The 144,179-nt window shown below is 40.3% G+C and overlaps 1 protein-coding gene across 1 annotated transcript; it reads right to left on the bottom strand.

Annotated features, from left to right (window-relative positions):
- Positions 1-45,717: 45,717 nt before the first annotated feature.
- On the bottom strand, positions 45,718-143,026 carry EIF3H (eukaryotic translation initiation factor 3 subunit H). The gene is made up of 8 exons (XM_019973826.2): positions 142,862-143,026; positions 112,933-113,089; positions 62,871-63,038; positions 61,222-61,321; positions 59,837-59,986; positions 51,161-51,281; positions 47,666-47,798; positions 45,718-45,959 (listed from the first exon to the last, which is right to left on the bottom strand). The coding sequence occupies exons 1-8, from the start codon at positions 142,991-142,993 to the stop codon at positions 45,862-45,864; spliced, it is 1,059 nt and encodes a 352-aa protein (XP_019829385.2). The 5' UTR covers positions 142,994-143,026; the 3' UTR covers positions 45,718-45,861.
- Between the last annotated feature and the right edge of the window lie 1,153 nt (positions 143,027-144,179).

Raw genomic sequence — 144,179 nt, 5'->3', positions numbered from 1 at the left:
TTTTTTAAATTTCAATAGTATTTATGAAGCTTTTCATTGAAAAAAATATAAAGCCCAAAGTTACAGTGACGTGTAATGCTACTATCTGGGTATCCCTTGTCAGCATTTGAATAAGAAAATAAGAAGCAATGCTCAAAAAAGAGGGGATGTATGTATGTGTATAACTGAGTCACTTTGCTGTACAGCAGAAACTAATACAACATGGTAAAGCAACTATACTCCAATAAAATATTTTTAATAAATAAACAAAATAAACATAACCCACTGAAGCTCTGCCAAGGTAGTAAGAAAATAGAAATGAAAGTTTTACCAAAGTATTTCTTATAATTTTATTTTTGTCAATTCCATTAGTTTTCTTACAGAGCAACTTTGCTTCTGCATGATTAAATATTAAATACAGAAAAGTATAAAAGTAAATTAGGAGTTTACCTTCAACCACACTTCAGATTCATCCAATTTTTCACCACAAAAGAAAGTATAAGAATTCTTTGGAGAGCTTTACAGACAGATTTTCAATGCATATATCAGCTCTTCTACATCTTAAATTGCACATTAAAGATTATACTAATCACAAAGCAACACATCTTTCTTTCTCACCCAGGTTATGGTATGAATTGTGCTCCCTCCAAATTCCTATGTTGAAGCCCCAACTCCGAATACCTCAGAATGTGACTGTATTTGGAGATGAGGCCTTTAAAGAAGTAATTAAAACAACACTGCAAAGTAATTTCCCACCAATTAAAAAATAATAAAAAAAGAAGTAATTAAGGTAAAATGAGGACCTTAGAATGGACCCTAATCCAATCTGACTGGTGTCCAAAGAGAAAACGAAGACCCACAAAGAGACACCAGGGTTCACGTGCACAGAGGAACAGCTGTGTGACGAGGCAGCAGGAGGGTGACTGTCTGCAAGCCAAGGAGAGAGGCCTCAGAGGAAACCAACCCTGCCAGCACCCTGACCTTGGACTTGCAGTTCCCACAACTATGAGGAAACACATTTCTGTTGTTTAAGTCACCTAGTCTGGGGTATTTTGTTATGGTGGGCCTAACAAACTAGGGTAACATATCAGTAAATGTTTGTGATATTTCTGTATCAGTGCTCACAGATTCACATTTCATAAAATCATCACAGCTTCTTTAAACTCTGCCCTATTGATTGGCACTGACATTGACTTTGGGTTTTTGACTAATTCAAATAATGTTGCAGTGAATATTCCTGCACTGGTATTTTGGCAGAATTTTATAAGGAAGTGAATTTCCAGAAGTGGAATTGTTGGCTCAACGTATAAAAGCACACATACTTAATTTCAACAGATATTATCCAATTGCCCTTCAAAAGTTTCCACTTCCACCAGAGGTGTGTAAAAATGACATTTTCCCCACATTCTCAATATCCCTAGCTTTTTCATTGTTATCAATCCAATAGCTAAAAATTGGTGTACTGTTCTGGTTTCTACCTGTGGACAAGTCTGAACATCTTAGAGGGCTGTCAAGAGTACAGGCTCAGGGGGTTGAATTCTGGAGCTGTCTTTTCCTAGCTGTGTGACACTGACCAAGTTGCCTAACTTCTCTATGTATCAAGCTTCTCTTCTGTCAAATGAAGCAGTGGTGGAAACTACCTTGTCACAGCCTTCCTATAAGAACTTCATGAGTAAAGAGACATCAAGGGCTTAGAACAATGTTTGGAATATAGTCATCTCCAAATTAATGTGAGCTATTATTATTTCTACTTAAAAAAATTATACGTGTTTTCTATTTGTATTACTCTTAATGTGCCCTGTGTTATGGACTGAACATTTACATCCCTCCAAAACTCATATGTTGAAGCACTAACCTCCAGTGTGGCTGAATTTGAGACGAGGCCTCTGAGAAGGTAATAAAGGTTAAATGAGGTCATAAGGGTGGGGCCCTGATCTGATAATTAGTGTCCTTATAAGAAGAGACACCAGAAAGAGCTCTCTTTCCATCATCATACATAGATGGGAAGAGATCATCTGAGCACACTGTTAGATGGTGGCCACCTACAAGCCAAGGGAAGAGGCCTCAGAATTAAACCTTACCTTGCCAGCACCTTGATCCTGGACTTGGCAGTCTCCTGAAATACAAGAAATAAATTTCCATTTTTTAAAATACCAAGCCTGATATTTTGTTACGGCAGCCCGAGCAGACTGATACTCCCTGTTTACATCTTTTACTCATATTTCTGTCCAATTAGTTTTTTGCTTATTGATTTGTACGAGTTTCTCTCATCTATACTACCTTAATTTGATTTGTAAGGACAGACGTGTTGACCAAAAGACCGTGATTGGGTGATATCTACTAGGGTCTTCCCACCAGGAAAAGATTGAAAACGTGAATCAGGCAGCATTTGAGGTAAAATTTGCATGCTAAACAGTGTAGATTTAAGGTGGCATGTGAAATGGTGTTCTTGACACCAGCACAAGTGTGGCATTCCATAATCTCCTCCAAAGACTAAGTACCAGGGCACCTTCACTTGACTTTGATTTTTTTAAAACACATCTCCCTCTCTTAAAGAAAAATACAGAGGGTATCAGTTACTTCTTACCATTGTTCATTTCCACATTAAAAATCTTGGGACTGAAATGCACTTTTTCAAATTTAAATCCAAAATTGTAACTTAATGCAGAGCAATTACAAGTAACAGATGCTGGAAGGTTAGCACTTTTTGCTTCCACAAGAAAGATACACATTGCATCCAAATTTTGGGATATGATATCCAAACTAACTTAAGAGCTGGCAGTGAGAGATCGCTAAATGTAAGCTCAAGCATATAAGCATTAGAGCTGGAAAGTATGGGGCAATTGGGAAACCAGACACATAAAAACTGCACTGTATTTGACAGACAGCCCCCTCCACTTGATTGGCACATCAGACCCCAAAGGTAAGGGGATAGAATGTCCCAGTAGAAGCATAAACCTCAGAATGGAAGTGCGGTGGATTCAAAACCCAGACCTACCATCTAACTAGCTATGTGATCTTGACCAGGGTAATTTAACCTCTAGGATTCAGTTTCCCCTGCTATAAAAGAAGAATGATGTTGCCTACTTTACTGAGTTGTAAAGATTCTATAAGTTAATGACTAGAAAACACTCAGTCCCTTGCCTGATAAATGCTAAAAGTCCTGCAAATGACTAAATGTCTCTACGACTCTCTCAGTACCTGAACCCTTTTATTTTCTGAGTTTTTGTGATCTGTCCAACCCAATTCCGTATTCACCAATTGACTGTTAAGTGATTATGGAGTTCTAAGTGCCCAATACCACCCATACAAGGAATAAAAGAGTAAGACCCTCGAGAAACTTCCAGCCTCATTAAGGAAGCCAAATGGGTACCTATGAAAAAATTCGTGAACCAAACAAGGCTGGAAAAATCAAGTATGTTAGACCATAAATGGCCCTGGAACTTGAGCCTGGAGGTGTTTGGGTGGAGCAGGAGGAAAAGTGGTTTCAAGCTGTCAAGGTGGGAATCGGTGCCCAGGTCGGCACTGCTAATGAGCCGTGGCCAGCCGCTCCACTGACTACAATACTCCATCCCCAACAACCACTCAGCAGGACTTATTCCTCACAAAGAGCATCCCAGGCACAGAGTGGCCGTGTGGACTCAGGCCAGTTAGGTTCCCCTGAGTTTTCTTTTCCCTGTGGCCTGGGAGAAGAAGGTGGATGTTTCCTTTCCTCTGAAATACTTCACAGGTGACTTTCATGAGGCATCCTATGAGCTGTCATCCCTTCTCCTTATTGCACAGGTTCCCTAGCCAGGGGCAGGGCTCACAGAGGCAGGGAGATGCCTCCTCTTCTTCAACTCCCCACAGCCAGGAGCCCTGGGCTCCCAGTGACCGACACAGCCACAGGTAAACACCTAAACAAATACATGAATGAATGCAGTTCACACATTCCCATGTGTCCTATATCAAAGTGTGGGACAGGCAGAAACAGGACAAAATGGGAAATAAGGAAATACAGCCCCCAAACGTGCTCGTGAGAGACGTGGACACCACTTCCCAGTAGTCTACCCCAGCGAGACTGGTCACAGCCATTCTTTGTTTCTTCCATGGCTTGGGTTCCTGGTAATAAAGCTGCAGAAGCAAAAGAACATTCCATTTGAAACAGGGTTTTGTTTTCAGAGGAAGTGGCAGGAGGTGGGGAGGGTATTTTACTTGTCATGGCAGCAAAATAGGCCCACCTAAAACTTGGTGGTTTAAGATGACAGCGTGTTCCCTCTCACGATCCTGTGGGTTGACCAGCTGCAGATGGACAGATCCACCATGGGGACCCTTGTGCGGGTGCAGCCTGAGGACAGCTGGGCTGTTTGAAGATGGTGTCTCCACGCGGGTGTCTGTCTCTCCCTCCTGTACCCCATGGCCTCTCTCCTAGGCCTGCTTTCACGTGGCCTCTCCTCCTCCAGGGCCTCCCCACGTGGCCTGGGCGTGTCTCACACCTTGGTGGTCACACAGGAGTCTCACTCTCTCCATGGCAGCCGTCCTCCAAGAGGCTGAAAGTGGAAGCTGCCAGGCCAGGAAAGAAGGGCCATCCTAGGAGTGTCCGTGTCACGCCCACCGTGTTCTACTGGTCAGAGCACTAGGGGGACTCCAGGGAGAGAGAAATGGACTCCATTTTCTGATAAGGGAGTGAAAAATCCACATTTAGACGTGCATGCAGGACAAAAACGCTGCCGCAGCCAGACTTAGAAACTACAATCTGCCACTGTTTGCTGTTGCCACTGTCACTGTGGATGCTGTAAGAATCCCTGCTTGGCCCAGAGAAGGCAGAGAACACCTCAAGCCCAGTCCTACTGCTGTCGTATTTGACAGCTGAAAGGCAGTAAGACAAAGATGCTCCTTGCAACAAAGATTCTTCTATGGGCCCCCAGGGCTCCTAACCAGTACCCTCCACCAGCCAATGAAGCCTCTCTGTGTAGACTAGACAAAGGCACCCCTTCCTCCAGGTGGGTGCACAGCGGGGGAGGGAGGCGCCTCCCCAGGGCACAGCTGCACAGGCCACAGCCCTCCTTCTAGCGCGAGGCTCCCAGTGAAGCAGAAAGGCCTGCAGTGAACAGGCGATAACGACTGAACAACACTGCCAACAAGCGGCCCACAGAGTAGGGAGGGGAGAGGGGCTGGGTAGCTGGATCAGAAAAGAGAATTCCCCTCCCATGCCCAGCCCCTCAGCTCCCATGTGGGCACCTGAGAGCCACACCCCACAGCATCCCTCAAGGTGACGAGAATAACAGTGCATTTATAACAGGACAGAATACAGTTACATTACAGCCAGGAACCGAAGCTCATGGCAGCCGGCTAATCTAGGAAAAGAAAAGTAAGAAGGACTGCGTTATTTATAACCTTAGTGAGGTGACAGGGCCAAAACAATAGTGTCTAAAGTATTACCAAGGAACATAATTTTTCAGATGCGTAGTTCCTTTTTCAGAAACATATAATTCACTAGGGTGATTTAAAAGCACTGCCCTTTGCAGCTGTAAATTACCATTTGTGGGTGTTTGACTTCTCTGTCGGCTTATTAAGTCAGACCTTCGTTTTCCCCTTTCCAAGCTACAGCTATCAGTGTATGACTAAACTTTGGCAGGGTGTTTGCTCTGTCTTCGAGATGGCTCAGAAAACTACACCAGCTGCAGGTAGAAATTTCTAGAACTTGCATTCCTTCAAAATTCCTTAACATATAAACAAGAAATTTAACCATTTATATATATAGAAAGAGAGACTGAGACTTCCCTGGTGGCTCAGACAGTAAAGAATCTGTCTGCAATGCAGGGAACCTGGGTTCAATCCCTGGGTCAGGAAGATCCCCTGGAGAAGGGAATGGCAACCCAAGTACTCTTGCCTGGAAAATCCCATGGACAGAGGAGCCTGGTAGAGGCTAATATGTGTATCTACATATCAATTCTCCCTCTGCTTCTATGATCAAAAACTTGAGGGACTGTTCACTCAAAGTGCTGCAGGAGCCTCTATTCAAGCTCCCCTAGAGTTGGTGGTGTCTCCTGCACCACCACCACCCCCTCCCCCCAGCTAAAAATAGGCAGTAAAATGTGCTTTCCATGGAATCTATGTAGTATCAGTTTGCATCAGGTAAAGCAAAACCAGAATCCCCAAAGCCTCGTGGGTTTGGAAACCCACCAAATCACTTTACTCTACCCACCCAGTACTGCTAGGTATGTAAAAATGTAAATATTTTATTTTATAGTTTATATGGGGTGTTTTATAGAGCAGAGAAATCAGAACATGCTTAACGTGACACCATAAACCCACCAGGCTCTCATATCACCTGGCTCTGTTCCTCTCTTTCCTGCCCTTATCAGGGATGAGGGCAGCTCCTGCACCCATGAAAGAGTCTGACGTTCCTCACAGAAGATCCTGAACAAAACTGGGTCATTAGAGAGAGAGTGTGGAAGGGAGAAGCAACTCCTGCCTCTCCTAAACTAGCAAACGTCACCTTAAGAAGCTCACATGGAACTGAATGCAGTGTCGCACATGTTAAGTTGAGCCAGGATTGTAAGAACAGCAGCTGAAATTCACCATGTGCCTGGCAAGCTCTCTCTCTGCTTCATTCTCACATGGTCTGTGAGGTGGGCACTAACGGCAATAAGGGCTTCCCTGGTGGCTCAGACAGTAAAGAATCAGCCTGCAATGCAGGAGACCTGGGTTCCATCCCTAGGTTGGGAAGATTCCCCTGGAGGAGGGCATGGCAACCCACTCTGATAATCTTGCCTGGAGAATCCCCATGGAAAAAGGAGCCTGTGGGCTACAGTCCATGTGGTCACAAAGGCTCAGACATGACTGAGTGACTAAGCACAACAGCAATAAAATCCATAGTAACAGCAAATACCCCTGTGGTGCTCACGCTGTGTCAGGCACCATGCTTCTTGTGTATCAGCTTGTGTCATCTTTACAACAGCTTGATGATGTCAGGAGACTTTATTCTGGTCATCATTTGATGAGGAAACAGGTGCAGGAACCTGCTCAAGCTTACAGAGATAGTAAGTGACAGTCTGACTCTGAAGTCAGTGCTCTTAACTATGATTCTACCCATTTCACAGAAGAGGAAATCGAGGTACAGAGAGGCAATGAGACCTATGCTCACAAACCTAGCAAGGGATCAGATGGGGCTCCACACCAAGTATGCCTGGCTCCAGAGCCCACGTCTTTCTTGTTGGGACTGACAAATGGACACAGACAGCAACCCAACTTCCTATTCGTTGAAGAGTGATTCCTTGGACTCTGCTTCCTGGCACAGTTGCTGCTGTTGGCCTCGGCTCTGCCAACCCCGACAGTGCCAAGCATAGTTTGAAGAAACAGCTTTAAGCATGGGTGAGAGGGAGCACTGCCTAAGTTATGTGATTCAAGCAGTAAAGCATCTGCCTGCAATGCAGGAGACGTGGGTTCAATCCCTTGGTCGGGAGGATCTCCTGGAGAAGGAGATGGCAACCCACTCCAGTATCCTTGCCTGGGAAATCCCAAGGACAAAGGAGCCTGGTGAGCCACGGTCCATGGGGTCGCAAAGAGTCGGACCCAACAGCACACTCATTCACATGCCTATGTAACATGAGTTCAAGGGCATCCAAAAATATGCTCCCTTCCTACACTTAACGTGTCATTCCCTTGACTTTTGGGTCTGTCTCTTGCACATGTAAAACATTATGCTACATCAATAATCTGTGTCTGAAATGCTTTTCCCAGACTTTTCCTCAGACAGGGAAGAAAAAAATAAAGGCTTTGAGGGGTTGAGGTAGGAAACGAGAGCAGACTTGGACCTACTAGGCATCCCAGACGGAGCCTACACGGTGTTCACCGCTGGGATTCAAATACATCTAAACAGACTTAATGAGCTCGTGGGGCCGGGCTGCCAGCAGAACATTTACATAAAGGAGTAAGAGGCCTTCTGGGAAAGCTTTCACCCCAGTTGCGAAGAGGGTTAGCAGACAGGCTTGGCCCGGTGACAAGGCCCTAGTCACAGGGAAGCAGATGCAGTTCTGGGCAGAGCACCGGGTTCTATCACTCAGCAGTCAGTATCTGAGCGTAAGGTGGCTGTGGGGGAGATGAGGAAGTACCCCACTTGAGTGGCAGTCTGACAATCTGAGGTGAGAGAGTGCTGACTCCCTACCCATTGGAATAGAGCATGACCTAAGGTGGGGAGGGGAGTGCTCTCCCAGGTGACAGTTGGATCCTTGAAGACCCCAGTTCATCAGTCCTGTGATTGGGCGAAAGAGACAGGCACACAGTATTCCCTGAGCTGGCAACCCTGTCCTGGGGAAGCCAGCACCCAGCCCAGGGACCTGGATGAAGATGAGTAACGAGAGCCCCAAAACTCATTCAAAGAAAAGCACTGCAGGAAACACTCTCTTACCCTGTTACAGCCCAGCTTTTCACTGAGGACCAGGCCTGATGTCAACCTTCCAATTACACATTCATTCACTCAACAAGTATTTCCAGAGGATACAGCTGTTTCTCCAGACACACCCTTTGCTCTCCACCCTTCAGCCGTATTAGCTTTCCTTCAGCTCCTTCTTTCACTCAGGCTCCACACCCCTCAACTGCCTCAACTTACGACACTTTACCCCACCTTGCCATGGTTGACTTCTCTTTGTCTTTGGTCTCAAAGTAGAAGTCACCTCCTTACAAAGGCCTTCCTGGCCCACCTATCACATGGATCCTCTGTTATTCCCTCTCACACCATATATCACTGATTGTAAGGAAGAACAGATGTGTGTGTTTCCCTGTCTGTTCCTTTTCTAGATCAAAAGCTGTACTCCATCCTCAGCACTGGTTCCGTGCCTGGCACACAGCAGGAACTCTATAAGTATTTCTCAGATAAGTGTTATTGCCTGAACCCCACTTAATAAATGATTCAAGTGCAGACCCAATGGCATCGGATTCCAGCTTATTGCGCCACCTCAAGGATCTCAAGTTCAGTTGTGAAAGAGACACATAAACACTAAGTAGAATCATGTGACTCATGTCATCATAAAGCTCTGCCCAAAGTGCTGTGAAAACATGGAAGACAGTCTGATGAATCTGGCTAGGGAATAATGAAAGCTTCTAGAGAGATGACACCTGGACAAATCTTAAAGGAAGAGGTAGCCTGGGGGTGCAGAGGCACAGTGGGAGCCTGTCCTTTGCAATGGAGGTGGAAATGGCTTGATGGTGTTCTCCCTCTCTTCCTTATCAGTAAGGGTTGCTTATTCTAGGCAGCTGCACAAAGATTCTTCCCTCATTCATACAGTAAGAGTGAATGGCACTTAGCAAAACACACATGGTCCCTGCCCTCTGAAGGCAAAGGGATAAAGAAACATGGTTGGCCCATAGGATCCATGGACAAAGTACTGAGGAGATTATCAGAGGTCATATCATGGAGGATCACACTGGGGAATATCCAGGAGATCCTGCTGACAGCCTGTCAAGCCCTAGACAGGTGAGTGATGCTGTTGCAGTTCACCCAGCCTACAGGCTGCCTGCCTGTGGTCCACAGGGAAAAAGTGGGGGATTAATGAGGCTTGATGTAAAGGTTAGCCACTATTCCAGAAGCAGAAACCTCAGTAAGGCTAAATGACTTATCCAGGGTCATCAGTTAGCAAGAGAGAAAAGGCTAGAGCATGGGCCTTCTACTTATGAGTCCAGAATTTATTGGGAAAAAGGAAAATGAAAACTATACAGAATTCAGCTAATCCATGATGTAAACTATAGACCACATATATCTTCCTATTAAAATGGTTAAATGTACACAAATATAAATATATAAGAAAAGAACAGGTGGGAGAGGGGAACTCCAGTATTTCTTACCACCAGCTCTCCACCTACAGGTAGCATGTCTGTGCGTGCTAAGTCACTTCAGTCTGTCCAACTCTTTGCGACTCTATGGACCGTACCCAACCAGGTTCCTCTGTCCATGGGATTTTCCAGGCAAGAATACTGGAGGGGGTTGCCACACCCTCCCCCAGGGAATCGTCCCAACCCAGGGATCAAACCTGAGTCTCTTATGTCCCCTGCCTTGGCAAGCGAGTTCTTTACCAAGGTAAAGGAGTCTACCTTGGTAGCAGGTTTAGTGCTACCTGGGAAGTCCCACCCACATGTAGGTACATTCTTAACAGAGGCAGAATCTGAGTGTCAATGTCCATTCTCTAACCTCTCACTGATGTCAGCACTTGACAGTTCTGGCTGTTCTCAAGGGATTTCACCTGTATTTCACTTGCTGGAGTCATCACTATGCAGGTCTCCTTCCAGGACACACTGTCAACTTCACTTCTAATCTGCATCCCCTTAGGCCTCAAGACGATCTGCTCCGTGATTTCTGATCTATGCAATTAGCTTGGGCGATGTTATATATTTATATCCATAGGCACCATCTTAATTTGGAAGTAGAACGTGGAGCTAAGATAAGGAAAGGAAGACCAAAAAACCCTTCTTTTTGATCTGTCACACTCTACTGTTGTGACCCATTCTCTCTATACTGGTGTAAGATCAGTGACTAAATTAGACAAAAATTTAGAATGAGGCAGCCTGCTCCTAATATTTCCAGCAGCAGTAACACTCTTGGCTTTCCTTTCTTCATGGGTTCGTTGCCAAGCATTTCTATCAGATGAGGTGAGGAGGCTTCCTCTTAGTCAAATGCTTTCCTCTCTCCCCCAGCTGCCAATCTTGTTTCTTTTTTCTCATAGTAAGTTCCAGGAAGCAGCCCTCTTGTGTGAAAACTCACAGTCATAAAAGGGCCATCCTTTATTTGATACAGCCAACAGTTAAGAAACGCATGGGCAGCACGGACTAGATTATCCAATTATGGTCAGATTTGAGAAGCAAAGCAGAGAGGTGACGGTTGGTCTTATTATAGGACAAATGGAGACTTAAGTGGTTGAATAAAATGATGCCTGCCAAGCATTATCACGTTGCCTGGCATGTTCTCAGCATGCCTGTCTGAACTCCATACGTTAGCACACCCAGCTCTCTTACAGCCTCAACTCTTGATCTCCTCTTGGTCTACACTACCTCTTCAGGGGTGATCTCCTGCAGGCCTGAGGCTCTAAATGTCCCAATGTCTTCACAACTCCCAAATTTACCATCTAGTCCTGACCTCCCCTATTAGCTACAGTCATATATGCAGTTGCCTGACGCTTCAAACTGTATCCCCTGCAGACAACCCCTAATTCAGCATTCCCCAATGAAAGCTCATGATTTCTGGCTCTGCTTCCACAACCTGCCCCTCCTCCATCTCAGTAAAAGGAACCATCATGTATCCAAAAACTTAAGAGTCATCCTCAGTCAACTCCCTTTCTTTCATCACCCCTGCCCTTTCCACACACACATCCAATTTGTCACCTGGATCCATAAGCACATTCTCCAAAAGATGTCATGAGTTGGGTAACTTATATTCACCTCTCCAGTTACCCTCCTAATCCAGGACACCATTTTCTTTTCCCTGGACAACTATAAACTTGCAGAATGGGTCTCTCTGCTCCCATTCTTGCCTTCCCATGATCCACTCTCCACAGAACATCCAGGGCAAAACTCTAAAATAAAACTCAGATCATCTCACTCCCCTGTGTGACAAATGCCCACAGCTTCCCCCTGAACTTCAAATAAAACCTAAACTCCTTGTTCTTCCCCTGGTGATGGAAGGCTCTATACTGACTGGCCACCTGTTTCTCTCTCTCAATCATCCTCCTGCTTTCTAACTACCTCCAGCCACATTCCCAGCCCATCCTTAACTGGTGAACTTCTGCTTTTCCTTCAAGACTCAGACACTGCTTCTTCCAGAAAGACTCTCCTGAGACCTGTAGCCTGAGTTGGATGCTCTTCCTCTGATGTCTGGTGACTTATTCTCTCTCTCTCTCACACACATACATATTCCGCTCACACTGCTCACATCACACTGGATTTTCTTCTCTGTTTAGGAATGATCAACCCACCACGTCATGAGCTACCTGAGGATGAAAATCATGTTTTGTTCATCTCTGTGGCCCCCCGGAAGTGCTGTGCTATCGATGTTTATTGAATGGAAATTCACTCCTCCTCCTGGCAATATGAGCACCAGCATGCTATAACAGAAAAGAGGGAGGTAGGTGGGTAGCACCTGTTTTGCAAACTTTACTTCTGTCTGGACCAGTCCCCATTGGAGACCCTTTCCTCCTGTATAGGACACCCAGGCTGAGCCCACAGGATTTCTGGGTCTGGAGAACCCTGGGTAGTCACTGAGCAGAGGACATGTGTGTGGCCACTACGAGGCTTGAGTCTCTATGAGTCCCGCCAGGTGTTCTGAAGATTACATGTGAGGGTCAGACTCCACAGTACACAACACGCTGTCGTTCCCATCTGCCCTGACTCAAAGGAACAAGCAGAGAAATATATGGAAATCCAACGATAAAGAATGAGCCACATGCCTCTAGTTGGAATTTGCATAAGGTTTCACTAACTGCAACTTTCTAGAAAATGTCAGTGAGCTTAGCCAGCCATCCTGTGGGAAAAGCACAGGTGATGTGACTGCTTTGATCCCATGGTTTACCTTTAGGGCTACATCTATCAGGTTCAAAGACTGGACAGATCTCTGTCAAAGGGCACCTCGATTGCTTCCACTCAAAACCCACTTTGAAGTCATCAGAAATGGAAGACTCAGAGTCGTCTCAGTTCCCAAACAGAAATATACCTATCTGCCTGTTGTTACTGTTGTTTAGTTGTTCAGCAGTGTCTGACTCTTTGTGCCCCCATGGACTATAGCCCTCTAGGCTCCTCTGTCAATGGGATTTCCCAGGCAAGAATAAATAGAGTGGGTTGCCATTTCCTTCTCCAGGGGATCTTCCCAACCCAGAGATGGAACCTGTGTCTCCTGCTTGGCAGGCAGATTCTTTACCACTGAGTCACCTAGCTGGATGCACACAAGTTTAAACAGTATTTAGAATAAAATGGGTTGATGGAGGATGAGTGCCAGGTGTGGCAGCCATGAGACCCTATCTTGTAGATCTCTAACTACAGGAAGCATCATTCACTAAGGGAAGCAGCTCTGAAATCCACTGCTGCTGACACCACAGTTGTGCTGAGGCCACAGTTCCCGTGAGCTGCTCAAGCACTGGGGATATCAAGGTGAACCTACTTCTGGGAAACACGGGAAACTCCTGTTCTGGCTAACTGTGGTTCAGAGACTTCCTAGCAGCCTTGTCCAGGGCTCCTTAGGCTAGACAGTGGGCTCGGACATTTCCACCCAAACTTCCTCCCTCTTTTCTTCACTTGGAGTCAGGTGAAACAAACAGGAGCATGCCTTACACTGCACCATATACGGAGCTAATTCAAGTTCCATATTATTTGATGTTGTTATGATTCAGACATATTTTTATAGTGCTTTCTCTCAGAGTCAAGATGTAAAGTCACAACACGAGTGGGGCAGATCTGTGATATCTGAACTGGGCAAGCTGTTCTCTGCACACCCCCTACCATTCCCACCCCTCCCACCAAGACTGAGATGCTCTTATGACTTAGATTCCCTGGTCCTCAAGTTCTTCACCTGCCAGATAAAGAGAGTAATGCCAGGATGGGCTACACGAGGATTAACAGTAATGTTTGAAGAGCATCCATTGCAGGTCTGGCCCATGGCTTTGTGCTCAATAAAGGCTTTTCTATTTCTATATTATTATTTCTGGTCTCCACTTCTAGGTAGAGGTTTCCAGAGAGGAAGAAGTTGTCTTCTTTGTATCTCCTCCTTTTTTGGTTTATTGCATTATAACATTGCAAAAAAAAAGTTTTTTTCTATTTAAAAAACCTAGTAGTACCCCATTTAACATTTTTAAGGCTACACACACAAACTATTTTTAACAAAACGCAAGCAGGCTTGGAAGGGAACTGTTGGGATAGCTACTTGCTTGTTCACTTATTCAATGTTTATTTGAGAACCAAGCATTGCAGACACAAAAATGAAAATGACACAGCTCTCCTTTCATGATGATTAATCTAAGAGAAGGCACAGACAGAACAAATCATGAGATGCAATAATCACTACAGAGAAATGTAAACAGTGCTATGAAGCACGGTGGCGGGGGCGGGGGGGGGCGGGCAGTGATGCGTGCTCAGGAGTCAGAGCTTCCCTAAAAAAGGTACAATTTGAACTGGTATTTTGAGGGAGAAATAGGAGTTTACTAGATGGAAGAGGAGGGATTAATAACTAATCTTAAGTATTCGACCTAGAAATCATAAATAATTGGGAGGGAAAGTTTAGTTAATACACTGAATCACCAGATAAGCAGAATGATATCTAGTTAAAATAGTACAGAAATGGGGCTCGTGGCTGTCGTTATTACCATCATCATCATCATTCTCTCTCTCTCTCACTTCATGGTTCGCAAGCCAAGTTGGTGGCACCCAAGGCAATCAGCCCCTCACTAGGAAACAACTTCGCTGGTGGCTCAGCTGGTAAAGAATCTGCCTGCAATGTGGGAGACCTGGGTTCGATCCCTGGATTGTGAAGATTCCTTGAAGAAGGGAATGGCCACCCACTTCAGTATTCTGGCCTGAAGAATCCCATGGACTACACAGTCCATGGGGTTGCAAAGAATCGGACACGACTGAGTGACTTTCACTTTTTACTTTTCAGGAAACAGCACAAGAGCTGAGTTATTATTTGCATGGTCTGAGCGCTTACTGGCAGAATAAGATGACAAGACTCTTGAAAAGACCTTTAAAGACGATGCCATGAAAATACTCACAGTTAAAACATCTTCCAGTGCAGGGGTTCATATAAAAGCCCCATCCTACCAACCATCTGGTAGCAAGAAAAGAAGAGTCCTCGGCAGTGAGAGCTGGCCATGTGATCACTGGGTTCAGAAATGCGCTCCCACTTCCATAATCCCCACAGTTCAGAACACTGCAAACCTCTGGAGGAGAACAGTGTGGAAACTATGATATACTCTTTGAGAAGAAAGGCAAACCAACCAGTTAACACACATTCAATAATTTCCCCTATCAAACTGCTCCAGCAACTTGTGAAAGTGGAGGAGGTTCTCTGGAACTAGAAGCCAAGACAGTGCCATCTTAGAGAATCTAGGGGTCTGCAATGTAGAAAAACCTTTCCCAGAAAGCCCCTATGCAGTGGATATGTCACACTGGGGCCAGCAATGACTCTTACCATAGTAGAGGGTTTATCAACTCGAGACTACAATCATTTAGGAAATCTAAAAGTCAGTTAACCCAACTAGCTTTTCTACAATGATGAAATAGAATGGAATGGAGCAGAATGAAACATGAGGGATGGAATGAAATAGAATAGCACATAATGGGATAGAGTTGCATCAGGTTGAGTAGAGTTGAGTAGAACAGAATAATAGACTCTATGAAAAGTACATAACATGTAAAGCTGATTTGCTTTGTAAAATGTCGCGAACCCAGGGGTACCTGTGTGTGCACATGCGTGCATGCACACACACAATCTGAGTATTAAAATGTATTTTTAACTTTGGGTTCCAGGCAAAAGAAATTCTATACCCACTCTCTTAGCATGCCTTCTCAAACTGCAGAGACTGAAAAACTAAAAATGGTATTTCCCACAATCTCTTGTAGCTAAGGGCTTCCTTGGTGGCTCAGCTGGTAAAGAATCCACCTGCAATGTGGGAGACCTGGGTTCTATCCCTGGGTTGGGAAGATCCCCTGGAGAAGGGAAAGGTTACCCACTCCAGTATTCTGGCCTGGAAAATTCCATGGACTATACAGTCCATGGGGTCGCACAGAGTCAGACATGACCGAGTGACTTTCACTCCACTTGCAGCTAAAATTTGAACATGATTTAGGTTGGCCAACCATATACAACTGTCTGACATTTGTTTAGTGTTGTTGTTCAGTCACCAAATTGTGTCCAATTCTTTGCAGCCCCATAAATTGCAGCATGCCAGGCTGCTCTGTCCTTCACTGACTTCCAGAGTTTGCTCAGACTCATGTCCACTTAATCAGATGCCATCTGATCATCTCATCTTCTGTCGCTCCCTTCTCTTCTTGCCCTCAGTCTTTCCCAACATTAGGGTTTTATTCCAATGAGTCAGCTCTTTGGACCAGGTAGCCAAAGTATTGGAGCTTCAGTTTCAGCATCAGTCCTTCCTGAATATTTAGGGTCGATTTCCTTTAGTAATGAAGGTCAAAGTCTCACTTCAGGTCCTTCTGATATTGCTGCTGATCAGCTTCATGGGGGCACTGGGTTGCCTGCAGTAGCAATGCCAGAAGGCCCAGTGTCCAGCTGCTGACCTCACAGAGGTAAGAAAGAGAGTTCTGGGGTTCTTGTTTTGCAGAGGTGGATCTGGAAGCTATAGCATCATTCTGAAGGCAGTGGTTGCCTCAATTATAACTCAGACAGTGGGTCCCTGCTCCCATCATTGCTGTGTCTGACTCCTCATCCTCTAGCATCATGACTGTGGCTGAGGTGGCAGCCTCCCCAACAGGATCATTCTGGAGTCACTCCTGAAGTCTCAGGCCACTCTTTCAGACATTGACAGATTTTATAAGCACCTAATTCCCTTTCTGATTAAATATAGCTAGGTTGGCTCATGTTAGCTGCCATTAAATCCTGTCTGATCATGGAAAACATTCATAGGCATTAAATAATTCACCCAAAGTCTCATCTCTGAGTTGAATTCATGGCAAGGCTGGTACTAGAACCAAGTTATTTCAACACTAAGCTCTCTGTGCTCAGTATTCACTCAACTACACATTGTAGGAATGGAAAGAAGGAATGAAATTAGCCTAAGGGAAGGGCTTAGGTTTGGGGTGAGGTTTGGTACCCAAATCTTACTCCCAAAGTCCTCCTCCCCTCTGGAGTTGTTGGCTAAGAAAGCATTCACACAGCAACAAATAACAAAACACTATTGTTTTAAAAATATTAAAAAAGAACAAGCCTCTGAGATTCCCATTAAGTGGCTTCTTAGGTAAATTGAGGCTTTCCGGTGGCTCAGACTGTACACAATCTGCCTGCAATGAGCGAGACCTGGGCTCGATCCCTGGGTTGGGAAGATCTGGAGAAGGGAATGGCAACCCACTCCAATATTATTGCTTGGAGAACTCCATGGACAGAGGAGCCTGGTGGGCTACAGTCCCTGGGGTTGCAAAGAGTCAGAACCAACTGAAGGACTAGGACTTAGGTAAACTGGAGAGGCACGTGAAATTTAGGCTTCTTCCCATTCCAGCAGAGATGGTAAGATCTGTGACCAGACTCCAAATGTCTGACCTAAGCACCCAAATCAATGAGGATGAACCTGTAACAGGGGTGCTTGGGTGTGGTTACCATCTCAGAACAGGACCCACGGGAGAGTTTACCACACACATGGGAATCAGGCAGAGAGAGAATGAACCATGAGCACCATCGATTCCTCAGGCTCTGACCATCCAGTTGCAGCTCTTTCTGCAGTGAGAAAAAGGAAGCTAGAAAATGGGCGGGATGAAGAATGGAAGGGCAGGCAGCTCTGCGCCACTATTGGGCAGAGGTGAGAAGATCCTGAGCTTCATCTCCTCTCCCTACAGAAAGGAGACCTGATGGGGAACTCCAGGTCCTGGGTTCCAGGGTACCCAGACAATGAGGGGAAACCTGAGGGTACCATGTTCTGGAAGAACTGGGAAAAAATGTTTGAGGAGAGAAAGGTTAACCAAAAAAATGCAGGGCATTGCAGAGATCACTTGCTCTGTTTCACCATCACACTCAAGAATCTTTCAGAATTTAGAGCTCTCATATCCCGTGGCTGTAACACCGCCTAAATGTGGAAACGAGCATCTTCTCTGGATTGGTGTTGCGGAATGCAAACCTCTTACACCTCTTGCTGGCCCAATTTAGCTCCATTCCCTTCTAAGTGACGTTTGCTAATGGGCTGGCATTCATCTTACTCTGGTGAGTTTATTTTATCACAGACGCACGGAGGAGGGAAAAAATTGCAACTTACCACAATAAAGTAAATATCACAAGATAAATGACATTGTTGGAATGGAAACCACTTAGGGACTCAGAATGGTCAGATGCAAACAGTTTTTAGACTATTAGCTGTTAAAGGTTATGCCTTACGTCACCCAAAAGGGTTTTTCCCTAGATTTATAGCGTGATCTCCAGGAAGATTTATTGCCTTCTTAATTTTTTTCCCCCATTTTAACTTTATGAACCATCAGCCTGAAATTCCTTCTAAGTCGTTTAGGAATGAGGAGTTGCTGGTTTTTAAGAAATGCTGGTGGTACACGTTCTGCAAAGTTAATATTCTTATCATGAACCTGATTATGATACCCTTGAGTAAGAACTGAATCATCTTCCACTTGCTACTCTAGATTTACTTTCTAATGTTTTCCATCCCGCTGTCCTTCCCAGGAAACTGACCAGCAAAGATACAGAATAAGTGTCCGTGCCTTTGGTTTCTAGTTGGGTACAGACACAGGAAGGGCTGGCCAGAGACAGCAGGGAGGCAGGCATTTATCCCCCCACCCACCCACCTCCCTCCTCTCTGCTCCCTGGCTGACTGCTTCCTTGTTGCAAAGTCACAGCTCCTGTCAGGCAGCTGTCTCCTCATAGTTCTCTCTCTCCAGTTTCCAGTAATCACTCCCTCCCCGTGACCAATTGTACCGTTTTTGACAAATGTTTTGTTTTCACTCTCAAAAGTGTAACCTTCTGCTGATGCTTTGGACTCAGCCACTTGCTTTGGTCGATGGAAGGTGTGCAGGTATGACATTCATCTCATCAGAGCAGAGGCATTCTATGTGCTCCTGCAGGTATGACATCCGTCTCATCAGAGCAGAGGCATTCTATGTGCTCCTGCATGGATTGGCTCTGCCCCTCTTACTCTGCCCTCCATCCTGAGAGCAGTCTCAGTGAAAGACTACTCTCAGCCTGGGTTCTCAAATAAGAAGACATATGGAGGTCACCCAAGCCTAGCTAAACTCTGTTGAGCCCAGCTGAACCCAGCTGAGGCCACCAGTGTCAAGCAGAAGCACCACCAGCCTACACTCATCAGGGAACATGCATAAGACATGGACACTAGCTGTCATAAGCTACCGAAATACTGAGGTTGTCTGTTATCACAGCAAAAAATCAACTCATACTCCACTCTCATTATTCCTTCAGGTCTAGGGGTTTGACCCAGGACCTACTGTTACTAGCTTCAGATATTTGCCATTCTCCTTGTGGTTGCCCTACACCCTACCCAAGACTTCGTAGCTTATTTATTTAAAAATGCCTCCATCTGCCTGATATGATTTACATGATGTTTCTTGCTGAGAAACTGGTACAAGTCACATTTAGAGCTGATAATATTTTTAAAAAATCACAAAGAGGCCTGGTATGGAGTAATATTTACCATACTCTAAGAATAAACAATAAGGAGAAAAAGAAAGGTGAGAGGGAAGAAGAGGAGGGGAAGAACACAAGAAGTAGGAGGAGGAAGGAGAGGAGGGAAAGGAGAAGGAGGAGGAAAAGAGGAGAAAGACAGTGGCAGGGGAGGAGGAAGGCAAAGGAGAAAAAATAGAGGAGAAAGGAGAGGTGGAGAGAGGGAGGGGAAGAGAAGGGGCAAGAGAAGAAAGCAATTACTGAGGTTTCACTGTGTGCCAGACACTGCACTGAGAACTTAAAGATAATCTCATTCTGTTTCTACAACAATCTTGCTGCTGCTGCTGCTAAGTCGCTTCAGTCGTGTCCGACTCTGTGCGACCCCATAGATGGCAGCCCACCAGGCTCCCCCGTCCCTGGGATTCTCCAGGCAAGAATACTGGAGAGGGTTGCCATTTCCTTCTCCAATGCATGAAAGTGAAAAGTGAAAGTGAAGTCGCTCAGTCGTGTCCGACTCTTAGCGACCCCATGGACTGCAGCCTACCAGGCTCCTCTGTCCATGGGATTCTCCAGGCAAGAGTACTGGAGTGGCTTGCCATTGCCTTCTCCAACAACGATTCTAGGTACTATCAATTATGCCCTTTTACAATTAAAAAATTAGATGAGAAGAGAGAAAGCAGCTTTTTCAAGGTCACCCTCAGAAAAGTCCAGATAAATTCATCCATGGCCTCAACAAAAAAAGCAGAACAAACATAGTAATGGGTGATGGGAAGGCCTCCTGATGAGAGCATCTTGAAGGAGGCTGGAGTGATGCGGGTTATCCAAAACTCTTGACCAAGGGAAAGACATCAACAAGTATTTTGCAAAATACCAAACATCTTGTCTTTATAAAATGTAAGTCTCAGAGTAGAGAGACTCATGTGGATTCTGAGAATTTTGTGAAAGAAGTTCCATGAAACTGCCAAATATGTACACAGGTGAATCCCTTGTGGTACTTGGGTCATCCACGGGATCACCCACTGCAAACCTAAAGAAAGTGAATCCCAGGGCTCTCCTCTGAGTGCGGGATTAACATACCAGCTCCAATTGTCTCTTAGGGCTTTATTTCTGCCTGGAGTGTGTCCTCACAGAGGTGACAGTTTGAAAGAGGCTTCCATTCTGCATGGAAGTCTGGTGGTTCAGACAGTAAAGAATCTTCCTGCAGTGCAGGAGACCTGGGTTCGATCCATGGTTGGCAAGATCCTCTGGAGAAGGGCATGGCAACCTACTCCAGTATTCTTGCCTGGAGAATCCCCATGGACAGAGGAGCCTAGCGGGCTACTACGGTCCATGGGGTTGCAAAGAATCGGACGCGACTGAGCACAGCACAGCACAGCTGCCTCTAGAAATGCAGGCGGATCATTCAATTCTAATTCATCATTCAATCTAATAAGTCTTTTGGAGGAAGCCAGGCACAACTAGCTCTGCAGCAGCACCAATAACCACCTACAAACCATCAACATGTTATCTACCTACAGATTCAACTGTTGGATCCTTTAATCTTTCATTCCTATCAGTTTTGTCTCCTTGCCTATAAAAGGGCTTTCAAGTACCTGTACATCTGCCAAACTCCTTCACCTTCAAAAATGCAAACTCCTCCCTTGTTTAGTCTTTGCTGAGTTGGGATGAACGGCTGGTTGAGAAACACAACATTTCTTAACTGCTTGATACATGCAGCCCTGTATCTAGTCTCCCTTAATCCTCAGCAACGCTGAGAACAAGATATTATTACTCCCACTTTACCAGTGAAGAAGCAGGATCAAGGGGTTAAGTAACCCCTTGGTAATATAGTTCTTGGTCTTAAGAAATCTGGCTCTCTTCCCATCTAATGTTTCTATCCTGGTATAGACCACCTGGAACCAGCTATGCGCCAGCCATGCCAAGGCTAGAAGTGCCTCAGGGAATGGTGAAGCCTTATGGATACCTGCTGGCTGTGTGCAAATATAATGATATTCAAAAGCATCCAGTGCCCTCCCTGAGGGAAGATTTACTTCCCTGCTCTGTTGGCAGCAGCCTTGGCAGGACCCCTTGATTTTGCCAGAGCAAAATGATGAGCAAAGGAGATGTGTTCCTGTTTCCAAGCAGAGACTTGAAGAACCAGCTGAGAGTTTGCCACATTCTATTTTTATTTCACTACAAGTAACACAGCTTTCAAGGTAGAGGCTGCTCCCGCGGTCTGAGTCACAGACTGAAGCCGCCCCCAATGGACACAAAGCATGAGTGCAAGATAAACCACTGGTTCACAGGCCACAGAGATGGTGTCACATGTCACTGCAGCATGACAAACGAGGCTATTTAGAGCTCTGAAACTCCAAGGGGCAGATCCACTGCCCAATGACTGTTAGCTTTTTAAATGTATGACAAATACTCAAGTGGCCATGGGCCTACAGTCAGAAGGGGTCGGGATTGAATTCTGACCTTGTCATTTACAACCTGGCCATGTATCTTGGTGATTTGCTTAACTTTTCTGAGTATTCATTTCCTTCCCAGGTGGCGCTAGTGGTAAAGAACCCGACTGCCAATGCAGGAGATGTAAGAGACATGGGTTTGATTCCTGGGTCAGGAAAATTCCCTGGAGGATATGGCAACCCACTCCAGTATTCTTACCTGGAGAATCCCCTGGACAGAGGAGCCTAGCAGGCTATATAGACCATGGAGTCACAAAGAGTTGGACATGACTGAAGCGACTTAGCATGCAAAACTGAGACTAATGAGGACTTCCCTGGAGGTCCAGTGGTTAAGACTCTGCGCTTCTTGTCAATTCATCCCACCTTCTCCTTCCCCTACTTTTTCCACAAATCTATTCTCTACATCTGCATCTCCATTCCTTCTCTACAAATAGGTTCATCGGTATCATTTTTCTAGATTCCATATATATGCATTAATATACAAGATTTTTTTCTTTCCGACTTACTTAGCTCTGTATGGCAGACTCTAGGTTCATCCACATTACTACAAATGACCCAATTCCATTCCTTTTTATGGCTGAGTAATATTTCATTGCACACAGATAGCTAGTGGGAAGCTGCTGTGTAGGACGGGGGCTCAGTTCAGTGCTCTGTGATGACCTAGAGGAGTGCGATGGGGCGTGGGAAGAAAACTCAAGAGGGAGGGGATATGCTTGGTTTGGTCCAGCCCCTCAGTCCTGTTCGACTCTTGCGACACCATGGACTATAACCCACCAGGCTCTTCTGCCTATGGGATTTCCCAGGCAAGAATACTGGAGTGAGTTGCCATTTCTTTCTCCAGGGGATCTTTCCCACTCAGGGATAGAACCCGGGTCTCCTGTATTGCAGGCAGATTCTTTAACAGCTGAGCCACCAGGAAAGAGGGAGGATATATCTGTATACATATAGTTGATCCCCATTGTTGTACAGTAGAAACTAACGCAATATCGTATAGCAATTATAGTCTAATTAAAAAAAAAAAAAAAGATTTCATGTTTCCATTGCTGGGAGCACACATTCTACCCCAGATTGGGGAACTAAGATCCCACATGCTGCGAAGCATGGACAAAAAATAATTGAGAAGAATGCCTACCACATACACATTTGGAGTGAAATCTAAAAGAGATAACAAATGTCAAGACCCTCACTGTCTTTCTGGTAATCCATAAACATCCCTCCAGCCAGTCGCCATCCTGAAGTTCAACCTGGACACACAAACAGATGTGATCACATGCACCCAGCACATCTTCTCCAAGTCCTCGTCGCATTCCCCACCCACTGTGAGCCTTTTCTCCTGTTCCTGTCCTCATCCTGTTACAACCAGTGTTTAGACCATCCTGTCTTCCCTTATACATCTAGACGTTCTCTCCTTTTCCCCCTTCCCTCTCTCCAGCACCCCGCCATCTCCTGTACCCACACCTAGACACTCATCTTCCTTCTGAAACCTTCCCTCCCTCCTCCAGTAACAACTGCCTTATTCAAGAGCCTCAACCTCCTTCCCTGCATCTGTAATCATCACTGAAATGCTGAGCACAGCTGGATTTTCAAAGCCAATGGTTAATTACAGGGAGCTGAGGGTAACCCAATGGCGGTTTCAAGTATTTAGAGTGTAAAATAATGAAGGTACTAGTGAGCAGACAGCTGAAAATCATCGTACAACCCCCTGAACAGCTTCCAAGGGTTCTGATGAAAGTGCCTCTCCCCAGCTGGTTAGGTTTGTGCTTGAGCTTAGAGGCAGACAAGAGCCAAAGACCACCCCAGGGAGATGCACAGTGGGGAGAGTGTATCCTCAGACCTACAGGAGGATGCTGATAACTTCCCCAGTTACCATGGCAGCTGGGCTCAGAAAGGATTACACAGGAAGTAAGCAGCAAAGTCTTTAATGAGGTGATGACCTTGAGGGGCTAAGTCCCTCCTTACCAGACACAGCAGTCCTCTCCACCCCATCCCCATTAATGAATGACCCCCACTAACACCCCTCACACAAAGAATAGGCCTAGCCTCCCATGGATGAAGAGGGAACCTGATCAAATATGTCATAGCCCAGCTGAGAGGTCTTGAGTTGTCATTCTGTGCCCCCATCATGCCATTTATTTAGTTACTTATTTTGGCTGTGCTGGGTCTTTGTTGCTGTGCACAGGCTTTCTCTAGTTGTGGCAAGCAAGGGCTACTCTGTAGTTGCTGTGCACAAGCTTCTCATTGTGCTGGCTTCTCTTGTTGTGGCACATGGGCTTTGGTGCACGAGCTTAGCTGCCTTGCATCATATGAAATCTTTCAGATCGGGGATCAAACCTGTGTCCTCTGCATTGGCAGGTGGATTCTTAACCACTGGACCACCAGGGAAATCCCCTAGTATACCATTCTTTGCCTAATCAGCAAATTTTCAGACCACAATGGATAGAAAATATCTAAGAATTATTAATATATTACTCTACCAGCCATCATGTATTGTATAGATTCATCTACATGGAGGGAAGTTTGCTGAAGAGTCTTCAACTTTTAAAATGCAGTTTTTAAAGTATTTACTCTTTGTCAGCCCTGGGGACAAAGCAATGAAAAACTCAAAGCCCCTGCACTCAAGGAGTTTATGGTCCAAGGAGAAGAAATTGAAACAAGCAATTTTAACAGTGAGGTAGGACCAGCAAGAGTAGGGAGTGGGGAAATGAGAAGTGCTTGCCTTGTGACAAGTGCTCAAAAAAAGATTTAATATAAATGAATTTTTTAACTGTGGAAATAATCAACAACTGGAACACAGCACCAGGTACCTCCCTAGGACAGAGCATTTGTATCTTCTGTTCCTCTGCTGGGAATACGCTTCCCCCAATGACTAGCGTATGAGCTTCCTGTTGCTGCTGTAACAAATTTCTATAGACTTAGCAGCTTAACACAACATAAACACATTCTATTACCGTTCTGGAGGCTGGAAACCTAAAATCAAGGGATCAGGGACTTCTTAACTACTGTGGTTAAGAATCTGCCTGTCAATGCAGGGAACACAGATTCCATCCCCGGTCTGGGAAGATCCTGCATGCCGTGGGGCAATTAAGCTTGCATGCCACAACTACTGAGCCCATGCTCTAGAGTCTGTGCTCCACAATGAGAGAACCCACTGCAATGAGAAGCCCACAAACCACAACAAAGACCCAACACAGCCTAAAAAATGAAAAAAAAAATTGTTTAAAAGTAAATATCTTTTAAGAAAATACATAAAATCAAGGAACCATCAACGTTGCATTCCTTCCGGAAGCTTCAAAAGAGAACCTGCCTCCTTAACTTTATCTGCATTCCTGGCCCCTCTGCACATCTTTCCAGCATCTTACTTTGGTCATCATATCTCCTACAGCTTACTCTGACTTTTTTGCTTCCCTTTATAAAAATCCTTGTAATGATCTTGAATCCACTGAAAAACAAACAAACAAACAAACAAAAATAACAGCCTCAAGATAATCTCCCCATCTCAAATTTTTAACCACGTTTGCAGAGTCTGTTCCACCAGCTAAGGCAGCACAGTCCCAGGTTCTGGGGAACGGGGTGTGGACATAATTGTGAGGCAATTATTCAGTCTTTTGCAACCCTCATGACTCCTGTTCTTAAATTCTCTGCTTAGACACTACTTACTTTTGAGAGTTTCTTGGCCAATCCAGCATCAAATAGACATACTACCTGTACCTATGGCACTCCCTATCTTCTTTACCCTAATTGACTTTTCCCCTTTATTTATCCCCAGCTGAAATACTATGTCTTTACTCATTTATTATTTATTGTTCCCCATCCCCACCATCACCACTAAAATATAAGCTGCATGAAGGCAGGAACCTTGCTGACCCTGATGTCACCAGAGCCTAGAACAGTGCCTGGTACTTAATATGTCAAATAAATGAAAGACAGTAACCTACAGAAGAGATAACATTGATAATGAGAAGTCAGCCAGACAAAGGGGTAGTAAAGAGAAGCCAGGGGTAAGAAAACATGAACAAGGCAAGACGCTCGGTTAACTCCAGAATCATTACTCTGAAGTGGACACTGTTGTGCTCAGTCGCTCAGTCATGTCTGACTCTTCGCCACCCCATAGACTGTAGCCCATCAGATTCCTCTGTCCATGGAATTTTCCAGGGGAGAATACTGGAGTGGGTTGCCACTTCCCACCCCAGGGGATCTCCCTGACCCAGGGATAGAACCAGGGTCTCTTGCATCTCTTCCATTGGCAGGCAGATTCTTTACAACTAGCACCACCTGGGAAGCTGGACACTGATGGCTACCCAACTAATAATCCATTCTTCCATTTCCCTTCAAATGGGACCCCAGTTTTGAGCATAACCCACTACTCAGGTACACACGTCCCATACACCCTGACGTGATGCTTGGTTCTTTGTCACACAGCCCCTGGCCCCAGGGAGCTGCATTTCCCAGGTTCCACATCAGCCATTGACTTGACCCATGGAGGTGCTGGTAGGAGATAGGAAGTGTAATGGATTAAATTATGTCCCTTCAAAATTTGTATGTTAAAGCCCTTACTCCCAGAGTGGCTGTATTTAGAGGTGGGGCCTTTCAGGAGGTAATGACAGTAAAATGAAATCAAAAGGGTAGGGGCCCTAATTTGATAGGACTGGGGTCATTACAAGAAAGGAAGACTCACCAGATGCAAGCCCTCTCTCTGCACACACAGAGGAAAGACCACGTGAAGACACTGCAAGAAGGCAGCAGTTGGCAAGCCAGAAAGAGAGGCCTCACTAGGAACTAATCTTGACAGCACCTTGATCTTGGACTTTTAGCCTCTAGGACCATGAAAATAAATGTCTGTGGTTTAAGCCACCCAGGCTGTGGCATTTCCATTATGGCAGCCTGATCTGACTAAGACAGGGGGGAAAGACAAAGAAAAAGCCAGGGCATTTCTCTCCCTCCTTCCCTGACCCAGGCAGCTTTGTCTCATCAATGGTTCCAAGTGGACAGGCCCACATGGCCCCTGCATCTGCCAGGTGACCGAGGTCCCATCTGTGGTCCCTACACCTATGACTCTCTGCTAACCTCTGGGTGGCTACATCATCAGTGTTGACTTCTCAACTCTTCTTTACCTGTCTGATCAGTTCCCTGCATTGAGTCCCCTCTGTTTAAGAATGCACAAGGTTCCTTATCTCCCTGATGGGACCTTGCCTGGCATCTCTTACGGCATAGAAGGAAGCAGCCCAGAGAGTGTTAGAGGGCACGTGGGGGCTAGTTCACCCCTTGACCATCAAATTGCAGGGGGCAGTGTCAGAGCTCAAGGTGGGACGTGTCCAGGGAGCAGTGGGAGCCAACACAGAATCATTTGCAGGAAGAGGAGGGCCATTTTCAGGGCTCCATTTTAGAAAGATCACGTTACAAAAGCCATCTACTCCAGCACCTGGAGAATTATTCTCTGGGGCTTACATGTTTCACATGGTTTCTCTAACACTGCATAGACACTACCTAAGATTTCTCTTCCAAAAGGAATGACAGCGAGAAGGAGAAAAGAGACAACATATTGTTCAGAAGGTGAGAGCTGGCCCTCCCACTGGCTCTGGACTAGGCATCTGACTCGTAAATTGTGTCTAACTCCTAAATCTTTCCTGAACCACAGCTGACACAGTAGGGCATGCTATGGAAACTCTTGTGTCCCATATACACCCTTCTTTGCTTTGCAAACCCCAAATCCTCGTGCTTAAAAGCCAAGAACAGTAGGGGTTGACACATGCAAGTCAGAAACTCCCTAGTCAGCAGTTTGAATACAGGATTTATCGATTCCAAGTAAGGGGGTCATATGGGTGATATAGCACATACCAGCTGGTAGCTGTAACTCAAGGGCCAACATCTTGATCTGAATAATCAATCATACGAAGCAAGCAGAGGCCTAGTTGTTCTCTGTCATCCTTCAGCAAAAGTTCTCCAGCTTGTCTCCCTCTCTTCCTTCAACTCTTTCTTCCTTACTCTTTTTGTTTGTTTGTTTGTTTTTGAATATTCTTGGAAACACTTCTCTGCCAATCACTGTCAGCAGCTACTCAGGCCTGGAGAATGCAACATCAGATGCACAATGAGATGTACCGACTTGGAGATGAGCCACGGGGAGTGCGTGGGAGGGGGTCCTCCTTGGGAGAAAGAGCAGATAAAACACTAGATGCTTATCCAGCCCCCAAACACATTCTAATCTAGTGAGACTCATTCCTCAGGTGCGTGGACAGGCAGACACTGGAACTGAACGCTTCATCAGGCAGAACTGATTTCTTGTAATATTAGAAATGTTATTTTCCTCCAAGAGAAAGCTGCTGAGATTGCTAAGCATTGCTAATATATTTGAGGCAGAAGAGGACAAGACAACAGCCTCCAACAGGGCACGGGAACTAAATGGAAACAGACAGTGTCGGAGCTCAAGGTGGGGCCTCCTGTCCCCAGAGGCCAGGAATCATCCGAGAAGCTCTAATGACAGATGTCCTTGATTATCAAGGTCAGAGGGTCCAGCTGGGGTGAATAGGTGAAGGGAAACAGGTTTCAAGGACACTGGCTTATTTTAGAAATCAGCTAAGCTTTGTAGAGTTTAAGAAAAGCCATGGATTTCAGGAAGAGGTTCAAAGGAAATTTGGAAAATCTCCTGGTCCCTCTCACTCAACACTGATCTCACAAATCTGTTTGTCAGAGCACAAGAGGCATCCTCCACTGTCTACACAGGGTCACCCGCATACCAAGGACTCAGCAGGGCCCGTGGCTGGGAAGCAGCAGGCTTGGGTGGATAAGACATCATTGGTCTAATGCTGGGACTCCTGCTGTTAGTTTCCATATTAGAGTGTCACAGAGTGTCCCTGAGACACACTCACAGGACTAACTTCATAACCTGTTTTGGTATTTCATTATTTTTAATACAGGAGAGGTGACTGGGACCTCTCCAAATACTGAGAGGCCCTTGATATCAAGGACTTGATACAATCTCATCAATAGGACCTGCAAGTCCCAGTGCTCCCCCTAAGGAGCAGACAGACCCAGGCTTCTCTGATACTTTATATATTGGGTTGGGCTTCCCTGGTGCCTCAGCTGGTAAAGAATCCACCTGCAATGTGGGAGACTTAGGTTCGATCCCTGGGTTGGGAAGATCCCCTGGAGAAGGGAAAGGCTACCCACTCTAGTATTCTAGCCTGAAGAATTCCATGGACTACAGTCCATGGAATTGCAAAAAGCCGGACACGACTGAGCGACTTTCACTTCACTTTATATTGGGTTGGCCAAATGTTCATTCAGATTTTTCTAGACTATCTATGGAAAACTTGAATTTTTTAGCCAATTCGTTTCAGTTGGGTCTCCTTAGAATGTATGCTTGGGATAGGAGTGGGGGTCTTTTTCCTGAAAAAAAGAATAGAAACATTCATTCCCAAAGGACAGAACATGAGGAATGAACAGGAATAATTCTTTTTTAAACCCCTAGAATTTCTATGACTTTGTCAGACATTTCCACCACCCCTCTCCCTCTCTGGAAGGTCCATAGCCCCAGACTCTCACTCTCTCTCTCTCAAATACTCTTCTAGCCCTTCTTTCCGTGACAACTACTGCTGGTCTTTCCAGCCTGAGCCCCAGGAAATCCCTTCCATCAGTGAGCCTTCCTGACTTTCACAGCAACAGGCTCTTGCAATGTCGCCCTGCGACTACTACCCTTCTCCTCCACGGCTCTCATCACAACTGCAAGTCACCGATTGCTTTTGTGACTATGCTTAACGCCCGTCTCCCCCTCCAGACTGTCAACCCCAGGAAGGCAGTGACGGCCCCTCAGGTCTCCTGCTGCAGAAAAGGTGAGTGACCGCAGGCCCCAGCAGCCACGCTCATCTGCATCCACCATGGCGTTAGGACAAGACCTTCTTCCTTCCCGTGGGCCGTTTCCAGCCACTGACCAAGGTCAGCTCGGAATGCAGGCCATTCCTGCCAGGTGTGGGACTTCTCCAACAGGCAACTTCAAGGGTTCCCTGTTCACTTGGCCAAAACTTTCTCAGAAACGGGCTGCAGTCTGACTCTTGCTACCCAGACTCCTTCCTTCTCTCTCTCCTTCATACGCTCATAGGAAGGCTCTCCCCACCCTTTTTTCTCTCTTTTCCTCCCCTTCTCTGTCCTCTCTCTTCCTAAGGACCCGGAGGACTCACACTAACACCGGCAGTAATGTCTGCTTTTTTCCCAAGGCCTGAAACAAGGTCTGGTGTACAACAGGCGCTCAATTAATATGTGTAAAATGAATATGTGCTCTCAGACCAGGAGAAGATCAGCCAAAAGAGTGTGGATGAATCAGCATGGATTGAACTCATTCTCTGGGAAAACGACACCAGGAATACGCCCTGAAGAATTGATACTAGAGCCCCATTATTCCTCAGAGCCGTTCATCACAAGCCATGCAAGCTCCAATCATCAAGCTTTCCTCAGAGCCTTTGTATTGAGAATGACCGTATCAATGGCTAGAGGAAAAAAGCTGTTCTTAATACTGCATCAGCACCAACATAACTACATTTCACTGAGCATCTCATGTGTGTTAGGCATTGACCACACAATTTATAAGCATAGATTTACTGAATTCTCACGATAGTGGTACATTACTCCCATTTTACAGATAAGAAAACTGAGGCTTAGTAAATCAGGATATGGTTTAAAAAAAAAGTCAAAAACTATTTTTGGCTTAAAATTATTGTATGTAAATACAAGTCCTATTCCTGACACCCCATGCCTTCTTCTAGCTTTCAAAGGAGCTGATAAAACTCAGTGTCAGGTGCTGAGTCTGACTTCTGCATCTGAGTTGCTACTTAGCTTGGACCTCGCATCAACTAGGAATACCCACGACTTACTTGATGAAGTTGGGCTTCAGGGACCCAAGGTCGTAGAAACAGACATGCTCTTACACAGATACTCCAGTTCTTACCAGTTTCAGGAAAACTAACTCAGTTGTCTTTCCCACAGTACAAAACCCACTTGCTAACCTTTCCTGTCCCTGATGAAAGCTGGCATCAGCCCTTTCTAAGATGAGGCATTTTATTATTTTTAGTCTTCACATTATCTCTGTGACTGCATTCAGAATCCCCTTACTCTGAGCTTATTGTTTTAGCCAGGCAACTAGGAAAGAGTCTATTTTTATTTCAGCCTTCCTTTTCTTTTAAAACTTATAAATGTGAAAATCTCTCTATCTCCTGACAATTTTTAGACTGACTAGTTATTACAAGTGACCAAGAAAATTTGGTTGAGCTTCCCTTTCAGCAAATATCGAGATGGGCAAGTTACAAAACCAACAGATTCCCTTTTTTTTAATTTCCCCCAAAACAAAACTAAACCATAATATTAAAAAGTGTATTCAAACAAAATCTAACACTCCCACTTCTCAAACTCCACTGTGGATACTCCTGGAAATCCCGCTGTGCCCACCCAGTTGGTTCCCACTCCTTAGTAAAACTGCCAGTGACAAGTGATATCACAGCCCTCCAGACGGGAATTCCCAGGTGACATTAGTGGTAAAGAACCTGCCTGCCAGTGCAGGAGACAAGAGATGCAGGTTCCATCTCTGGGTTGGGAAGATCCCTTGCAGTAGGAAATGGCAACCTACTCCAGTATTCTTGCCTGGAAAATCCCATGGACAGAGGAGCCTGGCGGGCTTCAGTCCATGGGGGTGCAAAGAGCTGGACACAACTGAAGTGCCTTAGCACCCACACGCACTAGTGGGAATCCATTTGGTTCCAGGCTTATTTTGCCCCTGCGAGACAACCTCAATACGAGCCACTCAAGAGATGGAAGAAACCAGCTCACGAAAGAAAGAAAAGAGACCCTGTTCCCACATTGTTCCGCTGGTCTTTGACAGACTGCAGCCTTCCAACTCAGAGCTCTGAGGCTGCCAGACTTCTTTCGCCCTGAAGCCACATCTGGTTTCCTGATTCAAGTCTCTCCTTTGTCAGAACGGGTTTCTCTCCCAGCAGGGTCTCAGGTCCTTCTAATGCTTCTTAAGCCTAATTGGAGTCGGGGGTCTGAGACGTCTCAGCCGCGGTGGAGAGTCAGGTAGTCCCAGGGAGGGAGACCTTGGTCCCATTCCTAGGATTCGCCAGTTGTGTTGGCCAGAATCCTATGACCAGTGAGGTGAGCCAATCCCATAACCAGTTTCAGTACCTCAGTTTCCCCACTCATAAAATGCAGCTCTGGGACTTGGGAGTCTTAATGAGCATTGGCCCTTCCTGGATAAATTAACCAGGTGCCGGAAACATCTGTGGCTGAAAGCGGAGTCTGCTGTATAAACAGAATATAGTATTCTTATACACAGAACTGGAGCTAAAGCTCAAATACCAACTAAGCCTGACTTCATCCTTAGTCCTATTTAGTGAGCCTCTTGGGAAAAGTCAATCTCTTCTCCTCTGGACTAGGTTATATTTGAAGAACTCACCTTCTCATTTAGCTCACTCTCTTAGACTCAGGACAAAGGGTTTTCTGTAAAAAATAGAGGAACCAGTCATACTTAGTGCACCACTCTCCATTTAAATCATATAACGTCATATAACGATATTCCAGAAATAGATACCCCCAGGAGAATGTGTGTTCCATAAGGACATGGACAATATCTGTCTTATTCACCATGAAATCTGCAGAGTATTGATTCACAGAGGATACAAAAAAGGACTATTTGAACAAATAAATGCATAGATAATAGCCCTAGAAAACGAATACTATGTATGTTTGCATAGGAATTGGACTGGGCTTCCCAGGTGGTGCTAGTGGTAAAGAACTCACCTGACAATGCAGGAGACATAAGAGACGTGGGTTCGATTCCTGTGTTGGGAAGATCCCCTGGAAAGGGAAATGGCAACCCACTTCAGTATTCTTGCCTGAAGAATTCCATGGACAGAGGAACCTGATGGGCTACACTCCATGGGGTCACAAAGAGTTGGACAAGACTGAGCAACTAACACTTTCACTTTTATAGCTTCTCCTTCCACACTGTCTTCAGTTTATGACTTGTTAGGGCAGAAAATACTTGATAAACCAGTGAAGGCTCAACAAAGTCAACTAGACACAGCCAGTGGCAGATCAGGTCTCCAAATACCCAATTCAGTCTTCTTGCCTTTACAACTCATTGCTTTCCTTTGTCTAAAGTAATGGTCAGAAAACTATAGCCCTGGAGCCAAATCCAGGCCATTGCCTGATTTTTTTTGTAAATAAAGTTTTATTGGGGCACAGCCACACCCATTTCTTTACATATGGTCTAAGGCTGTTTTCCCACTACAGAGCCCACATGGCCCACAAAGCCTAAAATATCTGCTATCTAGCCCGTTACAGACAAAAATTTGCTGACCTCTGCTCTCTAATGACCTTTGCCTGGAAGTCCATCAGTCCTCAAGGTGCTAGTAGACAGCTGCTGCTAGACAGCATATTAAAAAGCAGAGACATCACTTTGCCAATCAAAGTCTGGATAGTCAAAGCTATGGTTTTTCCAGTAGTCATGTATGGGTGTGAGAGCTGGACTATAAAGAAGGCTGAGTGCCAAAGAATTGATGCTTTTAAACTGTGGCGCTGGAGAAGATTCTTGAGAACCCCTCGGACAGCAAGGAGATCAAATCAGTCAATCCTGAAGGAAATCAACCCTGAATATTCAGTGGACGGACTGATGCTGAAGCTGAAGTTCCAATACTTTGGTCACCTGATGCGAAGAACTGACTCATTGGAAAAGACCCTGATGCTGGGGAAAATTGAAGGCAGAAGAAGAGGGCAACAGAGGATGAGATGGTTGGATGGCATCACCAATTCAACAGACATGATTTGAGCAAACTCCAGGAGATGGTGAAGAACAGGGAAGTCTGTCGTGCTGCAGTCCATGGGGTCAGAGTTGGACACAACTGAGCGGCTGATCAACATGGAGTTACTGGTAGAGACAAGGCCTCTGGGGTCACATGATTCCAGTCACACAGCCCACACAGTCAATCCACCCTTCAGGAATGCTTGCTCCCAGGAGTGCAAGAAGCTTTACCCACGTTGATTTAAAACAAACAGACGACCAGTTATTTGTCCAGCAAAAATAGGTTTATTTGGGATCAACAAAGAATTGCAATTCTGCAACCATAGAAAGCTGTACGCAAGTCTCCACAGAACAAGGAGAAAAGTCTTTTACAGAGGGGGAAAGGAAGTTGGAAGGGCTGTAGTGAACAGAGCCACTGGAGCAAGTTAAAGTTCAAAGTATAGTGGCTTTTCACTGGCTGAGTTTTGACAGTCTTATTGGCTGAACTCTTGCCAGGCAAGAAGAGGAAGTCCCTCTTCTTCCTGTTGCTCTATGAGAAGGCTTGACCATGGTCCTTGGATGTGACAGCCCCTCTTCTGACCTCCTGACTCTAACTGAGGGTTCTATTTATTTATTTTTACACATTATCTTATTTAATTCTCCCAACTGCTATGAGGTATGCATGTGTGCATGCTAAGTCACTTCAGTCATGCCCAACTCTGTGTGACCCTGTGGACTGTATGTAGCCCACCAGGCTCCTCTGTCCACGGGATTCTCCAGACAAGAATACTGGGGTGGGTTGCCAGGACCTCTTCCAGAGGACCTTCCCAACCCTGGGACTGAATTTGTGTCTCTTCTGTCTCCTGCACTGGCAGGCAGGTTCTTTACCACTGGCGCCATATGCATAGTTATATAAAGACCTGTGATGCTAATACCACTGGACTGAGCACAATGAAACTGCTCGTTTTTTGTAGGTCAAATGTTGGCAATTTCACGTAGGTCCATCAAGCTAATACTCTCCATTTTAAAAATGAGAACACAGGCGCAGTGGGCCCACTGGCACTCAGGTAAGTGTTCAGATACTCACCAGCTCTTTGGCTAGGGCAGCCACTGGCTATACTTCTTCTTAAAACTACACTCTGTGTACCAAAGGCTGTGCTAATACTGAAGTAAAGAATTAGTCTAAGGCTGCTTAAGCAAAGCTTTTTCAGATTTATTTGACCAGAAAAGCTCTGGGATCTTACCCCTTTCCCCCTGCCACCAAGTAGCACCTATAAACATCCTACAAAACTAGTCTTTCTTGGCAAAACACATTTTAGGAAACACCTCCACTCCTTCCATCCTCATCAAACACCTCACAGGCGTTGCCCTCCTCAGTCTTCTGGCTGTAGCTACCTCCTGCCTCTCCAGAATGCCCACACAACTGCTCCGGGCATGCCCAATTTAAGACACACTGTACCTTGCTCCACAGGCAAATGGAACTTCATTTTCACTAAAATAATCTGAATAGTTCTTGCTGTTGCTGCTAATTCCATTTGCAGAACAGTGAAGCTCCATCCTTGGGTGACGTTGGATGTTCATTTAATACACTTTCATCATCCCATACCTCCTATTTGTAATGCAAATAAACTGCATCTTCCATTAAAACTGCTTGCTCTCCCTCTAAACCCAAATTCTTTATAGGATTTATGTGCCGAATCAGTTGCAGGCTTTTTTCCAAAGGCAGAATCCAAAATCTGAGGCTGCCTTTTAGTCCAGGTCAATCAAACAATGTGGTATTGTATATATGCTCAGTGGAGTTTTTCTTTCTGCTTTTTAAAAGAAAATAATGGATAGTATAAAGTTTACAGTCAGGGCCTCATTTATTACAAATTTTCTTCAGGAATAATATAAGTCCATAATTATGACATGCGTTCCTCCCCTGCCCCCTCTTAAAATATTAATTTGGTGAGGAGGTTAGAAATCTATCATAACCAATGACAGGCATCAGGGCACAAAAATAGCAAGGCTCGAGTGTAATATTTTATTGCCATGTTTTGAAACAACTGGTTAGGCAGATGCCACTGTTATCTTCCAGTTACTTCTCATTTTTCCCGAGTTTTAAATGCAAGCTGTGACAAATTAAATTCCTATATGCTTTTCTAAAAAAAAAAAAGACAATTTCAGAAAACACTGCAAAAAAAAAAAAAAAGTTGAAATAGGAAGAAAGGGATATTGGCAGCAAGCAAGATGAGAAATCTACTTTCAAGGTCTCCGATGAGTTGCTTCAATGGCCCCAAGGCATGTAGATACGCCTTCCCCACGCTGGCCATGCAGTCTCCATCCAGAAAAGACTTTGCACCCTACAATTGGCAGTTGCTAAAAATGCACTCTGCCGGCTAATTTTATAAAGGTACTGAAGAAGAAATCCCATCACCAAACGCTGAATTTTTCTCATTCTCTGGTGTAACACTTAAATATGACCTATTATATCAACTCTCAAAAGATATAATGGGTCATATTTCGGAGCTATTAGCTCAAACAGAATTGTGCATGATTTCAACTGACCGTGGAGAGAGTACACAAGGTGGTTATTTTTTCCCCCAACATCAATATGCTTTTCATCATCAACTATGGGGTCACTGTTCAGTAATTATATTTTTGCTAGAAAAATATATTTGAATCACATTAAAAGAAAAAAAAAATCTGACTCCTTGACCCTAATTAGGGGGAGTTGGGGATGAAGGTAGAAAACAGATTATCACAATTCTTTTGCTTCCTGCTGCTGGGATTAAAAACAGAATTCAGTCACCCAGCCTTCACTCAGGTTCAGGACGTTAGGTGGCACAGGCTTGTTTCTCTGAAGTGTTAATACCACTGCCTCTGCTGCCATCGGGAGTCAGGTAAACAAGCTCTGCTATTGCTACCCTCTGAGCTCCCTGTGCCTCTCACCTGCCTTTGCCTTCTCCATCCCTCTTCCTGCTTTTCCCCATCCCTCTTCCTCCTTTTCCCCCACCACCTCCTTCCCCTTCTCTCCCACCTTCTCCTCTGCTGGTTCTGGCCAAGCATGCCTGCAGCCTTGGCTTCTCTCTGCTCTGTTCAGAATCCTTCTCCAGGACCTGACACGACTATTACTTTTAACCTCTAAAAAAGGTGGCTACTCTAAATTTATTGCATTATTTTTTTCCAAAATCATCTTTAAAAAAGTTCCCCAGGCCTATTTCAGACCTGAATTTAAGCTCCCCAGGCGATAATGACATACAGCCAGATTCAGCCGCCACTGTTCCAGAGGAATCTTTCACAAGGCTCTGAAGCCCCTAGATGCTTGTTAAAACACCAGTTCAGCTCCACCCTCAGAACTCCCAATTCCTAAATCTGGCAGGAGGCCTGCAAATTGGCATTTCTGACAAGCTCACAGGTGATGCTCCTCCAGGAACTACACTTTAGAGAACTATTGCCCATGGCTAAGTCCCTTAGGGTCAGGACTGCCTGCAATTCCAGCCCCAGGGTTGAGCACCAAGTGCTACACCTCTGTCGCCTGAATGACCACCAGAAAGTGCTCCAATGTTAGTATGTTCAGTACGGAGGAAACACACAACAGTCACCGTGTGGAAAGTGTTAAGTCTGTGATTCCACTTTTATCACACAGAGATGCTCCATTGATAACTCTGAAACCTACTTGCCTGTGGTGCTGGGAAAGACTCTTTCGAGTCCCTTGGACAGCAAGGAGATCAAACCAGTCAATCTTCAAGGAAATCAACCCTGAATGTTTATTGGAAGGACTGACGTTGAAGCTAAAGCTCCAATACTTTGGCCAACTGATGTGAAGAGCCAACTCATTGGAAAAGACCCTGATGCTGGGAAAGACTGAAGGCAGGAGAAGGGGATGACAGATGATGAGATGGCTGGGTGGCATCACTGACTCAATGGACATGCTGCTGCTGCTAAGTCGCTTCAGTCGTGTCTGACTCTGTGCGACCCCATAGACGGCAGCCCACCAGGCTCCCCCATCCCTGGGATTCTCCAGGCAAGAACACTGGAGTGGGTTGCCATTTCCTTCTCCAATGCATGAAAGTGAAAAGTCAAAGTGAAGTTGCTCAGTCCTATCCAACTCTTTGCGACCCCATGGACTGCAGCCCACCAGGCTCCTCTGTCCATGGGATTTTCCAGGCAAGAGTACTGGAGTGGGGTGCCGTTGCCTTCTCCGTAATGGACATGAGTTTGAGCAAACTCCAGGAGATAGTTAAGGACAGGGAAGCCTGGCGTTTTGCAGACATGACTGAGCAACTGAACAACAACAAAGTTAGACACAAAGAGGGATGCAGAAGAGCTGAACTGATGGAGTAAGCAGCACTCAATTCTTTTAAAGGAAAATGCCATTCTTAATTGGTTGTCTGGTTGACTTTTCTTCCAAAAGGTAATGAAGCAGGCATCCAGGACATAAGAGCATCAGGAGAAAAAAATCATTTTGTCCGATTTGTCTGAGTGTGGTTAAATTGGGAACAGTGATTTACTTACTGCTGACACTAAATATATTTGGAAGCTATGAAGGATTTGCATGGCCAGCCTCTGATCCCTTTTAGCAGAGCAGCCCACAATTGCCACAGTCCGTGCACACAAGATGGGAGATTGTCATCTGAGATGTGTCACATAAGGGCTTTGTCAAAATGCAAGATCAACACCTTCCCTTTCTCCCTCTCTTACCCCAGATGATTTCTGAATTTCTGTACATTTGTGAATTCACAGAAGCAGCAGCAGAATGACATGAACATCACAAATGCAAATGTCTTTGTTTCTAACAAATTGCTCCAGTTCCCTGCTCTCCCCTAAGTATGGGAAGAAGAGGGAGTGGTCTCCTCAGGCCATTTCACCCTAAGATCTGAAGGCGAAGCAAAGCTAAGTTGTGGTGTTCCAACATGTCTGCATGTTTAAAACACACAGACACACACACATACACATGCCCTGTCAAGTATCCTTTTCTATTGCTGATTTGTACTTTTAATAAGACTGACATCTGCATCTCTAAAGAAATATTTCACTGTCAAAAGAACCTAACTTAATTTTGTTTGCTTGAAGTGTTTTCATTTCAGACCAACTGTAGAATCCCCAGCCACCTGCTTACACCGCTCATCTCCACCAAGTGCCAAAAGCACACCTCTGCCATCCTTTTCTGAGCTGGGTCAGGGTGGCAGAGAAACAGTTATCAGAGGTTCTGAATTAGTCCCTAACATCTTGCTCGTTCCCGAGAATGTGTGACCATAATGCTCCAAATGCTCAGGAGGACATACGTGAACTCCACGGGGCAGCAGAGAGCATCTCACAAACAGAAAGGTGGGAACATGCAGGATCAACACTTAACACTCAAGCTCTTTTAAAATTGTTGAGACACAGAATAATACAAGAGTGAATGATCTAGGCTATTTTGGAAACAATATTTAAAGGTCTTGGAGCCTGTTTCCTCATCGGTAAATAAGAGTGTGTGAGGTGGCCAACAGCTCAGGCTGGGTTCCCTCCTGTTCTAGAATACTACTAATGTATCTGCAAAGGAACTTTGATTCCTCTATTACCTTGCAAGGCATTCTCAAACCCACTAAGGCCTAATAGCAAATAAGCCTTGGTATATACACGAGTTGGATTAGGTATTTTGAGGTTAAAAGCAACAGAAACCAACTCAAATTTGAAGGGGGAAAAAAGGCAGTGTTATTAAGATTCAAAAGTGTTTTTCTAAGACCCAAGGGCAGGAATACAAACAGGCTTCAGAAAAGGACTGGAAATAGAAAATCCAAGTGTTAGGAACTTGGAAGCTCTTTCCCACCTTTGTACCTTTCTGCTTCTTCCCCGCAAGCTCCTCTCTGCTACTCACCATTTTGTAACCTATACTACAAAATGTTTAACAAGAGGTTAGATAGTCCCTTGTGAAGAAACGAGCCCAAATGGACATTAGAATCCTTTCATCCCAATTACTATTTACCAGAAAAGGATCACTAATTGGGTGAGGTGTCCAGCCTGGTCTAATTATAAGGATGTTGGGGGTTCACCACTGGGATCCTATGAATTTAGGGGGTGGGCTAAATTAGGGGGAAACAGTTCCTCAAAATTGGTGGAAGATGGGGAGAGAATGGCTTACCACAGCAGAAGTGAAGATATCATACAAGCCGGAAGCTGCATGAGTTGAGAACAATTTCCTTAGTGTTGTGCTGAGCAAAGAGGTTGTGCCAGGTACTCAAGAGAGAACTTAAGACCTGAGCTCCAGTCCTGGTCCTGCCACCTAGGAGTATGTGAGCTTTAACCAATCACACCTTTTTCAAGCTTGATTTCATCATCCCTGAGCAAAAACTACCAAGTACCAGATACACTGGCTTCATAACACATTTGTACACCTTTCCTATCCCAAATGAGAAAACACATGAACAAGTACCTTGCAAACTGTAAAACAATTTATTAATGTAAGAAATTGTTTTAAAAGCTGTTTCAAATGCAATGTCATCAGTCTATTCACTTTCTTTTCCACATGTCTGGGGCTTTCGCCTCCAGACAGGCAGGCACAGAAAATCAGAGGGACTGGAAGCCAAAACACCACCACTCAACGGTTAAGACCAGACTAGGTATCTTGTGTAGTAGCACATGCATTTTTGTATTTCTTACGCCCACTGCCTCCTGAGAGTGCATTTGTGTTATAGCACAGTGGGCAAGAAGTGGGAATCACCAGCTGTAATTCCTCTCTGTATCTCATTAGAGGCCTAGTTTCCCCTTAATGCACATGAAGACCTTTCATTAGCAGTAATGGCGGCTGTACGCATCAATGAGAAAAATAGACCTGCACCATTTTGATCCAGGAGATGAGGTTACTGGGACTCTTGCCTGACTGGAGAATTATGACATTCAGAGATGCATGATTCCGTCAGGGGAAAAAAAAAAATTAAAATCTTTAAGAATGAAGTGCAATTTTAAAAGCCTCAAAACAGAGAAGGGCAAAAATCAAAACCAAAGAATCACAAGCAGATTGAGTCCAGGAATGGGTTAAGGAAATGAAAGCCAAATGACAAGATAAACAAAGGTGGGGAAAGATTACTCAGGGGATCTGACAAAACAAGAACAGTTTCCAATACATACAAAGTAAAACGTTGGCAAGAAGACGACTCCGGCCCAAGAAGAAAAGGCAAGGACCATTTACCGTCAGGAGCAGTAAACACTGCTGAAAGTTAAACAAATCCTTTGCCTTCAGGTCTACAAAGGAAGATGGAAGATGCCAGAAATGGCTGTGCCCTGGAAAAGGGTCAATGAAAAAAAATATTACTGAAGGAAATAAAAGTGACATCTGGGTTTATTCCTTGAGGTTGACACAAATGCTAGAAGCAGTAAGAATATTTTCCTACTGCAATCAACTGTAAATAAGGCCTCTTGGAAGTCGGACACCCTGCATTGTTAAGGGTCTGATGAAGTGGTCCTTTGCTTTTGTCCAAATGTAAAAACAGCAATTTTTGGATTAAAACAGGAGAAAAATCATTTTTACGTTTCTTCACAGTACAGCATCCATGTGTTACAATTTCTTTATACAGAGGAATTAGAGGGGTTGGTAGGAGAGAAGGCACATGGAAAGAAACTTTATCTGTTCATAGGCTGCGTTTAGTTCAACAAGTCTATGGGTTCCCAAAGAGCTGGACACGACTGAGTGACTGAACTGAGTACAAGTCCTACAGTAAGCATGGATTCAGCATCCCACTGCCATCCCCTCAACTCACAAAGGTTCCTTGCAATACTTAAGTTAGTGAGGTTCTGAGGCTGCACCCAGTCTTTGGCAGTCTGCTGGCCATTGATTTAATGAAAAGATTGAAAATGGGCTGCCTACCTCATAGTTGTAAAAAAAAAAAAAAAAAAGCAACTGACTTCAAAATCAAGCCCACCAAATCACACTGATTGTATTAAACTGATCACATGAGTTCATGTGACAGCTTAACAGCCTCTGAGAACAAGGAGGATGTAGGTATTTAAAGAATTATCTGGGACAGACCAAATCCCCATAGAAAGGCCCAAACTCTTCAAGTTGGGGGTGGAGGCTCTTTGAAACCATTCCACATACAGGGACTGTATTCCTAAAATCATGACTGAGGTTTCAGTATAGCCATTGTGGGTTACACTGCAGAGCCAAGCAGGCTTAAGATGCATCTGGGGACTTCCCAGGTGGCGCTAGTGGTAAAGAACCCACCTGCTAATGCAGGAGACTTAAGAGACATGGGTTTGATCCCTGGGTTGGGAAGATCCCCTGGAGGAGGTCATGGCAACCACTCCTGTATTCTTGCCGGGAGAATCCCACGGACAGAGGAGCCTGGCGGGCAACAGTCCATACGGTCACAAAGAGTCAGACACAAATGAAGTGACTTAGCATACACACACATAGGGAGTGTGCATCTATGTAGCAAGAAAGCTCAAGGCAACGGGTATTAGACCACAGCTGTTTGCTTCCACAATCAGTAATTTCCCAACAGCTCTAGCTCCCCAGGCCTCCTTTTCTACCTCAATAAGTCACATCAATCCCTGTCCCAATGGGTCCAAAGAGGCTCACACTCCAGTCTGGGAGTCACTGCCAGATAAGCAGGTTTGAACTTCTCCACAGCACATTCTCAGGCTACAGGAAGCAGAAACCACTCACTGCTTTTCCTGTCTTTATTAATACTGATAGACTCAGATCTTCAGCCTCTCCTTCATTACGTACCTATTAACCACCCCTTCCATACATGCCAAATAAAGAAGGGATCCTCTGCTGGCAAAGATGACTCGGATATGCTCTCTATAGATGGACACTTAAGTTATTTACTAAAATAAGCCCTAGTAAGCATTTGAAACTCCCAATACTTTGGCCACCTCATGCGAAGAGTTGACTCATTGGAAACAACTCTGATGCTGGGAGGGATTGGGGTCAGAAGGGGACAACAGAGAATGAGATGGCTCGATAGCATCACTGACTTGATGGACATGAGTTTGGGTGAACTCCAGGAGTTGGTGACGGACAGGGAGGCCTGGTGTGCTGCAATTCATGGGGTCACAAAGAGTCGGACACGACTGAGTGACTGAACTGAACTGAATGAAGCATTTGAAAAGTTAAAAGTCACACAGTCCATGTCCAACTCTTTGCGATCCCATGGACTCTAGTCCACGGAATTCTCCAGGCCAGAATACTGGAGTGGGTAACCTTTCCCTTCTCCAGGGCATCTTCTTAACCCAGGCATCGAACCCAGGTCTCCCGCATTGCAGGCAGATTCTTTATCAGCTAAGCCACAAGGGAAGCCCAGGAATACTGGAATGAATAGCCTGTCCTTTCCCCAGTGGATATTCCTGACCCAGGAATTGAACTGGGGTCTTTTTCATTGCAGGCAGATTTTTTTACCAACTGAGCTATCAGGGAAGCCCATGGACTATACAGTCCATGGAATTCTCCAGGCCAGAATATTGGAGTGGGTAGCCGTTCTCTTCTCCAGGGGATCTTCCAAACCCAGGGATCTCCCGCATTGTAGGCAGATGCTTTTACCATCTGAGCCACCAGGGAAGCCTCATCTTGACCCAATTTGAGTATCATCAGCCCCATTTCTGATAGAATTATGGTAGAAAAAGATACCTAATGAAAAAATTTATGAATGGTATATTACATATTTATTTTGAATGAGAAATGTTTACTGTAAGATGGAATTTACAGCTTAAGTAAAAAATTCTTTCATGACATTCTCATATCCACACCCGAGTTTAATGCCAGCATGGTCTGAAAGTAAAGTTGACGTTATAAAAACATACTGTGAACAGTGTAGTAACATTTTAGAAGGCACTAAAATTTAAATATTTAGATGTTGCACATGAGAAATTACTGTACATGAGCTCCATTAATGAGGTTAACATTAGATAATCACATCTCCATTTCCAAGCTTCAAAAAAGGAAGAAGAAAGTTCTTTTAGTTTTACCCCCATTTTAAAAGGACAAGATACTTTGGGCAGGCTAAAAGATTCATTCTCTTGGGCATTTTTAAAGAAAAATGCTACTTTTTCTAGAGCCTTATAAAACATTATCTATGATTATGGGGTTAATATCAAACAGCCTTTGCTTTTCTTGGCTTATAACATTTAATTTTCCATTGGTTAACATGCTAGCTTTTTCTGTTCTTTTTGTTCTTGGGTTAAGTGAATGATTTATTAGACCTGGTACTCAGTTTATGAGCTTTTCTCATTTCAACTTGAAGAAACTGCAAATATTTATAGAAGATGAACCACATGTATTTGTTCCTGAAAAATGTCAGAATTTAGCACTCAAATCAAATGCCGAACAGAAGCTATTCCCTAACACTACATACTGCGGAGATTTAATTTCCATTGACATGTTTTCCTAAACAGTTTTTCCCACTACAGTAATTCCTAACTCAAAAACTACTGAAATCTTCTGTTAAGTATATGCTCACATACTACTGAGTTATGGGCACCTAAATAGTCCTACAGAATTTCAGAAAGATTCCCATCTTTAAAAAATACAATAATGAATGAATGAATCCGTTAACCATATGCCACGAGGGAAACACTACATGAGACTATGTTTGAACCAACTTTCCTTCTTTTCAGTTTGCTCTCTGATCCTTCAAGGCCGCTTTGCTTTTATTCACAAGGAAATTCTAAATCTAGGCAACAAGAATTCGGGAAATGAACCAACAGTCTACCACCCACAAAGGCAGGGACTGGCTCTACCAATAATCCCCTCTGCCTAAGAGTCAAACTCAAACACATGCTCGCTCAAACAAGGAATCACCATGGAGGGACTGCAAAGCAGTATATATAATGTTCCTGAAGGTAACATGGCAATAAAAAGCCTCAGAACTGTATATACCCTTTGACCACTAAGTCTGCTTCTAGGAATTTATCCTAGGAAAACAAATTACATGTGAGCAAAAACCCAATATCCTCAATGGAAAGCCCCGGAGCACACCCTTGGTCACAGCTCACACGGAGGCTGCTCCACACCTACCACGGCTCCGCACAAGCCCGCTGGTGCTCACACCACTCTGTAAGTAATACACCTGTCTCCTTCTCTCCTCTCCTCTGGACAAGGAGAGTCAGGCACAACCTGTCTGTGTTGTTGTTGCTCAGTTGCTAAGCAGTGTCCAACTCTTTGCAACCCTATGGACTGCAGGCTTCCCCATCCTTCACCGCCTCCTGGAGTTTGTTCAAACTCATGTCCGTTGAGTTGGTGATGCCATCGAACCATCTCATCCTCTGCCGCTGTCTACTCCTTTTGCCTCAGTCTTTCCCAGCATCAGGGCCTTTTCCAATGAGTCAGCTCTTCGTATCAAGTGGCCCATCTGCCTAAGGGCACACTAAAGGGAAAAGAAGGGAAAAGAGCCAGGGTGGAACCCAGCTGATTGATCCTAGGGTCCCAGTGCTGCCTCCAAAATAGTGTTGCAAAAAAAAAAAAAGGATTTCTCTTCTTATCTGTTACCCATTCCTTTTGACTATCTTTCTAGGGCCATGTCTTCAAAGGGAAAATCACAGCAAGAGTCTCACAGGCATACCTCCACCATTTTGGGGACTCACTGATTTTGGTGTTATACAAATGGCAGGATTTTTAAAAATTTTCTTTAAAATGAAAAATTATTACAACTGTCCTTTCCCACTGAATGTAGTACTTATTTCTCAATTCCTCTTTCTCCACTCATAAAACTTGCTATTAGCAGAATTATTAATACAGTTCATGGTATAAAAAAATAAACATGAAGTCCTCAATTCAAACACATACACACACACACAGAATGAATTTCATTTTCATACAAAACATGGTCCTTTAGCAAAATGATTTTTTTTTTTAAATTCTTGTGCCCAGTGAATGGCCTATGAGCATGGGGACCGGCCAACCATCATCTGAAGAAATGAAAAGCCAGCCACAGGAAGTACACCAAGCGATCCCAGGGCTGAGAACAAGGGGTGCCAGGGCAGGAGCAGGAAGCCTGGGCTCCAGCTGTGCTCACTGGCAAGCGAAGAAGTCCGAGAATTCAGAGCAGGTGCCAGGGCTTCCAGGTCAGGCGTCGGGACAAGCAGCACAGGACCGGTGGTTGAAATGTGGCACCGAAAAGGTAACCAACGTGATGAAGCCTGTAGGTGTGAACTGGGGAAACTTTTGGTCGAGCCTGCTTTATCGTCAGAAATACACAGGTATAAGCAAAAGAAAAATAAGAAGCTAAACATAATATGTATATATATACACACACATATTGTCTAAAACCAAATGAGCGAGCAGTCAAGATTCCTTTATTTTTATTTTATTAATTGCTAGAAAGACTTTCCAATATTCCAATGTGCTTCTTCTAAGAGCTGCCCCAGTGTGATCTCAAGAGTCTATGTTAACTTCTTTTTCTGGCAACTTCCTCTTCTTAGCTGTTGTATTCTTGAAGAGCCTGGGCCATGAAGAGCTTGCCTAAGTTCTGGGCAGTGAACTCCTTGATGTTCTGGCAGTAAGTGTTAATCTGGCCTGTGCATTCAGGAAAGTGAAAAAGAGTCATAATGTTCCACAAATTGCAAAATGACCTAGAATACTAGTCACATGATAAACTCAGCATAATACAGAATTTTATTATGTTTTGAATCAATAACAAAAAAGAAGCAGACTCAAAGATACAGAGAACACACTAGGGGTTACCAGTGGAGAGAGGTAAGGAGGGAGGCGTAATACAGGGGTAGGGGAATAAGCGGTACAAACTATTAGGTAGAAAGTGAGCTAGAGGCTACACAACACAGGGATATAGCCAACATTTTATAATAACTACAAATGGAGTATAAACGTAAAAGAAACGGAATCGCTAGATTGCACAGCTGTTACTTACACAATATTGTACAGCAACTATACAGCAATAAAAATTGTTTTAAAAGAGTTAAGAATTCTATTCACTCATAAGGGATAATAAACAATTTCAGTTGTTTTGAAGATAAGCTATCTTCCATTCTTGGTTACATGGAGAATGAAGAAGAACGACAACTTTTTAAAAGACAATCAGCAGTTACTAGCACATGTTAGTTGTCAATCAAAATGTACTGACAGTGTAGATCAGACCAACACTGTAACTAAGAGAAGTGAGAAAACACCACTAGCTCTTCTCAGTCAAGTAGAAAGGAGACACCAACCAAAGAACAGAAACTGACCAGATCCCCCTGCCCCAGATGCTAACAACTACAGGAGTTTTGAGTCCATGCTCTGGAAGTATTAACAGCCTCCTGCTGCACCTCCAGAGCCAAGACAGAGCCAGAGTGGGAGTCCACGTGAGGGGAGGGCTCCATTACTGCCCGAGTCCTCAGATGAGTGATCTGATCTGATGCGACAGTTACACATTTCTTAAAAGTGTAAGAAATACAATTTTGCTTAAACTGGACCTTAGGTAAGAAATGTGTCTCAGTTTCCCAAATTTAATTTATACATGTACCAGAAAGCTTTAAGGAATTTGGAATTTTCTCCTGCTCTAAAATATGTCAACAGAAATGAGAAACTGTAGAGGATCAGCTTTTCTGTGAGTTGGATTTTCACACTAACAAATCTCTTGGACAACTGGCTGACTAAAACAAACAGTATTCAACCACATTAACACAGAAATAAGTTATTACAGCTCAGTAAGAGCATGAATGTTATATATTCAACATCAGGTCCTAGCACAGGACAAAAGGCCTCCACTACCTTAAGGCAGTGTTAAATGTTAGGTATCCCCTGAGAAACTCCATCCAGAGTTACACTCATGTTGCTACAATACGAGTCAAAGTAAGGGAGATGCTTCTTCGAGTCAAAAACTACAATTAATTTCACATACCCACATTCAGGCCAAGCTCAATCAGGCTAGAGCACCAAAAGAGGGGTTTCAGCTAAATGATCGTTTCCATTATGAGACAATAAACATTTTTTCTTGGTTTCTATGTTAGATGATCCACAATAAAAACTTTCTCATTTTAGAAAGTTGATATAATCCCACCTCAGAAGTGTCTGTTAAGATAAACACCGAGTGGAGCACTGAAAAGGACCTTAGAAATAACAAGGACTGACAAACTCTTAAATTTCAGAAATTACAGATGCCAGATTCAAGTTCATCATTCAACCATTTGAAATACACTATCTTACTGTTAGTGAACCTCCCACCGTCTTCCGCTTCCTAAAGAATAAAGAAAACCAGCCATGCTCTGCACGGCCAGCAGTACCTGCAATGAGCAGAGAATCCATCCTGGCAGGGGGCTGGTGTGGTTTGAAGAGTTTGGACAGATCCTCCTCAGGGAGCGGGGGTTCTCCTCGGCTCTGGCGCTGCATGTTCTCCTGCTGGCGACGCTGCTGATACTAAAATTCAGACGGGGGACGGCTGGGTTACTGTTCTCTACCCAAGGAGAAAAATAACACCTCCCTCACTTATGCGATAAGCAGAAATCCCACTGCTTTGATTCCAATCTCGGTTTTATAAACGCAACCCTTCCTAATCCTTGCCTCTAAGAGGCTAAATATGGCGACAGTCATGCCAATCAAAGAAAACTTTGTTATAAACTCTAGTGTCATTCTGAGTTCTAAGAGTCTAATCTAACTAATGATTTGGAAAAGCAAAACTGGTTATGTGAGGGGGCTTCAAAGGCAAAGAAGCTCAAGAAGAGTAAGCAAAAAGGGAGGAACTTGACCATTTATGACAACAGGGTAATAACAGCACTACAAGTATGATGCATCCTAACTTACAGAACTAAGTAATGAAATACCACAGTGTAGAATTTTTTCAACTTTATCTCTATTGACCAAAAGAACAATAATATTGATGATGTTACTATTATAACATCACTGTAACAACATACTATTATCATAATAGTAAATACTATTATTATTCTTAACAACAGATAAACCACCACAGCTGAGAATGAGTATTAGTTCAGATAACACTTCAAAAACTTTCAAACTCTGGATTCTATGATTCAACGCAGAAAAAGTGGGAGTATATATAAAGACATAGACCAACTATAAACTTACAGTTCTAATTACAATCAAGATGCTAATAGCTGTGAACTGCTTAAAACAGCAAAGGGAGTAATAGCCCATGCACAGCCTTAAAAGGTCAGGTAATGGCAAACCCAGCAGTATCCACAGGACTGGAAATAGTCAGTTTTCATTCCAATCCCAAAGAAAGGCAATGCCAAAGAATGCTCAAACTACTGCACAATTGCACGCATCTCACATGCTAGTAAGTAATGCTCAAAGTTCTCCAAGCCAGGCTTCAGCAATACGTGAACCGTGAACTTCCAGATGTTCAAGCTGGTTTTAGAAAAGGCAGAGGAACCAGAGATCAAATTGCCAACATCTGCTGGATCATGGAAAAAGCAAGAGAGTTCCAGAAAAACATCTATTTCTGCTTTATTGACTATGCCAAAGCCTTCGACTGTGTGGATCACAATAAACTGTGGACAATTCTGAAAGAGATGGGAATACCAAACCACCTGACCTGCCTCTTGAGAAATCTGTGTGCAGGTCAGGAAGCAACAGTTAGAACTGGACATGGAACAACAGACTGGCTCCAAACAGGAAAAGGAGTACGTCAAGGCTGTACACTGTCACCCTGCTTATTTAATTTCTATGCAGAGTACATCATTAGAAACTCTGGGCTGGAAGAAGCACAAGCCGGAATCAAGATTGCCGGGAGAAATGTCAGTAACCTCAGATATGCAGATGACACCACCGTTATGGCAGAAAGTGAAGAGGAACTCAAAAGCCTCTTGATGAAAGTGAAAGAGGAGAGTGAAAAAGTTGGCTTAAAGCTCAACATTCAGAAAACGAAGATCATGGCATCTGGTCCCATCACTTCCTGGCAAATAGATGGGGAAACAGTGGCAAGTGTCAGACTTTATTTTTCTGGGCTCCAAAATCACTGCAGATGGTGACTGCAGCCATGAAATTAAAAGACGCTTACTCCTTGGAAGAAAAGTTATGACCAACCTAGATAGCATATTCAAAAGCAGAGACATTACTTTGCCAACAAAGGTCTGTCTATTCAAGGCTATGGTTTTTCCAGTGGTCATGTATGGATGTGAGAGTTGGGCTGTGAAGAAAGCTGAGGGCCGAAGAATTGATGCTTTTGAACTGTGGTGTTGGTGAAGACTCTTGAGAGTCCCTTGGACTGCAAGGAGATCCAACCAGTCCATTCTGAAGGAGATCAGCCCTGGGATTTCTTTGGAAGGAAAAATGTTAAAGCTGAAACTCCAGTACTTTGGCCACCTCATGCGAAGAGCTGACTCATTGGAAAAGACTCTGATGCTGGGACGGATTGGGGGCAGGAGGAAAAGGGGACGACAGAGGATGAGATGGCTGGATGGCATCACCGACTTGATGAACGTGAGTTTGAGTGGACTCCTGGAGATGGTGAGGGACAGGGAGGCCTGGTGTGATGTGATTCATGGGGTCGCAAAGAGTCAGACACGACTGAGCAACTGAACTGAACTGAACTGAATGGCAAACCAGGGTAGGCTAGTAAAAATTTTAAGTTCTTAGATTCCTAAAGAAGGGAAGTAACTTGCCTTGAGAAGATTTCTATTTACTATAAGGCATGAGAACAGAAGTTAGACAAATCTAAAAAGGGTTATGAATGGTGCTAAGAACAAATGTCAAGTGTAAAAATTTATGACAGAATTCAAAAAAAACTCTCTTAAAATTGGTTCCCAGAATCAACTGTCTCATTAGTGACAGACTCTCAACTTGATCTTCCAGTTGAGCCTGAACTATAGGAAGGGCCAGTAGGAGAAAGGATCAAGATGGTTTTATTTTGCCCAGAGACATTCAACATTACCGTCTTCATCACCATCTTTTCAGTTAAAAAAAAAAAAAAAAAACAGTATTTTATGTATGCTGAAAAAAATACATTTTAAATTTCAGTAAATATATGAACATTGAAATTAATTTTTAAATAAAATACTCTCAGAACAACTTAGTTGTGCTTAGAATTCTATAGTTACCAACACCTAAAGTACATTGTAATGAACAGACTAATCAAACACTCGCATGGATGTACATCCTGGAATCAACTGTCTATGAACCAAATGCTAAGAATATTCTGGAGCAATATAGTCCAAAACAGTATTCCACGAACTGTGAGAATCAATCATGTGGCCTTCAGGCAACACTGACAAAGAAAAGTATGATTGGCCAGAGCAGTATGGATGTGCATATGAGAACATCCAGGTAATCCTAGGGTTTTTCTGTATTATACTATCTGTTTCACAGCAGTTGGTCTGTGATAGGTTATTTGATAGGTTATTTCCTATCAAAACTGCTTGCTCTTAATCACAATTGCTCAGTTCTTAAAATGAACTGGAGATTGATAACTGTACTGCAATAAGCCACTAGCAGACCAATTACAGTTAGTAAAGAAATGAGCTGTGACCCTCCAGAATCTCTCTGCCTGATTTTCTCAATAAATGTAGCCCTTATTTGCATAACCTTGGCATTACCATCTGAGCTTAAAATACTAGCTTTCTTTAAGATAGGTATTATTAAGTACAACTTGCAAATAATCTATTAGGAACATATTATATAAAGAATAATCTTTTAAAATACGATACAGAGTTACCAGCTAAGAGTCAATGATTTATTAATTTAGGTCATTTTGAAGATGACTCTTGAAGCATCATACTTAGAAATGAATTCTATGTTAGCTGATTTTCCCAGATACCAACCTGATGTTTCTGCTGCTGCTGTTTACTCGTGTTCCTCATATACGTGTTGTATTTAACTATATCTTGACTCATTTCATCCACTCTGTCCATCAGCAACTGGAGTGTCTTCCCCAAGTGATTGCTGAAATATAAAGTACAGATACTGACATGTCGAACTTTTAAAGTTAAAGCTCTGCCACTGCTCTAATGTGATGTGCCATTTGCTTTAAAAAAAAAAAAAAAAAAAAAGCACACACATACAAGAAAGCAAGGGTGGAGGAAAGAATGTGAGTCAACATGTTATTAAACTTTTTGTATCAAATCCACAAGTGTAACTACAATGGTATTTGAAATAGTTCAGTTTCTTACTGTGAGAGCATACACACGTCAAAGCAGTAAACAGTTAAACGTAGCAGCAGCAGGGTTATCTAAAACGTGTACTTTTGGAACACCAAGTTTAACCTAAGCTCACTACTCCTTACACTTCCTTATCCCCACCACGGCCCTCCCTAACTGTGCTCCAGACATTCAGATTAGAAGTCACAGAAAGGAAGAACCAGGCAGAGACTTGACACTTCTGGCACGTGATTTCTCTACCTGGCAGGTTCTGAAAGAGTAACAGCAGCATTTATTCTGCAAGGCCAAATGAAGAGGGCTCCTTTCCCTCTACCCTTCCTAGAATCTGAAATATAGTCATTTTTCATCTTTTCCTCTCCAGAAATTTCGACTGTAGCTTACTTACCAAAATCTTCTTATAAAGTGATGCTAACGGTTTGTACAATGCCCATCATATTCACTGATTTCCTCCTGCAACCATCTCCTACCATGGTGAGGCCCACTACACACAGATGTAATCTAAAAATAACTAGCTGACAAACAGGATTCACTCATTCGTTCCCAAAGACTATTTACTAAATGACTATTCTGTTCCAGTCTCAGTGCTGTTACTAAGGAGCGCTGTTAATGAGGAGACAACAGTGAATGAGACGTTCCTAGTCTTGGTCTTCACTAGCTTACAGTTGACAGGAAGAAGGGAAGAGACGAGATAGACACTTAGATAGTATGGTCAGAATATTTCTTTTAAAAGACGACAGGTTGAAAGCAAAGGATTAGAAGGCATCAGCCATGCAAAAAGTATTCTAGGTGGAAGAAAGCACAAGTGCTGAAGGCCTGAGATGGGCAACAACTAGACAGATTTTAAAATATGGGGCCTGATGTGGGAGGAACAGAGACAGGTTAGGGAGGTCAGACAAGCACGTATGAGGAACTGCTGGCTGTCCATGCAACACTCCAAGAACACAGTGCAAATGAGACCTGTGACTCTAACATGAACGGTGCCCTGGTGACATGCTGCTGCTGCTGCTGCTAAGTCGCTTCAGTCGTGTCCGACTCTGTGTGACTCCATAGACGGCAGCCCACAAGGCTCCCCCGTCCCTGAGATTCTCCAGGCAAGAACAGCGGAGTGGGTTGCCATTGCCTTCTCCAATGCGGGAAAGTGAAAAGTGAAAGTGAAGTCGCTGAGTCTTGTCCAACTCCTAGCGACCCCATGGACTGCGGCCCACCAGGCTCCTCCATCCATGGGATTTTCCAGGCAAGAGTACTGGAGTAGGGTGCCAATGCCTTCTCCACCCTAGTGACATGTTTTGCCTTAAATTTTAAAATGACCACCCTGGCTGCTATACAAAGAATACACTGGAGAGTAGAAACCAGAAGATGGTAAAGAGTCAGAAAACTAAGATCATGGCATCTGGTCCCATCACTTCATGGCAAATACATGGGGAAACAAAGGAAACAGTAACAGACTTAATTTTTTTGGGCTCCAAAATCACTGCAGATGGTGACTGCAGCCATGAAATTAAAAGATGCTTGCTCCTTGGAAGAAAAGTTATAACCAACCTAGACAGCATATTAAAAAGCAGAGACATTACTTTACCAACATAGGTCCATCTACTCAAAGCTTTGGTTTTTCCAGTAGTCATGTATGGATGTGAGAGTTGGACTATAAGGAAAGTTGAGCGCTGAAGAATTGATGCTTTTGAACTATGGTGTTGGAGAAGACTCTTCAGAGTCTCTTGGACTGCAAGGAGATCCAACCAGCCCATCCTAAAGGAAATCAGTCCTGAATATTCACTGGAAGGACTGATGCCGAAGCTAAAACTCCAATACTTTGGCCACCTGATGCAAAGAACTAACTCATTGGAAAACACCCTGATGCTGGGAAAGATCGAAGGTGGGAGGAGAAGGGGACAAGAGAGGATGAGATGGTTGGATGGCATCACCGACTCAATGGACGTGAGTTTGAATAAGCTCCAGGAGTTGATGATGGATAGGGAGGCCTGGTGTGATGTAGTCCACACGGTCACGAAGAGTTAGACAGGACTGAGTGACTGAACTGAACTGACAGAAGTGCTGGAAAGAATGAAGAGAAATTAGAACACTCACACATTTGTAGTGAGAATGTAAAACGGTGCTGCCACTGTGGAAACCAGTTTGGTGGTACCTCGAAGAGTTAAACACAAAGTTACCACATGACCCAGCAATTCTATTCCTAGGTGTGTATATAAATATATGTATACACACACACTCAAAGGAACTGAAAAATCATGCTCGTACAAAAACTCGTACGTGTATGTTAATGTCTGGATTATTCAAAACAGCCAGAAAGTGGGAACAAGAAAAGGATAAATAAATTGTGATACATCCATATAATGGAATACTACTGCATCATAAAGAGAATAAAGTATTGATCCATGAATGAAACTTAAAGGCATTACACTAAGTGAAAGAAACCAGACACAAATGTCACTTATCATATGGCTCTATTTATATGAAATGTCCAGAAGAGGCAAATCCACAGAGACAGAAAGTAACAAGTGACTGCAAGGGGATGGGGGATGAGAATTGGTACCGATTGCACAATACTGCAAATATATTAAAAATGTATTCCTTAAAAATGGTTAAAATGGTGCCTTCCTTTTCTGTGAGTTTATCTCTGCTTTTAAAACTGCACACACACACGCACGAAATACACTGTGGTATTAGACAGTAGTGGCAGTGGCATGCACTAGCCCCGTGGCAGTTAGCACAGAGGAAAACGGGCAGAACTGAGAGAGGAATCAAGGGTGACTCCCAGTTTCCATGCCTGAGCAGATGCATGGTTGGTTACAGCACTTAAGACAGAAAAGAGACTGAGGAAGAAACAGAATGGGAATCCTGGGAATGAGTAAAACTAGATCCAGCTAAAACATGAATTCTATATGGATTCCATCTGTAACCTAAACAAAAAGAAAGCTTTGACTCTTCATCTTAAATAGCAGACAGAGCACAGGTCTGGCCTCTGTGGGTGTGTATAAATCAATCTTTTAATTCTAGGTTTGGCACTGCCTACCTTACCTTGAGAGCTTGGCCTGATGACTTAACCTAAAAATCAAGTGCTTTTTGCAAATTAAATCTTATTTAATATTTATCTTATTATAATCTTGTGAATCACCTTTAACTTTCAGATATTTCTTCTTCCTTGGAAATCAGATTAAGTATTCACTCTGGTTTTTTTTCCAATTTCTTAATAGTCTGATTTTAATTCATCTGTAATTTGAGCTGATAGTGCAAGATGAGGATTAAAAATATTTTTCCCCCAATATCTAATCAAATGTCCAGATCGACTGATTATTTACACTGCTTTCCAAATAACTTCTGAAATTTAACAATACTGTGTCCTCTCGCATGCATTCTTTCAATATACATTACTAAGTACATACTTACTTTCCCAGTCACACTCAGAACATTCTACTGAGAAGAAGGGAACACAAAGAGAGAAGTGCAACACAGTGGTGGGAGACTATAATAGAAGAGAAGCATAAAAGATAGTTTGATAGGATCAGATGAAGACCCTCCAGATTATGTGACAGCTGTATTTTGAGTTTTTGAAGGAGTTGGAGATGGGAGCTGAAGACAAGGAACACGGGGAGGGACACTTCAGATACTGTGTGTAGGAAGCCTGTTCAGAGACACTGGCATGAAAAGTGTGACACATCTGCAGAACCACAATTAACTCAGTACATCAGAAGCTCGGAAGAAGGGCAAGATGAGGGGAAAAAGAGAGCAATGAACCTGAAGAGGCAAACAGTCACACAGCAGAGACTCTTGGAAGCCAGGGCTAGAAGTCTGGATTCTATTCTAAGGACAAAGGGGTCTCAGCCAAAATTCTAAGCAAAGGAGTAATGTGATCATACACTTTAGTTTTAGCAAGATAACTGCAATGAAAGAGGAAAAGGTCAGAAGCAGGAAATTAAGAGACTGTGAAAGTAATCAGGAAAAGAAATAATGAGCCCCTGACCGAAGGTAGCCACAGACAAGGATGTAGATGAGATCACCCCAGGAATCACATACAGGAAGACAGACCCCAAGGAACACATAGTTTAGGGATGAGCAGAGGAAGGCTGACTGTGGAGAAAGACAAGAAACCCAGTAGTAGAATCCTAGACTCAAAATATTTCAGGAAGAATCTGTTATCAGCACTTTAAATGCTTAAGAGTCTACCATATCCAGCAATATCGTGATTAAGTCATCTTGTGTGGCTTGAGCAAAAACTCTAGCACAGAACAGATGGAACACTGAGTGTTTAGGATAAGTGGGAAATGAGTAAATACAGACAGTGACATGCAGAAAATCCTATTAAAAAGTTTGTAAAGGAAAAAATGAAGTAAATGGTGAAAGGAAATGGATAAACTGATACAAGGTCAAAAGGTGTTCTTTTTGGAACTTCGTCTTTTAAGATGAGAGAAGCTTAAACAAGTTTAAATGTCCTTACTTAGTCTTAGGAGATGCACGTTCAAGTATTTAGGGGTTAAGTATCAGGTCTGTAATTTACTTTCAAATGGTTCAGGGAAGAACCCATTTATGTCTACAAAGAGAGTGGGTGCAAAGGTATACAAGTAAAGGTTTATGCATGTTTATTGTATGATTTAACATTCTTTCAATTTTTCTCAAGAGTCAAGCATTTAAAAAAAAACTTTTTATTTTTTTTAAATGGAGAAAGCCAGTCAACAAATGTAACAGAAAAGAATCAGTACAAAGAGGAACTGGAGATACTGAGGAAAAAGGGTGCAGAAAAAGAGAGACCAGATGAGACCTCAGAGAGACCCTGAACTCTCATGTTCACCAGTGAAAGAATTGAAGCCCAAAGAAATACGAAATACTGTAATTCACTACAGGATTATTTGTTATATAAGTCATTTATATCCTGAAGTGCAAAGAAATTCAGAGAAGGGAAAGGTCAGCCCCAATCCTTGACTGGGTGATGGAGGAGAGGGTAGAGAGACAGGAAAAAGCCACTGAGGAGAATTACTGCCACTGCAGAGAAACATCGAGTATTTGTTTCCAGATCTTGTATCCGGGACTCTGACTGCACCGATTTCAGCAACAAGAAAGGTACTACCAGAACAGACCTTCCCTCACCACCAAAAACTGTCTTTCATGTAAAGTACTAACGTCACGTGTTATATAGGCAAATGTTATACTGGAAGAGCGCAAGCACAGGTATGCAGACTGTAAACATCTCATAACAGTCTATTACAAGAATGCTCTTCAGAAACCTAACCAGCAAGAAATACTTGAAAATCTGCACAGTTCACGTCTTGAAGGGTAAAAGGAATTAACAATAATACAGAACTGTTTCACAGATAACGTTCACAGGGAATCAGGTACATTACCAAGAGCAACTTTATGGGGATCTTTTCAGTACCAGTGCAACCAGAATACTGAAACAGAGTTACTCTTCAGAGTCTCAATAATACAGTCTTTTCTTTTATTGCCCAGGAAACAAAGAACTGGAAACAGATAACTTAAACAGATGTGAACCAGGACGCACAGTGATAGGCCTGCTCTGGCTGCAGTGTCAATTTGTCCTTACTATCCTTCATGTATGATGCCCGCACTTAGTTTATTTTTTAAAGAGGAAAAAAAACAGATTTTTTTTCATGTGTGAAAAACTGAAGGCTTGTGTAACACATTTTTAAAAATTAATAAAGGCTGTTATGAAATAACCACACCAAAACTTCCATCTAATAAAATTGAGAATCAGAATTTTTCAAATGAAAGGGAATGTAGTATGTTTTATTCATAGCATAGAGCTAATTTATCAGGTAAATCAAAAAACTGATACACATATGGGTTGTGAAAAGCAAGACCAAGCAAAGTGTTTATGGAGCTACTTCAGAATGATTTCTGAGGCAGTTTCTTAGAAAAAATTTGTATGGCAAATGATGATTAACATCATCGTGCTACTAATGTTAGAAATTAAAATCTGAGAGGCATGAAGGTTACATTTATTTCAGTGTTTTAAATTAGTATTATCAATTCGGGTCAATGTAGCAGTCCATTAATATAAGCACAGCTTCAGGGTTGCTTCTTTTTTTCTCCCCAAAGGAATAGCAATTTACCCTTTTAAACAGCTTCACATGGAAAGCAAAGGCCTTTTCCTATTTCACATAAAATACAGAAGATAAAAACTATAATAAAATAAATATTTGTCCTGATCTTAGTTGCTATGGTGAACTAGGAACAGTTTCTTGGCTATTATAAATGCTGCTTTGGACAGACAGACATTGCAGACCAGCTCACTGGTAATGGGAAAGCAGAGAAGGGCTGTATTTGTTTTGTATGATCAATAAAGGAAGCTTGGGAAAAGGTAAAGACATAAATTATATAAGCAAAAGCTTTCACATAGTAAATTTAAAATTATTATATAACTATATACTTAATACATCAAATTGTAACCTTGCATGTTGAAAAAGGTTCTTAGCTCAGTGCTTTAAATACAGGTGTGCCAAGTGTGTTTGTGAAAGCAATCAAGAAAAATATGACCTTCTAAAAGAGACAAATTAAAGGACTATTATGAATGTATGTTTGCAGTCAAACAGTACACTCTTTAGTGCCAAATGAGCCTTACAACCTGGCTGTATTACTTAGCACTCCGTTTACCATCCAGTTTCCATCTCCTTCCTCTGTAAAGACTTTCTAATGGTCTCTGTGATGAGTTCAAGCAATGGGAAGGTGGTTCTTCAACCACAGCCCCACCCGTCCTGGTGCATGGACAAGAGCACTGGCACACTGTGCTTCCGGGTTTATCCTCACTTGTCTTATACTGAGGAAGCACAAAGCCTGTATATTCTTTTGTAAAGCTTCTATCTGGGATAACTAAAAATCTGATGAATACTTGAGCTTCTGTTCCAAGCTGGCTGCTTTAAGAAAACACACCTTGTTTTTCATTCAGCAGCTGCATATTCATAGTTTACCTACACCTACCTGCTGATAGCTTCCTCCCGCCACAGAGAACAATCACTAGCATCAAGCTTAAAGAGCATTTAGGAGGAGCCACTCCAGTACTCTTGCCTGGAAAATCCCATGGATGGAGGAGCCTGCTGGGCTACAGTCCACGGGGTCGCACAGAGTCGGACACGACTGAGCGACTTCACTTTCACTTTTCACTTTCATGCATTGGAGAAGGAAATGGCAACCCACTCCAGTATTGTTGCCTGGAGAATCCCAGGGACGGGGGAGCCTGGTAGGCTGCCGTCTATGGGGTCGCACGGAGTCGGACATTGACTGATGCGACTTAGCAGCAGCGTACTTGACTCTGTTCATATTTCTGTTAAAAGCAATAAATGAGGGGAAATGAAACATTAATTCCATAAAGGAAATACCCTGTTTTGGCACACCTCAGTCAGCACTTTACCAATATAATAAATAGTATCTTAGCAACTAGATAGCTAAGGCAGTCAGGATGGGGCAAATTATGTTACCACTGGCTAACAGAGCAAAAACCAGTGTCAGGTTCAGAAAATTCTAATTTTGATTGAAAATTCAAGTGGAAAGTTTACTGCTATACAGAGTCTACATCTGAACAAGGGCAACTGCCACAGTAAAACAAACAAGCATTTCTGGTTTTCTCCTACACATTATTAAGTATCCAGACATAATACCATAGCCTCTAATGTTCGTGTACAATAAATAAGGCTGAGCCACATCAAAAAACCCCTCCTCCATGGGCATTTACCATCTCAAAGCAAAAATGACACGGCAAGGCAGCTGTCAGCTACAATGACAAGAGGTAATTAGTATTCAAACCTCATCTCACTTTATCAATAACCATGGTGCTCTTCCGGGCTTCCCTCACGGCTCAAACAGTAAAGAGAATGCCTGCAATGCCAGAGACCTGGCACTGCAGGTTCAATCCCTGAGTAGGGAAGACCCCTGGAGGAGGGCATGGCAACCCACTCCAGTATTCTTGCCTGGAGAATCCCATGGACGGAGGAGCTTGGTAGGCGGCAGTCCATGGGGTCGCTAAGAGTCAGACACGACTGAGCGACTTCACTTTCACTTTTCACTTTCACGCATTGGAGAAGGCAATGGCAACCCACTCCAGTGTTCTTGCCTGGAGAATCCCAGGGATGGGGGAGCCTGGTGGGCTGCCGTCTATGGGGTCACACAGAGTCGGACACAACTGAAGTGACTTAGCAGCAGCAGCAGCAGCAGGACAAGTACTACGTGCTGTTACTATGTCTTAAGAACCTCCCAACATGCTTAAGTCATTTTTTTCCCCTTGTTTCACAGGTAATGTCTAAATTAAAAAATCTTTTGCAGAAAGTGATTTAAAAAAAAAGGGGGGGGGACTTTTCATGAGACAGGGTTGCTTACCTGCTAGCAAGACTGAGCAATTCATGTTTGTCTGCTACAGCTGACTTCTTCTCTAGCTCCCACATTAGAACGTTGATCAGATGTGAATTTTTAATTACAATCGGCACTTCTTCAAACATGTGCTCAAAGGTGATATTTCCCTTTTTCAATCTGCAAAGCATGTTAAAAATACTTTATAGTCTGGTGGTCAGAAGTAAGTGTTAAAGTGACTATTTCATACATTTTACATTTTTCCTAATTACAGGCCCTCTTCAGGGTTTTTGTTTGTTTCATTAGCAATCTTTAAAAAAGGGAGAGAATTACAGAATCAAGCACAAGTTGAGTGATTTGAACAATTCGGAAAATGATCTGAGTTGGAGCTGTAAGACCAGAAAATAAGACTCTTGGCCACAGAAACAATTCTTTCTTCATAATCCGGTATCTTTGAAATTCCACATACTAAAAAATGCAAATGTCATATGAAATTATGCTATATAATCTATATCTAAAATATTTAAAACAAACAGCTAGAAAAGAGAAATACTCTCATTCTTGGAAAGTTCACTTTAAAAACCAACTGAACTCAAAGAGATTAACAATGAGCAGGACACTCACAGGCTATTCCACACACAATGGTTGAAAACACAGCAAGAATACAACTTCTCACAGTTTAATTATAATTACCATACCCAGGAGATGTTCATGAGTTAGCTTTTCTTTTAAAATTCTTTGTATGTTAATTTCTTTAGGAGCCAAATGGGAAATTAGTCATGAACTGTCTGTCCCAAATGAAGTCAAAGCCACTAACTTTAATTTATTAAGAAATACATATTCCTATAATTAACAGAAAATGAAAGAATTTGAAATTAAAAAAAATTTTAATGTAAATATCCCAGTGCCATTATGCAGGATCACAAAACAGCTTTAATAATTAGTTCTCTGCATTCCTGTCACCTATAAAATTTCCCAAAAGCCACACTCCTTACTAAACCCTTAAAACGTTGTCTTTCCACACCCCGTCCCCCACAATGAAACAGGAGGTCAGAAAATAAGACAAACGGCTCACAACTGTTCTGACACAGAGCTTACAATCTGACAGCCGCTGAATACTCATCCCATCTCCTTTTATTTAATCATGTATTTCTTCAAATCCAGTAGCTAATTAATTCTCATTCTAACTGCATTCACCCATGGTGAGAACAACAGATGAGACATTCCATAAAGAACAGTTTAAACATGGAAAGGGAGAGATCAAGGGGCACTCAGCCATGCAGACACTTCTACCGTCCACATGTCAGAAGCATTACCGCACCACCGCCGAGGACTCAATTCGTGTGGCAAACTAGTATCTTAAAAGAAAAATGCCCAGTCCTTAACATATGCCTTATAGGCCCCCAAACACTTACGCTTCGGGAGAAAAATCCTTTTCTTTACAAACTTCCATCAATTTAGGAGTCAGTCTGTATGCCTTTAGTGAGAGAGACCCTTGGGCAGTTTTTATGGGATCTCAAATAAAGAAAAGAGAAAGAAATTACTAAGAATTTTGTCACTACCAGTGCTCAAATGACACTGGTTCTGAGCACATTCTGTTAATTATTGTACAATCTTAGCAAAATGAAGATCAAAATAAACATAAATGAAGAATAAAATAAAAATCAATGAAGATCAGAGCACAATCTGAAGCAGATTCAAAGCAATATAGCAAACGCTAAGTGAAAAACTATCATCCTACTTATACTAGGCAGAATAACTTCCACCTGAAACTATAAATATAAGATACAAAATACAGTTATTTTCAGGTCTACTCAACTGGAACCAGCAATCTTGACAAAAATTAAATACAGCATATGTTCCATACATCTTATATATATCTTGCATAATTAAAAGCAAAATACTAATATTAAATATGAAAACTCCCTGGATGCACTTGTGTATTTCCTCTGTCCCTAATTTAAATGAATGGCCCTGCAAACACTTTATCCATCCTAATAATCACTGCTCACATTTTTTTAGTTAAAGCAAATTCTAAAAACAAAACCACTAAAGTCAAGGTGCAATCACAAGTGTCTTTTTAGCTTTAAAGAAACTAATTTTGTCAAAACTAACTGCTTAAACACTCCAAGAGTAAGGGAGCTTAGCACTTGCTGCATGATAACGGCTCCGGCATGCCAATATTCGCCTAAAACCTGTGTTAACATTCATGTTGCCTGAAACTTAACACAGTGAAACTTTTAGCAATAGGTGATAAAATGAAAACCAAAATAGATTGAAACAAGTGGAAAATTCATCAAGGTCTGATGATGCAATGTTTCCAGCCAATATAAGTACACTTTAACAACTTGTTCTTTACTGTAATCCAATTGTTAACATACTGAAACAATTTGGGGGCAGCTCATAAGATTGATCGTATTCATTAGTATTTTTTCTGACAGATACTCAGGACGTTACATTTACTTCTCAGCTGGAAACTATATGCAAGTCTGCCAGATATGGCAAACTGTGAGTGTTTGGGGAGGGGGAAGGCTATAAAGCTGTTAAATTGCCTACAGTTCTGATACAGCACAGAACATCTGGTCTGGAGAGCTTGAGGAAACACCATTAAATCGGCCGAAAAGAAAAAAATCTTTGTGCTAAGAAACAGTCCAGGTTTTGTACGCTGCTGTCAGAGGTATAAAAAAAAAAACTTGGCACACTGTGTTATGATTGGTCAGTCACGTACAGAGCCAGACACTCTAGCAATCGGGGTTTGTTAGACATCTGGTCTAGTTCCACCAGCCCCTTCAAATGAGGGAGGGGAGATGGAGGAATAAAAATGAAGCAGCTACTCCAGCATTCCAAAATGTACACATCAGGGCTCTGATAGCAAGAAAAATAAACAGAAAGAAGGAAACCCTGTCTAGACTTAGCTGCTGCTGAGGCTGCTGCAGAAACAGGGTTGGTATTTACTTGGGAAGGCCTGCCAGGCTGCTCTTAGAGGCAAAAAGACAGAAAGCAAAAATAGTAGTAGCAATAATATTAAGGGAAGAAAAGAATAATAAAGGAAACTCCTACTAACCGTAAATGAGAACGACAGACTCCTCAATGGCATGCTGGTAACTGAACTGAGAATCCAGAAGGGCCCGGGTGACGAACGAGCCATAGTATGTGGACTGGTACCAGCCCACGTGGAGGTGGTCGATGTTTACATGGCGCAGGCTCCGCATCATCTCCATCTGATATTGGACTAGATGATGGGCACGAGGGGGACAAAAGAACAACTGTTTAATGACATCACCTATATGAAAAAACAAGCCTTTTTGGAAACAAATTTCTATACAGCTATTTCTTATCTACAGGGAACATTTTTCCAGATTTTTAAATTCACTCACTTTACAATAAAGAAAACAAATTAAGCCTTCAAATCATTAAGGCATTCCTTTTCTCATTAGCCAAAAAACATTCTGTAGAAACAGTATTTAAAAACTAATAATATTAATAGTAATGACAGTATATTAGTAGTAATATAATATAGTATAATAGTAATAATTTTAATAGTAATATTAACAGTAATAATAATGCTTTACTGCAAACAAGTAATTATTTATTAAATGTGGTCTCTTTTAAGAAGAAATTTATGAATTACTAAATTGGCTGGCTGTAAGAAGTTTTGTTTGAATGAATAAGTTGAGAGTAGTTATCACTGTTTTCAACAAAGCTTTTAGAACTAAGAAGTTAAAACCATCAAGAAAACTAATGGGGAAACAGTTAACTACCACATGATTTAAGTATGAATAGGACACAAGCTGCAGCTGATTAAAAATATAAGAATTCATTTTTGCCTTCGTCTGGTGCCCCCTGCTGCATGTGCTAAATTTTAAAAAGAATTTTTTTCTTGTCTGGGAGTTCCTTTACATTAAGTAATCAATATTACTTATTAGATAAGTCATATGCTAATCACCATGTATGGAACGGGACAGTTGAATTAACTTTTATTGTCAATGACTCTAATGTACATTATTAACTCAAAGCCGTATTACCAGGAAAATCGGTGCAAATTGACAATACAATAAATAATGTATTTTAAAAAGCAATATAGCCCAATAATGAGTAGCAAATACGTAAAACAGGAGAAAATTTTATAGTTAGTGTAATAGTCAAGCTATTTCTGTATAATAAATGCACTTAAACATACTTGTTTAACTCAAATCGAACCATTTCATTTTTTAAATTTTTAATCAGGTTTCAGCAAAAGTGGGTTAAATGTCATTTCCTTGGCCACAGTGCTATGGTTTTACAAATCAAACAAAATTTAGGATCAAAGAATATAAAAGAAACTTCCTCAGATGGACATGGTCTTTTCAACGCCTGTTACTAGGTAAAGAAATTATAAATCTGCTTATTCCAACCAAAGTTGTATTTCTCATGATAAAAGATGGCAGCCAACTCATCAACTATTCAGAATTAAGTGCTTTTTGAATTTTTCTTTTTATATACAACATGATGGTCTCAAGAAGCAGCAGTCTAAAATTAATACGGTGATCCTGTATCAAATATCTCTTCTCTTAATTTTTTCACTCTCAAGCATATAAGAGATCCCCTTCCTAGCCAGTTAAGAGATTTCCATCAACCACATAAAACTGGGATAGAACCACTACTATGATCTCTATTTTAAAATTTCACAATTCTTTTAAAGTAAAATCACTGATTTGGCTAGTAAATTTTAATCAAATGTAATTTATGAATGAAAAATTCTAACATTACCAGTAAAACAGGAGCCAGAGCTAAATTTAGTATTTGTTTTAGACGGACAGGAAAGTAGAGAGAGAGATCAATTACAAGCAACTGACAGTGCAGAACACGACTGTATGGGATGAGCTGTTTTTAAAACAGGTCCTTCTTAAACACCTGTCAACGTACAATTTAGTTACAAAATAAGCACAAATCAGATTCTACCAACTTGCAATAATAATAAAGAAAAGACTTGGAATCTAGCAATCTAGGTTTTCATGCTGGCGCTGGGATTTCTCTCATGGGGGATCTTGCTGTCCTTCTCTGATGCTCAGTTTTCCTATCTCCAAAAAGATCTGAGAGCTCATCCCAGTCAAAATGCTCTGACTCCACACTGCTCACTGGATATGCTACTTGTAAGTAATGATTTTTCTATAAACTAAAGCCAGGCCTCTAGCAGGCATTAATAATTAAAATAAAAATGCCTATCTCTAAGAAATATTTAATCTTACTAATAAGTCAAACAGCCTGAATACAACAGATTTAATAATAGCATTTTCAGGAAGCATGAAGTAAAACATCTTACAATTGGTAGCAAACATCCAGATTCCTTCTTCATACAGAGTCTTACCTTCCTCAAAGCCCCTTGAATAAGGATAAGAAGGAAAATGAAGTATTTCTCTCAGCGAGAAAAGAGACTAAGAGATATGAGTGAAGCCTGTTGCCTTATGGATTTACCATTGTAATAAAAATTTATTTTTAAGGTCACAAGAGCTTTCATATGATGAAAAAACAAATTTAAGGGTTAAGAACAATGAGAGGGGAGTTAATAAAACTGTTCTTGAAAAATCTACAATGAACTGAAATTTCACTATTACACAAAAAATATGTGAAGTTGCAGGTCGTTCTTCATCTTGGTTTATAGACTTTAAACCATTCATTTTTTAAATTAAAAAACACATTTTTTTTTTAAAATGAATGTTTTCTTGGAGGTATCACAGGGAAAGAAAGGATCTAAAAAGACTGCAAGTGACCCTTGAAAAGCTGAGGCTGGGGTGCCAGAGCTCCGAAGTGAACCTGGGTGGTGCACTGAGGCCCAGTCCTTGCTGCAACTACACAAGAGGCTCCAGGAAACGCACAGTGTAAACAAGCGGTGGTCAGGCACTCAGTCGTGTCTGACTCTTTGCAACCCCAGGACTGTAGCCTGCCAAGGTCCTCTATTCATGGGATTTCCCAGGCAAGAATACTGGAGGTTGCCATTCCTTTTCCAAGGAATGTTCCAGACCCAAGGATCAAACCTTGGGTTTGATCAAACCAATGTGTCTCCTGCACTGGCAGATACATTCTTTATCACTGAGGTACCAGGGAAGCAAAGCTTAAAGAAGTTACTTTGATTTAATTTAAAAAAATTCTAAAGAAGTCATATTTACCCTATTATATGCAAGCAAGAGACAACTCAAAAACAGCCAAGTGAATTTTTATCTCTGCGGTCTTTTAGGTCCGTGTCCTTGTTCTAACGCTCACACAAGACATGACAGACTGTTGGCGCCTTTCTCAGTTTTTCCCTTCCTCCTCCAACCCAGGTTCTCAAAACGTACAAAATCAACCCCTACAAAAGCTAAACTCTCTCAAAACTGTGCTCCCAACACTCCCACCAATCAACGTAGCTGAGCTGCCACACCAGCTGACACGCATTTATCCCTCTGACAGAAGGAAGAGAGTTGTGACACAGTGGCACGGCAGCAAACTTCACATAGGAAATAAGGGATGGTCATTCCAGATTCTCATCTCCCAGGCAAATGCCACTGCTTTAGTGGCTTTGCTGATCCCTCTCAGGAGTTATGCTGGAGGTGAAAGGGAGAGATACTGGAGGTGGGTAGGTGAGGTATGAACAAGAGACCCAGTTTAGCTAGGATACTGGATGAACTGGGATGAGAGGAGCTCATGTTATCTGGAAGGGACTGTGAGGACGGGTGTCCCAGCCCACAGGCTTTGGCGAGTGGGGACTGCTGCCATTTCCTTCTCGTTCCCGGTCATCCTCACTTAATACCCCCTAACCCCCCGCTGGAGTTTTAAAGGAGGGGTAGAAAAGATGTGACTACACAGGGAGATAGGTTCACTTCTAGCCAGGGACTGCCTCACACCTCCGAAGGAAGAGAATCAGCAAAAAGAAACACAGGAGAAGGAAAAGAAAACCAAAAGTTCCTTGATATAAAGTGCCACAGCTCCCTACTGTGGAGCTAATGCGGATTAATGAAATAATAAACAAGCTTTTACTGGCAACTTTGCTGAGTTGGTTCAGGGTTACAGACACTTTCATTTTTGTTCTCCAAGTTCTCGGATTTAACAGAAGCCCAGGCAGCAACTCCAACCAATGACACTCACTTCTGAGTTAATGGCTAAATATTTCTGGAGAACTTCCCAAAGATGAATAGCAAGGAAAAACCTTTTGGGAGAGGGAAATACTTCAAAATTTATGATAATACTCAACAGAAAGGCTCAGAATTGTGTAGTGAGAAGTTTATGAAAGAATGTTTTAAACATTGTTCATTTAAAAAGCAAACACACCCTCTCAACTGAGGAGAAGCAGTGCATAGCAAATGAATTTCAAAGACAAATTGAAAGTTACTGCTAAGCCAACTCAAATTACTAATACACAAACTACACTTAGATGCAACTGAGGTGGTGCTACAAAACTTGGAAGGCTATAAAAATGAAGTTTTATAAATCTCTTCAACCTCTACAATCATCTTAATTGGTTAAGCCTCTCCCAAGCAAAGGACAGCATGGTTTACAATACTGAATAACTGTTCAGTTTGGCACCAGTATATTCATATTCACTTTTTCCAGATATCTTCTTTTCAAAACAGGCAATTTTAAATTGCCTAGAGCTAAAACTGTCTTAACTGAGGCAGGGTGCCCAATAGTTAACTATTCCTTTCAAAAATCCATCACATTTGTAGGGCTTTCCCTAGTTTTTATCTCCAAATATGAAAACACTGAAAATAATATGCAGTATTCTATTTAAACGCTATGCTGGGACTCACACTGGCAAACAACCAAATAAGACTTTGAGTTCTCCTTAAGACCACTGGGAAGGATGGTGGCTTAGAAGCTTTTCAGTTCAGCAGAATAATCAGTTAGTATTTTTTTCACCTCAAATTTCCCACCTTCATTTTAAAAATCATCTTTATTTTATTATTTTAAGTGAGCCCTCATGAATGCAATTTATCACCAAAAAAACAGGAACAAGGAATTAACACAGTTGGCCAGGTGGGGATGAGCTGAAAGAAGAAAACTGAAACATACTCTAAAACGATCTGTCTGGCAGATGTGGGGGGGGGGAGGTGGGCACGCAGTGAACTGGGGAGAGCTTACAGATGTCTTTTTAGAGAACAGTTAAGGAACCAAGGAATAATCTAATTTAAATTTTAAAAATTAAAAACAATTCAACAGATCTATTATTTGACTACTTAACATTGCAGCAAATAAATCTAAATCATTTAAAAAATACAATAAAACCACATTTTAAAATGTGCATATGTATTGACATAGTGTGGAGAAAAAGGGAGAGAGCTAAGCAACAGGAAAGAAACTAGCACTTAGTGAGCACTTATTAAGTCAGCCTTCCTGTTAAGAGGTCTACACATGGTACTTGACTTTCTTCCTCAGGATGACTCTAATGAGACAAGCAATCATGATTATTGACATCTTTTTAAAAAGTTGTGTATTACAGCATGTGAAGGGGCAGGACTCAACTGGACTTCAGACTTTCTGACTCTGAAGCCAGGCAACCACCCATTTACAGGATCTCATCTCTTCTTATTAGTAAAGTTGAGAGAATTATTTCTGAATCAATAAAGCATAACAGAGAGAGAGTAGAAACACACAATTTCTAGGTTTTCAGAAACCATAGCGTGTGCATGTTTGTTCACTAAATTAACCAATAATTTAGCACTACCAGTAAGATTTTAAGTGATAAAACTACCATCAAGGATTTTTAAATGTCAAAGTTGAGAATTATCACAAATATATAATCAACCTCCTAAAGCACTGCATTCTATGTTAGTATTTTAAACTTCTGCCAAGATTACTTTGAAACCAAGCACTGGCTCAGATCAAAGATGCACAAACACATCAAGAAAAGGAACAAAGAGAGACCAGATGTAGTATACATGCTCTTTGCAGCAAGAACAAACTAAGCTCAGCCAAGAGATGCAAACAGCTTTAAAAGCAAGCAAACAAACAAAACCCCACAACTCTGAAACAAATCGATGATTACCACAAGCATCACAGGGAAAATACATCAAAATTTCCTATCTGTCCTGGCATTAGGGCTGTCCTAAGGACGGCTTGTAAGAAAATTATCACAAAGCTCCCTCCCAGCAGCGCCACAGGTCACAGCGAGTGCGGATGGGTTATCAACTGTGAGGCTCTACCCCAACTACTCGGTGCTTTCCCCTTCATGTCAATTTCCTGCCAAGTGACACATACGTCTCAGGCAATGTTCAAAGCCAGGAGCAGATGTAGATTTAAGCAAACAGAATGTGCATTTGAAAAAAACAATTAAATAAGAGTCTACTTTGGGTAGGAGAAGGTAATGGCACCCCGCTCCAGTACTCTTTTGCCTGGAAAATCCCATGGACGGAGGAGCCTGGTGGGCTGCAGTCCATGGGGTCGCTAAGAGTTGGACACGACTGAGCGACTTCACTTTCACTTTTCACTTTCGTGCACTGGAGAAGGAAATGGCAACCCACTCCAGTGTTCTTGCCTGGAGAATCCCAGGGATGGGGGAGCCTGGTGGGCTGCCATCTATGGGGTCGCGCAGAGTTGGACACGACTGAAGTGACTTAGCAGCAGCAGCTGCTTAGGGTGGAGTACACGTTTCTTAAACGTCCATAGTCTCTTCACCAAGTCTGCATTTATGTATTCATCTGTTTTCCCCTCAGTTAATATACCTGTTATTAAGATCACTCTGGGATTGCTTAAGAATTATGGTAAAAGCTCAGTTTCCCACAATAAAGTGTCCAATATAAATTCTACTCTACTTAGACATGAATCTATTCTATTTAAAATGAAATAACAAAAATACTTTCTTAATCTTACCAGAAATATCCTTTAAACTGTTCATTTGTTCTGGGTGGTTTAATTTCTTCTTTAAAGTATTTATGAATTCTGACATGTAACTTCTTCTGTATGCCAATCTGGGAAAGGGGGGAAGGGGATGTGTGTGCTACTCTACCTTTTAAAACCAGCAAGAGCTTAGAAAACTATTGGAAGCCAGAGGGTTTTTTAAGGGGTTTTAATGTAACTCAAGAAGTATCCTATGAAACAAACTGGATTCTTCACAGAAAATACTACTGCAACAAATTCATATAGTTGTAAATTTGTCCATAGGGGTTCTTCAGGCAAGAATAGTACAGTGGGTTGCAATGCCCTCCTCCAGGGGATCTTCCCAACCCAGGGATCGAACCTGCATCTCTTATGCCTTCTGCATTAGCTGGCAGGTTCTTTATCCCTAGCGCCACCTGGAGAAGAAGTCGCCTATGAAATAAACAGGATTCTTCACAGAAAATACTATGTATATACACAACAAATTCATACTCTTATGAATATGACTTGTTACAATGAAGAGCACAAATGTTAGAAGACCAAATGAGAATCTCTGGATTTAGAAAAATAAATATTTCATGCTCTTTTCATGAGGACAAATAACACTCCAACATATTTACAGATATATATACCATGTACTTGTTTAATGTTGGCACAAAGTGAGGTGCTAACAGAAATATGTCAAAATTGTGATTGTTGTTAATGTACTAGGGAATGGTCACAATCATTAAAAAATTATACATATATAGGTAGATGTTGCTGTTTACTAAGTCGTGTCTGAGTCTTTTATGACCTCGTGCACTGCAACCTGCCAGGCTCCTCCGTCCATGTGATTTTCCAGGCAAGAATACAGGAGTGGGTTGTCATTTCCTTCTCTAGGGGATCTTCCTAAGCCACGGATCAAACCTGAGTCTGCTGCACTGGCAAGCGGATTCTTTATCACTGAGCCACCAGGGAAGCCCCAGATAGGCAGACAGATAAAAACTGATATATCTCCATCTTAGCATGTTCATGAAGCACAGGAAGTAGCTTGCATTAAAATGTAATCAGTGAAATCACATCTAAGGGAAGTAAAATTAAAGAAGGTGGAAATTAAAGGTGAGGCAGAGACCTGAACAAAGTGAAGCAAGCCACAGATATTTTGGTTAAAACACACAAATTTAGCTCTGAGCACTGGCAATCAATGGAGAAGGAAATGGCAATCTGTTTCAGTATTTTCGCCTGAGAAATCCCATGGACAAGGAAGCCTCACCGACTACAGTCCATGGGGTGGCAAAGAGTCAGACACAACTTAGTGACTAGACAAACAAATGGCAATCAAGGCAAAATGGAAAACATGATGATTTATATTATCCAAAAGGGGGAAAACCAAGATCTCAAAGTAGATTTTCTCTAGTTCTTAACCCTAAAATAAAATTTTCACGTGGGGTTTTAAAGAAAACTATTATGCAGCTTTTTGAGATGCAAAAACATTTTTCTAATAGAACAATTACAACTGATTTACCTTTAAAAAAATAAATCTAGGTTTTTAAAATAAAACAAGGAGAGGCTGTCTCATGATTATTTTTTCATAAAACAGAAAACAGTTTGTACAACTTAGCAACAGAAGCAGCAGCAGCAGCAGAAGAAAAGAAGGGCTACTGAAATGAATTAACAGTTTCATCCTATAAGAAACTACCTAACAAACTACCTACTGAACTACTGTAAAAAAACAGACTGGGGTGCATCAGGAGTAAGCACTGAACGCTTTAAATAAAGAGCAAATGATCCTTCTTGGAAGTACTGTTTGCTGTGTAGGAGCAAACCTGTTCATTCTGAAACCATTTACTGAGCATCACCTGTGCTGGGAGCTTGATGAAGTTATGCTGACACGATCTTTAAAGACAGTCCCTCCTTCAATACGAGCTGTTGGTTAAATAACGCATTTATCTCTCTGTACCTTAATTTCCTCACCTAGAAAACAGTGGTTTCAACTTCCAACCATCTGATGATGGCAGTTTTAAAAACGTACCTCCAGTCCGGACGACTGCTTGCTTGTAACGAGCATTTTCAAGGGGGAGTTCCATAGGTAATGCACTCTGTAAAAGCATGCACTGACTTTTATCAATCCCACCCTCCACACACACCTACTAATTTTGTTTTCTCCCTCCCTGAGAGGTCCTGAGTCACCAATCTTGACCACCTTCTCCCATATTCAGCTCATATAATACTCTACCTGCTCAGTAGCTCTCAAATCTGTTTTCTCCAAGGCAAAAAGCACTTAGAAGTTTTCTAGAATTTTAACTGGGAAACTGCTTATAAGAGGCCAAGAAGAAAAAAATTTAAAAAGCACATGTGAAAGTTGCTCCCTCCTCCTAAAGAGAAATACTAGAAAGAAATATGCTGAAATGGTAAAGAAATACGCTGAAATGGTAATGGCAACAGTTCTCCAGGGTGTGGGATCAGAGATGATTTCTGTTTTCTTATTTATTCTTACCTTTATTTTCCTTAGTTTTTAGCAAAAGGAGTGTAAAATACATATGATATTCAAGGAGTTGCTGCTGCTGTTTAGTCACTCAGTCGTGTCTGACTCCCTGCAACCCCATGGACTGTACCCTACCAGCTCCTCTGTCCATGGGATTTCTGAGGCAAGAATACTGGAGTGGGTTGCCATTTCCTTCTCCAGGGCATCTTCCCGACCCAGGGGTCAAACCCACATTTCCTGCTTGGCAGGCAGATTCTTTACCACTATGCCACTTGGGCCGTATTGAAGGAGTACATACACATGTATCAGTAAGAGTTTTCTTTTGCTGGCCAACTTATTACATTTAACAGAGTCACCAAATAATCTGGATACCAAAGCTCCTAAAGTGTGGGAGCAGAGAATTCGGCACAAGATTATTCAGAATCTGAAGTAGCCAGCCTGGTCTGAATCCTGTCTGCTATGGACTGAACTGTGGCCATCCCAAATTTGTAGGTTAAAGGCTGCAATGTGATGGTATGTGGGGACAGGGCCTTTGGGAAGGAACTGGTTTTAGTTGAGGTCATTAGACTGAAGCCTTCACAAGAAGGGAGTAAGTGCCCTTATCAGAAGAGATACCTTAGAGCTTCTTTCCTTTCTCTCCATCCATGGGCAGTACTGAGTAATGAGGCTGTGTGAGGACACAGTGAGAAGCTGGCTACAACCCAAGGAGACAGTGTTCACTAGACACCAACCCTGATAGCATCTTGATCTTGGACTTTCAAAGCTGAAACTGAAAAATAAATTCCTGTTGTTCAAACCATCCAGTCTATGGTATTCTGTCATGGCAGCCCAAACTCAGTAAGACCTCATCTAAATTTAACACACATTAGTTGTGTGACCTATGACAAATTATCTCAGCCGAGGTGTCTGCTCTTGTAAAATGAGAATAAATCAGTATCAACCTCGTGAAGTCATAAAGAGGATTAAATGAAAGCCTTCACAACAAAGCAAAGGCCTTCTGAGGATTACTGAATATCCTCAAGAAGAGTTCAACAGGTTTGCACTGTCACCTATTATTCAGAAATGCTATTTACAATCTAGAGCCTATGGAACTTATCTGAGTCGAAAGTTTTTGAGAACTGGGTTTGGTTAACTTGGTCCCCAAGTATTGAGTAAATTCCCCATTTTCATCTGCATTTTGGGAAGACAGAGAAATCAGGAAACTGGGGAAGAGAATCAGAGGTAGTATATGTGACAAGAAAGTCCATGAATTTGTAACATCAACTTCATGAAAAAGAATTCACATGTGCAAATATGAATAGGATCAAAAAACAACCTACCATGAAAAAGGATTACAAACGGAAAAAAATACTTCTTAGATACTAAAACTATAAGCTAATTATATTCAGTACAATAAAGAACAGATTCAATAAAGAAAGAGACAAGCTACAGAAATTAGATTTCGAGAAAAGGTAATCTTGGGTGTTCTATTATTACTGTGTATATAACAATATAATTGCATTGTACTATATAAGTTTCTATCTCCTGATTCCATTTGTAACTCTTCGGAAGGAAGGAAGGAAATCAGCTTCCTCCCCCACCCCACAACAGGTGACTTTACAAACTACACTGAGAACAGGAGTGGAAACGGGAAGGAGACTGAGCAGCAGCGTGCCCCCTACACAAGACACTGACTGGGCATACCGCCCACCCAAGTGACGGGACTAGACTCAATTTCAGTACAGCACACACCTTTCCAATGTGCCATCTACTGCTTACTGGGGTGATCCACTCCTTTACCTTCAAAGGTCAGGACAAGTGGATTAGAAAATTCGTATTAAAGATGTTCTCAGAAGCAAGGGGCTTCCCTGGTGGCTCCGATGGCAAAGAATATGCCTGCAACACAGAAGACCTGGGTTTGATCCCTGGGTCAGGAAGATTCCCTGGAGGAATGCATGGCAACCCACTCCAGTGTTCTTGCCTGGAGAATTCCAGGGACAGAGGAGCCTGGTGGGCTACAGTCCATGGGGTCTAAAGCTTGAAGGATATAATCTTGTAAGAGTGTCTTAAATACAACCCAAAGAAGGGAAAGCTGGCAGGAATGGCAAGTGACAGGAGTTACAAAAAAGGAAAGGTTAGGAAGAGGAAATAATTTTCTACAGATTAGTTACATCAACAAAATAACCATACCCTCTATCCAACCCTTTCTTGCCTGTCTCTTTGCCTACATGCTCAGTTCAGTTCATTTCAGACACTTAGTCGTGTGCGACTCTTTGCGACCCCATGGACTGCAGCACGCCAGGCTTCCCTGTCCATCACCAACTCCCTACACGCTCAGCTTCATCCAAACTTATTTTTACATGGTAAGGAATAATGAGGTGTATGCTGAGAACATGACCAAGCAGAAACCCTCATAGCCACCACAATAAATCTGAGGTTTGATTCTCATGGCTTGTTTTCAATGAGGCCCTGTTACTTCCCTGTTACAATCTCCTTTTCCCAAAACCATATGAATATACGCTTTTGTGGAGAGAGGGTGTAAAGCTTTCACTAAATTCTCAAAGGGGATAAGATCCAACAAAGAGTAACAAGCACTGAGATACAGTGGAGAATGAGCCAAACATGATCCTGGCTCTCAGAGAACTACCATTCCTCTAAGCATGCCGTGGAGGGGGATGAGGCGGGGCAGGGTGTGGGGTGGGGTGGGGGGTGGTGGGCAGCAGGGAGAGACAAGATGAGAAGTAGTAATCAGTTCAGTTCAGGGGCAGCCAAACAGATCACCAAAGACACACCATCAGAAAAAGTAGAAATGACAGGCCAAAGTTCCCGAGGAAACACCAGTTTTCAGCAGGACATGCAACAGATGGTCACTCTTACCCCTGTCCTACCAAGACCAGGAAGTCCATCATGGGAAAAGGTGGACAGAGGTTTCATCCAAACGACTCTGCAATTTAGATTAGTAATTCCCAGGGTGGACAAGAGAAAATACTCGCATTTACCCACCAGGTGATATGACTGGAGCTATTAATAGTAAGCTAAGACTGGTCTCAAGGTAAGGAGTGGAAAAATAATAATAATAATAATAAAGGCAAGGAGTGGTGATCCCAACACAGAGGTAACCCTTCTTCATTTGAGATGAATACATACTCTGGGGAAAGCTGGTCTCTAGTAAAAATGTTACATTCTAAAAATAAACTTAGCATAAACTGTGTTCTGCTATGTTGCAAACGTCCCTTGGAATACAGTTCTAGAGTCACACACACTGAAAGCCTTCCTCAAGCAACCCAGTGATCCTGTTGTCTTTGGCAGCTGTCACAAGGAGACCTCTAGAAGCCATTACTGAAGCTGCTCTAATCATATGCTACTATGTAATCTGAGGCTCCTGAAGATGGTTTTCTATGGTGGGCCTCTCAGAGAGAAGATGAAATAGAGAGTACAGGTGAGAAGCAAAAATCATTGAAAGGCAAAAAAAAAAAAAAAAATTTATTATAGAAAGATGCTGGAAGGCTACAAAACAGACCAAATAATTCTCTTCCACAATTGGCAGGCAGGATCCTGCCAGATGTTTGAAATAGAATTAACCTCTATGGACTACACTGATAGAAATAAACTGCACAACTATAAATAAATATCTAGGGAAGCATAAATAACTATCTAGGGAAAGGCTATCTTTGTTTTACTTTCCCTGAACTTGATTGTTCAACCCTCACTTAAACCACCAAAAAAAAAAAAACTGTCCCTCACTGCAGTATCCAGATATAGAGCCCGCAGCTTGTGCCGAGGCTTTAGAAAATGTGCCAAAGGCAGATCAAACAATACCTACTTACAAAGCTAATAAGTTTAATCAGAGTATTTGCAATGTTTCAAAGCATTTTCAAACCAGGTAGTATCACCTTAACAACAAAAGCCCTCTTTTATCCCCAAAGGATATGTATCTATTCCTTGCAGAAAAGACTATGATAGTCAGATAAAGGCAATACAAACAGCTTATAGATGCTTCCTTCTTCTATTTCGGGGAAGAAAAATCTTGAATAGCAAATTCGTCCCTTCATATATTCACACTGCAATCTATAACATGCTTGTCCAGAAACAGGGCAAAAAAGACAGAACAGGTCCCCGCAGCTGACATTCTAGTAGAGAGGAGCGGATATGACACAAGGGGACAGCTAGCATTCCTGGGTCTACTCAAATGCTCAATGTTCCCTAAAGAGAGTAACTGGGTAATCCCATACAGTTTTCTGGGCCTTTAAAATGAACAAACTAGCTCTGTTAATAACCACCAGGAAATCAAGCTTGGGAATCAAAGGCCTGGCTACTTACCTTGCAAAATAATACAGTGCGAAAGAATAGTTGCAGACTGAGAAAACAGCAGACTTGAATGGCTCTGCCATTATATACAATAAAATAAGGCAGAGGAAAACCTCCAAATAACCAAACTGCCCTTAAAAATACAGCTTAAAAATCATCTAATTTTTAATTTACCTCAAATGAAAAAAATGATTTGGATTAATGCTTATCACATGGTGACAGTGATCACAGTAAACAGTGGCAAAATGGCAGTGATTACCCGTGTGAGAAATCTGACATTTTCAGAGTTAAGGCATGGACCAGCTAAAAATCCTCCATGAATAAAATTTCACGTGCTCCTTTTCCAGGTTTTTAAAGTGGAATCAATTATCTCTAATGGGCCTTTGGGTGCGAACATTCCAGAGGTAAATGGGAGCGGGGTTAGTTTCACTAAAAATATAATCGCGAAACCCTAACAAGAAGAATGGTCAGAAGAAGGGAAGAAGTAACAAGAATCCCAGTTAAGACGTGACAAGAGTGCTAGACTACCGAGCGTATGTGGGTGCTCACAAAGAAAACAGGCCTCAGGCTGATCTCTGAAGGGAGGAGGAGAGGGTCGAAAAACACTAATTTTCCTCCCTACACAATTTCAGTTCATACTAAGAAGCACTGAAACAATCTCACACGTGAATCATTTGTAGAACATTTAAATGGATATTGGCACTCAGAAAAACCACCGATTTCGAGTTTTTAAAATGTTACCCTAATTTTAATTACATACATAAAAGTTTAAATAAAATTAAAAACAAACAAAACTGCTGTATATCAGTGGCAGAGATGATTTGCATTTACCTCCGGGGCTTAAATATACAGCCTGGAGATGGAAGACTTGGAGTACAGGTTATATATCTAAGAAGTTTCTTTTCTCCTTCTGTTTCTACTAAATTAGCAGTTCCTTAATCAGACTTGTAGGTCATCAGGAAAAGCAGCCAGTATTTTTACTGTCAGATGATCCTACATTTATGAATGAATGTAACAGACTAGATTCTAATCCTTGATTTCACCAAGTTCCAGAGCTACAGATGTAGTTTTTAAAATAGGCCTAGCTATCTCTTCAATTTCTTCCTCTAATAAACTAGAACTATCAAAGCTCAGTAAAGTAGGAACACTTTACTCATCCCAGTATCATAATCTCAATGTTTAAAAGTGTGATACTTTTACTCAAAATTAATACTGTAAAGCTTCTCATGGTATTGTATGTTTAGCTAAAACATGCCATTCAGCAAATTATTTGAAGGAAGAAATGGAAACAGTTTTTATTGGCACTTGCTACAGTTATAGAGAAGGCATCTATACAAAGATTCCAGCAGGCATCTTTCTCCTTACATGCAGGTTAGAAAAGCAGGGTCAGAGTTAATCTCCTGTCCCACATTTTTAATTGAATATAAAGATAAATATTGAAAGACTGAAATTTTAATTTTATTATTTTCAATATTTCCTTCCATACTAAATTAAGGCTAGAAAGCATAATAGCATTATTTTATCAAGTCTAAAACTAAGCATACGAAAGAGAGTTGGCAATTTTAATTCCAAGACACCATGGATTAAAAGACACCTAATTTCATAAGAGTTCAGATGCAAAGCCAATGAACCTGTTACCTGTAAAGAAAGCAGTGTGTGGGCAGGCACTGTGGCAGCAATGCTCTTTTCTTGTCAAAAATACAATTGTATTCTATCAGTACCCTAATATACTTTTTCTGGCCTATATAACTCACAAAATAGTTAAGTAAAAACTCTCTTCTCTTTAATCATGGATTTCCCATGATAAACAATAAAATCACCTGGCACTTTTCCTTCATACAAGAGTAACATATATGCTAAGACTGAATGCTTTTGTGCACATCAATAGTGAAGCTGAGTATCTAGTAACATGCACATATAACAGCAAGTCCTTCTGCATATTCTACACAATTGAAAGTACACAATATTAACTAGCCGTCATTTTGTAAAGGGAAGGATACAGGTACTCCACCTTCTCTCCAAACACAGCATTTCTCATTAACTTTGCTGTCACTTTTACAAGGTTCTCTGCAACAGTGCGACTTCTGCTTGTGTTACTTAAAAAAAAAAAAAAGAAGTGCTACTTTGAATGCTGCTCTGATAGATGGGACTCTTGTCCATCGTTAGCAACAAGATTCATTATACTTGGAAATAATTCTTTGGAAAGCAATACAGCTTAAACAACAATGAGGGAAATCATTCAATAATACAATAATTTAATGTAATATAATATGAAAGATAAAAAGGGCTTTCCTGGTAGCTCAGCTGGTAAAGAATCCATCTGCAATGCAGGAGACCTAGGTTCAATCCCTGGGTTAGGAATTTAATGTAATATAATATGAAAGATAAAAAAGGTAAAAACACTCTAAAATTAAAAATGTTAAACACATTTTAAAACCTTAGAAGGAAATATACCAAATTATTAACTATCACTGTATTAAAGATATAAGATGGATAATTTTTCCTTTTTCCAAACTCTCTGAAATACTGTTCTATTAATTTTTTACAATTCAAAGAGTGTACTTAAAACAAGAAAAACTTAGCAAGGGCTGAAAGTTCAAATAGAGTACATTCTGTTCTCTAATTCATAACAAAATTTGCATGCTCACAAAAGTGATAGTTAAGTTTAAAGATATAGATAAGATAGGAAGAGAAAAGGCAAAAAAGAGATGCAAGATTTTGAGTTCAGTAACAGAAGCATTTCAAGAAGTAAACCAGATGTTCCTACTATGGAACTTCAGCAGAGGGTCCACCAGACAAATTCATAATGTCAAAGGCTACATTCAGATCAAAGAGCATAAAAATAGGGTCCATTTGCTACAGAATTGTCCAAGACACTGAAGGGATCAAGTCACACTAAGCTCTCAGCAAAACTCAAAATCAGCCGAAGGCTGTTGAGTAGGAAAGCAGTGCAAAGATGAGAAGACTGCTTCCTCGAGCATGTCACTGGGAAAAGGAAGCTCCGCAATGGGGTCCAAGCACAGAGGTCAGAAGAGTCTCATTTGAGGCCATAAAAAAACTTAAGTTACCAACAGTAATTAGCAAATATTCATTTTATTTGTTTTTACTGCCAAAAAAGCAGTAGAAGCTTTACTTTACTTCTTTCTCCCTAAGCATCTCTCTTCTACTTTACTGTTCTATAGATCAAGTAATATTACGATCCTTTCTCCAGGATTTCTCAAAACCAAATGAAAAAACTCTTTTAAAAAAGACATCCCTGTCGTCAGAAGCACCATGGATCAAATGCCCTCACAAAACACTTTACAGGTCACATTTAAGAGGGCAGACGATGCATACTCTGACTAAATTACCTGCAATAAGTAAATAGCGAACATTATTCTAAGTGCTTGGTCTGTATCTAATAAATTTACCTTTCCTACAAAATTAAAATGGAATTTTACTAAAGACCTGCAGGGTGGCATGAAGCCACTTGAGCAGGAAATGTTTGATTTCTTGGAAATAAGTCTTAGCTTCCAATTGCCAGTTACTTCGATTCAACAACCTAATCAAGAGAACATATAAAAACGAAATGTTGATATGCTGTTTGCTATGGTTGTGATGCACAAACTTTCCCCAGGACCTCTGCTTAGATGATAATCATCTGACACTGAATTATGACTAGTACACTAAGTGCCTGTCCAGAGAAAATCAACTACACTCATATGATTGTTGAAGGTCAAAAATATCTCAGAACACCTACCATCCACAAACAGTAACATCTTACAGACGGTGTCATAAAACAAAAATTTCAATACACATCTGCTCTCCTATCAGGAATAAGAACAGATAAGGCCATAGTCCAGACATTGTCACAATGCCCTAAATACCGAATTTATCTCTTTAGTATCAGAGATCAGCCTACTTCCTTACATAACTTCTGCAATTTTGAGTGTTCCTTGTGTACTAATCTGCTCGGGCTGCCATAACAAAATACCAGAGAAGTTTACTTACTCATGGTTCTGAAAGCCGGGGGATCCAAGATCAAAGTGTTGGCTCATTCAGTTCCTGGTGAGGGCTCTCTTCCTAGCTTGCCAGCCTTCTCCCTGGGCCTTCACATAGTAGACAGAGAAGGACAGCAAGCTCCTATAGGGGCTCTAATCCTATCAGACCAGAGTCCCACCCTCATGGTTTCATCTAACCTATTACCTCCCAAGGCCCCATCTCTAAGTACTATCACAACAGGGGTTAGGGTTTCAACATATGGACTCTGGAGGCACACAGACATTCAGTCCCTAACAAGGTCTATTTAAATTTCTCAATTTGTAAATGGTGCGTGTGGATAGGGATGTATGACAAATGCAAAAATGTTTATTTAAATCATAAAAAATTTATTAAAAAAGACTGATATTAATATCCATAAAAAGAACTGTAAGGAAACAATACCAAAATTGGGCAGAAGCAAAAAATAAAATCTCTGATTATCACAAAGATGCTGTTCTGTAAATGCTCTGGTCAAAACAGTGCTCAATGATTATACAACCCAAGCAGGTTACATACATTGAATTCTTTTAATTTTTGCCCTCTTTATTCTTCCGAAGCCACAAGATGAATAATAATAGTCTACATTTATTAGTAGCCATCCCAACAGTTCTATGGTGTAGGTATTATTATCCCCATTTTACAGACAAGGAAAGTTTAAGAACCGTCCATTACGGTAGCACAACTTTAGAATGTAGAATTTTAAAGAAGAAAATAAAACCTGTCTCTAATAATTCTCTATCTGGAAAAAGGACTATTCACAAATCTGTAGCCTTTCACTTAACTATTAATAAAAAGAGCCTGTCTTTGTTCTGTGTTTTAATCTCAAAGAGAAGCTATTATGCTACAACCACTGGAGAGAGCCAAGATGAAACTGGGCAGAAAGGATCAAGTTTTCACCAGATGGAAGTCCTGCAGACATGAGGGCTTTTTCCAAAATATTTGATTGAAAGTAGGAAGAAACAGAGTGTATCTTCTTAAATGCACTATAAAACTGTCCTTGCTGGATCCCCCACTAAAGTGAAGATGTAGAATGAACACGAGTAAAGCAAAGTTTCCAAAAGAGAAGATGCCAGATTCCTCCCTTTCTTCAATTAATACTCATTTTTAATTACCTTGCAGCTATTATATTCATATTATTCCAAAGAAACAAGATGATGCATTCTTCAACATGATCACTACTTTTACAAAGTTAACACTCCTAACATTAACATAAAACTGCTAAACCATTATGGATGGGAAGGAAAAACACAGAAATCTGGAATATCATGAAATCTTTTCCAGACTCAGAATTATGACCAGTGCTAAAATTCAAAGATTGAAGGAAATAGATAAGAAAATAATTCTTTTGAACTGTAAGCATACACTACAGGAAGTATGCATAGCATGAAAACATTTTATAGTGTTTATAAATCAACATCCTGCAGATGTTATGATTAAGAATATCTACAATTTGTTCAATTATAAAATGTTTTAAATTGTCAAATTAGCAAGAAACTCATATTTGCTTCAAATACTTTTTGGGAAGGAATATGTAAATCATAAATAGTTGTTGCACAACCAACAAAGAACACTACTTTACTGTTCATTTCATAAGAAGTATATTCTTGAAATATGCATCTTCCCAAACCTTTTCGTGCAGAATATACACACACAGTATCAATGACAAAAGTATAAAATGTGGCTGTAGGACAATTTATTTGATATTATGCAAATCACCCAGTCTTTCAGGTTATAAATGCCTGTGCCTCTTCTCTTATTTATAAATAGCCACAGTCTGCATAAAATGAACTTCAAATTCTGATTTCTTAAAGAGTGACTGATATAAGAAACTAACCAGAAGTTTGCCCTAAAGAGAAATGGAACATCTGGTAAAATGTGTACATGCTTCAGGATCTCATCTGCTGCTAAGGTTAGTATTCCAATGTGATGGCTGTCATCTCCACGCTAAGTGGTAAAAGCCTCACGTACTGAAGAGGCATCTTCTTCAACCACAGAGTGCGTTCTTTTTCTCAGCAATGTGCTAACAACTGGGCCTCACAGAGTACTCGGAGAACTATTTCTGTAATAAGTACACCCTTCAGTTCAAAACACAGACCGTTCAATAGACTGCTTTCACCATGGGGTTGCTGATTGCATCCCTCTCCCACATATTTTAACCTCAGCATTAATCAAGTCAAAATGTGTGCTACTTCTTGTCTGTGATCCATCAATCTATTCTGCTTTTATTTTTCAATTCACCAATAAGAGAACCCAGAGAAGAAATGGAAGAGGAAAACTGAGAGAAAGTCCAGGTGACCAGGAGCTATGGCATTATTAATTCGAAAAAGAGCCGCTTTCACGAGCACACCATGCTCAGTAGCCTTCCTCCTCCATTTACTTTTAACTTTCAATTTTCTGCCATAAACAGCAACAACAAAATTCTACACTTACTGCAATATAAATTGCCTTACATTTGTGACACTTTTAAAAGCCCCTACTGTGCCATCAAAGGTTCCCAAACAAGGAAAGATCTGCACAGCAGGAGAGGAACCCACTTACATTTTCTAACAGCTGTGAAGGATCAGTCCCCTCGAGTAACAGAAATCAAATGCAAACTGAAAAGTGTTTAGAAATAAAATGCTTCCATCACCTCACACTATCAGCTACTTCCATTAGTATCCAGGAAAGGGACATGGATTTTACTCAGCATTTTAATACAATAAACTTTACTGACAGTAGAAAAGAGAACACAATTACAGACTAATCCTACTATTAAACACAGGAAGTCATCAATGAAGAAAATGAATACTAAACTTCCCATTTCAGCCGCTTCTCTACTGGACTAAACAACAAATCACAAAAGCCTTAGGGAAGAGTTTACAAGTGTTATTTATGAAGCTTGTTTAGGGTTCCGTATTCTGAATTAAAAACATATTACTTAAAATATAAAACATTTAGCATCACATCAGGAATTGATTTTACACCAAGTTCAAAGACGATGATAAAGCCCTATGGAGGGAATTTCATATTATTGTGATGGTTCTGTAAATATCTTAACTACCTACTAATCAGAAAGGATAACAAAGTCTACAGGTCCTGGAAAATAAAAGATGTGTGACCAAATGGGCTCAAATCATCCATAATACACTAAAAATAGAAGGATGTGAAAAGATATTCAAACATCACTACAGAGTGAATCCCAGCTCTCCAGTTCCAGATGACTTCCGCCTGTTATTTCTTGAGCACCTATCTCAATTTCCAGATACAAAGGTAAAAGTTGACAGCCAGCTTTAAATCAAGACATAGTCCTTGACTTAAAGCAGCTCAGAGTAAGTAAGAAAGCCACATTAGAAATGTTTGTGTTAGTCGCTCAGTCGTGTCCGACTCACTGGGACCCCATAGACTGCAGCCTGCCAGGCTCCTCTGTCCACGGAATTCTCCAGGCAAGAATACTTAAGTGGGTTGCCAAGCCTTCTCCGGGGGATCTTCCCGACCCAGGGACTGAACCCAGATATCCTGTATTGCAGGTGGGATTCTTTACCCCTGGCACCACCTGGAAATCCCATTAGCAATACCACACGATAAACTGAAGGTGTGTGGGTTGCAGAGTTAACACAAAGGGGAATACAGGGACGGGCAAAGAAAACTTTTTACAGAGGTTCAAAACCTGTGCTGTTTTGAAGGATGGGTAAGAGCTTGCCAGGCAGAAAAAGTTAAGAGCTATAGCTGAGCCTGAGGAAACCACCATGCAAGGTATAGAGTATAAAAGACTCCAAATTTTTAAGGAGCTCTATAAACAATCTCATACTATATAATATGCACAGGGAAAGGAAGAAGAAATAAGGTGGAAACCACACACCTGAACCAAATCTCAAAGTGTCACAGGCCAGGGGGACATGGGCTTTACTCTGCAGGTACGGAGGCGCCAGACAACGGTTTTAAAGTAGGAAAGTGACACTCTGAGACTTCAAGATTTTTTTTTTTTTTTAAGGTATCACTCTGGAGGGAAGAATGGACTAAAAAGGAAAGACTTGGGCAAGAAACCTGTTAAAAGGCTACCACAATAATTCCAGCAAGAGATGATAATGAAAGCCCGAAGTTAGGTAGTAATGTAGATAGAGTAGTTAATATGAAAAATGGAATATGCTCAACAACTTTACATGTTGACTTTAAAAGGAGCTTGTGCAAAAAGTTTACATGAGCCACCAAGTAAAACATCAAAATTCCAAAAGGCATTTTAGGCTGTGTACTGCATTAAAGTAACACTGCAAAACAATTTAATTAGTAAGAATCAAAGTTTACACATTCAAGAAAAGGACTAGAAATACACACTGTGCCTTTTCCAACCTTGGCATTCCAGTAAAAGACACAAATTACCAACTGTTATCACAAAATACATTAATCAACAGTGCAGCCTAAAATATTCCAAATAAATAACTGCTATAATTTGTAATTACATTATTTGTTACTATACTATACTACCTAGAGAAAAATAGATGTAGAAATTCAAGAGAAACTGTTTCAGCCATTTGATGGGTTTTACGAAGTATTTTCTACTTGGCTCAATTTTTTTTTTTTCCTTTTAAGTGAGAAGGGCCAGGAGAACTTTGTTTAATCTGGGGCATTTTTACAGGGTTTTAAAACAGCATCATTTCCAAACTGCTTTTCCCATGACTGCTTTCATTCCTGGAATGATTTTCAAATATACTGAAAATCACCTAAATTTACAAAAATCTCTAACAATGAGGACTGCAAAGTTATTTATGTACTTTATGGTTCCTTTTAAAGATACTTGTAACAAAAACTTGGTCACAAAAACAATCAATCATTCATTCAAGTAAGAAACCTAAAATGCCCAAGACACCAATCTGGCAGGAATCAGGCCTGACTACTGCCTACACATACTTATACTACAAGCTCTCTCTCTCTCTTGTCGCTAAGTCACGTTCGACTCTTGCAACCCCATGGATTATAGCCTGCCAGGCTCCTCTGTCTGTGGGATTCTCCAGGCAAGAATACTGGAATGGGCTGCCATTTCTTTCTCCAAGGGATAAGACCTTCCCGATCCAAGGATCGAACGCAGGTCTCCTGCACTGCAAACAGATTCTCTACAACTGAGCTATGAGGATAACACAAGTTAAGGTTAGTTAAAAACATAGTGCTTCAGAAAGCCAAGAGACACCTTCTGACCACAGCTTAAATGTAACACAAGAAAATGTTACTGTCAATGCAAAGCAATAAATAAATAAATAAATACTATATTTAGTCAGCCCAATTTAACCCATAATTTTCCTCACTTTTATCTGTATGATAGTCACATAACTTGGAAAAACTAAAGAAACATTTGAATATCAAGGGAAAAGTTTCAAAAATTCTGAAAGAAGCAACATCAAACTCACCATAAATATGTGAGAGAGTAGGGAAATGCCTTTCTCTGAATGAGCTCCAGTACTAGCTCTAAACACAGAACGGTGTCTACTCTCTCTGGTACCCATATCTTAAGGAAAGGTCCTATACGGCCAACTTCAGCAAACAAAACACTTTGACAGATACAGTGCTTTTAAAAACCAAGACATCTTACATAGAAATTGGAAACAATTCAATAGCCCATTGAGGACAGAATGAGTAAATAAAATGTGATATTCACACAATAGGATATAGCAATTAAAAAATGAATGAGCAACAGAGGATGAACCTCAGAAATATAAGGCTGACTAAAAGAAGCAAAACAAAGAAATCGTAACTGTCATTACATTTATAAAGTTCAAAGATAGACAAAATCAAATTAATAATACATAAAAACACGTAAAACTATGCAAGATAAAGCTTCACGAAAAGTCAAAATCCTAGGTATTTCTAGGGGGAACGCAAGGGAGTTGTGATCAGGGAGATTTGAGGGGTTATATTATATTTCTTAACCAAAGTAGCAGTTCCGTGGATGTTTGCTCTATAATTGTTCATCAAATTGTGTTTGTTTTATGTACTTCTCCTGCAAATAGATGTAGGAATTCAAGAGAAATTGACCCAGCCATTTGATGAGTTTTATGAAGTATTTTCTACTTGGCTCTTAATTGTTTTTTTACGTTAGAAGGGCTAGGAGAGATTTCTTTAATCTAGGGCCTTTCTACAGGCTTTTAAAACTGTACATATTCTTAAAAACTCAAATACAGTCAGAGGCCCTATCACATTAAAAAGCAGGATTCTCTGTATTTTAATTAAAACTATTACAGGTAAAATGAATCACACCAGTAGGAAAGTATACATAACATGAACATATCTCAGAAAATCCAGGGGGGTCTGACATCTTAATGCCGAATCTACTCCTCCCACATGTGATAATATATTTCTACCTAAAATAATCACTATCACTTTAACAACTGCTGAAAACATTTCTATTTTCACAATTACTACTAAAAGTCAGTCTTACTAGTTCTTAGAAAATACTAAGCCCAGGCAGGACCTTCTTCTTACTGGCCCCCACTCCTTTTTGTTGTTGTTTCCTAGAAGCAAAAAGTCAGCCTAGAAACTTGGAGCTGACAATTCTCTGACACATCACTAACTACTGAAGTCATTTGTCTATATTCTGAATACACAGCAACCTGAAACAATCAGATGGAGGGCAATATAACTAAAAAGAAAAATACCTCATCTCTTTCTTTATCCCTGAACTCCACCACGACAGCACTTTAAAATACAAAATGGTTCAGGGGGACAAGAAATTTGAAAAGAAGTTCTAACTGAGCAGAGGCAACTTACTTTGCTTGCTAAGTATTGCAGACACTGAAGCCCAGGAAAGGGTGTACTGAAATTATTAACTCTTCCGACTGCTGTTAACATTACTTTTGATTCTGACTACCATTTCTAGGTTAACTTATATTAGGGTCTAATTATAACCTACTTTTATTATTCTCAGTGTGTAAAAGAAAAATGTCTTAACATAATAGATGCAGCAAATATTCAAAGATTAGTTCTGCTCCATGTATTCACATTAAAGAAAATTTAAAATACAGGTAGAAAATGCTTTAAGTATATTTGCTAAATTAAGCAAGTGACTAAGAAGAAAGCCACTATTCTTAACATATTAATGGCTCTGACAAATGTGAGAATGATATGAACAAGTATCATAGCTAAGGCAAGGAATTTACACCCAAATTAGTGACAGTGTTGTATCTTTGAGTCAACCCCAATGTTCACTGTTCAGATAAACACTGTTGCCTAGTATTCACAGACCCAGTTCAGTTCTGTCGCTCAGTCGTGTCCGACTCTTTGCGACCCCGACTCTTTGCGACCCCATGGACTGCAGCACGACAGGCCTCCCTGTCCATCACCAACTCCCGGAGTTCACTCAAACTCAGGTCCATTGAGTTGGTGATGCCACCCAACCATCTCATCCCCTGTCGTCCCCTTCTCCTCCCGCCCTCAATCTTTCCCAGCATCGGGGTCTTTTAAAATGAGTCAGTTCTTCGCATCAGGTGACCAAAGTATTGAAGTTTCAGCTTCAACATCAGTCCTTCCAATGAACACCCAGGTCTGATCTGCTTTAGGATGGACTGGTTGGATCCCCTTGCAGTCCAAGGGACTCTCAAGAGTCTTCTCCAACACCACAGTTCAAATGCATCAATTCTTCAGCACTGGGCTTTCTTTATTGTCCAACTCTCACATCCATACATGACCACTGGAAAACCCATAGCATTGACTAGATGGACCTTTGTTGGAAAAGTAATGCCCAAGAGGCATTTAATAAACAATCTTAGTGCAAGCATGACTTATTACATAATAAGCTTGATGGCAGCTCCTAATGAGAGCAAACATTTAAGTTAAGAGATACAAGAAAAACTTTCATTTTCTATTTTAAACAACTGCATCCACGATACACATACATACCACACTTTGAAGGAAATGCTGCTAACAGTGCACAGAGCAGACTCCAGTTCAAGACCAAATGCCACCTTTTGGTTTTGACTATCACTCCCTCTCCGCTCCCTACAAACCCAGCATGGGTAGTCGGGGTTGGGGGAGGCAGGGTGGAGGGGGGAGAAGGGAGACACATGCTTAAAAAGCCCCAAGGGCACTCCGAACAATGTATTCAAGTGTTCTTTCTTTTGGTTGTTTAACATGTACTAAATAATCTTGCATTTCTTGCCTGCCACACTTTATGCACTTTTCAGTTATTTAAATTTTAATTTTGCTTCAGAACACTACTACCAGGAACTTTTATTAAAAACAAACTTTTTAACGGCTACAAAAGACATGCCCTTCTATTAAAAATAGAAGGGAGAGAATAGAACTGGACATTGGGAGATTAGACACAATTACTTTTGACATTATTTCTCTTGGAACAAAAGGTTTCTCACAGCTAGTGAAATCACCAATAGAAAATTCCCTCTTCCCAGTGCTCACTTTTTAACACTGGCAGACAAGGTCCTGTTTTCTAAATTAACAACCTGCTAAGAAATCCTCCACAGTCAATAAAGCAGAAATAGATATTTTTCTGGAACTCTCTTGTTTTTTCGATGATCCAGCGGATGTTGGCAATTTGATCTCTGGTTCCTCTGCCTTTTCTAAAACCAGCTTGAACATTTGGAAGTTCACGGTTCATGTATTGCTGAAGCCTGGCTTGGAGAATTTTGAGCATTACTTTACTAGCGTGTGAGATGAGTGCAATTGTGTGGTAGTTTGAGCATTCTTTGGCATTGCCTTTCTTTGGGATTGGAATGAAAACTGACCTTTTCCAGTCCTGTGGCCACTGCCGAGTTTTCCAAATTTGCTGGCATATTGAGTGCAGCACTTTCACACCATCATCTTTCGGGATTTGAAATAGCTCAACTGGAATTCCATCACCTCCACTAGCTTTGTTCATAGTAGTGCTTTCTAAAACCTGCCTCTTGAGAAACCTATATGCAGGTCAGGAAGCAACAGTTAGAACTGGACATGGAACAACAGACTGGTTCCAAATAGGAAAAGGAGGACGTCAAAGCTGTATATTGTCACCCTGCTTATTTAACTTCTATGCAGAGTACATCATGAGAAACGCTGGGCTGGAAGAAGCACAAGCTGGAATCAAGATTGCCGGGAGAAATATCAATAATCTCAGATATGCAGATGACACCGCCCTTATGGCAGAAATTGAAGAGGAGCTAAAGAGCCTCTTGATGAAAGTGAAAGTGGAGAGTGAAAAAGTTGGCTTAAAGCTCAACATTCAGAAAACGAAGATCATGGCATCTGGTCCCATCACTTCATGGGAAGTAGATGGAGAAACAGTGGAAACAGTGTCAGACTTTATATTTTTGGGCTCCATAATTGGAGAAGGCAATGGCAAGCCACTCCAGTACTCTTGACTGGAAAATCTCATGGACAGAGGAGCCTGGTAGGCTGCAATAGATGGTTTCGCTAAGAGTTGGACAGGACTGAGCGCCTTCACTTTCACGCATTGGAGAAGGAAATGGCAACCCACTCCACTGTTCTTGCCTGGAGAATTCCAGGGATGGTGGAGCCTGGTGGGCTGCCGTCTATGGGGCTGCACCGAGTCGGCAGCAGCAGCAATCACTGCAGATGGTGATTGCAGCCATGAAATTAAAAGACGCTTACTCCTTGGAAGGAAAGTTATGACCAACCTGGATAGCATATTGAAAAGCAGAGACATTATTTTGCCAACATAGGTCCGTCTAGTCAAGGCTATGGTTTTTCCAGTGGTCATGTATGGGTGTGAGAGTTGGACTGTGAAGAAAGCTGAGTGCCGAAGAATTGATGCTTTTGAACTGTGGTGTTGGAGAAGACTCTTGAGAGTCCCTTGGACTGCAAGGAGATCCAACCAATCCATTCTAAAGGAGATCAGTCCTGGGTGTTCATTGGAAGGACTGATGCTGAAGCTGAAACTCTAATACTTTGGCCACCTCATGCGAAGAGTTGACTCATTGGAAAACACTCTGATGCTGGGAGGGATTGGGGGCAGGAGGAGAAGGGGACAACAGAGGATGAGATGTCTGGGTGGCATCACCAACTCGAAGGACATGAGTTTGGGTGAACTCTGGGAGTTGGTGATGGACAGGGAGGCCTGGTGTGCTGCAATTCAAGGGGTCGCAAAGAGTGGGACACGACTGAGCGACTGAACTGAACTGAAGAAATCCTCCTAGCATCCCACTCTGACACCACCCTTTTTACTTATTGGACTGAACTAAATCTAAAGGACTAGAGGGATAAAAGCACAGAAAGATAAAAACATATAATTTTGCAAACACTTTGAAAGGCTCTCAAAATCCAATAAAAGTTTACAATGATGTCAATAATATGAAATAAACTAATAGAAACTGGAGAAAAGAACAATTCCCTTCATAAAACTTACCCAAGATTCCTCTTAATGGCAAATTCTCAGTGCATTCGAAAAGACTGTTAGATGTGCAAACATACAAACTATGTACTTTTTCAGGACTTCAATTACATATAAGGCATCAATGCAGTAAGGGCCAATTAAATTGCTGATTTATAGAAAAGACCACCTCACTTATTATCTTGTACTAAAAGTAAATATTGCTTTAAAATCTAACCTAAGTGGAACTTAGGCAAAACATTTAGAGAATGTATTGGTATAATAAATGACTAAGAATCAAGACAGGATTCCACACCACAATTAAGGAGGACTCAGGAAAAGTACTATCTGTTTTTCAAAAAGTCCTTTACCTGATACCCACACTGAATATACATCTTATATAGTAGCTCTGAGACTCTAATGAGTACCTCTCATTCCTATGACCTCTGACATCACCACTCTTCCTGGTTTTTGAAAATGAAAGTCACTCAGCCATGTCCGACTCTTTACAACCCCATGGACTGTACAGTCGGTGGAATTCTCCACAAAATTCCATATTCATATTCATGTATTGAATAGCATACACATGTCGTATATGCATATGGAATTCTCCAGGCCAGAATACTGGAGTGGGTAACCTTTCCCTTCTCCAGGGGATCTTCTCAACCCAGAAATGAAACCCAGGTCTCCCGCATTGCAGGCAGATTCTTTACCAGCTGAGCCACAAGGCAAGCCTAAGAATACTGGTGTGGGTACCCTATTCCTTCTCCAGCAGATCTTCCCAACCCAGGAATCAACTGGGGTCTCCTGCACTGCAGACGGATTCTTTATCAACTGAGCTATCAGCGAAGCCCAATAAGCAATAGTCATGAATAATAATAATAAAGACTTGATATAATAATTAATAATTAAGACCTGATAAAAGATCAGCATATTTCAATGACTACATCAAGAATGAGATCCCAAAGCACTATACAAATTGTTTCTGAAATAGTTTATTATTTCTGCCTGAAATACAGGGTCCAATGACTAGGGCTTCAGAATACTTACACAATGGAGAGGGCTGGGGTGATATTAGCATGATACCAAATTTCTACTACATATCATGCTTAATCCTTGTATCTTGCTTAGTCTTCTTGAGGAAAAAAATCCATATAATTTAAGAGTAAAATTAATGAAGTGTAAATCTGACTATAAAATATGTGAGGCAGAACACCCTTGCTCCAAAAATAGAATGAAAAGCACAAAAACAAAAAAAAAAAAAACCTTTTTAAAGAAAACAAAGCAAATGAAACAAAACAGGAACAGTTAAGGCAGCATATGCAGTCAAACAAAAAAGGCTAGGACACCAAGCCTCCCTGTGTTACAATAAGGGCACAGACACAGTAGTCTCACTGTGGCTTTTCCAAGGAGTTCCAGATCACCCCTAGGGAAATACTTAACCTGGATGAAAATTTTTTATAAGAAAGAATTAAAAAAGGATAGAATTTTAAGATTTTAGAAAAGCATTTAAAAAAAAATGCATGCCTATTTATATACACCTGGATGTGTGTGTTAGTCACTCAGTCGTGTCCAACTTTTAGTAACCTCATGGCCTGTGGCCCACCAGGCTCCTCTGTCCATGGAATTCTCCAGCCAAGAATACTGGAGTGAGTTGCCATTTCCTTCTCCAGGGGATTTTTCTGACCCAGGAATTGAACCCAGGTCTCCCGCCTTGCAGGCAGACTCTACCAACTGAGCCACCAGGGAAGCCCTGGTGGATACTGAATACTGAAGACATCTGGATACTGAAGATCTATTGCTGCCTTCACCAACCCAAAGGCTGGCAAATTTGCTCACTTTCCTCCTTTGTTCTACCACCAGTAAATACCTTGCTACAGACTGGGAACAATATGGGGCTTTACTCTACCAGTGAGCTTTATGAATTAAACTGGAATCAGGATGGTTCCTAGGTGACACAGTGGTAAAGAATCCGGCTGCTAATTCAGGAGACCTAAGAGACATGGGTTAGATCCCTGGGGCTGGGAAGATCACCTGGAGAAGGAAATGGCAATCTACTCCAGTATTCTTGCCTGGAAATTCCATAGACAGAGGAGCCTGGCAGGCTACAGTCCACAGGGTCACAAAGTCGGACGTGACTGAGCACACAGCACAGGCAGGTACACAGAATGCCCACAGCCCTCTATTGTCCATACATAAGTCACTCTCCCTATTCCTTACAGCACCACTTCAAAGAGGTGGGGCTCCTTCTGCATTAGGTTACATTTTTACCCCCTTTACTAGGAACCTCTTTCTGAGCCTATCCTCCTCACACTGAATTAGTACTAATGGTTTATGTTTCTTCCCTCAGGGCCTAAATCTTTATTTGTTCCTATTAAATATCACACTGTTTAAAAATCTTCTAAATTTCAACTTGCCCTGATTAGTCTGAATTATACAATGCAAATTAGACCTCTCAACAAGGCTTGATCTTGAAATGCAATAAACATAATCGCAACTGATTAAGTTAAATTATGCTACCACAGAAGATAGACTTTACATATTTCATATGCTTCCAAGCTATAATGAACTCTAAATTGTACCCCAAATGTACCCAGAGTTACGCTTTTGTGAAAAATACAGTATCTACCACTCATTAAGTGTTTACTATGAATCAGGTACTGTCTTAATGTTTTACATGCATTCTTACTTAATCCCCAGAACAACCCTAAAGGTAGATGGTATCACCACAGTCAAGAGCAGATCACATTCGACTGCAGCAAGATCCTATCCCTGAACCACTATACTAGAGAGGTATGATCATGGCTAGTAGGTATCTATGGTTTCACATGCAAAATAATTGTAAGAACAGTTATTATTACCGTAGCTTTAACATGTTGATCGATGTGATATAAAATAAATTCGACATGGCTGATTATTCAAAAAAGTAAACCTATACATTTCCTACACATTTAATTCAAAATTGAGTTTAAGGTGCAATTTTCTAGATCATCATGTAAGTCTAGTCTACAAGTCTAGACTTAGCTGTCACTCACTAATGCAAATTACCCAGAAGACATCAAACTTCTCATCTCTATCCCTTTGGTCATTCCCACCACCAATGCTCAAACTGGTCTTCTTGCAGTTTAATATTTTTTCTTAAACCAGATCTGAACATTGTTAAAATACAAAAACCTTATATAGTTGCCCACTGTCAGTGGTACAAAGGTCAAACTCGTCAACAAAATGATCAAAACTAATATACCCTGTGTTGTAGGTATCAACTGTCTCCACTTTACAGAGGCGGAAACTAAAGCTGAACACTGGAGTGGGGTGCCATTTCCTTCTCCAATGCATGAAAGTGAAAGGGAAGTCGCTCAGTTGTGTCCGACTCCTAGCGACCCCATGGACTGCAGCCTACCAGGCTCCTCCATCCATGGGATTTTCCAGGCAAGAGTACTGGAGTGGGGTGCCATTGCCTTCTCCGGCTTAACTGTCTAGAAGGTAACAAAACTCATCCTGAGTAGGATGGTGCAACAGCAGCTAAAACAAAAGACTAAAACCAACTATCAATTTCCTTAAGCCTTCAACTTCTTAAAGAAAACTCCTCTTCACTTTTTAGTCACTACTTAGCAAAAACATCAATGGCTAAAAGCAAGTATAGTTTATTGTTCCTGTTTTTAGTGAATCAACCAACATTCTTAAAAAAAAAAAAAAAAGACTTATACAGTCTGAAGGGAAGCCAGAGCATCCATAAGTAAAACTGGAATCTAATATGGAAGTTAAATTTAGCATGCTTGGAGTTCAGAGAGTCCATTTATAAGGTAAAAGTTAGGTTAAACATAACACTGGTACTTTTAAACACCTTTTTTGAGAAATGGGATGGGATTTTTCTATCACTGCTAATTTACTTAGAAATTACATGCTTTCCCAAGTTAAATCCACCCTTCTAAATACAGAGTATGCTCAAAACATTCAACCAGCTACCTTTAATCATATAATAAGACTTCTGGTCTAAATTTACTTTGTTAAATTTCTTTATTCTAATCAGTTGTCCTTCAAAGCTAAGAAGAAAAAATACTTTTTCTAAATATGTTCAAATCAGGGGAAAATATATTCTTTAATCACAAAACTAAAACTAAGGAAACTAAAACACTAAAAATGTTTGTTACATTATTCAAACACTGATAACACTATTCCACTACCTAAAGGATCACTTAAACTAATTTAGCTTTGTATGTAATTTACAATCTCCCTTTTTTGGTTCTAGCCATTCAACAAACATTTTATTGCGCATTTACCCTACATATAAGGGAAACAATACATCTTAGCTCCTGAGCTCAGTAAACAAACAGTCTAATAAAAGTGAATAAGAGAAAGAGGTAATTAAGATTAAGTCTGACAGTCCTCATAATATTTACTAGTTACTGAAGCATTTTCATTTATCTCCAAAAATTCTTTGCTACTTTTCCCACCAGGAGGTAGAACTTAACTCTCCCCTTAAGCAGTAACTTACTTCTAGGGACAAATAGTAACTATTCAGTGGAGAAACCTGGCCGTCATCCCCTAAACTGAGTGGCCAAGGTTAGTATCACCAGTACTAAGACATGTTGAGATGATGTCCTTCCCAGTATGATGTGATTAGAAAGGCATTTCTCCTGTATTCTTCCCCAAATTCCATAACCTCAATCTAATCATGAGAAGGCAACACACAGACCAAACTGACAGACAGTGGACAAGAGGCCTGACAGTACTTTCCAAAATGCCAGTCAGGAAAAACAGGGAAAAGGTGGACTGCAGGAGACTAAAGAAACGTGACAGCTAAATGCAACAGGTATCCTGAACTGACCTTTGAACAGAAAAAGGATGTGAGCAGGAAAACTAGAGAAATACAGATGAAATCTGTAGTTTACTTAATGGTGGTGTGCCAATTCTTAGTTTTGACAAATGCACCGTGGTTATAAAAGATATTAATAATAAGGGAAACTAGGTAAAGGTTATACAAGGACTCTTTGCAATTTCTATAAATCTAAAATTATTTCAAATTAAGAGAAGAGAATAATCCACTATCCAGGAACAAGGCAGATTTTGGTTTGGGTAGAAAACAAGTGGTTCAGTAAGCTGGCATTAAGGCGGGGGGCGGGGGCAGGAATTGAGGGTAATGTCACAAGAGAGAAAAGCAGGAACCACGTATCCTCAAGATTTAGCTCAAATCCCACTAGTTACAACTAGTTACAACCTAGTGCTTAAGTGGCTTCCTCTTCTGAAATCACTTCCTATACAGCCAATTGTACATAACCAAGCACCACCTGGGAATAGTACAGAACTTAACTTCATAAAGTAGCCAAGTGCTCAACACAATAAGTGCTCAAAAAATGTTAACCATTACGACTGAGGTTGTAATGTTATCATCACCAATACAATAATAATGACGACAATGACGATGATAATGACAATATTCAAAGATTACTGCCTCCCCATGGCTAGTTTTCAAGACTTTTACTTTTTAGTGATCTTTCCCAGTTAAAAAGAGAAAAACAAAAACTTCTTGCTATGTGCTTACTAATAGCTAGGAAAAATACCTATTTTATTAATAATAGCAAAATTTTGATGTACAATTGCTTTTTTCCCCATACAAAGAGCCATAATAAAGTTAGTCAACAGATACGAAGAGATATTTGGAGTCAACAATCAAATAGAACTTTAAGAACTGCAGAATGAGGAAATCAAAGGGATGTCTCTGAAATTTCAAAATAATCAAGCTTCCAAATCTCCCATGTTTCACATATGATCAACTGCAGACTGATAGCATTCAAGGAAGGGAAAACAAAACTTCCAAAAGTTCCAAAATAAGAATATAAAAGATAAGGAACATGAGCATCCGTGGATTCTGGTCTTCACTGACTGCAGGGGCCCTAGCACCAATCCCCCTTGGGTACCAAGGGACAGCCGTACATCCTTTCTTATTTTCTTAACTGGGAAGTTAAATATCTGAAATGTTTCAAACATCCCAAAGGAAAAAACAAGCTATTTAAGGCTGGTTTTCAATTATTTCAAGCATTTTTTTCTTCATCTCTTAATTTCACCAATTGTATGTCCATGTGAAGCTCTCACAGTGGCACAGTGGTAGTATACGCTATGCTGGTGGTCAAAGTTGTGTTGACACCAAATGTGAAAGTTTGAAGAGGTCCTTTGTACACAAGGTATTTTGCAGTGTATACAAACTATTGCCAATAATACTGTGTGGGACCACACATGGGAAAATGTTAATTTCTGCATCAAATACTCCTGATATTGAAGTTCTGGTGGGCTATAATGAATATTCTCCAACACCCAATTCATATTCCATTAAGAGATGAATCTGAATCAGCCAGAATGAATTTAGATACTCAATAGTATGTCTGAGATGGCACAGCATAAAAGTAAAAAAGTTTATCTAACTTATGTGAAAAGTTACAGCACATAATATACAACTCTGCCCATGTTGCTTAGATATTAAACCATTAGGAGTAGACAGTAAAGTCGCAAAGTTAACTGAGTTGTTTCTTCCAAGAGAGAAACTCTTTTTCAGCTGAAATATCAATGTTCTATCGTTTCTGTAAATTATAGAGATTTCCAAGATAGAGTGATAATTTAAAAAGGGTATCAGATACCACCTTATCCAAGTGACCAAAGTTAACATCACCAGTGATGTCATGTGGATAACATTCTAATCCAACAGGACGCAGTAAAAAGAGCACTCACCGTTCTGGGTTTTCTCCTCAAAACTCTAGTCTAATCATGGAAAAATATCTGACAGACCTAAACTGAGGGACATTTTACAAAACACTTAATTGGTACTCCTCAAAACTACCCAGATGAAGGAAAACAAGGAAAGACTGAGGAATGGAACAGACCAGAGAGGACTACGGGAGACACGACGACCAAAAGTCACGTGGGATCCTGGACTGCATCCGGAAAAGCGAAGGACACTGATGGAAAAACTGGTGGAATCTGGATAAAGTCTGGAGTTCAGTTAACAGTAATGTACCAATGTTGGTTTCTTAGACTTATGTACCACAGGAATGTTAAGATGATAACATTAGAGGAAGCCTGGCTGAGGACTATAGAAACCTCTCTAAACTATCTCCGCAAGTTTTCAGTATACCCAACATTATTTCAAAATAAAAAAATGTAATAAAAAAAAATTAAAACTCCAGAAAAACTTGTTTATAAAAGTTATCTAGGAACAAACTTATGGCTGCCAGGGGTGTGGGGGGCTTGGGGGGAAGGGACAGTTAAGGAGTTGCGGATGGGCATGTACACAATGCTATATTTAAAATGGATAACCAACAAGGACCTACTGTATAGCATATGGAACTCTGCTCAGTGTTATGTGGCAGCCTGGATAGGAGGGGAGTTTGACGGAGAACAGATACATGCATGTATGGCTGAGCCCCTTCCCTGTTCACCTGTAACTATCACAACATTGTTAATTGGCTATACTCCTGTACAAAACAAAAAGTTTAAAAAAAAAAAGTTATCCAGTAGCCACAGATAAACTTTCTTGGAATGAACACTATCACTAATGCATTCAATCACCAAGCTAAGTTTCATAAATATTTCAAATACACCACCAAGAAGAAAAATCTGAGATTAAGTCACAGTATTATAAAGAACATGACAGTCATTAACTCAACTACATTAACTTAAGACTCTTCAGTTCAGTAACTTCTTACTACTTACTGAACAAAACCCAAATTCCTATAAGGCTCTAAATGACAGAGCCCCTTATTTCTCACTCAGCAGGATTTATTCAGATAGCCAAGCTTTCTGAGAGTTGCTAGACAACGGCAAGCTCATTCCCACCTCAGAGATGGCCTTTGCACTTGGTTTTCTTCTAGTCCTGGTTCTCAAACAGCTGAATACATCTCAGGACCAGGGACCCATTTAAGGTGGGGTGCCAACTGCTAAAGTATCTGTTCATTTCTTCCACTCTACTTAACACAATGTATAATTATTTCACCTGGTTAACTATCTTATGTTTCTCTCCTCTAGGTGTTCACTAGGTTGTCTCTAAATATCTGGCAAAGTTCCTGAAACAGCTGGACTCAGTAAATATCTTTTGAATGAATGAATGAATGAATCTACCAACTTGTAAAAACTATTCTCAAGACAGGACATGACTGTCTAAAGAATTCCATCCCATGAATGGACAGTTCTGTCAGAATAGTGAAGTAAATCTTCTTTACTCTTTATTTCTATTTTTAGTAGATCATAGTTCTGTCCCTTGGAGCTTTAATCCTCTCTTAAGACAGCCCTGAAAATATCAATCCATAGCTATATCACACTGACTCTTCCAAACAACATGTGTACTTTTCAAAATGCCCCCCAAAGCTCCCTGAATTGAAAAATATTTAATATTTTAGTAAAGCTTTTATTATGCCCTGCTGGTTATCAACAGCTCACATTTGTCTTACCCACCTGCTCTGTGATACACACCAGTATCTAAGAACAGATGCTTTTCACAAATTATGCAAGAGGAAAAGGGATGACAAACAGGATTTAATTCTTCTAGAATATGTCAGATACTAAAGCTATTTGATACAGGAGGTCAAGCCCTCAAAATGTGTGTATAAACCTGAACTCAACCTTTTGCCATTTCTTCCAATTCTCTGGTATCACCTTTTCACTCTTATTGCTACTGCCCACATTTCACTCAAACCTCCATTATCCATTCTGTTTTTCCTGCTTCTAGACCAAGATAGACAGACAGATTTTATATCCTCACACCCCTGCTGGGGAACCTAGAATGACACACAACTGCTTCAAGTTTAAGCCTCTTTTTTTTCAAGGATTCTGTCTTCCATAATCTGACTCTATTATTATTTCAGACCATTCCCCCAAACTAAGTCTTTGTTCTAAGTGACAGGCCTCATATTTCCCTGCTTGTATCACCTGCTTGTTTCTAAATCTATGGCTCTGCATTTTATGAGTTCACCTTTCCTCAATCAATGAGTCACAAACCTCTAAAACTTAAAAGCACTACCCTACTTTCTAAAATAAGAATGTTACAAAGCTCTTGGTCAGCAATTTTTCCAATGATCAAATATTTTCCTATTTTTAATAGTTTTTCCTTTGTCTTATCATGGAAAACAAAAAGGCTGTTGATTGATTAACACTTCCATACGCTTCTTTCAATACCAAGGGCAAATCAGGTATAGTAAAAGGAGACCATTATATTCTTAAGTGCCTTTAACCACTTAAGGCTTAAAAGTTATTCTGGGACATGGAAACTTCAAGCCAAGCTAACAACAGTTGTAAGAGTACTCAAAACTCAAGACAGTGAAAATTAATGAGCACATCAATAAATGTACAAAGCATTTTACATGTAAACTTTCAAAACAGCACTTTTAATATGCTAAGGACAATAATATCTTAAATTATTAAATCTCCCCTGTCTTCTTTTTACTAATCAAAATGAATATTTATGTCCCTAGGCCAAAACATTTGCTTAACGATGGTACTTAACAAAGATACTATTAGGTACTTGTGAAAGACTATTTCTAAAATTAGTAGAAGGAATATCTGTTGATTTTAATGACTAAAAATTTCATTCATCTATATCAACAGGCTAACTAAAGTTTAACCTTTCAAGTTCAAAGACAAAAAGCAAGACAATTTATCAAATTCTGTGATTAGTATAATTTATTCATTATGGGTGAAGTAGTTAAAAAATCTTTCCATAAATTCTCAAAGATGTTCATCAAAACCACTTAATACCAGCTGAAGGGAAACCAATAGCAGTACCACATTCTCAAAACATGAAATATATATTTTAAATGCATGTATTTATATCAAACAATAATTAACTGAATTATGCCAAACAGCATTATAGTGCCCCACTACTATATGATAAACAAAAGTGTAATTATGATCCAAGTAAAAATCTAAAGAGAAGCAAAGTCAGATGAACTTGATACTCAACTGCTGTACTTTCAAGCTTTTAATTTTGTTTAAAAGCTTTTCTCATTCTAAGGATTGCTGAGCTGTTGAACTTGCACCTCCCCAGAATTTCAGCTTGGCCAGGGCCTTTCTTTTCAAAAATCTCTCTGCAATGAAAGAAATTATGGTCTAAATCACAAAGATGACAAGAAACCTTAGCAATTTAAATAGACAAGCCTTGAAATAATATTGTGATCAAAGTATCAAGCAGCCTAATAAAACCCAGGTGGCTCAAGCTTATCATATATGGTACTCATTACCACAATTGCACTATTTAATCTACTTCCTGGTGTCAACAAAAACTTTCTGTTATTAATTCCCTCCAGTTATGGATCTGCTTAAGTTACTGCAGTTTTCTGATAAGACAGCTCTTTGTCCAAAAAAAATTTTTAAAAGAGGGAGCGAGTCTCATTTTAAATGTTTCAGAACTAGAGCCATGGCTGGTAAAAACCACAGAAACCACAGTGGCTTTGTATTATTAGTCATCTATATAAGGTTATGTTAATTCCTAAGGAGGTACCAGATGACTTATGATTAACACAGTTTTATAAGGGCTCCTATGTTTACATCAAAAAGGTAACCATATGCATACGCAAAGAACGGCTTTACAAGTTCTAAGCCTCAGATTCAAACAAGAGATTTACCTACTGACAAAGCTATATAGGTTAGATTCTGCCAGTCAATTCCTCTTACCCATATACAACTTCTCCATCATTCACATGGCTACAACTTGTAAGATTTTAAAGCAATTTTCCCATTTATAGGTCTTACTGACCTTTTAAAAAAGTATTTAAATGTTTCTCAGGAAACTTGTTTTATAGTATAATTTCTTTCCAAAAAGATTCCATTTAGGCAAAGTAAAAATGCTAGCATTATTACATCTACCTCAACAATGGTGTCAAACCCTAAAGCAGCATAAAGATTCTATCCCCCTCCCCACAAAAAAACTGAGAAAAATATAACAGGGTGGCAAGATCATGGTTACTGTCTTTGGATTTTCTACTTGGTCTCAAGCATAGGTACCACAATATCCAAAAGGTGAAGTTGAGAGCTGAATGTGTTTCAAGCCTCTGGTTTACAGACAGCTGGCTGTACTGGGTACAAAGAAAAACCACTCACCACTCAGCGTTTCATGAGTGGCACCCAGTGTTCACACAGATTCCTTACAACTCACAGATCTATTTCCTTTCCACACTCTCTTCTCTTTCACTCTGCTTGCGCAGATGGCAGGCACAGCAGATTGGAAGCACTGCACAGCATACTACTTAAGCATACTGTGTACTCAGTAAAGAAGGAAATTCACATGACAGGCTTTATCAGTATTGTCTGTTTAAGGCATCTACAAAGCGATGTATTCCAGAAAGTCTTCCTGTGTCAAGTCACAGATTGATCTCCAAAGTTAAATTAAACCATCTATTCAACCTATTGTTTGTAACCGCATTTGACAGCATTTAATAAGAATGTATTTTCCCTCCCTTAACCTAACCAGATCAATTTATACTTTTAATTAGGTCCTTTTAGCATTGAAATGGGCTTAAGAGTGCCTGAGCTGACTGTATATATTCAACCATCACTAATTTTCTGTTGACCTGAAGGTTAGAATTGCCCTTCATTTTTATTTAATACCTCGTATACAGGCACAGACTTAAGAAACTTTCTGAATCTAGTGTTAAATTCAACAATCCAGCTGTGCTAATAGTAATGATAACACCAAAAAGTCGCCTTTAAGTAAATACATCATGCCTACATGTCACAACTACATGCATCTATCTCTCCCTCACTCACAACGATTTCAACAAAACACTGGGAATATGGAAAACCCTCCTAAACTGTGGTGAATTAACATAATAGATGAGCAGGTTGGAATTTCAGGCTCTAGATTAGCCACTTATTCTAAACTTGGGCCTCTCTAGGCTTCAGCTTCCAAAGTGTACAAAAACAATCACAAAAGTTCCTCTTGTGATCCACTCTGCAAATGTGAAAACTGAGACTAGAGACCCATGATTACAATTAGTAATAAACCAGAACTTTACCAGAACTCCATCTAAATTTATGTCTTTCAGAACGTTTGCAAGGTCTGTATATAAATGATTCAAAAATTTTTCTCAACCAAGAGCTATAACGGTAAATGTATACACACACCATTTCCACACATGTGGAACTGGCTGCAACTTATTTTTTATCAAGCTGCCTATAGGATGAGGAGACAAGAAACAAAGAAATACAAATCTGGATTCTAGCAATACATTAGTCTCATGGTTAATCATGTCAAACATCTCCTAAAGGAGCAGCGGAGTAACCCAGACATGCTTACAGTGATTTTAACAGTTCACAGTATGTCTAATACCATCCCATTCCTCATTCATTCGTCAGAAAAAATGGCTAATACCCACAAAGGTGTTATGTCACCACTCTTCATATAACCCTTCACCCTCTTCTAATAATGAATCTTTGCAATGTTTTATTTTATCTGTGTTTCAAAGTAGGAATGGTGGTAAGAGTGGTATGAGGAGGAAAAGAAGAAATTTCTAAATTAAGGAGAAATAATTCACCTTAGCAAGTCTTGCTCACAGACTTTTAAAACTGAGTATTTTTGTTTATAGATTAAATTATTGACAGAGGAAGTTTTACCTAAAGATTTGGGAACCCCACCCAAGTGATATCAAAGATAAATACAAAATATTTCTAATACAAAAATGAAAAACATGGTAATTTACAAATCTTGAGGAACCATGTTATTTTACAAAATAATGGAATTACCCTGAATCGCAAATCCATAGATGTGTAGATTTACAGACACATATTTATAATTCTAAGCTATTCTTCAACTACACAAAAACCTTCCAGAGACTTGCACCTGAATAGCAACATAATCTTCACTTAGTATACTAACAATCTGATTTCACTAAATAATGTGCTAACAAATCTCCCCATGCTTCAAGTCACAAACATTGCTCAGAACAGCTAGGTTCTTGAAATAATGAACACCTCAGAAAATATCCTTAGCAGGTATAGACACGAAATGGCCACTGGAAATGCCTGGCACATAGTTCCCCCTGAAATACTGACCTGATGAGTGAATAACAAAGGGATAAAGAAAGAAAAGAAAAGGAGAAGGTAAAGTGAGAACAGAGCAGCCTGGAAGCTACAGTAGCTTGAGGACAAATGCTATTTGCGGAGGAACTGCTGCTGCCGCCTTTTACTGCTTGCTGGGGTCATTAACGTGTGCCCCAAGCCCAAAGCCCCCACGAGGACTCTGCTGCGGGACTCTTACGACCATTATTGCTGCCTGTGGGACTAGCAGCCTGCCACCTAAAACTATGTGCTCAAGGTCCTCACCCATCCAATTCTACAAAACAGAAACAAGACAGATATATTTCTGCAAAGACCACTGAAATAGCTGTAATCCTCTCACCATTCAAGGAGGAGAGAAAGGTTGTCTGTACATTAAAATGTCTGTAGGTTAAATATTAGAGAAAACAAAGGGTGAATGTGCAGAGGGTGAAAAGAGGGGCGATGCAGGGTTGCATTATAAACTCAGCCATTATATTGTTACTTAAGTCGAAATAAATATTGCCTTTGTTTTCAGAAATATTAGAAAGCATCTAAAATGTACTGAGTAAAAATTACTGATTAAAAAAAAAGGCAGCAAATAATCCTCATGTTGAAACGGGATAAAGATATGAAAAGATCAATCTAAAACTGGTAATAGGTAAGTCTTGGAGAGTAATCTCAAACAGATAAAAGTTTCAAGAGCTATGAAAGTTTCACCTAGAGAGACGAATACAAAACAAACAGAACACTTCACTCTTAATAAAAAGGGCAGTTTGCAAAATACAATATTAGCACCAAAACATCAAACCTAACTATAATTAATCTATCAATCTACAAAACTTGCAGGTCAGATAATACATTGAATTGGGGGAGTGAAGCCAGGTAACACTTCTCCTGGGTAAGATAGAAAGCTAGCTTTAAATGTGATGATTAGGACAATTTTTAGTAAAACAGAAATAGCAAGGATCTTTGGTTACACACTAACTGTGACTTTTTGACATTTTAATTAGTGCCCAGACAGTTCATTTTTAATGGTTATTATCTTAAAGTTTAATAATGAATTCAAATATCTATACCTAATGTCATTGTGGTTCAAAAGTAAGGCTATTTTTATTTAATTAAAATTTAAACCACTGGGAATAGTAATTTAAGGATTACATTTTTAGACTTGGGAAACAGGAATTTTAAATACTATTTAAGTATTGTATCCACCTGTAATTTTCAAATCTTAAAGTATTACTTTAAGTCTGCACAAAATTTGAACAGGTTTTACTTGGCTTCTCTCCAAACCATAGCACTTACGCTTCAGGGACCAAGGGAGGGTACAGTGTAAAGCGCTTTAATTTCTTAAAGCAGAAAAATCTTTTCCCTTGACCACATTTTCAATAGTATATCCTTCCACGCACAGGAGTTTCTCAATTCACTTAAAAAGCGAGGGGAAAATCCTAAATTTTAAAACACGAAGTAAACACAAAAAATATTTTTCAAGCTTTTAAAAAGAAGCAGACCTTGCTCCTACTCTTGTATTTTAAAATCTGCAGACACCCAAACTGGAAGAACGAAAAAGGCATACAAACATCAGGATTGAGGCTTTATATCTGGATTTTACTTCTCATATTCTAATCACCTTAATAAGCCAAAAAAACTAAACATATAAAATATGGTTAAGGTTATTAAGTTAGTTTCAAATCACAAACCGTAGCTTTCTGAGTGATCAAAATAATTTAAGTAAGCAATAATCTAAAGTTCATTACCCTGAATATTCAGCAATAAATCACTCAGTGTGAAGGATTTAACATTTTCAAAACACCACCGTGAATAACCACCAAGCATCAGTACCCTGGAGAACTGCGGCATAAGTCAGAGGACAGAGTCTCTCCAGTTACCTGACTATACAGTATTTCATTGAAAATGACACATATATGAAATAGTTTATTAAATATTTAAGATTTATTAAGCATTCTATTTAAATACCTATTAAATATTTTAAATAGAGCTAAATGAAGCAAGGATCCTGAGTTTCTATAAACAAAGCACTCAACTACCATCAGGCATCTTTTTATGTATTAAAAGAGCCTAGATGTCAAAGACAACTTCACTACCTGATAGAAAATCAGCAACAAAATTTGAAAAATACTATCAAGGGACATAATCAGCTCTGAATAATAAAGATGCCAAATTAAATATATATTAAATAGTTTGTTCTTTGTTTCTAGAGATGCTTGTGTTATATATGAGGGCCCCAAAATGTGAATAACTTAAACAAACTCAGAAGACATAACTCCCTTAAAAATTACTTAAAATGCAACTGATAATCAACTTTACCTCCCCTGTAACTGTAAAGTCATCACTCAAAAGGAATGAGTAGCTCATATCTGAGTGTTGCCATCATTTTTTCCTTTTCTCACTCTAAACTTACATCAATTCTATTTCACAATTCTTTACACACTTGTCTCTCCCACCTAAAATCTTTCAAAGCAGTAACTAGATTTCGTATCTGTGTCTTTTTCACCACCCACTCAATGTAATTTGCTGGATAAAAGCTGAAAAGAAATTTTTTCCTAAGATATCTGAAACATTTTTATCATACCTCCTCCACTTAATGATCTGAGGCCACAAAGTAAATTTGCTCCTACTTCTCCAATAAGTTTCAAAACACACTCCAATATGGTCTACATAAACCTTCAATATTTCTACCAAGAAAAGTTCTTTGGGAGAAAAAATAAAGCAATAAAAGAAATGGGTTTTTTTTAAAAACTAAATTTGTCAAACAGATCACAGTGATCGCTGACTGTTCATACAGATAGAAGATAATACAAAATAATAACTAAACATCATGTCTTTCCACAGAATGTCCCCATCGGTCTGAGAAAGTATGAAAGGCTTTCTCTGTTCTGACTCAGTGCTTTCCTGAACTCAAAAGCAATACACAGCTGAAGCAGTAACCACCGGCTAGGTTTAAAGCCATGTTGCCCTCACCCTGTGGGCCGCAAGCAAAGGAGAAGGTGAGACTTCAGGAAGCAAGTAATTAAGCAGAGACTTTCTCCAATGTAAACTGCGGCTTAGCCAGGTAGAAAGTATGGAAAATAATGTAACTATACAAACCCACTCTCTCCAAATCCAGTGATACCAAAATAACACCTATGCCATGAAAAATTACTGTGATTACATTTCATTTTAATTACATTTTGGCCAATCCATACTTTAGTCTTTAAAAAGTCTGTTGAAGGCTACACTACTACCTTTCTTTTGGAAGCCTGATGATAAAGTGATAGTGTACGGCACAGTGTTAAGTAGTGTTTCTTGCTCTAACACTAAACTTGAGTAACAAAAAAGAAAATAATTTTCAAGTGCCTGAAAATAAACAGAAAGGTTAAGAGCTCTGTGTGTGTGCACACTGCTTCACTGTGTGAAATGACTTCAGTAATTACAGTCAGTACAGTCTCAGCTAGGCATCAGCTCACTCCCCTGACTCCATTTTAGTAGCACAATAGTCTTCATGCTTCATTTCTCTAAGAAACTTATTTGAAGGCCAAGGATCATCCTCTGTGACTGACTTAACAGGAGCAAAATTTTCAAAATTGTCTATTCTAAATATGAAAATTATGGATTTGGCTCTGATTCAGAATAAAGTAAGCTTCTTATATCACCTGCAATATTATATTGATTTAGTTGACTGAAAAACAAGACAGTGAGTTATTGGATCTGTGTTTAATTCACTGCACTTTATAACCATATTTAAGGAATTTGATTGTATAAAAAGTATCTGAATCTTATCAGATGAAAATATTTTTCCCTTTTAGCAAGCCTCGGGTTGCGTGTCTGAGAAAACAAATTAGTCTCTAGTTCTCCTAAGCTTGATAATAGTGCCCCCTAATGGGAATTTTAATATGAGTTTTCCTACTTAATTTTTAAAAAATCATATATTCTCTAATATGAGCACATTATCTCTCTAGAAAGTAAATTCTGTAACATAAAAGTGTATCAAGATTTAAACCATTCAAATGAGAGTTATCACATATGCCAAAAAAAAAAGAGTGAAACTTCACGCCAACAGTTTCTTATTTTCTGAATCACCTTATTGTAACATAAATCCACTATAGCACTACCCAGAATGTTAACCTCAAATGCAAATTCTCCTTCAGCTATGTTCCGAGTATTCAGTTAGTGAGCAATTAATATGTGCTTGATCAATCAGATAAAAACAGGTTCAGAAGTGAGTTATTCAGAGTCACACAGATCCTAACTATAGAGCTGAGATTTCCACCTGAGTTTTCTGGCCTCATACCACTGTCTTTCCACAATGCCTGGTCACAAATCTACAACCATAAGTGAAAGCCTTCCTTTCCTACTACCTACAGATGCATGTTGTGAGCTCAGTCAAAGTGTGTGTGACTGACTCTTTGCAACCCCACAGACTGTAACCCGCCAGCTTCCTCTGTCCACAGGATTTTTTAAGCAAGAACACGGAAGTGGGTTGCCACTTCCTCCTCCAGGGGATATTCCCTATGCAGGGATCAAAACAGCGTTCCCTGTGTCTCCTGCATTGCATGCAAATTCTTTACCATTGAGTCATCAAGGAAGTCCATTATCTACAAACAGTTCTCCCAAATATCAGTAATTCAATGTGTGAGTTTTTTTTTTTTTTTAAAGGAAAAATGCAGTAAAATTAAAGCAAAACTACCATTCTGATATTTCTAGGTGCACCAGCAAAATACCCGATAATACCAGCATTTTCATTATTGTGCCCACAAACAGTCTAGACTGATTGTCAGCGTCAAGGGCAACATCTAAAAGAAATAAACAAAAAGCCATCAATTCATGATAAAAAGAACTATTTAACTTTATGAGTGGGAAAAGAATAAGAAAAAGATATATATAAAAAAGAAATGGTCAGTTTTTCTTAAAGAACTAGACAGTAAAAAAAAAAAAATTCAGGCCAGGTACCCGTATGATCTCTGTCACAACTACTCAACTAAGCCGCTGTAGCAGGAACACAGCCACAGAAAATACACAAGTGAATGGGCACGGCAGTGTTCCAAAGAAACATTACAACCGGGATGGCAGGGGAGTCTGGGGGAGAATGAATACATGTATATGTATGGCTGAGTCCATCTACTGTCCCCTTTAAACTACTACAACATTGTTAATCGGCTATCAGTTCAGTTCAGTTCAGTCGCTCAGTCGTGTCCGACTCTTTGCGACCCCATGAATCGCAGCACGCCAGGCTTCCCTGTCCATCACCAACTCCCAGAGTTCACTCAGACTCACGTCCATCGAGTCCGTGATACCATCCAGACTTTTCATCCTCTGTTGGCTATAGTCCAATACAAAATAAAAATTTCAAAAAAAATTTCATATACAAAAAGCAGGCCCACAGATCACAGAATCTCTAGTTTACACTGGGCACAATAACAAACCAAAAAAAAAAACCAAAAAACAAAAAAAAACACACGACAACGCAATTCAAAATATGTAATCACTAAAATTATTAAATGTTTGGTGAGTGCTTTACTTCCTTAGGGTGAAAGTCAGAGCAAAAGATCCTTCCCTGAACAAACATTAGTTTTAGCAACCATAAAGCAACAGAAAAGCAGTAAGCAAAACAATAGGCCTTTAGCATGATTTAAAACAATAAACATGCACAACTGTAACGGAAAAAATTAGCCTTTATCAAGTTTGATAAAAATCTAATGGTGACTGCATACTAATGTTCATTAAGATAAATAAACAGATTAAATGAGAGAATCTAAAACTCAAGAAGAAATACTGGGCACTGCCTTAGATTTTTCACATATGTAAGAAAAATGGCAAGTCCTACTAGTTTCCAAATTAGCTTTCCTCACCTGGAAAATGGAATGAATAAAGCCTTCAACTATGCAGAGTAAATGATTATGGAAAATGCACATTTAATACACAGCAAACAATGTCCTGTAGTATTTTTTATTATTTAATGCTAAATTGAAGTCTGTTGCTACCTCAGTGTTATTTTTAAATGAGCTTCTTAAAGCATATGTTAATGAAAAGGCACACAGGCCAATTATCTCAAGTCCATAAGAGAAGTTAGCATCCAATGATCAAGATCTTTGGTCGGTTCATCTACCATAATTGCACTAAACATTATTTCTTGCTCACAATTCAAATTAAGTATTTTAGGACTTCCCTAGTGGTCCAGGGGTTAAGAATTCGCCTGCCAATGCAGGGAACACAGGTACAATCCCTGGTCTGGTAAGATTCCACATGCCACGGGGTCGCAACCACTGAGCCTGTGCTCTAGAACCCATGCTCTGCAACAAGAGAAGCCACCACAATGAGCAGCCTGCACACTACAACCACTCTGTGTAACCAGAGAAAGCTCACACACAGCAATGAAGACCCAGTGCAGCCAAGAAGAATTCATTAACAAATAAACTGAGGATTTTATAAAACAAAATTAACTACTTGAGAAAACCACGAGACAATGTAAACTATCCAGGAATGGATTCTGCTTCCAACTGTGCCACTAACAGAGAAACTGAATAATTCACTTCAAATGAACCTCTTAGGCTCACTTATAAATCAAAGAAAGTATGCTAGCAAGCCATGGTCTTCCAATCTAAAATACTTATTACTGAATTATAACTGTGCATCTCTAGATAGGGTGGTGAATATGGGAATCAGTTCAGTCGCTCAGTCATGGCCGACACTCTTTGCGACCCCATGAATCACAACACGCCAGGCCTCCCTGTCCATCACCAACTCCCGGAGTTCACCCAAACTCATGTGCATTGAGTCGGTGATGCCATCCAGCCACCTCATCCTCTGTCGTCCCCTTCCCCTCCTGCCCCCAATCCCTCCCAGCATTAGGGTCTTTTCCAATGAGTCAACTCTTCGCTTCAGCTGGCCAAAGTATTGGAGTTTCAGCCTCAGCATCAGTCCTTCCAATGAACACCCAGGACTGGTCTCCTTTAGGATGGACTGGTTGGATCTCCTTGTAGTCCAAGGGACTTGCAAGAGTCTTCTCCAGCACCACAGTTCAAAAGCATCAATTTTTCGGCACTCAGCTTTCTTCACAGTCCAATTCTCACATTCACACATGACCACAAGAAAAACCATAGCCTTGACTGGACGGACTTTGTTGGCAAAGTAACGTCTCTGCTTTTGAATATGCTATCTAGGTTGGTCATAACTTTCCTTCCAAGGAGTAAGCGTCTTTTAATTTCATGGCTGCAGTCACCATCTGCAGTGATTTTGGAGCCCAGAAAAATAAAGTCTGACACTGTTTCCCCATCTACTGCCCATGAAGTGAGGGGACCAGATGCCATGATCTTAGTTTTCTGAATGTTGAGCTTTAAGCCAACTTTTTCACTCTCTTCTTTCACTTTCATCAAGAGGCTTTTTAGTTCCTGAAATCTATTAATAAAGGATTAAAAATATCTGTCAAAACTAAAGAAGCCTAACTAAGAAGCCTATCAGTTCAGTTCAGTTCAGTCACTCAGTCGTGTCCGACTCTTTGGGAATAGAGATATCCAAATACTGCCAGAATAGACTGAAGAGAAATCCCAACCATAATCTTGTGTTTTACACACATTTAATAGGCATATTATAGCCGTTCAAATGAAACAGGGAGACTCTGGCTGGCTTAAGATGAAAAAAAAAGTTTTTAAAAAAATTCGAATACTTAAGTGCCTAGAATAAAACAGCCTTGGTTAGTTTCTAAAAGTACTACTTCAATTAAAAAAAGATGTGCAGACCAAACTGCAATATCAAGGTATCAATCTCATTAAGAATATACTTTGTGTTACTACACGTTCAAGGTACTATGAGGACATGAAGTCAAATGAGATAACATTTTACCAAAGTTAAAAGTGATCAATGAATGAAAGGAATTTAAAAAACAATCACATTTACAATAGCATCAAAAAGAATAATATACTTAGGAACAAACTTAACCAATGCAGCAAAACACGTGTATGCTGGAAATTACAAAACAGTGCTGAAAGACAAAACAAAAGGAAAAGACATCCATCAAGTATTCATGAACTGGAAGATTTAATACCGTTATGCTGTCCATAATACCCGATGTGATCTACAGATTCAATACAATCCCTATCAAAATACCAATGGCATTTCTTTTTTTCTTGCAGAAATAGGAAAAAAACTATTTAAAATTCTTATGGAATCTCAAAGGACCCTAATAGCCAAAATAATGTTGAGAAAGAAAAACAAATTTGGAGACTCACACTTCTTGATTCCAAAACATATTACAAAGCAACAATAATCAAAAGAGTACAGCACTACCATATAATTCCTAGAAGAAAATATATGGAAGAAGCTTTGTAATACTAGAACCTTCAAAATACTGGTCTTGGCAATGATTTCTTGGAGATTACACCATAAGTATAGGAAACAGAAGCAAAAATGGACAAGCTGAATTATATTAAAGCTTCTGTGCAACAAAAGAAACACCAAAAGTGTGAAAGATAATACCTGCAAACCATATGGAGTAAATATGCAGAATATATAAAGAACTCCTTCAACAAAACCCAAGAAATTAGCAAAGGACTTGAAAAGACATTTCACCTTCTAAAGAAGACATAAAAGCAGCCAACAAGCATATGAAGAGGGGCTCAACATCACTAATATTAAGAAAATGTAAATCAAAACCACAATGAGAGACTGCCTCACACCTGTCGGAATGGCCATCATCAACAAGACAACAAATGCTGACAAGAATGTGAGAATTCAGACAACCTAATTTTCAACTAGATTAAAAAAAAAAAATCCTTTAGGATGCTGACCTTGGCCTTTGGTAGGATCTTTTTAACTACTATTGGCCTTTGCTAACAAAGCAATTACACCTGCAGCACAAACATTCTGAAATGCTTAAGGAGTATCTTCTTTCTCAAGTAGACAACTCATCTCTTCTTAAACAGTAAGTCAAAAAACTACAGAAGGAAATGGGTGTGGGACAAAGCGACGATTTCTGTCCTTCAGACTGTAATTGGTAAGCTGCTTTCACAATGAGAAATCAGCACAGCTCCTATCCAAATTATCAGAATCACAAATCCCGAATAACTAAAGGCCAAACTAATCAAGTTTTTGATAATATAACTTCATTTCAGAGAATCTGTAGAATCTTTTTCAAGAGACTGAGAACTAGGTTACTCTGATGAACTCCTGGTAACAATTATGAAAGGTTATGGTGAACACTGGATCAATAACCATTTGTGTGAGTACCCTTACCTTCATCAAAGTCAGCATCATCTTCAGTGTGCTGAGGGAAAGGAAAACAGTTGGTAATCTCAAGTCGATCTTCTACAACAAGGCCCAAAAGCACTCCTTGAACCACCTCAGTTCCTTGTCCTTCTTCCTGGTAATGTTTGATAATCTTTAATACCACCTAAAAGAAAAAAATAGAAGTTTAAATATCACTCTTATAGTTTACACTTCCTTTATTTCAAAGACAAAATAAAACTATACTGATGAACCCACAATTATATGACAGAACTGACCAAATTTCTTACAAACCATTTCCTTTACCCTTACATAAAAAAAATCTTACATAGTCTAAATGTACACCTGAAACTCTTAGAATTTGAAGATGTGTCAAAAATGTCCATGTGGACTTCCCTGTTGGTTCAGTGGTAAAGAATCTGCCTGCCTATGCAGGAGACCCAGGTTCGATCCCTGATCCAGAAAGAGCCCACATGCCATGGAGCAACTAAGCTGGAGAGCCACAACTACTGAAGCCTGCGTGCCCTAAAGCCTGTACTGTGCAACAGAAGAAGCCACTGCGATGAGAAGCTCCCATACCACAACTAGAGAGTAACCCCCACTCACCACAACTAGAGAAGGGTCCGTGCAGCAACAAAGACCCAGCACAGCCAAAAATAAATTAAAAATAAAATTATATTCTAAAAAAGTCCATGTAGAACACTCACAACCTTTAAGTCAAAGATGCATAAAGGTCTGGCATCCAAGAATTCCTTCAGTTGAATCTAACATTACCACTTCAACCTGAGACTATTACAGAGAAAGTGACCCCGTTAACCTTTGTTAACAGCAATATCCTGTCACAAAAGATAAAAATATCAGTAAGACACAGAGATAAAGATATCAATTATCTGAACATCTAAATACAGAACCCTCTGACATACTCTCAACACCTCAAGACGGTTCCTGGACAGAGCATCTCATTAATCAGAGGAAGCAACAACAGGAACATGTATCCAAGAACTTGCTTGGTAACAGAGAACATAACGACAGCCCAGGCACCAGCACTACCTAATTTTTCTCAACAATAAGGATATACCAAATAACCTCTAATGGAATAGCCAGCTCTTCTATTTACTCTCTCGTTTAATATTCCCATTAAAATGAAGAGGTACACTACATGACTGAATAGGCAATTAAAAGTTCACAGTAACAGTCATAATCAATAATAATTCCTACAACATGAGTCTCTTAATATATTAATGGGCTTTGAACAGTGCTTGGCACATAGTATTATTAACAGTAGTAGTCTGTATTATTCAGTACAAGGATATGGCCTGAGACTAAAGGGTAATACAGTCTAAAATACAGTGGAAAGCTATCAGAGGGAAAAATAAGTCTAATAACAAAATGGGAATTAGAGTTTTACTGATTAGTGTTTAACTTAAAACAAGTATATTATTGATAGAAATAAATCATCAGTAACCAGTTAATAATACAGGTTACAATTATTGAACATCATGTACCAGGCAGTATTCTAATTATTATACCTGTATTATCAATCATGTAATCCTCGTAACTACCTTAGGAGAAAGCACTATATTATACTCATTTTACAAATAAGAAAGCTGAAGCAAAGAAAAGTTGAGTAAATGGCTAAAGATCACACATCCAGGAAATGGCAGAACCAAGATTTAAACTCCAAAGCTTATGGGCATATTTTAACAAGATGATTCTCACTCATATCAGCAGCTTAATTATTAAAACCATGAGTTAGGAACAGACATGAAGCAAAGACTCTGTGATGAATGGACTCAGAAAGACTTTACACCAGTTTAAGATCCAGACCTAAGAACAGCAAGCAGTCAGCAGGGAAGAGCTCAACACAGAAGGACACCAACTAGACTGGCAGACCTTCAACACTGTGAAGTGGAGAACGTGCATAAGCCTTACACATTTCTGTATAAAAGACCTCTCCATTTCTTGAAAGGCACAAAAATAGGCTCTAGGGGTCATGCAGGAAGAGGAAGAATGGTTTCCAGCTCTAGCATTTATTAGCTGTGACCTTGGGAAAACTATTTAATCTTCCCAAGTCCTAGATTTCTGACTTGCAAAATGGAACCGTTTCACAGCATTACTTAAGACTATTAAAAATGAGAAAACTGTACAGTAAAGATGTCACACAGGATCTGCCCTGAAATAATGCTCAATAATCAATATTATTGACTTTATCAATAAAAAGAAAACTGTTTAATTCCCATTCAACTTAACTCTACCAACAACAACCATTTTCACAATTAAAAAATAAAAGAAACATCGGTGACTAAGAAGGGCTAAACAAAACTGATAAAGAGTTATTACAAACACACCTATCGGCTTGCCCAGGTTACCTAGTTTCCTGAATACTGAACCCTATTAATGAACCACAGCTGAAATCAAAGTAAATGAGAGATGCTAGAAGATATCTGAGCTCAGTGTATATCTCTGCACCAACTGATTCCTAACAGCTGATTCCTACATGTGGGAAACGGAGTACTGATGACTAGGGCCCAGCATAATTTCACCAAAAGCCAGACCAAAATAACTTTATTTCCCTTTATAAAGAAAATAGAAGTGAGAAAAAACAATTATTATCTTTAAAAATGAATTAGCATAGTTCAAAAATAGCTTATACTGAAACACCGTCTTACTGTAAACAAAGTAAACTGGGAAGGGGTTGAGAGCAAAGTAATGGAACAGCATGGCAGCCTGGTATGCCTGCCCCAAGAATCAGTGCAATTTATATAGTATCCACAGAAGCACAGTCCTCCAAGTAAGAGAAATTATTATCCCGCTCTTTCCTGCATCACTGACCTGCTACAGCCAGTTCTCTACAATGACCAAGAGAAAAGCTACCAGTAACAGTATTCACCTGAGTAATGGAAAAAGCAGTGGTTTAACTTCATTGGCTAAAGACAATCAACATGAATAAGTGTACCCCCTAAAGGACTAATTATCAGAGAGAAAGTTTAAAACCCTGTGATGAGAACCAGTTCAATGAATTAAACTCTCTCTACAGGCTGGGGACAATCACAAAGGGCACTGTCCAAACAGTGAGGCAGCAGAGGATGTGTCTTACTTTGAAAAGCAAAGTAAGGACCACAGGTGAGTTTCAGGAAACAGGGTATCCATTTTAAGGATGAATTCTCTCTAGCATTTCTGGGTGACCAAAACAGAAAGCCATAGGAAAGTCCTGGTGATCATTAAAATAATTTCCAACTCTAACATTTATGATCTTGCCAATTTAATAAAGTCGAATATAATAAAGCATTCAGAAAACAAAAAACTTTTAACAAAACTAAGCAAACTCATTCTTCATTTTGACATTTTATAGCCTTCCTATTTCCCGCATACACACTAACATCTCAATTCTTTAGTTCAAAAAAAAGTAGTGGAATTGCATTACAAACTTCAGAGGACATTTAGATGTCAGAAGGAAATTCCTGAGCAGAAGCAACCCATGGACACATAGGCTTCTGCTACTTTATACAAATAATGAAGAACTTACTGTATCTAGAAAAACATTCCATAGATTATCGGTATTTATGAGTAAGACAGAATCCATGTACTGCTCATGGTCTAGATACTCAATATGTATCTGCTAAAGGAATGAATGGTAAATACCGGTCTATCACTTTTGTCAAAAGCACTCCACTAAGTGCCTCAAATGCGGTTACTCATTAAATCCTCACAATCCCTCTAAAGAGTCAGTAATATTATAGTCCCATTTTACAGAAGAGGAAACAGATAATCTGACATAGATTTATTATAGCAGGGAGGTGAGATCTGACTTCCGACACCAAGGTATATTTAATTACTTCACAATAACTGAGTAACTTGAGGCTTCAAATAGGTTTTTTGTAACAGAGCTGAAACAGAATGTGGTGGCAACAGCTCCAGAAGAAGTCTCCATAACAAAGTTGTAGAAACAGGGTTACTACATGGAGTAAAAAAGTTCAGTGAAGGGTTTACAGGGACAGGCAGCAAAAAGACTGACGGAATGGTGCTAGTGGTCACATTTTTTGTGCCCTAATCACGAGACGTCTAATAGCATGAACAACTGCCACTGGTTGTGTAAATCCTTCCATAACTAAGTGAGGTTCAGCTCTGTACTTCAGCGGCACTGTCCTCACTAAGCCACAAGATGGGAATGTTCCACCACACAAGTCCTGCTCTAGTCCTGCTTACTGGCCTTTCATTTTCTCTCCCCCTAACCACTCATATGCTTCTGTCCACAAAACAGTGCTGACAGACTTTTAATTAACCCTGCTTATTGATGTCATGCTCCCTATTCTTAAAAACAAGATACATGGGAGTTTAATAGCTCTCCAAACAAAAGCATACTCCTCTATTTTGTTTATAAGTGTCACAAATGATCCCGCATGCTCAGGAGCTCTATATCATTTGTTCCTAGCTTATCAAAATGACCAGGGGAGTTTTTTTAAATAAGTGAAGAGAGGTCTTTACTCTGGTGACATATTACAGCCATCAGTATTTTAAAAAATACAGATGCCTGAAACCCAATCTCTGAAAATCAGAGGTAATTAACCTGGCCTGGGGCTCCTTATCCTGTATTTTAGGGTTTGGGGGGATGTGGGATTTCTTTTTTTTTTTTGGGGGGGGTGGTTTCTATTTTCATTTTCATATTCTCCAGGTGATTCTAACATCCTGCTGCTGCTGCTAAGTCGCTTCAGTCATGTCCGACTCTGTGAGACCCCAGAGACGGCAGCCCGCCAGGCTCCCCCATCCATGGGATTTGCCAGGCAAGAGTACTGGTGTGGGGTGCCATTGCCTTCTCCGCCTAACATCCTACTTCATTCTAATTTTTAATGAGGTAGCATGGACCAGCCTTTGTTTCTGTTCTAACACCTCAGGTGATTACAATGAATTCAAATGATTATAAACCACAAGTCTCCTTCTTTGTTTAAGACTCCTTGTGTTGCTAAAAACCGGGTACACTGAGAAATACAGACCCAAGAATGAACCTTTTATTTACAAAAGCATAAAGAGAAACTTAAGCCCTAATTGGAAGGATCTCCACAGTAAAGAAATGAGAGGAAAGATAAAGTGAGCAGTCCAACTGAGAAGCACCCAAGTGCCCTATCAGAGTTAAGACTTATTCTTTATAGCTTGACCCCCTAATCTACAACTACTTATGAACTTGTGCCGGCCAGGTTACTTTATCCTTTTTATCAGTGGGTAAATGAAAAGTCTTCTATAAATTATGCCCTAAGGGGCAGAAACAAACTAACCAGCAGAATCTGAAATTACCAAATTCTTCTACACCTCCCTAACACTGTCATATTCTGGGTCTAAATGCTTATAAATAACTTCCCTGATGTGACCTACACAATCAGTGTTGTTCTTGGAATAGGTCAGCAGTCTTTAGAACCGTCTCCTAGCTTTCTGAAGTCTGCATCTTCTCAGGATGGGCAAATCTTAGTAAAGAATTCCAACTTGCAGGACAGTAAACAGATTTCCTGTCTGCTGAAAATACCTGAAAGGAATAAATTTTTTTTTTCCTTACTATCATTTATTATTCAGTGTGGGCAATCTGAAAAAGCAAAACAGACTATCTGTAATCTACAATGAACAAAATACTATTTAAGTGTCTGGCATTAAAAAAAAAATGAAAACCTAACTTTGTCCAAAGGCTAAAAGCAACAAAGGATTTAACTTCCATAACAGAAAATATTTTTATTATAAAGTATTCTGTATTTATTATAAAATACAGAAAGTATTTTATAAGATAAAATATAAATAACAATCTAAAATATCCAAATAAATTATACTAGAAGTCAATCAACTTAAACTTTGAGTTAGTTAATAAGCATGATGGGTAAAATCTTCCATCCTTCCTAGAAAAGGAACATTTAACAGAATCTCTAACCAAAATCACATCAAAAACTTTCAGTTCCATATCAGGGAACAATTAAACCTGGCCAAAATAAAGATTATGCTTTCTGATGAACTGGAGTAATTTTCTATCAAATATGATGTCTACAGAAACCAGTTACTATAGAAAAACTTGAAAGCCCTGCAGAGAATCACCAGAATTCTACAATTGTCATTTTCTTTCATTCATTCATAATCTGTTCACCCAGATACTTCAGTGATTTCCACAGGCCAGTTTTACCTCTGCCAGGCCCTATGAATATGAAACCAAATCAAATACATAAGGTCTTTACTTCCATGGGACTTTTATTTTAAGAACACCAGTTCTCAAATTTTTTGGTCAAAGGGCCCTTTTAACACTCAAAAATTATTGTGGACCTCAAAGAACTTTTACATTGATATTTCATACTGAAATTCAAACCAAAAAAATGTTCAAAATACTTTATTCACTTAAAAAAATGCATCAGACACTAACTTAAATTACGACATTTTCACACTTCTGTAAACCATTTACCTTTTCAAAAAGAAATTTTAATCAGGATAAAAGAATGACAGTGTTCATAGTTTTGTAAATTCTATTAATGTCTACTTTAATAAAAGACAACTGGATTTCTCATTCTGCTTCTGCATTCAATCTCTTATATAACACATAATGGAGCATCTGAAAACCTCCATTAGACATTCATGAAAGAATGAGAGTAAAAAAGATGAATAATGTTTACTCATTATTACAAAAATAGTTTAAACCTCAGAGAGTGCTGGGGGTTCACACTTTAAGAACCACTATTTTAAAACGAAAATTAAGAAAGTTAATGTGCTTATAGATTGTTTAAAGCACTAAGAAAAAGACAGAGAAATGTGCTGTTAAGCTGGGGCGATCTGGTAAAGGCCTCTCTCAGATGACACCTCCGCCGAGGGCTGATGAATAAGCACTCAGCCCTGTGAAGACCTGAGTGAAGAGAGTATGTGTTAACTATGATTTTAAATACTAGTTTAGCAAAAGAGACACAGATGTATAGAACAATCTTTTGGACTCTGTGGGAGAAGGCGATGGCGGGATGATATGGAGAATGGCATTGAAACATGTAAATTATCACATGTGAAACGAATCGCCAGTCCAGGTGCACTGGGATGACTCAGAGGGATGGGATGGGGACGGAGGTGGGAGAGGGGTTCAGGATAGGGAACACATGTACACTCATGGCGGATTCACGTCAATGTACAGCAAAACCAATACAATATTGTAAAGTAAAATAAATAAATAAAACTGAGATTAAAAAAATACTAGTTTCAAAGAATACTAATATTTGCTTTTCATAAAATATACAAGTTGTATTCTAAGGGTACAAAAGGGCCTAAAGATAGACGAACAGGAGGGCAGCAGGAATACACTCTCAGGCTTCTGCTAAAAGTACTGTTACACCAGTAAGAAACCCAATCTGCTGGCAGACACAGATACTACTGCATAAGTTAAAACTAATAATTTCACATCGTTTTTGTTGATGAATTATGAGTCAATATATTAATAAAATCCTTTCAGAAAAGGTTTGCCATGACTTTTATAATCAGCAGTATTTCTAAGAGAAGTGTCAAGGTTATTTTACTTGGTAAATATATGTCTATGAAGTTACCACCCAAGATTCCTCTAATGAAAGTGGCAATTTGAAGTTCAGAGTTAAGAAGCAATTTAAGAACTGTCTCTGGAACTTTCAGGCCTATGAAGTACCTCAACCTTCTCTATCCTGTGTGCAGGTAGAAATGTGAAATAAACTGCGTTTCTGAAAAGCTTAACTAGCCAACCAAACTAGAAGAGAGAACTCACAAACCAGAGCATTAACTCTCTGAGTTAATACAGCAATACCATAGGTACATCACACTTAGATACAATCCCCGAGAGCAAGGAGCTGGGTTGCAGCCCAGTCTCAGTCCTGGGTCAGGAAATGGGGTGTTGGCCTTGTTTGACTCAGAAAAGTGGAAACTGAGATCTTTCCAAAAAGCTAGAGCTCCCTAAAAATTGTTGGTGGGAAGGGAGAAAACAGTAATTGTGGTATCTTAATATTAAATATAAACTTACTATATAACCCAAATTCTGACTCCTCAGAATTTACCCAAGAAAAATAAAAAATATTCACACAAAGATATGCTCACAAACGTTCACAGCAGTACTATTTGTAATAGCCAAAACCTGGAGGCAAACCAAAGGTCTACTAAACACAAATGGATAAACAACTGCAGTAGCATATCCATTCTGTGGAATCCTGCTGCTGCTGCTGCTGCTAAGTCGCTTCAGTCGTGTCCAACTCTGTGCGACCCATGGACGGCAGCCTACCAGGCTCCCCCGTCCCTGGGATTCTCCAGGCAAGAACACTGGAGTGGGTTGCCATTTCCTTCTCCAATGCAGGAAAGTGAAAAGTGAAAGTGAAGTTGCTCAGTTGTGTCCGACCCTCAGCGACCCCATCCATGGACTGCAACCTACCAGGCTTCTCCATCCATGGGATTTTCCAGGCAAGAGTACTTGAGCTGGGTGCCATTGCCTTCTCCCTATATGGAACTCTAGAAAAGGTAAAACCACAGCTGACAAGTGGTTGCCTTGGGGCCAAGGTGAGTGGGAAGATACTGAGAGCAAAGGGGCACTAATAACTGTATAACTGTGGTGCCCATAATACAATTTATTTACAACTATTAACACTAAAGTTCATCAAACTTTACATTTAAAATGAGTGGGTTTGGACTTCCCTGGTGACACAGTAAACAGGAATCTGACTGCCAATGCAGGGAACACGGGTTCAAGCCCTGGTCCAGGAGGATTTCACATACCGGGGAGCCACTAAGCCCATGTATCACAGCTAATGAGCCCACGTGCCACACCTAGTGAAGCCTGCTCCACACGAAGAGAAGCCACCACAATGAGCAGCCCGCACACTGCAAACAAGAGCAGCCCCTGCTCACCACGACTAGAGAAAGCCTGCACACAGCATCAAAGACCCAGCAAAGCCATACATAAATACATAAAAAATTAATTTAAAATGAGTGAGTTTTATCATGTATAAATAACACCTTAACTTTAAAAAACTGGACATACTTTTACAAAGCCTATTTGATGAAGAAACAATTCGTATGTATCCACTCCAAATTTTATTCTTAATTTCAGAGTTCAAAGATCCCAAGGAAGGTCCAAGAAATTAGATTAAGAACCACTGCTACATTCTGACATATATACACATATAAAATATAAGCTCAAGTTTATAATAAGTCTAAATAATCAAAATAAATCTGTATTATTTTAGAAGCCAAGTAAATATTTAGACATTTTCCTTTAAAGTATTTTAGAATTTAATAAGATTAATTAGGTAATTAATATGTTATTTCAGTTACCCAAAAATATCTGTTTAGGAAAAACTAATTCACCACAAATTGGATATTTAAGTGTTTACAAACACGCACACATGCCCCATCAAAAAAAAAAGACGTCTAAAATCCACACTACCCAAAATTCTACATTAACAAGTATACTTCTCCAAGTGCATAAACACTAAAAGCAAACATTCAAACCTGAAGGCTGCAAATAACTAAAAGAGATCTAAGAAGTTCTTAAAGTCATATGCAATATTTTGTGTGTATGTACCTAAGGGCATGTTCTTGGAAAAAAGATCCATGGCATTTGCCAGATTCCCAGAGGCCCAAGACATACAAAAAGTTAGAAAGAGTTTTAAAAATTAAGTAGTACTAAAAATGTATTATATATATATACCATTATGCATTTATGTTTATATGAACAACGGTGTGGAAGGACATACCTTTTATGAACTTTTATTTTATTTATTTAGTTCTAATTACTTACTTAGTACTAAGCAAGTATTTGTTTTTAATTCAGAAAACACCGAATAAAGAAATAATTAAGGGAAAAGATTTTAATCTATAGCAATCATTGCAATTTACTGCATGGAGTTGCACAAAGAACTGATTTAATTTCCTTTTTTGACAGTGCTACTGAGTTGATGGAATGCTATGGACATAAGGTATGTCTTGATTTTAGTATGTTCTTTAGGGTATATTAAAAAAATATATGAACTGAATGAAGCATGGTTAAGTGGCTTTGAAAAAGGGAGCAAAAGGAAAAATCCACACACTATAAGCCTGAGCACCTGCTGACTTTAAATTCTAATCTCTTGCTGATATAGTTACTCCCCAACTCAATTCACAGATGTCGCTGCACACACATATACAAATTACCAGAAAATACCTATATGTACATGCTATCAAGACGAAAGAGGTAACTTCTAGATATATAGACCAGTTTTCAACAAGCAGAGAGATCTGTTTAAGAGAAGTCTAACCTAAGCCAATTATAAATCAGCAAAATATCAATTCAAACTTTGCACAAACTTATCACAATAACTCTTCCCTAGGAAAAGCAGTAGGTTTCCCACTGTCTTTGTAATACACATAAAAAGGATCTGTTGAAAGCCCAGTTTAAATGATTCGGGACCAAACTAGTTTCGAATTGTTGGAACTACACCATCGATCATTTTTAACCTTCCTTTACAAAGCTAAGCTCATAAAGAATGCTCAGAGGTTGCAACCTGTGTTGTGCACCTAGAGTCAACAGTGAATCCACTTGTTCATCTTGTTAAAAGAGTTCACAGACCAAGAAATGCTGACGTTAAAATGGTTTACCATGGAATCGAATCATAAAAAGTAAATCTAGTGGTATTTAGCAATTACAATATTATTGAGATGCTGGTTATAGGAAGATGCTATTATATAGAATAGGTACAAAAGTCACTAATTTATAACTGTGCTTCTCAAACTACAAGTGGCGAAGAATTCATTTTCCTCCAGTCCACCTCAGACCAAAATTTCAGTCAAAGAATAAAAATTATTTACTAGAAAGCGAAAACAAATTTAACAGACATAAGAGAATACAAGCCCAGGGATCACAAGCCTGGCTACATAACAATATTAAACTGCTGTCAAAGCTTCTAAAGACCGAGTCTCAATCCCATGCTTATCTCAGGCAGACCAGGGACAGACAGGTCAGGGACCACACCTCACACCTTCCAACAGCACTGGTTTACAGGCCCTGTAACATTAGGAGGTACAGTTCTCTCCCAACTTCAGGAGTGGAACATTCAGAGTTTATAACCAAACACTTCCTAATTTACCTCACTGATAATGAAGTCTCTCAAAATATAACAGCACCTCAACAGATATGAGCTCTAAACTGTGTAGCTATCAAATCCATAGCTTTCCCCAACCCTTGCTTGCTACAGAAGCAGACAAGCACCTGCTGGGTTCTGACCACTACCCTTAGTTTTGATTCTATTCCGAACATTGTATTTTTTAAGAAAGGTAAAAAACAAAAAACTCATTTCAGCAGCAGAAGCCCACTTTGAATCACATGCTCTGTAAGACAGAGTTAAGATAGTGAATTATTATTGCGTAAGCCCAGCTGAAGCCCCAATGTGCAAACCTTGATCTGCTGTCTTCCACTTATTGTCTAGTACACAATAACTCTAGAACTAATCTTTATTTTTGTCAGGAAAAAAATAATGCTCAAGTGAGAGAGAAAACTTTCGTAAAAGCTTAAAACTTAATTCTTGTAAGTACACACAAATGTGAGTTTCTGGTCTGTACAAACTGGAAAATCATACAGCATAGTTAAGCCTGACCACTAGAATTCAAAATTATATTTGAATGCCAGGTCTGGGGCCGTAGGCAGGTTATTGTATCGTCCCCAGGTTATTACCTGGGCTTCCCTGATAGCTCAGATGGTAAAGAATCCGCCTGCAATGCAGGAGACCCCGGTTGATTCCTGGATCGGGAAGATCCCCTGGAGAAGGGAAAGGCTACCCACTCCAGTATTCCAGCCTAGAGAATTACATGGTATGGGGTCACAAAAAGTCGGACACAACTGAGCAACTTTCACTTTCATTCATCACCTCTCCTGTGAGATAAATGAGTCATTCAGTACCTATCTCACAGCATCCTTTGTTCAGTGTCTGATTCTGAGACCCCATGAACTGCAGCAAGCCAGGCTTCCCTGTCCTTCACTATCTCCCGGAGTTTGCTCAAACTCATGTCCATTAAGTTGGTGATGCTATCCAATCATTTCATCCTCTGTTGCCCCTTTCTCCTCCCACACTCAAATCTTTCCCAGTATCAGGCAACCAAAGTACTGGCGCTTCAGCTCCAGCATCAGTCCTTCCAGTTAATCAGGGTTGATTTCCTTTAGGATTGACTGGTTTGATCTCCCTGCATCCTTATGAGGACCAAAAAGTCATTCAGCCAAAATACCTAGCATACTGTGCCTGCTGCTGCTGCTAAGTCACTTCAGTCGTGTCCGACTCTGGGCGACCCCCCAGACGGCAGCCCACCAGGCTCCCCTGACCGTGGGATTCTCCAGGCAAGAGCATGGAGTGGGTTGCCATTTCCTTCTCCAATGCATGAAAGTGAAAAGGGAAAGTGAAGTCGCTCAGTCGTGTCCGACTCTGTGCGACCCCATGGACTGCAGCCTACCAGGTTCCTCGGTCCGTGGGATTTTCCAGGCAAGAGTCCTGGAGTGGGGTGCCATCGCCTTCTCCAACACTGTGCCTACTAAAGCTCAATGAATGCTAGCTACTATTATAATTACTATTATTACAATAAATATTTCAACCAATATCATTCATTCATCCATTCATCTATCCCACAAATACTTAGTGAGTGACTAGAATATGACAAATATCCTCATGATGCTTACACTTGTCTCCTCAGAATGTTTGGTCTATTCCTTCGAGATCTTTTTCAGCATTATAAGAAACAAATATGACTTATTAAAAATCAGCCACCCGACACCAAACTTCCATTTTCTATTAAGACTTATAACACACTTGTACCTAGAGCTTTATTCTTTGTTGTTTGTTATTCAGTCATATCCAACTCTTTTGTGATCCCAAGGACGTCGCCTGACAAGCTCCTCTGTCCAATGGTACCTGGAACCATCTCTTATAATAATCAATACCACAGGGTTTCAGGACAATACTGTTTTTAATCTGCTTTAAAAAGTCAATGGTCTGATTAAACTGATTTATTCAAAATATTGCGTCTACGTGTATGTGTATGAACAGATGTTAAGTTTCTTTAAAAACATCATTATCCCCACTAAAAATACATACTAGATCCACTACTAGAGTTTCTTAAAAGTTTGAAACAAAAAAGGCAAAGTCCAAACTGTTCCAGTTGCTGGCCAGACAGAAGAGGTCAGACAGGATGCATGATTCTTAGCTGGCTTTATTCCAGTTGTGAAGATTCTGGGAGGTAAGGTCCACAGCCTGAATTTCTCACATCAATCACCGTCAAAGAACAACTATTACAGTAAAAGAATTTAAGTCTCAGAGAAATTGTAATGCCACAGAATCTCCCCTTAGCATATTCAGTAAAGTCAATATCTAGACTTTCATTTAATTCTGGCTTCTCTCACTGACTGATCTGTGAACTTGGCAGATTTCTTATTTGGTTAAGCCTGGATCATTTTTTTCTAGCACTGAACAAAGAAGGTAGTTACTGCCAAAATGTAAATTCAAAAAGCAGAAAGCAGCATTAGTCTTAAATTTAACACATTTTATGGCTCAAGTGGGATGGGGTTCTATTTCATAAAGGGCTGAGTCAAATAATAAATAGGATTTAAATCACTGCTGTTAAGTTTTGATGTGAAAGAAATTCAAGTAACTTCAGTAAGGGAAAAAAAAAGATATTTTGCTCCTGACACATATGGGATTCATTACAATACACTTAGTCAATATCATTTTTATAATACTGAAGTTGAAAAAACACATTTTGTAATTATTCTCTTGTATCTACGTTCATTGATGGCCCACAGTATTAAAGTTAAATCAACTAATAAATACGTGTTGGGCAAGGGGGAAGAAGGACAATGCAACCTCAAGAAAGTCAACAGAACAGCTCTACTCTCATCATAAAAACGAGTCATGAGAAAGTACAATGATGCAATTGAACATACAAATGTATAATTTCAATTAAATGTTAACTGATAAGGATGTTTAACTTATAACATTAAGTTTATACTTTACCAACTCAATATATATAACCAATCAGCAAATTTCCCCACATATAGCTAAAAGATAGTTTTCCTAAAGTAAAAGGCTTAGATGGAACAAAATTTCCTCTCATACAAAACAAAAAAAATTTCAAAGTTCTTATAAGCTGTCTGCTTCCTAACAGTTTAATTTTATTATATTCAGAAGCATGAACCACTGCTTCATCAGCAAGCCTTAAGGTGATCTTTAGGTGCTTCTATAACAGTTTATTTCTGCTTCCTTAACAGGATGCAATATTTGCTAAAATAGGTCCAGAAAGAAACATTAAAAAAGAATAGGATTTCCCTTATGAAATGAAAGTGACAATTTCTTTTCACTACCTATTCTTTTTGGCCTTTTGATTTGTGAACCATGCATACCCAGCAAAATGGCTGTTTAATGAAATAGGTTTAATATATTAAAAACACTTCAATTTTCCAGCATAAAAAGTATACCACAATAACCCCAGGAGGAGGTGATTATTCATGCTTTTTATCCTCAAGAGGTCCTACAGAACAAAACTGAAGATGATGGATTTCTGTACAAAATGTAAAAAGGGTCTTCTTCTATCCCAAAGAAAAAGATGCTGGTCTTGTTTTAAAGGTTACCATTAAACCAAACTTGAAAGCAGTATACCTACAAGTCCTCGTTTGAAGGCTGTAAACAAAAGATAAAGAGTAAAGTTTTGATTTTATTTTGTGTAATGAGTTTTTTTTCCAAAGGGCTTTTGCTACTAAGTAAGTGATCTTAAGAGAATCCAAGGGAAACTCTAAGGGACAAAGATAACACCAGAAGACTGGGTGACCTGGGCATACATGTGAGTGTTATCATTATCAGACAGGAAATATTTACTGAACTGATGAATCACACTGTAACAAGCATACTAACAGGCATATTTAATTTTAAAAAGAAGGATTAAGAAATCATAACTTTCAGTTGGCAATGGTGCCAAGCAACAGCACTTGATACTCTGTAAGTGGGAAAGCACACGGAACCACACAACTATTTGAGAGAGCAGTTTGGCAACGTGCTTACTATGCTTAAAAACATGCATAACCTTCTTTAACTCATTAACTTCAGTGATAGGTATTTATTAAAAACCTATTTTTATAGGTATTTCATTTTATCCAATTTATTAAAGCATTGGAAAAACAGAAATGTTAAATTACAAACTCTAAATGGTGTAACAACCCTCAAGTTATGAGCTTATAAACTAATTACCTTTGTGTTTTTTATATTTCTCCAGATTTTTATGAACATATGTTTTTACTAACATCTAATGTTAGTAATTATTGCTATCCCATATATACAACAAACATCTGCTACTTGTATCAAATGAAAACTAGCTGGAGACAAGGATAGAAGGTAACGGTATTGAGAAAAAAAAAGTTTCATATTAATCATCAGGATACAATGAATACCTATAGCATTTAGGTATTTGAGAGAAAAATAAATCCTTAAAATTTTATGTCAAAATACGGTTAATATTCAGACCCAAAGAGTGAAAAAGCTTTATACTTTTATTAAGTTAATACTCAGTTACCACTATTTCACTGAATTCATTTTTTTTTTTCTTGTATGCTTGGGCTTGATACCAAAATCAATAAACTCCAGAATATGGTGCTTGTATATACCAGTACCACTTTAGCCCTTTCAGTTTTGATGAAACAAGTAGTTTTCATCAAATAGATGGCTTTGTAAATTATACTATACTTTGCTGTCAAGTCTAATCTTTACAGGAGATAACCATTTTATAGAATGATCTTGTACGAACAGTAGTTTGCAGAGAAAAAAATAAGCTATTCTCTATTTTCCCATGTCGAGCCAAATGAAATAATATTCAAGTAGCACAATTTATTTTTTTCTCTTTTATTTTCACTTTACACAGTTTAATTCATTGATTTTAACTGGAGTATAATTACTTTAAAATATTGTGATGGATTTTGCCATACATCAATATGAATTGGCCACAGGTATACATGATAAGTGGAAGTGAAGTCGCTCAGTCTTGTCCAAGTCTTTGCGACCCCATGGATTGTAGCCTACGAGGTTCCTGCATCCATGGAATTTTCCAAGCAAGAGTACTGGAGTGGGTTGCCATTTCCTTCTTCAGGGGATCTTCCCAATCCAGGGATGGAACCTGGGTCTCCTGCATTGAAAGCTGATGCTTTTACCATCTGAGTCAATATGATATTTTACAACAAAATTATGAACTAATTACCCAGAGAAAAGCAAATGCAACCAAGTTTTTATGTGAGTGCCAAAATCAGAAACTTTTATCTAGAAGACTATCTAAAGTCAGCTTGGTAAGGTAAGAGAATCTGACCACAAAAAATAAGAACTGACAAACACCCTCTTCAAAGCCTAATACTTTATAGAGGCTTTTCTTCCCAACATTGGGGCTAAAGGCCCAGAAAAGGGTTGCCAAGGCTGAAAATAGCTGGATAACCTTGTGAAATCGTGTACATTAAGATCAGAAATTCTGATCATAACAGAGTTGGTTGAAGCCAAAGGTGACAAAAGAGCAAAAGATAAGAAACCAGTAGTCTACAACAAATGCTAAGGAACTTCTCCAGGTGGGAAAGACAAGAAGAAAAAAAAAAAAAGACCTACAAAAACAAACCCAAAACAATTAACAAAATCATAATAGGAATATGCTGCTGCTGCTGCTGCTGCTAAGTCGCTTCAGTCGTGTCTGACTACATGCGACCCCACAGACGGCAGCCCACCAGGCTCCTCTGTCCCTGGGATTCTCCAGGCAAGAATACTGAAGTGCGTTGCCATTTCCTTCTCCAATGCATGCATGCAAAATCGCTTCAGTCATGTCCGACTCTGTGCGACCCTATGGACAGCAGCCTACCAGGCTCCTCTGTCCACCAGGCTCCTGGAATTCTCCAGGAAAAGAGGACTGGAGTGGGTTGCCATTTCCTCCTCCAATAACAGGAATATACATAATGATAACTACCTTAAGTGTAAATGGGTTAAATGTTCCAACCAAAAGGCACAGACTGGATGAATGGACACAAAAACAAGACTCATATATATGCTGTCTACAAGAGACCCACTTCAGGCCTGGGGACACATACAGACTGAAAGTACGGGGATGGAAAAAGATAATTCATGCAAATGGAAATCAAAAGAACGCTGGAATAGCAACACTCATGTCAGATAAAACAGACTTTAAAACAAAGACTATTACAGAGACAAGGAAAGACACTACATGATGATCAAAAGATCAATCCAATTAGATAAAACAACTATAAATATTGATGTACCCAACACAGGAGAGCACCTCAATACAAAAGGCAAATGCTAGTAAGAGCCATAAAAAGGGAAATCAACAGTAACACTGTAACACTGGGAGATTTTAACACTCCACTTATACCAAAGGATACAACTGCACTCATCTCACACACTAGCAAAGTAATGCTCAAAATCCTCCAAGCCAGGCTTCAACAGTACGTGAACCGTGAACTTCCAGATATTCAAGCTAGATTTAGAAAAGGCAGAGGAACCAGAGATCAAATTGCCAACATCTGCTGGACCTTCGAAAAAGCAAAAGAGTTCCAGAAAAACATCTACTTCTGCTTTACTGGCTACACCAAAGCCTTAAACTATGTGGATCACAACAAACTGGGGGAATTCTTAAAGAGATGGGAATACCAAATCACCTGACCTGTCCCCTGAGAAATGTGTATACAAGTCAAGAAGCAACAGTTAAAACTGGACATAGAACAACACACTGGTTCCAAATAGGGAAAGAAGTACGTCAAGGCTGTATATGGTCACTCTACTTATTTAGCTTATATGCATCATGAGAAGCGCTGGGCTGGATGAAGCACAAGCTGGAATCAAGACTGCTGGGAGAAATATCAATAACCTCAGATATGCAGATGACACCACCCTTGTGGCAGAAAGTGAAGAAGAACTAAAGAGCCTCTTGATGAAAGTGAAAGAAGAGAGTGAAAAAGCTGGCTTAAAGCTCAACATTCAGAAAACGAAGATCATGGCGTCTGGTCCCATCACTTCATGGCAAATAGATGGGGAAACAGTGGAAACAGTGACAGACTTTATCTTTTAGGGCTCCAAAATCACTGCAGATGGTGACTGAAGCCATGAAATTAAAAGATGCTTGTTCCTTGGAAGAAAAGCTATGACCAACCTAGACAGCATATTAAAAAGCAGAGACATTACTTTGCCAACAAAGGTCAGTCTAGTCAAAGCTATGGTTTTTCCAGTAGTCATGTATGGATTTGAGAGTTGAACTATAAAGAAAGCTGAGCGCCGAAGAATTGATGCTTTTGAACTGTGGTGTTGGAGAAGACTCTTGAGAGTCCCTGGGACTGCAAGGAGATCCAACCAGTCAATCCTAAAGGAAATCAGTCCTGAATATTCATTGGAAGGACTGATGCTGAAACTGAAACTTCAATACTTTGGCCATCTGATGTGAAGAACTGACTCACTAGAAAAGACCCTGATGCTGGGAAAGATTGAAGGCGGGAGAAGGGGATGACAGAGGATGAGACGGTTGGATGACATCATCGACTTAATGGACATGAGTTTGAGTAAGCTCCCGGAGTTAATGATGGACCGGGAAGCTAGGAGTGCTGCAGTCCATGGGGTCACAAAGAGCTGGACACGACGAGTGACTGAACTGAACTGATACCAATGGATAGATTATTCAGGAAGAAATAATAAGGAAACACAAGCTTTAAAAGACACATTAGACCAGATACACTTAATTGATGTTTAGAGGACATTCCATCTGAAAGAAGCAAAATACACTTTCTTCCCAAGGGCACATGGAACATTCTCCAGGGCAGATCCCACCTTGGGTCACAAGTCAAGCCTCAGTAAATTTAAGAAAATTGAAATCATAATGGGCATCATTTTTGACCACCCTGCTATGAGATTAGAAACCAATTACAGGGAAAAAAAGACCGTAAAAAACACAAACACATGGAGGTTAAACAATATGCTACTAAATCCACTCCAGTATTTTTGTCTGGAGAATCTCATGAACAAAACAGCCTGGCCGGCTACAGTCCACGGGGCCGCAAAGAGTCAGACATGACTAAGCGACTAACATACACACACACACACACACACACACACACACAACCCAGAGATTACTGAAGAAATCAAAAGAGGAAATGTAAAAACGCCTAGAAACAAATGACCAAAAAAACACAATGAACCAAAACCTATGGGATGCAGCTAAAGCAGTTCCAAAAGGAAAGTTTATATAATAGCAATACAATTCTACCTCAAGAAACAAGAAAAGTCTCAAATAAACAATCTAACCTTACATCTAAAGCAACTAGAGAAATAACAAATAAAACTTAAAGTCAGAAGAATGAGAGAAACCATAAAGATCAGAGCAGAAATAAATGAAATAGAAACAAAGAAGACAATAGCAAAGCTGGTTCTCTGAGAAGATGACCAAAATTGATAAACCTTTAGTCAGACTCATCAAGAAAAAAAGAGAGATGACTCAAATCAATAAAATTAGAAGTGAAAAAGGAAAAGTTATGGCTGAAATACAAAGGATCATAAGAGACTAATACATGTGAACAACCTCGAAAATATGGACAAATTCTTAGAAAGGTACAAACTTCCAAGACCGAAAACAAGAAGAAATATAAAATATGAGCAGATCAATCACAAGTAATAAAACTAAAACTGTGATTAAAATCTTCCAACAAACAAATGTCCAGGACCAGAAGACTTTGCAGGCAAAGTCTATCAAATACTTAGAGAAAAGCTAACACCCATCCTTCTCAAACTCTTCCAAAAAACTGCAGAGGGGGAGGAACATTCTCAAGCTCATTCTAGGAGGCCACCATCATCACCCTGATACCAAAACCAGACAAAGCTATCACAAAAAAAGAAAATTATAGGCCAATATTACTGATAAACATAGACACGAATATCCTCAACAAAATACTAGAAAACAGAATCCAACAACACATTAAAAGGATCATTTACCATAATCAAGTGGAATTTATCCCAGGGATGTGAGGATTTTTCAAGATATACAAATCAATGTGATTGACCATATTAACAAACTGAAGAACAAAAACTGTAGGTTCATTTCAGCTGATGCATACAAAGCTTTCAACAAAATTCAACACCCATTTAATGATAAAAAAAAAACTCTCCACAAGGTAGGCATAGAGAGAACCTACCTCAACATAAATAAAGGCCATATATTATATTACAAACCCAGAGCAAACATCATCCTCAATGGTGAAAAACAAAGCATTTCTCTAAGACCAGGAACAAGACAAGGGTGCCACATTCGCTACTATTCAACATAGTTTTGGAAGTCTTAACCACGGCAATCAAAGAAGGAAAAGAAATCAAAGGAATCCAAATTGGAAAAGAAGTAAAACCGTCACTGTTTGCAGAGGACATGATAGTATACACGGAAAATTCTAAAAATGCTACCACAAAACTACTACAGCTAATGAATGAATTCAGTAAAGTTGCAGGATACAAGATTAATAAGCAGAAATGTCTTGCACTCCTACACTAACAATGAAAGACCGGAAACAGAAATTAAGGAAACAATTCCATTTATCATTGCAACAAAAAGAACAAAATACCTAGGAAAAACCTATTTAAAGAGGCAAAAGATCTCTATGCAGAAAACTATTAAGATACTTATGAAAGAAATCAAAGATGACACAAAGATATACCATCTTTTTGGACTGGAAGAACCCATATTCTGAAAATGATTGTACTACCCAGAGCAATCTACAGATTCAATGCAATCCCTATGAATCCACCAATGGTATTTTCCACAGAACTGGAACAGAAAATTTTACAATTTTTATGGAAACACAAAAGACTCCAAACAGCAAAATCATCTTGAGAAAGAAATGGAGCTGGAGGGATCAGGCTCTCTATACTACAAAGCTATGGTCATCATGACAGCATGGTACTGGCACAAAAAAAAAAAAAAAAAGAGAAAGATCAGTGGAGCAGGCTAGGAAGCTCAGCCATAAACCCGCACACCTATGGTCACTTAATCTATAACAAAGGAGGTAAGAATAGAAGAACAAAGAAAAGACAATCTCAATAAGTGGTGGTTGGAAAACTGGACAGCTACATGTAAAAGAATGAAATTAGAACATTTCTAACACCATACACAAAAATAAACTCATAATAGATTAAAGATCTAAATATAAAGCCAGACACTCTAAAATTCTTTAAGGATAAAATAGGCAGAACACTGTTTGACATAAATCACAGCAAGATCTTTTTTTGACCCACCTCCTAGTTATGAAAATAAAAACAAAAATACACAATTGGGACCTAATTAAACTTAAAAGTGTTTGCACTTAAAAGCAAAGGAAACCATAAACAAGACAAAGAGAAACCCCTCAAAATGGGAAAAAACATTGCAAAGGATTAATCTCCAAAATACACAAACAGTTCACGCAGCTCAATATTAAAAAAAAAAAAAAAAAAACAACCAACCAAATCAAATGTTTAGAAGATGTGAAGAGAGATTTCACCAAAGACACACAGATGGCCAACAAACACATGAAAAGGTGCTCAATATCACTAATCACTGGTGAAATGCAAATCAAAAATATAATGTGGTATCACCTCACTCCAATCAGAATGGCCATAATCAAAAACTCTATAAACAATAAATGCCATCGAGGGTGTGGAGAAAAGTGAACCTTTTTATACTGTTGGTGGCGATGTAAACTGATACAGCCACTATGGAGAACTAAAAACAGAACTATCACATAACCCAGCATTCCCACTACTGGGCATATTATACCCAGAGAAAACCATAATTCAAAAAAGACGTTTAAAAAGAAGACACATAAACCCCAATGTTCACTGCAGCACTATTTCCAACAACCAGGACAGAAGCAACATAGATGTCCACTGACGGATGGATAAAGATGCTGTGGTAGATATATACAATGCAATATTACTCAGCCATATAAAGGAATGGATGTGAGTCAGCTGAGCTGAGGTGGATGAACCTAAAGTCTGTTACACAGAATGCTTTATATTACAATATGTAAAACAAATAGCCATTGGAAAAATTGCTGTATAACACAGGAAGTTCAACCTGATGCTCTGTGACAACCTAGGGGGTCAGATGGCTGGGGCCTGAGAGGTGCTGGGAGGGAGGTTCAAGAGGGAGAGGACATATGTATAATTCTGGCTGATTCACAGTGTTGTATGGCAAAAACCAATACAACACTTAAAGCAATTATCCTCCAATTAAAACTAATTTTAAAAAAATTATTTGCAAAAAAAGATACAAGCACCCCACTGTCTACTGCAGCACTATTTACAACAGTCAGGACACAGAAGCAACCTAAATAGACATCAACAGAGGAATGGATAAAGAAGATGTGGTACATAAATGCAATGGAATGTTATTCAGTGATAAAAAGAAATGAAATTGGGTCATTTGCCAAGAAGTAGATGAACCTAGAGACTGTCATACAAGCAGAGTCAGAAAGAAAAACAACAAATATTACATATTAACACATATATGTGGAACCTAGAATAGTAGTATAGATGCCTTAGTTGCAAAGCAGAAACAGACATACAGATGTAGACAAAAAACTTATTAATAACAAAGGAGAAGGGCAGTGGGATGAATTGGGAGATTGGGCTGACGTACATACACTTGCGCTTTGCGTTTAGTCCCTCAGTTACATCCAACTCTTTACAATCCCATGGGCTACAGCCTACCAGGTTGCTCTGCACCAAGGAATTTTCCAGGCAAGAATACTGGAGTGCCATGCCATTTCCTATTCCAGGGAATCTTTCCAACCCAGAGATCGAGGTGATTCTTAACCACTAGCACCACCTGAGAACCCATATATACACTAGTATATATAAATAGACAGCCAATGAGAATCCACTGAATAGCACAGGGACTCTACTAGGGCTCCATGATGACCTAAATGGAAAAGAAATCTAAAAAAGAGGGGACATGTGTATGTATACATATGGCTGATTCTATGCAATATAGGAGAAACTGACACAGCAGTGTAAAGCAACTATACTCCAAAAAACAATTCCACTGCAACACTACTGACGCTAGCCAAGACAGAGAAGCAACCTTATAAAAAGGCAATGGATTTCAACAAGCTCTCTGACCTTAAGGGCAAGAAACTATGGCCAGGATGTCTGCAGGGTCATCCAAGTCTTGAAAGCAACCTGAGATGAAAAAGTCAGATGGACTTAGGTTTGCCTACATGTGGCAGGTAACTTCACTTAGGGATACCTACGAGTACTGAAAGATGAACTCCCCAGGTCGGTAGGTGCCCAATATGCTACTGGAGATCGGTGGAAACTAACTCCAGAAAGAATGAAGAGACAGAGCCAAAGCAAAATCAACACCCAGTTGTGAATGTGACTGCTGATGGAAGTAAAGTCCGATGCTGTAAAGACCAGTATCACATAGGAACCTGGAATGTTAGGTCCATGAATCAAGGCAAATTGGAAGTGGTCAAACAGGAGATGGCAAGAGTAAACGTCAGCATTCTAGGAATCAGTGAACTAAAATGGACTGGAATGGGTGAATTTAACTCAGATGACCATTATATCTACTATTGTGGACAGGAATCCCTTAGAAGAAATGGAGTAGCCATCATGGTCAACAAGAGTCCGAAATGCAGTCCCTGGATGCAATCTCAAAAACGACAGAATGATCTCTGTTTGTTTCCAAGGCAAACCATTCAATATCACAGTAATCCAAGTCGATGCCCCAACCAGTAACACTGAAGAAGCTGAAGTTGAACGGTTCTATGAAGACCTACAAGACCTTTTAGAACTAACACCAAAAAAAAAGATGTCCTTTTCATTATAGAGGACTGGAATGCAAAAGTAGGAAGTCAAGAAACATCTGGAGTAACAGGCAAATTTGGCCTTGGAATACGGAATGAAGCAGGGCAAAGGCTAATAGAGTTTTGCCAAGAGAACGCACTGGTCATAGCAAACACCCTCTTCCAACAACACAAGAGAAGACTCTACACATGGACATCACCAGATGGTGGATACCAAAAACAAGATTGATTGTATTCTTTGCAGCCAGAAGGAGAAGCTCTATACAATCAGCAAAAACAAGACCGGGAGCTGACCGTGGCTCAGATCATGAACTCCTTATTGCCAAATTCAGACTTAAATTGAAGAAAGTAGGGAAAACCACTAGACCATTCAGATATGACCTACATCAAATCCCTTACCATTATACAGTGGAAATGACAAATAGATCCAAGGGATTAGATCTGATAAGAGTGCCTGAAGAACTATGGATGGAGGTTCATAACACTGTACAGAGACAGGGATCAAGACCATCCCCATGCAAAAGAAATGCAAAAAGGCAAAATGGTTGTTTGATGAGGCCTTACAAATAGCTGAGAAAAGAAGAGAAGCTAAAGGCAAAGGAAAAAAGGAAAGATATACCCATTTGAATGCAGAGTTCCAAAGAATAGCAAAGAGAGGTAAGAAAGCCTTCCTCAGTGATCAGTGCAAAGAAATAGAGGAAAACAATAGAATGCAAAAAACTAGAGATCTCTTCAAGAAAATTAGAGATACCAAGGGAATATTTCATGAAAAGATGAGCACAATAAAGGACAGAAATGGTATGGACCTAACAGAAACAGAAGATATTAAGAGGAAGAGGCAAGAATACACATAAGAACTGTACAAAAAAGATCTTCACATCCTAGATAAACACAATGGTGTGATCACTCACCTAGAGCCAGACATCCTGGAATGTGAAGCCAAGTGGGCCTTAGGAAGCATAACTACAAACAAAGCTAGTGGAGGTGATGGAATTCCAGTGGAGCTATTTCAAATCCTGAAAGATGATGCTGTGAAAGTGCTGCACTCAATATGCCAGCAAATTTGGAAAACTCAGCAGTGGCCACAGGACTGGAAAAGGTCAGTTTTCATTCCAATCCCAAAGAAAGGCAATACCAAAGAAAGTTCAAACGACCACACAACTGTACTCATCTCATATGCTAGCAAAGTAATGCTCAAAATTCTCCAAGCCAGGCTTCAACAGTACATGAACCAAGAAGTTCCAGATGTTCAAGCTGGATTTAGAAAAGGCAAAGGAACCAGAGATGAAATTGCCAACATCCGCTGGATCATCGAAAAAGCAACAGAGTTCCAGAAAAACATTTATTTCTGCTTTATTGACTATGCCAAAGCCTTTGACTGTGTGGATCACAACAAACTGTGGGAAATTCTTAAAGAGATGGGAATACCAGATCACCTGATCTGTCTCCTAAGAAATCTGTATGCAGGTCAAGAAGAAACATGGAACAATATGGAAGAACAGACTGGTTCCAAATTACGAAAGAAGTACGTCAGGGCTGCATATTGTCACCCTGCTTATCTAACTTAGATGCAGAGTACATCACACGAAATGCCAGGCGGGATGAAGCACAAGCTGGAATCAAGACTGCCAGGAGAAATATCAATAACCTCAGTATGCAGAGGACACCACCCGTATGGCAGAAAGTGAAGAACTAAAGAGCCTCTTGATGAAAGTGAAAGAGAAGAGTGAAAAAGTTGGCTTAAAACTCAACATTCAGAAAACTAAGATCATGGCATCTGGTCCAATCACTTCATGGCAAATAGGTGGGGAAAGTGCAAACAATGACAGACTTTATTTTGGGGGGCTCCAAAATGGTGATTGCAGCCATGAAATTAAAAGACACTTGGAAGAAAAGCTATGACCAACCTAGACAGCATATTAAAAAGCAGAGACGTTACTTTGCCAACAAAGGTTAGTTTAGTCAAAGCTATGGTTTTTCCAGTAGTCATGTATGGATACAAGCATTGAATTATAAAGAAAGCTGAGCGCTGAAGAATTGATGCTTTTGAACTATGGTGTTGGAGAAGACTCTTGAGAGTCCCTTTGACTACAAGGAGATCCAACCAGTACATAAAGGAAATCAGTTCTGAATATTCATTGCAAGGACTGATGCTGCAGCTGAAACTCCAATACTTTGGCCACCTGATGTGAAGAACTGACTCACAGGAAAACACCCTGATGCTGGGAGAGACTGAAGGCAGGAGGAAAAGGGGACAACAGAGGGTAAGATGGTTGGTTGGCAACACAAACTCAATGGACATGGGTCTGGGTGGACTCTGGGAGTTGGTGATGGACAGGGAACCCTGGCATGCTGCATGCAGTCCATGGGGTCGCAAAGAGTCGGACACAACTAAACTGAACTAGTACTCTTCCTGACTCTCCTTAACATACGTAGATCATTCATTAACACCATATGATCACATGCCAAGATGAGTAACACAAGTTCTCACCATAAAAATAAAAAGTTCAGAGAAAAGAAGAGACTGATGTGGCCCAGAGCAGCACTGCTCAAATATTAAAATGTTATAAATCACCTGAAACAACAGATCAAGAGAAATTCTGAGATACTGTGTTTCTGTCTTTCTAACAAGCTACCAGGCAAGGCCAATTCTGCTTGTCTTGCTGGTCCTTGGACCAGACCTGGAGTATCAAAAGTGTAATATACATAAGGAAGGTTAAGATTCAGACTGGTTTAGGGGGATCAAAGAGGGTTTTTACATGAAAAGTCCAATAGGAAGAATTAGCTTGATCTTACCTAGGAATAAAGAGATCACCTGACTACAATGACAATTAACTCGTCCATTCTATAAGGATACACTTAGTACCGACTGCACAACGTACATAAAAAACAGGCTGTCAAGTCTATTGGAATGGACAGTTAACATTACCGAGGGATACCATTTCACACAAGGAAAGCAAGTCATCTCACTGTCCATTAACTTGTAGAAGAGGAAAATTATGTTCTACGCATGCAATGAAATGCTAAGTAGTAATGACAATGAATGAATTAGAGCTCCTCACTCTAGAACAGAATAATCTCAAGATCATGGTGTGAGATACATATATTTATGATTCAAGAAACAGGTGAACATGCAATATGATTTAACTAACACTTCATCCTTTTTATTAATATAAACACACCAAAGTAAACAAGGCATTCGGGGATATTCTGTGTGATACAGCTATAAAGAAAACCAAGAAATTACTGAAACAAAGCTCACAAGAGTGATTACAGGTATAAAAAAGGGATGGGAGAAAAGCATGAAATGGAAAGGACTTCATAGAGACTAAAAATTCTATTTCTCAAGTTAAAAGCCAGGTAAATGGATATTTATTCTGTGATTACTTAAATTATGTATTAAAGACATTATTTTACATGTATATCCTGTTGTTTTACAGTTTTTTACTAATGTTACCAATGATCTTATTAAAAACTAAATCAAGAAACTGGTGATGGCAGATTCTAGTAGCATTGAGTTGAAGAAAGATTGGAAGACCACAAATACAGATGAATTATTTAACCACTGACATCAAAGGAAAGAAGTGGGAAAAAAAAAAAGAAAAAAAAAAAAAAAGAAGTGGGGACTAAGAATGAACACAAGTGAAAGTCGCTCAGTCATGTCCAGCTCTTTGCAACCCCATGGACTATGGAATTCTCCACAGTCCACAGAATTCTCCAGGCCAAAATACTGGAGTGGGCATACTTTCCCTTCTCCAGGCGAACTCCCCAACCCAGAGATCGAACCCAGGTCTTCCACAATTGCAGGTGGATTCGTTACCCACTAAGCCACAAGGGAAGCCCAAAAATACTGGAGTGGGTAGCCTATCCGTTCTCCAGTGGATCTTCCCGACCCAGGAATTGAACCAGGGTTCAATTCTGCATTGCGTCTGCATCTGCATTGCAGATGGATTCTTTACCAACTGAGCTATCAGGGAAGCCCAAGAATGAATGCAAAGTGCTAAGTAAAAAGAGACAGGGTTGGACATTTTAATATGGAAAAGCCTGACAATCGCCACGTATTAAGAGAAAGGTATAAGTAAAGATTGATGAAACAAAACTAAAGGTTCGAAAAGAAAGGCTCAAGAAGAAAAGGAAATCTGGTCCTGGCTATCACCAAGGTGCCAGAAACAAATGTGATTAAACATCAGACTAAGCAAATTAGTCCTGGGTGGCTGGAATGAGCCATTCCTATGAAGCATGGGAATAGTGGCAAGTTAACCTGAACACAAAAGCCAAGGACATCTTGGTCAGCCTTGAACTCATTGCAAAGGCACTAAAAACATTTCAAGAGGGAAGTTAACCATGTCTGAACTTCCACATTAAAGTGCATGTTTTAATAAAAGTATGAAGGATGGACTGAAGCAGGCTAAGAGAACAATTAAAGACGCTATGAAAATAATCTACAGAAAAAGATATCAGAACATGAAATGGAAGTACTACAAAAAGAAACTAAAATACTTTTTTCATCAATTTATCCTATCTATCTCAATTAACTAATTCAGTTTTGGAACATAACAGATGAAAAGTCGTAATACCTGTCTGCCCTCAGTAGCTTGCATTCTACTGGGGGAGAAAAACAAGAAAACAAACAAAACAATTGCAAGTAGTGGAAAATGCTATAAAGGAAATGAAGGTGATGTAATGGAGAGTAATGGGAATGAAGCTATGTTTTACACGGTAGTTAGGCAAGGCCTCTCTTGAGATGCTGACACTTAAGCCAATACCTTAAAGGCTCAAAAAAAAAAAAAAAAAAAAAAAGCCACGGAGTAGGAAGATATATTTCAGACAGTATTTCAGGCTGAGAAAATAAAACACTGAAAGCTGACTGTGACTGAGGCTTAGAAGAAAGTAGGTGAGTCTGAAGAAAGAGACAATAATAGCAGGGCCTTAAAGACTGAGTAAGAATACTACATTTTAAGTGGATCTGGTTGGTGGAATCTAGAAGAAAAGCAAATGAAATGTGATATATTTTGGACGTAGAACCAACAGAATTTGCTGAGGGACTGGACGCCAAGGGTAAAATAAGAACAAGCATACCTTAATGCTCAGGTTTTGACTTTTCAAACAGGTAGATAGCAGTTCCATTTACTAAGATAGGAAAGAGTGAGGTAAGATTGATGCGTGGAAGAGAAGCAGGGCAAGAGTCAAAAATTTTATTTTGGACACATTAAGTTGGAAGTTCCTATGAGATATCCTAACAGTGACAGCAAGATGCGTAAGAGTAGCATTCAAGAACCACCTCTGACAAGAAACATAAACCTACGAGTTATCAGAATACAAATTTAATATTTAAAATCTTGAAAAGAGGGCCTTAAAGAAAGTCTACTACTATAACTGTTGCAAATGTAACAGCAGCAGCTAAAAGTACATGTTAACACCTTTTACCATTTAACTTACCAAGCACAAAGAGATTAATAATATGCCCGACGTCATTCAGCTAATTTTAGCGCTGGATTTCAAGCCAAGCCGTCTGACATCAGAGTTGCGCTTTCATCTGTTTTGTCAAGCAGAGACCAGGTGGAAGGACGCCTAAACCCAAATCCCAAGGCACTCCAATATTCACAAAGAGGGAAAGAAGTCAACATAAGGTATTTATTCCAATAACGCGGTTTCACGTAACCGCTGAACCACAGGCTCAAAAGTGGCTACAAACTAATCTCCACTCGGAAAGTTACAGATGTCAGATACCAACAGGGAAACAAAGTTTACTCTTCCCTTCCAAAAGCCCTATATCCTTATCGACACCTCCGTCACATACTTGCCTCCCAGAATAGTCATTCTCCAAATACCCTGTCCCAAGCATCTCAAAACAAGCCCCGAAGAAATCTGTCACACACACACACACCCGAGCCCAGGTCCACTTTCTGAGTCCTCAACTCCCCGATGAGACGGCAGAGAAGGAGGCCGCGTCTTCCGAACATAAAGTGAAGATAAAGACAGAAGGTTTTACAGGAAATCCTTGGCCCAGCTTCAGCAAGCCCAGAGGGGAGACTGCCGGAGAGCACGCCTGGCAAGACCGGGCTGGGGAACTGAGCTCCCCACGTGGGCCGGGAGAAAAGGAACCCCACTCACCAAGCCATCTATCTGCACTTGCTTCACGGCTGAATCTCCGGATCCTCCTTTGCCTTTGCCTTTGCCTGCAGCGCCGGTGGTAGAGCTGGAAGAGGTGGCAGATGAACCGGTGCCTTCCTTGCGGGACGCCATCTTTCCAGCCGGACAGGAAAAGAGAAACGTGAGTTGCCGGAAGCGGAAGTAAAGTTTCACTTGACGTCAGGCGCAGTCTGGCGTTCGATGGGCGGAGCTGTTAGGGAAGGCGGGCGGGGCTGTTAGGGAAGGCGGGCGGGGCTGTTAGGGAAGGCGGGCGGGGCTGTTAGGGAAGGCGGGCGGGGCTGTTAGGGAAGGCGGGCGGGGCTGTTAGGGAAGGCGGGCGGGGCTGTTAGGGAAGGCCGGCGGGGGAGGCCCCGCTCCCTTCTCTTTTCCAACCTTTCTTCGGCAGTGGAACGCCTTGCGCATGTGCATTGTGCTTTTGGGAGCTTCTTTCGCATTGAAAACTTTAAGAAAGGCAAAAAGAAATTTTTGAAAGTGTTTTCCCCTTTATGTTTAATCGGTATTCACTAGGTAGTGAATCATAATTGCTTTATAGCTAGCATTCATGTAGCGTGTCATTCGTATAAAGTGCTTTCACTTCTAATTTTTTTAATTAATCGGTAGTCCCAATGTGACAAACTATGAAGAGCTGTACTTACTTCAATAGCATATTTGGCAATTGAGACATGATTTGTCAAACGTCATTCTGTTCATTAATGGCGAGCTTATATTGAAGGTTTTTTTTAATTTCTTTCCAATTTTTGTCCTTGGCAATATCTAAGATTTTCCAGTCATGTATGTTAATCACACTACATGTGAAACTGATTGGTGTCATTTCAGGGGGACTCTGAAGAGCTCCAGTACTATAGTCCTTTATGTCTCAGTACACAGAAGAATTCAACAAGAGCAAAGTGGTAGATAAAAAGTGATTTGTTAGAGTAGAACACTTGTGAGGCTTACAAGCAGGTGGGCAAGAAATGCCATGCCCCAAGAACTAGTTGGCTACAGCTTTATAATCAAAGGAAAAGAGGGAAAGAGGAGATAACCTCCCTTGTCTTTCTTGAGTAGACATCATGTTTTCATCATTAGCTCCTCCAGGCTGAGCAGGGGAGTTTTTCTTGTCCCTGTGTGGTCAAGCTAGGTCCACAAATTACTTTTTATGCATGCAGGGAGCATTTCGGAGGGATCACTGGGCAGGATGTGGGTCTCTTGCCACCATTGTTTTATTGTTTGTTGGTGTGTCCCATGCTTCTCCTGCATGGTTTTCTTGCTAAGCAAGCCTGCTTGGTTTTGTGGTGAGGCA

Source organism: Bos indicus, chromosome 14 (genome assembly GCF_029378745.1).
Source record: "Bos indicus isolate NIAB-ARS_2022 breed Sahiwal x Tharparkar chromosome 14, NIAB-ARS_B.indTharparkar_mat_pri_1.0, whole genome shotgun sequence".
Taxonomy (NCBI): domain Eukaryota; kingdom Metazoa; phylum Chordata; class Mammalia; order Artiodactyla; family Bovidae; genus Bos; species Bos indicus.
This window is presented reverse-complemented; position numbering and strand designations above follow the sequence as displayed.

Excerpts from the sequence above, each read along its gene's own strand:
- EIF3H (XM_019973826.2), bottom strand. The coding sequence starts at position 142,993 with ATGGCGTCCCGCAAGGAAGGCACCGGTTCATCTGCCACCTCTTCCAGC. Across the intron at positions 61,322-62,870 it reads GTCTGTCGTTCTCATTTACG|ATCCCATAAAAACTGCCCAA; the intron begins GTTAGTAGGAGT and ends TCTTTATTTGAG. Across the intron at positions 45,960-47,665 it reads GGATTCTCTGCTCATTGCAG|GCCAGATTAACACTTACTGC; the intron begins GTACTGCTGGCC and ends CTGAATGCACAG.